The 144,179-nt window shown below is 46.6% G+C and overlaps 4 protein-coding genes across 8 annotated transcripts; 2 read left to right on the forward strand and 2 right to left on the reverse strand.

The window, feature by feature from the left end:
* Window positions 1-13,712: 13,712 nt before the first annotated feature.
* On the forward strand, window positions 13,713-31,527 carry LOC139829872 (uncharacterized). 3 transcript variants are annotated; one of them, XM_071820346.1, is made up of 5 exons: window positions 13,713-14,112; window positions 22,686-23,117; window positions 23,269-23,562; window positions 30,720-30,883; window positions 30,985-31,174. In XM_071820346.1, exons 1-5 carry the CDS (start codon window positions 13,851-13,853, stop codon window positions 31,021-31,023), a joined length of 1,191 nt encoding a protein of 396 aa, XP_071676447.1. In that variant the 5' UTR covers window positions 13,713-13,850; the 3' UTR covers window positions 31,024-31,174. The 3 variants fall into 3 exon arrangements, with proteins under 3 accessions (XP_071676447.1, XP_071676445.1, XP_071676446.1); XM_071820344.1 differs by having other exon boundaries at window positions 30,720-31,527; XM_071820345.1 differs by lacking the exon at window positions 13,713-14,112 and adding an exon at window positions 21,628-22,005 and having other exon boundaries at window positions 30,720-31,527.
* Window positions 31,528-37,875: 6,348 nt separating this feature from the next.
* LOC139831760 (uncharacterized) lies at window positions 37,876-38,463 on the reverse strand. The gene has a single exon (XM_071821086.1). It carries the CDS (start codon window positions 38,461-38,463, stop codon window positions 37,876-37,878), a length of 588 nt encoding a protein of 195 aa, XP_071677187.1.
* A 36,974-nt stretch (window positions 38,464-75,437) lies between these two features.
* On the forward strand, window positions 75,438-88,149 carry LOC127302184 (uncharacterized). Of its 3 annotated transcripts, XM_071820348.1 has the most exons (6): window positions 75,438-76,932; window positions 77,613-78,044; window positions 78,196-78,489; window positions 87,311-87,474; window positions 87,576-87,608; window positions 87,693-88,149. In XM_071820348.1, the coding sequence occupies exons 2-6, from the start codon at window positions 77,621-77,623 to the stop codon at window positions 87,732-87,734; spliced, it is 957 nt and encodes a 318-aa protein (XP_071676449.1). In that variant the 5' UTR covers window positions 75,438-76,932; window positions 77,613-77,620; the 3' UTR covers window positions 87,735-88,149. The 3 variants fall into 3 exon arrangements, with proteins under 3 accessions (XP_071676449.1, XP_071676448.1, XP_051188545.1); XM_071820347.1 differs by having other exon boundaries at window positions 75,472-76,932; window positions 87,311-87,608; XM_051332585.2 differs by having other exon boundaries at window positions 75,480-76,932; window positions 87,311-88,149.
* Window positions 88,150-94,588: 6,439 nt separating this feature from the next.
* LOC139831761 (uncharacterized) lies at window positions 94,589-95,176 on the reverse strand. Its single transcript, XM_071821087.1, has one exon. The coding sequence runs from the start codon at window positions 95,174-95,176 to the stop codon at window positions 94,589-94,591; it is 588 nt and encodes a 195-aa protein (XP_071677188.1).
* Window positions 95,177-144,179: the final 49,003 nt, after the last annotated feature.

Here is a 144,179-nt window from a genome sequence, read left to right on the forward strand (position 1 = left end):
CAACTTGGCCAGAGCCTCTACTAGCAACGGAGAGCATGCAAGATCATAAACAACACATAGATGATAGATTGATAATCAACATAACATAGTATTCCATATTCATCGGATCCCAACAAACGCAACATGTGGCATTACAAATAGATGATCTTGATCATGTTAGGCAGCTCACAAGATCGAACAATGATAGCACATGAGGAGAAGACAACCATCTAGCTACTGCTATGGACCTATAGTCCAGGGGTGAACTACTCACACATCACTCCGGAGGCGATAATGGCGATGAAGAGTCCTCCGGGAGATGATTCCCCTCTCCGGCAGGGTGCCAGAGGCGATTTCCTGAATCCCCCGAGATGGGATTGGTGGCGGCGTCGTCTCTGGAAGGTTTTCCGTATCGTGGCTCTCGGTACTGGGGTTTTCTCGACGAAGGCTTCTTATAGGCGGAAGGGTAGGTTTAGGGGCGACACGAGGGGCCCACACAATAGGGCGGCGCGGGCCCCTCCTTGGCCGCGCCGCCTTAGTGTGGCGCCACCTCGTGGCCCCACTTCGTATCTCCCTTGGTCTTCTGGAAGCTTCGTGGAAAAATAAGACCCTGGGCGTTGATTTCGTCCAATTCCGAGAATATTTCCTTTGTAGGATTTCTGAAACCAAAAACAGCAGAAAACATCAACTGGCTCTTCGGCATCTTGTCAATAGGTTAGTGCCAGAAAATGCATAAATATGACATAAAGTGTGTATAAAACATGTGTGTATCATCATAAAAGTAGCATGGAACATAAGAAATTATAGATACGTTTGAGACGTATCAAGCATCCCCAAGCTTAGTTCCTACTCATCCTCGAGTAGGTAAACGATAACAAAGATAATTTCTGAAGTGACATGTGCTATCATAATCTTGATTAATACTATTGTAAGCACATGAGATGAATGCAGCGATTCGAAGCAATGGTAAAGACAATGAATAAACAACTGAATCATATAGCAAAGACGTTTCATTAATAGTACTTTCAAGACAAGCATCAATAAGACTTGCATAAGAGTTAACTCATAAAGCAATAAATTCATAGTAGAAAGCTTTGAAGCAACACAATGGAAGATATAAATTTCAGCGGTTGCTTTCAACTTCAACATGTATATCTCATGGATAATTGTCAACACAAAGCAATATAACAAGTGCAATAGGTAAACATGTAAGAATCAATGCACAGTTGACACAAGTGTTTGCTTCTAAGATAGAAAGAAGTAGGTAAACTGACTCAACATAAAAGTAGAAGAATGGCCCTTCGCAGAGGGAAGCATGGATTACTATATTTGTGCTAGAGCTTTTATTTTGAAAACATAGAAACAATTTTGTCAATGGTAGTAATAAAGCATATGTGTTATGTATAAGATATCCTATAAGTTGCAAGCCTCATGCATAGATTACCAATAGTGCCCGCAACTTGTCCTAATTAGCTTGGATTTACATGGATTATCATTGCATAGCATATGTTTCAACCAGGTGTCACAAAGGGGCACCTCTATGCCGCCTGTACAAAGGTCTAAGGAGAAAGCTCGCATTGGATTTCTCGCTTTTGATTATTCTCAACTTAGACATCCATACCGGGACAACATAGACAACAGATAATGGACTCCTCTTTAATGCATAAGCATTCAACAACAATTAATATTCTCATAAGAGATTGAGGATTGATTGTCCAAACTGAAACTTCCACCATGGATCATGGCTTTAGTTAGCGGCCCAATGTTCTTCTCTAACAATATGCATACTCAAACCATTTGATCATGATAAATCACCCTTACTTTAGACAAGACGAACATGCATAACAACTCACATGATATTCAACAAAGATGATAGTTGATGGCGTCCCCAGAAACATGGTTACCGCTCAACAAGCAATTTATTAAGAAATAAGATACATAAGTACATATTCAATACCACAATAGTTTTTAAGCTATTTTCCCATGAGCTATATATTGTAAAGACAAATAATAGAATTTTAAAGGTAGCACTCAAGTAATTTACTTTGGAATGGCGGAGAAATACCATGTAGTAGGTAGTTATGGTGGACACAAATGGCATAGTTTTTGGCTCAAGGATTTTGGATGCATGAGAAGTATTCCCTCTCAATACAAGGCTTAGGCTAGCAAGGTTGTTTGAAGCAAACACAAGTATGAACCGGCACAGCAAAACTTACATAAGAACATATTGCAAGCATTATAAGACTCTACACTGTCTTCCTTGTTGTTCAAACCCCTCACCAGAAAATATCTAGACTCTAGAGAGACCAATCATGCAAACCAAATTTTAACAAGCTCTATGTAGTTCTTCATTAATAGGTGCAAAGTATATGATGCAAGAGTTTAAACATGATATATATGAGCACAACAATTGCCAAGTATCAAATTATTCAAGACATTATACCAATTACCACATGTAGCATTTTCCGTTTCCAACCATATAACAATTAACGAAGCAGTTTTAACCTTCGCCATGAACATTAAGAATAAAGCTAAGAACATATGTGTTCATATGCAACAGCGGAGCGTGTCTCTCTCCCACACAATGAATGCTAGGATCCAATTTTATTCAAACAAAACAAAAACAAGAACATACAGACGCTCCAAGCAAAGCACATAAGATGTGACGGAATAAAAATATAGTTTCACTAGAGGTGACCTGATAATTTGTCGATGAAGAAGGGGATGCCTTGGGCATCCCCAAGCTTAGATGCTTGAGTCTTCTTGAAATATGAAGGGATGAACCACGGGGGCATCCCCAAGCTTAGAGCTTTCACTCTCCTTGATCATATTGTATCATCCTCCTCTCTTGACCCTTGAAAACTTCCTCCACACCAAACTCAAAACAAACTCATTAGAGGGTTAGTTCATAATAAAAAATTCACATGTTCAGAGGCGACATAATCATTCTTAACACTTCTGGACATTGCACAAAGCTACTGAAAGTTAATGGAATAAAGAAATCCATCAAACATAGCAAAACAGGCAATGCGAAATAAAAGGAAGAATCTGTCAAAACAGAACAGTCCATAAAGACGAATTTTTCTGGGGCACTTAACTTGCTCAGATGAAAATGCTCAAATTGAATGAAAGTTGCGTACATATCTGAGGATCACTCACGTAAATTGGCAGATTTGTCTGAGTTACCTACAGAGAATACTACTCAAATTCGTGACAGCAAGAAATCTGTTTCTGCGCAGTAATCCAAATCTAGTATGAACCTTACTATCAAAGACTTTACTTGGCACAACAATGCAATAAAATAAAGATAAGGAGAGGTTGCTACAGTAGTAACAACTTCCAAGACTCAAATATAAAACAAAAGTGCAGAAGTAAAATCATGGGTTGTCTCCCATAAGCGCTTTTCTTTAACGCCTTTCAGCTAGGCGCAGAAAGTGTATATCAAGTAACATCAAGAGATGAAGCATCAACATCATAATTTGTTCTAATGATAGAATGAAAAGGTAACTTCATTCTCTTTCTAGGGAAGTGTTCCATACCTTTCTTGAGAGGAAATTGATATTTAATATTACCTTCCTTCATATCAATAATAGCACCAACAGTTCGAAGAAAAGGTCTTCCCAAAATAATGGGACAAGATGCATTGCATTCAATATCCAAGACAACAAAATCAACGGGGACAAGGTTATTGTTAACCGTAATGCGAACATTATCAATCCTCCCCAAAGGTTTCTTTGTAGAATTATCAGCAAGATTAACATCCAAATAACAATTTTTCAATGGTGGCAAGTCAAGCATATTATAGATTTTCTTAGGCATAACAGAAATACTTGCACCAAGATCACATAAAGCATTACAATCAAAATCATTGACCTTCATCTTAATGATGGGCTCCCAACCATCTTCTAACTTCCTAGGAATAGAAGTTTCAAGTTTTAGTTTCTCTTCTCTAGCTTTTATGAGAGCATTTGTAATATGTTTTGTAAAGGCCAAATTTATAGCACTAGCATTGGGACTTTTAGCAAGTTTTTGTAAGAACTTTATAACTTCAGAGATGTGACAATCATAAAAATCTGAACCATTATGATCTACAGCAATGGGATCATTGTCCCCAATATTTTGAAAAATTTCAGCAGTTTTATCACAGGCAGTTTCAGCAGTTTTAGTAGTTTCGGACAGTTTTGCACGCTTTGCATTAGGAGTAGAAACATTGCCAACACCAATTATTTTACCATTGATAGTAGGAGGTGTAGCAACATGTGAAGCATTATCATTACTAGTGGTGGTAATAGTCCAAACTTTAGGTACATTATTTTCTTTAGCATTTTCTTCTTTTTCCCACCTAGCTCGCAATTCAGCCATCAATCTTATATTCTCAAATTCGAACTTGGATGGCTTTTGCTGTAGCAAATGACTTAATATCTGTAACACCCCAAATTTCAAAACAAAGAGAAAATGAATTTCCTTTTTCCAAAAATGAGAACCAACAAAAACTTTTCTTAAATAGAGTGCTATGCTTAGTGCTCATACCTATTACTTGTGTTTTTGCCATGATGAGTGTAATTATGCTTAGGTGATAAAACCTAAAACCCTAAAGTGATCAAGTGAAGATCATCAAACCAAATAAAATTAAAAGAGAAAGAAATCAAATAAGAAAAACCCTAAACCCTAACCTTCTCAAAAATCATGTAGATCTATTTTGAGAAACCTAAAATAAAAGGAAAAGACATATGTGGGCATATAGCCCTAATGTGTAAATTGTGAACTCTATCTTTCTTACTTTGCTAAATGGTAGTGAACCATTGCAAAACTTACTAAACCCTAAACCTCATCCCTCTTGTCATCAATCTTTGAAAAAAATAAAATAAAAAGAAAAGATCTTATTTAAGAAAAAGGCATATGCAAGCCTATGGCTACTTCTTGAAAATGATGAGCTTTGCTTTGTCTACCTTGAGTAGATGAATTGAAATACCTCAACCCACTCAACAAAGCACCTACCAATCAATTCAAGTGAGAAACAAAATAAAATCCAACATATGCATAGAGGCATATGTGGCACTTAGCCAAATTATCAAATCTTGACCTAGCCATTTCCATTGCCTCGAAATGGTTTGAACCTTTCACCTAACTCAATCTAATACCAAATAAACCTCACTCTTGTCAAAATGAAGCAAAGAAAAATAAAAGAATAAAAGTTGGAAATTCACAAAACCCTCACATATGGCTTATGCCATTTTTATAAATTTTGACCCTAGGCCAATTTGGTCTTCACCATTAGTTGAACAATGTTAATAAACACTTATTACAACTTTTGGAATCAAAGAAACACAAATCAAATGAATTTCAAACTCAAATTTGGCTCACATATGATAATGGTCAAATCTGCCATTTTTAGTCTGATCACTACTTTGAGCCCTTGCAATTCAAAATTTTCAAACTAAACTCCCTCAACTCTTTGCACCTCATCCAAGACAACATCAAGGTGAACACTTTTTGTAGAGATCACCATGCCAAATTCCTTTTAGATCAAATACTATGCTCATCCAAAGTTGCAACATTTTATTAAGTGGAACAATCTCCCCTTAGCCATTTTTGCAAATCTCTGAATTAAACTTTTCCACCACCACACCTCAACTCCTCTGGTCATTTCTAACTCAACCAAACACACATTTTTCAAATTGGGCAACCTTTTGAATTCACTCAAAAATTGGACAAATTGGCAATTTCCCAAACATGACACTATTTGACACTATTTCAAATAGTGTCCTATCTAACCCTAATCTACCCCAAACTACCCTACTTGGTTCCCCTGTCCCCTCTCTCCCTACACCAGCACAGCCACCCTAGGAAACCAACCCTAGCATGCATGTGCATGGCCATGCCGGCCATGTTCTTCCTCCTCTTCTCCCTCTCTTCCTCAGCTCTGGCCCCCTTGTCAAATGAGACCACCTCGACCTACTGCAACCCCCTATGCCCACCATGGCCGGAGAGGAAGCTCACACGCGTTAGGCAACGCGCACCCAGAGCGGCCCAGGCAATGCCGATCACGGCGTGGGCACGCCCCAGAGCACGCCACGGGCAGCTCAGAGCACCACCTGCCGCCGTCAACCCAGGCCCCCTCTCGCTCTCTCCCTTCACCAAATCGCTCCACTGGACGACCAGCGCCCGCCAGACACGCTCCATGCTCGACCTCGCCGCACCTCCGCGGACCTCCTCGCCTCCATAAATAGAGCACCCCCTGAGCCGAATTCCACACACTCCTCGCTTCCCCTCTTCCTCCTGAGCATCCTCCACTCCTCCCCCATCCACATTGGCCGCCGGAGCAAGCCAATTCGTCGCCGGAGCCCCGCCAGAACACCTGCACGCCGCCGTCGATTGCGACCACCCCAGACGCTCCCACGACCACCACTGGAACCGCCGTCGTCGACAACCTCGAACACCGTCGACGCCCTGCCTCGCCGACCGCCGGAGACCTCGCCAGCATCAAACCCTCGCCGCCAGTATCTCCCCTCTCGTCGACGTAGACGACGCATGTGAGCCGTCAATCCTTGTTCTAATCGTGTGTCTGAGACTGATCGGTACCGTTTCGGGTTTTATGACCCGCTGACAGGCGTGCCCCACCTGTCAGGCGGCCTGCCGCGCGAGATGCGCTGTTGGGCCAGCCCAACTCCCTCTCGCCCGTTTCGGCCCGTTATTTTTCCCGCGCAGCCCATTTATTTCAAATCTAAAATTCTGTTTTAAATTCAAATAGCTCACAGATGCTTTGTTTAAATTTGAATAGTTTCAAATCTACTGCACCAAATTCAACAAATTTTATATGGTTGGAAAGCTAGTAAAAAGATCTAAAAGATGCCACTGGTCCCATGTAAAGGTTTGCTGTAGAATTAATCTGATAAAAAGAAGAAGGCAGGGACTTTTCCCTATTCAAATAATTATTAAAAATCAATCAAAATAGATATTAAGTTAATTCCAACTCTAATAGCTCACATTTGACTTACACTAATTGTTTATGCAATAAAATGGTGTGGTCACTTTGCATGATCATGCCCTAGTTTAATTATGGACAATATGGCTAGTGTATGTAGTTGATATTGTCCAAAACTATTAAGTAAATCATATGAAGTCTTATACTTCATTTAAACCTTGTCTCAAATGAATTCATGTGATGTTTGGACCCCTGGCCAAACTCACTTATATGAATTACTTAGAGATCTAAATCATATGTAGCATTACTAAATGGTATGAGGTGGTCTACCTCATTTAAATCATTTTCTCAAATGATAATGATGAATATTTGACTTAGGTCAATAGAAGTTCATATATGATTGTTTGAGAAATTAAATCTTAAGAAGATTTCAATGAGAGGAAATTATTTCTCAAGAACCCTATGGAAACTATCATTTACATATTAAATAAAAGGAAGTGAATTCTCCTCAAGCAACACAACCCATGCACCCTAATTAGATTATTTGTGTGCATAGAATAGTTTGTGTGTTTGTATGTGATACATGGAATAGCCATTGAATTAGTGAGTAATTATACTCATATTCAAATTTAGACGCTAGCACCGGAGAGTACACGGAAGAAGAAGGTTGCTACCAGGAGGAGGAGGAGGAGGAGAACTTTGAGAACTACCAAGGCAAGCTAATATTCTTGCAAAGTGCAAAGCCCTTTGGGGCAAGGCACCATGAGTCTTATCTTTTCTTACATAAGCCTATCCCAAGTTTATACATTACAAGTTTTTACTTGTTTTCTCAAGAAGTTGCTTTTGTAGTTAACTTTGGTCAAAGTAAGGAAGTTTACTAGAGTAGTAAAGTTAGTCTCAATCAAGCAAAGCAAGGTAGCACCCCTCATGATTTAGAGCTAGTGCTAATGAAATAAAACTTGACTACTCTAGATGGGAACAATGTGACTTGAACTGAATTTGAAACCTTGGAATGATGAAGCATTCCATTGAATGATTTTTGAAGGTGAATATGACCAAGAGAAGATGGTGATTTTTGATAAAAATGATATTGGTTTGAATGCGATACCTTTCCAATAGTAAGTACCCCCACAATACCTGATTATGGGTAGGGCTTAACTGGAAGTTTATGCATCTTAGTATGGGTTCCCTCTGAACACACATCATAGGGGTTATGCTTGAGGCTGCCTCCGTTGTTGAGAAAAGATGTGAATTGAGGTGAATTGTATGGCCAAGCCCTGTGCAGTTCCCAGGTTGACAGTTGGTCTTCACTGGGAGGCCAAGCTCATGGGGAGAGGTGCTCATACTAGGATTTGTAAGTGAAAGGTTATGGTTGATGATCCGCGTACTGTGTTACGATGATTCGGGGTAATCCCGACGGTTGAAATCAAATGTTGTGGCACAAGTGTGCAACCTCTGCAGAGTGTAAACCTATTCGAATAGCCGTGTCCACGGTTACGGACGGTTGGAAAGGCCATACAGTTTCCGATGTCATATCTTTGAAAAATGATGTTGAAAGAAGATGGTGAAATGAATGGTGGTGAATTGAATTGAAATCACCATTTGAATGGTGGGAATGACACTAATGTTCCCACTTGAGTTAGTTAGCATTTGAATAAGCTTTTCTCAAATACTTGTGAACTAAAACTGGCTTTATGCAAATAAACTAGAGCTTAGCAAACATGACTAGAGTTGTCTAGCACTTACATTAGTACTAGTTTGCGAGTACTTGAAGTACTCACGGCTTTGTCCCTGGCTATTCAAATGGCCAGAGTATGAAGATGAACAAGGAGATGACCAGCAGGACGCCTACGACAACTAGGAGTCTTTCGACGTCAAGCGTTGGCCTGTGGACTAGAGAGTCCTTGTATCTTACGCTTCCGCTATGAACTTGTGTTTGTTCGTTGATCAATAGATCAACTATTCGTGTAATATGGATGATGTGATTCCAAGTTGTAAGACATTATGGTTTGTAATGAATGACGACTGTGATACTTAACTATTATGCCTCGCAACAACAATATTCCTGGGATTGCGATGTATGACATAATAGGCATTCGGACTTAAAAATCCGGGTGTTGACAAGTTGGTATCAGAGCCATTGTTTGACCTTAGGAGACCCTAGTTAGAATGGACGTCTGAAAAATTTAGTTTCAAAAAAAAATAAGTGAATATTTGTGAAAAACTTATTCTCACTCTTTAGTTCCTGCTCGTCCCGAGCAGGTAAACGATAAAAAGAATAATTTCTGTAGTGACATGCTACTTACATAACCTTGATCATACTATTACAAAGCATCTGAAATGAATGAAGTGACTCAAGGGAATGGTCTATAGTTGCTAACAAATAGATAACATATAGCAAAACTTTTCATGAAGAGTACTTTCAAGACAAGTATCAAAAGTCTTGCACAAGAGTTAACTCATAAAGCAATAAATTCAAAGTAAAGGCATCGAAGCAACACAAAGGAAGATTTAAGTTTCTGCGGTTGCTTTCAACTTTCAACATGTATATCTCATGGATAATTGTCAACATAAAGTAATATGATGAATGCAAATAAGCAAGTATGTAAGAATCAATGCATAGTTGACACAAGTGTTTGCTTCTAAGGTGGGAGGAATTAGGTAACTGACTCAACATAAAAGTAAAAGAATGGCCCTTCTACGAGGGAAGCATTGATTGCTATATTTGTGCTAGAGCTTTGGTTTTGAAAACATAAAGAGAGCATAAAAATAAAGTTTTGAGAGGTGTATGTTGTTGTCAACGAATGGTAGTGGGCACTCTAACCCCCTTGCCAGACAAACCTTCAAAGAGCGGCTCCCATTTTATTTTATTTTTGGGTGGCACTCCTTCCAACCTTTCTTTCACAAACCATGGCTAACCGAATCCTCGGGTGCCTGCCAACAATCTCATACCATGAAGGAGTGCCTTTTTATTTTAGTTTTATTATGATGATGACACTCCCCCCAACCTTTGCTTACACAAGCCATGGCTAACCGAATCCTTCGGGTGCCGTCCAACAATCACAAACCATGGAGTAGTGTCTATTTAGGTTAATTAATTTGGGACTGGGAATCCCGTTGCCAGCTCTTTTTGCAAAATTATTGGATAAGCGGATGTGCCACTAGTCCATATGAGAGTCTGTCAAAAGTAAATGACAAGGTTGAAAGCTAAACACCACATACTTCCTCATGAGCTATGAAACATAAACACAAATTGAGAAGCATTTTGAATTGTTTAAAGGTAGCACTCAAGCAATTTACTTTGGAATGGCAGGAAATACCACATAGTAGGTAGGTATGGTGGACACAATTGGCATAGTGGTTGGCTCAAGGATTTTGGATGCATGAGAAGTATTCCCTCTCGATACAAGGCTTAGGCTAGCAAGGTTGTTTGAAGCAAACACAAGTATGAACCTACAGACAAAGAAAACTTACATAAGAACATATCGCAAGCATTATAATACTCTACACTATCTTCCTTGTTGCTCAAACACTTTTACCAGAAAATATCTAGACCTTAAGAGAGATCAATTATGCAAACCAATTTTTACGGTAGTTCTCCACTAATAGGTTTAAACTACATGCAAAAACTTATGATCTACTTGAGAGCTCAAAACAATTGCCAAGTATCAAATTATCCAAGACATATGAGGCATTTTCTGTTTCCAACCAAATAAGAATAAGTGATGTAGCTTCCAACTTTTATCATTGAACATTAAAAGTAAAACGAAGAACAAGTGTTCATATGAAAAAGCGGAGCGTGTCTCTCTCCCAATCAAGGATTGCTAGGATCCGATCTTATTCAAACAAAAACAAAAATAAAAGCACACAGACGCTCCAAGTAAAACACATATGATGTGACCGAATAAAAATATAGTTTCAGGGGAGGAACCTGATAAGTTGATGAAGAAGGGGATGCCTTGGGCATCCCCAAGCTTAGACGCTTGAGTCTTCTTGAAGTATGCAGGGATGAACCACGGGGGCATCCCCAAGCTTAGACTTTTCACTCTTCTTGATCATATATCATCCTCCTCTCTTGACCCTTGAAAACTTCCTTCGCACCAAACTTCTCATAAACTTCATTAGAGGGGTTAGTACTCAAAAAAAACTTGAATCCACCTTGGTCCTGTAGTGGCACATTGCAAGAACTCAATAAAACATTAGCTACAGCCCTCTACGTCTAGAAAACCTCGCTTAAAGTCCACAAGAGACAATGCAAAAAACAGAGATAGAATCTGCCAAAACAGAACAGCCAGTAAAGACGAATTTTAATAAAATACTTCCGTTGCTCAAATCAGAAAACTCAAAACTAATGAAAGTTGCGTACATATCTAAGGAACACGCACGTAAATTGGCATATTTTTCTGATTTTTCTACAGAGAAAACAGCCCAGATTCGTGACAGATAGAAATCTGTTTCTGCGCAGAAATCCAAATCTAGTATCAACCTTCGATTAGAGGCTTCACTTGGCACAACAAGACAAAAAACTAAGATAAGGAGAGGTTGCTACAGTAGTAAACAACTTCCAAGACACAAATATAAAATAAAGTACTGTAGCAAAATAACACATGGGTTATCTCCCAAGAAGTTGCTTTCTTTATAGCCATTAAGATGGGCTCAGCAGTTTTAATGATGCACTCGCAAGAAATAGTATTTGAAACAAAAGAGAGCATCAAGAGGCAAATCCAAAACACATTTAAGTCTAACATGCTTCCTATGCAAAGGAATCTTGTACACAAATAAATTCATGAAGAACAAAGTGACAAGCATAAGAAGATAGAACAAGTGTAACTTCAACAATTTCAGCATATAGAGAGGTGTTTTAGTACCTTGAAAATTTCTACAACCATATTTTCCTCTCTCATAATAATTTTCAGTAGCTTCATGAACAAACTCAACAATATAACTATCACATGTAGCATGCTTCTCATGATTTCCAAACACATAATTTTTATCAAGTTCAAGAATAGTGGAATTAAAACTTTCAAACTTACTTTTATTAATAATATAACAAGGTAGTTGATCAATCTCAAGAGATATGGGACTCATAGAATAAGTCAAGAACTCTCCAATCCCATTTTCATTAGTAGTACAATTAATATTATCAAGTAACATAGGACCGTCATCTAGAGCTTTATCATAAACATTTGCTAAGCAAAATTCTTTAGTACCATGCATTTCGACATCAGGCACAAACAAAGCATTATCATAAGATTTATCAAAGTAGCATGGATTATCATAAATAACAGTAGCATAATTATTCTCACAAGTTTTACTCATAGGTACTATTTCAAGAGAATCCACAGGAACATAACATTCAACCTCTTTTGGTAAGCATGGAGGACAATCAAATAGTGTAAGAGATGAAGAGTTACTCTCATTAGAAGGTTGGCATGGGTAGCTAATCCATTCTTCCTCCTTTTGTTCGTCGCTCTCCTCTTCTTTTTCATCCAATGAGCTTTCAGGTTCATCAATTTCCTCCTCTTTTTCATCCAATGAACTTTCAGGTTCATCAATTTCTTCTTCCACCGGTTCCTGCAAATTGTGAGTGCATTCTTGTGCATTAATGTGTCTCTCTTTATAATCAAGGATATAAGGATTCCTACTGTAGCATTCTATGCAAGAATTAAGGATAGTAGAGACATAATCTTTAAGGTCCTTACAAATAGCACAAGTTTCATAATTCTCAACCATGAAGGATTCTATCTCGGAGGCTCCCATAAATAAGACAAATTGTTCTACCTCTTCGAACCCATAATGAATATAGCAATTCCGATTATAGCTCTTAATTAAAAATTCCTCACTAAAGCCACATTGAAATTTAAGGTGTTTAGTGTCCTCTTTAGAGCAACAGTTTATATCATGGCGTCTAAGCAAGATTCTAGCCATTGTATTCAATTTTTCTATCATAGCACTCATTATTTTACCAGTTCTTGATTCTCTATAATTATTATAACATTCTATAAGCTCCAAGTAGGTTGTAGGTTCTCCCATAACAGCAGTTTTTAATTTTTTGGTTTTTCAAATTTTTATGGATTTTTGGGTATATGAGACAAATAAAACAAGACAAAAATAAACTAAGCAAAAGTAAACTACGCAAACTAATACTAGACAGAAATAAACTAAGCATAAATAAACTAGGCAAAAGTAAACTAAGCAAAACAAAATAAAACAAATTAAAAACAGAGAGAGAGGTAGAGTGTACTCCCCAGGTGAACTTATGAGTAGAGCTATGCCTCCCCGGCGCCCAAACGCTTGATCCGGCGCCCTTTGGGGGACGCGACTGGAGATGTCCTCCCTTTCCAGAATACGTCTGGCCAACAAATTGTAGAAAATCTGACAAACTATGGAACAAATGCCATCAAAATTCAGCGATCGATCGAGTAACAAAATTTTTTACGGTCGATGGAACAAACACGAGTACATCTAGAACTCAAATTTAGGTCCAAGGACCGGAACACATCTACATGAGGAACAAAACAATAGACGAACATGAATAGAAAAATCATATATACCCAGGAATTTTTTGACTAATTAAAACATATCACAAGTACACGCGCCAAATAATCACAACAATCGTTTGAACACAAGAATTAAACCTAAATGGAATAAAATAAAATTGGGCCAACAAACGAACGAACGAACGAACGAACGAACTAAGCGATGGAAAACTGGGCCGGCCCACGGTCAAACCCACCGAGACATATTCCACTGGGACATAACAAACCCACTGAGACATATCAGACTTGGGGCCCAGGCCGCACATTCCCATCGACGGGCCGGCCGCCAGGCAACCTCCTTGTACGGCGCCCCCCACCCCCACGCCGTTCTCTTCCCCGAAAATCCAAACTCTGCTTCATTCTGGAAGGTTCCAGACGCGGAGCGGCGCGCCCGAGTCGTCATCGCCATGACGATCTCCGGGCTCGCCATCCAAGGCGGGACGGCGAGGGATCTCGCGATGGCGGCGGGCGCCACTCCCCGCCTCGCGGCTGCGCGCTGCACACTCCGCGCCAGCGCGGCTCCCCGCCTCGCCGCTGCGAGCTACACCCTACGCGCCAGCGCGGCTCCTCGCCTCGCTGCTGCGCGGTGCGCCCTACCCGCCGCCGGTGAGGGGGACCGTATCACGTCACGGGTGACGGCCTCCCGTCCCTTCCTCCCCGCCGCTCCGGGTATGCACTCCCATAAAAACCCTCTTTAAATCCTGCTGTAATTCGGATTTCGGGTTATGCGCTGCGCTATTTATTTTTTTGGAGATGCAAGCGGTGCCCTGTTGCTGGAAGCGGTCAAATTTGCAGTAGATTTTTTTATTTTTTGAAACGGGGGAGAGGATCCCCACCTGAATTTTCATTTCATTTTTGGTAAAATCTGTTACATGATACAATACAAGATGATAGGTGGTTCCGCCAAAGCATCAGTTGTGCTTTCCGATCGCTTTTGTGGATGCGGTGAGACCATAGGGCTAGGTCCTCAATGATCCTGGCGATGATCACATTATAGGGAATAATTTGCTGTCTAAAGATGAGCGAGTTCCGCACATCCCAGATCCTCCACATAATGGATGTCATGGCGAACCGGCAGATGTCTGGATGTAGCATGTTGTGTCTGCTGAGTGTCCATAGATCGTCTTGCTGAAAGGAGAGACCTGTTATGTAGCTGTCGATATGCTTCACGCAAGGAGAAGGGGGCGCCGTCGCTCATGGTGCGCACATCTGAGCCGTCGGTGACCTGAAAGCCCTGCAACAAGGTAGACAGAGAAGCGAGCTCAGCAGTCGCAGTTAGGGTTAGTCTAGGTCGCAGGTTTGCTTCGGTCCCTACTTGCAGCACCTCTGATACACGGGCTTGTTGACATATATGGTGTGTGTAAAGAGCTGGGAAAGCCTGAGCTAGGGGTTGCCCTATGAGCCAAGTATCATGCCAGAAAAATGTTGTTTTGCCGTTGTGTACAGAGCATGTAGTAATCCGTGAGAGCATATCCATGTGTCTATGAATCGTTTTGGAGAGGTAGGCTTGGTTTGGAGTGGCTAGATTATGAGTAGGTGAGTGGTGAATTAGCCAATTCCTCCATGTGCTATGTTCTGCATGCAAATAGCTGTAGCAAAATTTCAGTAAGAGGCAAATATTTTGTGCATGCAAGTTTTTAACTCCTAGACCACCACATTCTTTTGGGGTGCAAACACGTTCCCATGCAACAAGGCATTGTGCTCCACTGCAGTTTTCATCGTCCGACCAGAAAAAAGTTCTTCGTCTTTTGTCAATTTTTTGGATGATGAGGATTGGTAGTAGGAGAGAGGACATTAGGTATGTGGGCAAGCTGTCGAGAACGGCTGAGAGGAGAGTGAGACGGCCTCCTTTTGAGAGCAAGGTTGCGCGCCACCCGGCCAGGTAGATGTCTACGCGGTCTATGAGGGGTTGAAAGGCTGAGATTGATAGTTTGTATGGGGGGAGTGGAAGACCGAGGTATGTCTGTGGGAAGGAGGCGATGGGAGTTTGGAGGGTTGAAGCGATGGTTTGTGCTAGGTCGTCTGAGGGTAAATTTTGCTTGTTTAGAAGTAACAGTACAATCAAGTGCGAGCACATCAATGCCATTTAATTATTAAGACTGGAAATAGGAAAATAAAACAATGCGGAAGGTGCAGTACATTAATGACAGGTGTATGCAATTGTACAGTGGCACCTAGTCAATGTACTCAATAAGGATAGTAAAGCATCAGAAGATGCTTTTTCTTGAAAGGGTGTTATGTATTGATTAAGTTAACATGTTTGGGCTACAATATTTCAAAGCCGGTCCCAGCGCGCAGGATGGAACCACACTTTGTAACATACCGCCACTCAACTCCATAACTCATGAGCAACATCATTGCATTTTCTACTGATTTTGTTTAGCAGGACCTGGCGGTCAGGTGGCTTCTTAAGTTTGTACTCCTTCGCAATTTGACCCACTTCAGACCTGTCAAGGCCATCTTCCTAAAGTGCCACACAAACAGCCGCACGCACAATCTGATTCTATGACAATATCAGCTGAACAGTTCGCTGTCGCAAGTTCAAGGCCATGTAGGCAGGCAAGGGCTTCACCTATTTCTGCAGTCTGACAATGTGGGATGAAGTCCCAAGCGGAGCATAGAAGCTGACCGTTATGGTCCCGGATGACTACTCCGCAAGCTCCACTTCTACTCTCTTTCACAAAGCTAGCATCCAAGTTGCACTTTACCCAGCTTTGATCGGGTTTCTTCCAAGCTTGATTTGGTTTTGCTTCTGACGTTGGTGGTAGTGTAGGAACAACCTGATGTTGGTCAGCTGGAGCCTTACCTTTCCTGTCAAAAAATACTTGCCCTTTCGATATTCCTTGCACAGATGCTAAGTAATTCTGTAAGTAGCGAATGGAGTATTCCAAATTGTTTTCTAGAGGCTTCTGTCACCATTTGTATTTCTACTGGAATTTGGGGCTGTGCCATTCTGTAGGTCAAGGGCAAGATTGTAAGCACTACGAACGGAAAAATACCATTCGTCCACGAGACACCCCCCCTCCCACGCTCTCTAGCCTAGCCTCCACCAGCCTCGCCGCCGACGAACCCATCGCCGGTAGGCCTCAGACAAGCCCCTCCCCTCCGCCTCCGGCGCCTCAATGGCCTTTGCTGGCTCGAATCCGCCGGCGAGTCCTCCTCCAGCAGCCGCTCCTACCGTGACGTTGTGGCCACCGCGCCCCCCGCTGCTACACATGCCCCTGCAGCCAGCCACAGGGCCGCCTGCGAGCAGGTCGCCGGCGAGGGAGCGAGTCCCGGCCTCAGCCCGGATTGGCCCGCGTTCGGAGATCCACCGCCCTGGCAGCGCCGCCGTGGTGGACGCGGACGGCTTTCAACACCCACGCCGCAGGAACCACCAACCGGAACCACCAACGCCGCGCCTCACCACGCTACACGTCAAGCCCCGATCGCCGTCCTAGCAGTTCCCGGCGAACACGGAGCTGTGCTTTCGATGCCTAGACCCTGGCCATCGTGTCCGGGACTGCACCAACAAGGTGCGTTGTCGGGTCTGCCTCCTACTGGGCCAATCCTTCGGCGACAAGGAGACATGCCACCGCGAGCAGAGGCTGCATCGCCGTAGCAACAACGACAGCTCGCGTAGCCGGCAGGGCAACGAGCACGTGCGCCCCCGCTTCCTGCAGGCGCGGCAGCCACCACCGTCGGAGCCACCGCTTGCTCCACAGGCAGCAGCGCCGCCCCAAGCCACGGCGCAACCTCAAGCGGCGATGCCACCGCAGGCCGACCCTAGCGTGTCGGTGCGTGTCCTTCTCTCTCGCTCCATCGAGATGGAGGAGGCAGAGCTCGCGCTGCGCCGCGCCATGGTGGCCACGATCACCGGCACTAGGCCGACCGTGCTGGCAAGAGACATGGAACACGCGCTCTACGCCATGTTTGACCTCGTCCCCATCGACTTCACCATCCACATTCACCACCCCGAGGACTTCCTCATCCTCTTCACTGCGACAACGACCATGGACCGCCTCGCCGGAGAGCACCTCGTCAACGCCTTTGGCTTCTTGTTCCTCCTGCGCCCTTGGGGCAAGCTCGCCCACGCTGGCCAGGGCTGGCTGGATCAACGCGTCGAGCATGAGCTCCGCGGTATTCGCCAAGGCTTGCCACGCATCCACGGCTAAGCACATCCTTGGGTCAGAATGTTGGATCGAGCGGCTTCACCCCGACACGCAGTCTCGCGTAGACATGGCTATCTTCCGCGCCACGCACGCACCAGCGACCCGACCGTGATTCGCCGCCGTGCTGTCCTAGAGATCGTCGAGCTGCTGCCATCCCTCACCCCAACTGCGCATGCTCACCTATCCTATCGCCATTGAGGTTGACACCGGTGACACGGCCAGGAACTTAGGCCGCACTCCCCGGACTGATGGTGACGACGGCCAAGACGGCGCTGCCGGCGGCACCGCTGGAAACGCGGGGCAGGGCGGGGCGCAGGGCCGCTCCCGTCGTCGAGGACGCAAACAACAGCGCACCGGAGGTGCCCGGAGGGGCGCGTGGACGGCATGGCCGTCGACTCCACAGGCTGGACTACACCGTGTACTACACGCGCTGATGGCGTCCCCATCAGCGGTGCTTGGAACTCCGATGACACCTGCACGGCGGCGCTTCCAACTCTAGAAAGAGTGGTGGACCCTGGCTAGACTGTCGTGGTACCAGGCGCCCGCGTCGTCGAGCCAAAAAAGGCAAAGCCAAGGCTGCACGCAAGACAAAAGTTTGGAGGGCCAAAGCTGTCCTAGCAGCAGCCGAGGCTACAGCTGGCGCCGTAAGAGTGGGCGAAGAGACTCCAGCCCAACCAGCGGGTGCCACGACCGGTCCAACCCTGTAGCGGCAAAGTGAAAGTCAGGATGGCGACAGAGCTCGAAGATGCACCGACCAATGGGAGGAAGAATGGGGATCAGGGCCTTTCTCCGACCAACTCGCTTTTGGAAAGTGAGGTTCGTGATTATCCGATGGAGACCATAGGCACTGCGACCAACGCTGATCTGATGTCGGGCCGGGACCATGTCTCGCCCACGCCATCTCGTGGGGACAATTTGGAGACTTGCACCGTCCACTCGCCGCCCCACGACGGCACCCACATGGATCATGCACAGCTGGTGCTTCCTCTTGCCCGGCCGTGGGCAAAAGGCCCCCGGCCGGCCTTCTCGCGCCCTCGCAGCCCTCTCTCTCCCTCCCAAACCCTAGCTGCCACATAACACTTGGTATCAGCTTTCCTGGGTTCGATCATGTCCAGCCCTCCACCGAGTTCTTCCCACCCGCCGCCGCTGCACTCCGACGTCCCCGTCGTTCTCTCCCCGGCGGAGATCACCGCAGCCCTCCGCGATCTCGCCACCGCGGTCCAGGAGATCCACCTCTACTTGGTCGGCCCCTACGGGCCGCCACCGGCCGCGGCACCAGCCGCCACCACTGGGCCGTTGCTCCTGCCATGGCATCCGCCGCGGTCGCCGCCACCACCCCGCCCTGGTTGCCGTGGCCGTCCCAGCCCCTCATGGGCCCCGTCGCGGTCGTGGCCTCGCCGTCGCAGCTAGCCGGCGCCGCGCCGCCCTGGTTGCCGTGGCCGTCCCAGCCCCTCGCGGGCCCCGTTGCGGCCGTGGCCCCGCTGCCATAGCAACAGCAGCAGCTGCCACCGCCACCAAAGCTGCCGCATTCTTTGTCCTCACCGACGCCCATCCGTTGGGCGGGGTACGCAACAAGAAGACATGCCGTCGCCACCAACACCGTTGAAGCGACTGCTGCCGCCACCGACGTCGTCCCTGCGTTTCGGCGTTCTGGGAGCGACCTTGGCCCTGGGCTCTACATTGACACCGCCCGGGATGCCCTTCCACCAGGTCCGTTTCCCTCCGTCGCCGTCACCGCTTTCGGCTTGGATCGCTATCCGCCACGTGTCGCCGCCGGCGAGGCCGCAGCCGCCGCGCGGCCTCCTAGTGCGTCGGCGTGTGCGGGAGATGCGTGATCTGCAGCTGTAGCTCCTCCAAGTTGCGCTTCGTTGCGCAACGGACCTCGATCTCGTCCGCTGCGTCGGGGTCGGGGATCTTGGGCGTGCGGTTTCCCCCACGGGCGGCGGACATGCTGTTTTTCCCGCGGGCAGCGACCTCAAAGTCTGCACCATCGACAGTCATCTGGCGGGGAGAAGACATGGTGTCACCGATAGGAGCGCACCGCGTAGCACCACTGCATTCCGCCGCCGGCCGTCGCCCGGGCTCCTTTTGTCCCGCTGGTTTCCATGGGATCCAGGTGGCTATACAGGTGCACGTCCGATGGGCGGATGGTGTCCACTTTATTTTCAGGGGTCAACAATAAAGCGTCCCACTCTATTTCAGGTCGAGAGTAATAAAACAAGCCAAGATGTAAAAGGCTCGTTTTTAGGTGTTAGGGTTGTGTTGCGTCGAGTCATGGTTTGTTTAGGTTGCAGCTCGAGGACGAGCTGCATGTCCAGGTGGGGTGTAGTGTTAGAGTATGTCATGGGCCTGGGCCCGTTAGTTTTATGGTTTGCTTAGGGGTCAAGTTATCCTTGCTTGGGAGTCAAGTAAACCTCTCTATATATGGAGATATATATGGAGAGGAGATGTATCAATCTAATCAAGCAAGAATTAAGAAGGAAATCCCTTCACTCTTGCCCGGTCATGGGCAAAAGGCCCCCGGCCGGCCTTCTCGCGCCCTCGCAGCCCTCTCTCTCCCTCCCAAACCCTAGCTGCCACATAACACTGTGGGCTGCCCGATAGTCGACTTGCCGTTAACATACCTAGGTATATCGCTCACCATCAGGAAGCCCAGGGTCGCTGGAAAGCTCCCCACGTGGAAAGCAGGGCTGATGGACCGAGCTGGCCGCCTGGTCATGGTGAAATCGTTACTTGATGCCATCCCATCGACCAGTTGCTAGTAATTTGCCGTCAAGCTGATCACCAAGATCCAAAGGGGGTTTCTTTGGGTGGGACGCGCGGCGGCCAATGGCAGCCATTGCCATGTCAATTGGCAGCGCTTGGCGAGGCCAATCAGCCTCGGAGGCCTCGGCGTGCACGACATGGAGCGCACAAGCGTGGCGCTGGCTTGCGCTGGCTATGGCTAAGCCGCATTGACAACCGCCGCGCTTGGCATGGTCTGGACTTGCAGTTCACCGCAGTCGAGCGTTCCCTGTTCTTCGCCTCCATCACCATGCTGGTTGGGAATGGGCTCTTTGCCCTGTTCTGGGAAGATAGGTGGCTCGGCGGCCGTTCCATCAGCGAGATCGCGCCCCTTGTATATGCGTGCATCCCAAAGCGAAGAAGGAAGACAAGAACGGTTGCGGACGGCATGCTCAATCACAATTGTGCACGCGAGATCCACGGCGTCATTGGCTTACATGAGATTGGTCAATACCTAACGCTATGGTGCATGGTCGACACCGTCGTGCTCACCGGAGCCCCATACCAGCTAACCTGGAAGTGGACGGCCAGCGGCAACTATTCAGCTCGCTCTGCTTACCTTGCGACATTCCAGGGCTCCATGACATGCCCTGCCTGGAAGCGCATTTGGAAAGCTTGGGCGCCCCCTGGGTCAAGTTTTTCCACTGGATTGTTTTCCAAAACCGCTGTTGGATGGCGGATCATTTGGCGAGTAGAGGCTTGCAGCACCACGCTCGATGCCTGCTGTGTGACCAGGAGCCCGAGACTATACGCCATTTGCTCATTGAGTGCCCCTTCACCAAGCAGATATGGCATGAGGCCCTGGCCTGGTTGCGCATTCCATGCTGATCACCTGAGGACGCGACGAGTCAATCTTCACTTGGCTGGACCGCGCAATGCATGCGGCTCCGAAGCCTCTTCGCAAGGGCCTGGGGTCCGCTGCGCTGCTCGTGCCATGGATGTTATGGAAGCACATAAACGATTGCGTTTTCGAACGGGGATGGCCCTCTGTCGCCGACCTGATGAGCAACATCAAGGACGAAGCTAAGCTGCGGGCACAAGGGGGCGCCACCGGCCTCGGTGTGGTGTTGGCAACAACCTGGGATGTTCACTAGGCTTTTTTGGTTCCAAACCTGTAACCCACCTCCTAGGAGGCTTGTAAACAACTTCTTTCTCTCTAATCAATGAAATGAAATGCAAAGAGTCCTTTGCGTTTTCTCGGAAAAAAAAACTTCAGCTTCATGGTTTAGTAGACCGATGTTGAGTATTTCATTTGCATCATAAGGTCTAAATATCTTCCTGACTATATCTTCCTTCTAGGAGTGTTGTCTTTGTCAATCAAGTTAGCGACCCGCCTGAACCTAGAATTTGCGACATTGTCTGTGATCTTCATATCTCCCCGCGGAATCCAATTGTCCTGCCATATCCGTATTTTCTCTCCATTACCAATACGCCAAATGATGCCCTTCTTGAGAAGTTCTAGACCATACATTATTCCTTGCCATCCAGGGGACGGGTTTTTTACGAAGGCTGTGTCCGTGAGTTCACCAGCAGGACAATATCTAGCCTTTAGTACTCTTGCACGTAGACTATCCAGGAAAGCAACAAGACGCCATGCTTGTCTTGCGAGGAATGCCTGGTTGAAAAGGTGCAGATCCCGAAAGCCCATTCCTCTCTGCTCTTTCCTTCTTGTTATCTTATCCCAACTTATCCAGTGCATTTTTCTTCTCTCATTTTCATCGCCCCACCAAAAATCCCTAGTTAGCTTCATGAGATCTTCGTATAAACCCGCAGAGAACTTAAAAACATCATAGGATAAGTAGAGATAGATTGCATCACAGATTTAATGAGGACTTCGTTTGTACCACTTGAGGATTGTATCACAGAATATTATATGAGCAGTCAGCACATGCTATATAGAGTGCCTTGTTTGACCTGTAGGTACAATACAGATGTGAGTTTATGTATGTGAATTAACTAGTCTTAGTAAAATCGTGATGTGATTCCTTCATTCCTAATCCAACATGCTAAGCATCTTTGAACACGTTATCCTATGCATGTGTTGTGCTGATGTGCACGGGTTTCTTGAATTAAGCATGCAAACTAACTATGTCGATCTGAAGAACTTATTCAGTCAAACAAAAATATTTCACTGTCAGCTGGCCTAGCTAGGTTGTACAGTTTTGACCCAACATCTCTGCACATGTGTGTCTGTTGGCCGCTGCATATCCAGGATAAGAAAACAGTACTAGTTCCAGTAATTTACTCAATTTAAGAATTTGCATTAGCATTTAGCAATCTAACAGCTTCTTGTCTCTGGTTATGCAGGAACTGTAATGCACTTCAGAAAACCAAGACGAGAAATTCGCTGTGGGATGAAACCTCCGCCAACCCCTGAAACCCCTCAGTGTTTTTGCTCCTTGGTTATCAAACTATCTAGGAAGCTGGGGTGGGAGGTGGTGAGGATGGCTGGCCTTTTACTCGAGTGCATTAGATACTTGTTGACAAGGCCAGAGATAAAGAAGCTGCAGTACATCATGTTGACAAGGCCAGAGGTGAAGAAGCTGTTGACAAGGCCAGAGATGAAGAAGCTGCAAGAACTCTACCTTAAATTGATTGAGTGGACGAGGACTTGGCTAGAGAAAAATAAAGTGGAAGCTAAAATTGATTGGATCATTATTGAGATTTGTTCTCGTGTGGTGTCAGCAACATCTGAGCCTTGTTCAGCACCCAAGTGCCCTTCAACACTCGCAGTTGATGGTAATCTCGAGCATCCCTCTTTTTCTCTTTCGTTCAAGACAACGTATATATGCCCACCTATGTAAAATAGGATATCTTGGTAATGCATCTGTGCATCAATGTATTTACGCACATGCTTTCTAAATTCTGTCTTATGTCTATAATTTCGCAGCAAGGGAGCCTCCTGCAGCGACGAAGCCTCCTGCAGCGACGAAGCCTCCGACAGCGACGAAGCCTCCTGCAGCGACGAAGCCTCCTGCAGCGACGAAGCCTCCTGCAGCGACGAAACCTCCTGCAGCGATTAAGCCTCCTACAGCGACCGAGCCTCCTACAGCGACCGAGCGTCCTGCAGCGACGAAGCCTCCTGCAACGACGGAGCGTCCTGCAGCGATGAAGCCTCCTGCAGAAAAGAAGCCTCCTGCAGCAACGAAGCCTCCTGCGGCGCCACAACGTCCTTCACTTAAGGGTAATTTCCCACATCCTTCCTTTTCCCTTTCTGTTTGATGTTGATAATTTTGCAGTACTGCTATATGTTTTAACACACCGAACAAAACTCCACTCTAAATATTAATATAGCAGTTTCATATAAATTTCCAAACGTATGATGAAGTTGTTTCATATAATCACAACGTTTGTGTCCATGTTGCTGAGAAAGTTGGAAAGTTATTTTTACGCTATGATTATTCTTCTTCTAGCTGCTTACTGCTATATGTTTTAACACACCGAACGAAACTCCACTCAAAATATAAATATAGCAGTTTCATATAAATCTCCAAACTTAAGATGAAGTTGTTTCATATAATCACAACGTTTGTGTCCATGTTGCTGAGAAAGTTGGAAAGTTATTTTTACGCTATGATTATTCTTCTTCTAGCTGCTTACTACGTGTTTTGGAGGAATATACAATTATTGGAAAACAGCTTTAATGTTAAGTAGTGAAGAATTGATTTATTTCTAGATAGCGCTGTGGTAATATATAGCTCTTTCTAAAAGATCTAGATTAATGTGTTAGCATGATGTAATCAAAGGTTAGGATGTGTGGAACTATTTGTATGTTCCAGCAGTTGAAATATTTTTTTTGTTTGAGAAAACACAATGACATTGTGTTTCTTTTCACTGCATAGAAGAGTTAGTTACAGATATGTGCCTCCAAGGAGGCTTACATACTATAGATACATGACTTGAAGGCCAACCGCACCCGCTCTTGCCCAGATCGTCGCCTCTACCCTAAACTGCTCATACATGGGCGCATCCGCGGGTTGAGCCTCATCCCCTGCTGGATCTGGCAGAACTGGCGGTGCTAGACTGTAGGCCTTTCTCCTCGAGGATGCAAGCGTTGCGGTGTTTCCAGATCAGCAAGGGGATGAGCAGCGCTGTAGTGGCAAGTCCTTTGCGCATTTGCTTTGGTGTTGCCTGCCTCGCCACGATCCACCAGTCATTGAGCGAGGTGGTCTGCATGTGAGTCTAAGTGAGGCCACAACGTCGTGCCAGACCTGCCTCAAGAAGGGGCATGCTCGCGCTCCAGCGCCAAACCATTTGGTCTGGTTGGTTGGTGGGTGTGGATTGCTCCACCCTCCTCCAAAGCAGTAGGTATTGGCCGAGCTCGCGGATGCCGATGACGCCATGAATATCGCGAGCCTAGCGATGCGCCTGCAGCCTGTCGACGATTGATGTTGCCTTCCGGCGCCTCTTAGGTATGCAGGCATACAACTCTCGTGCGATCTGGCTGACTGAGCGTCCAACGGTCCTCCCAGAACCTACCGGTCTGCCCATCGCCGGCGATCATAAAGGTTGAGGTGAAGAATAGGCATTGCTCCTGCTGGGTGAATTGCAAATCCAAGCCGCTCCAAGCTCTGTCTTGGTCTGTTCTACTGAACCACAGCCAACGCAAACGTAACCGTACAGTGCGTGATTGGCTGGCTTATAGTGCGCCAGTTGCCGTGGCAATGTCCGCCGCTGGCCTTGGCACGCCCTCCCCAGAGGAATCCGCGCTGTATTTTCTCCAACATCTTGAAGATGCACTTCGGCGGTTGCAGCATAAGGATTTGGTGCAGGGGGATTGCAGCCAGAATAGCCTTGATCGTAAGCCTCCCCGACCTGTCCATCAGCCTGGACTTCCATGTCGGAAGTTTTGCGACGGTCTTGGCCACTAGGGGCAGGAGCGGTGCTCCGATAGGACGCCGCGAAGTCAGTGGAATGCCAAGATAAGTCAATGGCTGATCCGCTAGCTGCCCAAGGTCCCAGTTATCACCGCGGCAGCGTCTGGCTCACAGTTCAGCAGCGTTGCCAAACTTTTGTCGTAGTTAACTAGTAGGCCGAAGTCTCTGCCGAACAAGCGAAAGATCGACTTGCCGGCATTGGTATCAGCTCCAGTGGGATGGCAAAACATTTCGGCGTAGAGCGAAACTATCGGGATTGCCTTGGTCGGGTGCAGCGCTTGCAAGATTCCGACGGTGGCGGCGTGGGTGACCAGCCTCCCAAGGGTGTCCACGGCCAGCACGAAAAGCTGCGGGTCCCCTTGCTGCAGCCCGCGGTGGTGCCAGATCGGCGGGCCAGGGCAGCCGTTCAGCAGAACGCGTGTGCTTGCAGATGAGAGCAGAATCGCAATCCAGTCGAGGAATTTATCGCCAAATCCATATCGCCGGAGCACCTCGGAGAGGAACGCCTAGGATAGCGTGTCAAAAGCCTTGGCGAGATCGAGTTTCAACATGACTCTCGGCGGGCACAGATGGTGCAGTAGACACATGGACTGTTGGACAAGCACGAAATTGTCGTGCATGCTGCGGCCACCGATTAATGCGTTTTGGCTCTTGCTCACGAGGCTGCTGAGCTTTGGCGCCAAGAGCAGCGACAAAACCTTTGCCACGACCTTGCCAACAAGGTGCACCAGGCTAATGGGGCAGAAGTCGCCAAACGTCTGAGCATCTGGGCACTTAGGTAGCAGGGTTAGCAGGGCTCGGTTGAGCTTGCGGAATCCTCGGCCACGCAGATCATCCAGCTGGCGGAAGACGGCGAGCACGTCTTGCTTCACCACGGGCCAGCAGGTTCGGAGGAATTCGGCAGTGAATCCGTCAGGTTCAGGTGCTTTGCGTGCGGGGAGACGCTTGATCGCAGCCCAGATCTCAGCCTCGGAGAATGGCTCGTCAAGCTTGGTCAGGTCAGCAAACGGCGTAATCAGTTGCTCGAGGTTGAGGGTGCAATCCAGCAGATTCTCCGTGCTAAGCAAGGCATCAAAGTGTGCGAAAGATGCCTCGACCATCTCCGCTGTTTGGTCGAGCACATGGTTGGTTGCCCACCGTAATGTGGTGTATTATGTTCTTCTGCCGAATGAGCACTGTTGGTGGAAGAACGCAAACACAGTATTGGCATCACCATCCTTTAGGTTCGCGATTCGAGCTCGTTGATGTGCGATCGTGCGCTCAAGGGATGCAAGGCCAAGGTGGGAAAGCTTTAGAGCTTTGTGCAGCCACAGCTCGTGTTGCGTTAGCGTGCGGCCCTCCCTAGCCTTGTCAAACTGGAGTATGAGCTCTTTGCAGATCGCCAGCTTGTGGCGCACACACCCAATCGTCTTAGCAGCCCAAGTAGTTAGCTTCCTTGAAGTTGCCTATAGTCTCAACATTAGCCGCTCAAAAGGGTCGACGCTCTAGACTGAGCTCCATGCCTCTGCTACTGTTTCCTAAAAACCGTCGAGGCCGTAACCAGAATTCCTCAAAGTGGAATCAAAGGTGCACCGGAGGCGTAGGTGAATAGTCAAGCATAATGTGGCTGTGATCGGAGACGATGTACGCCAGGTAGCTCAGGTTGCACTCGCCGGCAAGCTCCTCCCAGTCAACAATACATAGGACACGATCGAGCAGCGCTGGTCCAGGTATGTCAGCGACCATTGAGGTATACCTCCTTTGGCGCTAGGTCGTTGACACAACGCCTGAATCTACCCATCATGCGGCTGTCCAAACGGTCGTTGTTCTTGTCCTCGTCTCGATAGATCAAATTGAAGTCGTCGCACAACATCCATGGGCCGGGGCATTGGGGACGGAGGTCACGCAACTCCCCAAGGAACTGGATCTTGTCAGCGTCCTCCTGCGGCCCATAGGCCACGGTGAGCCACCAGGGCGTGGTGCCGGTAGTGGTGACCTTGGCAGAGAGGGTGTTGGTGGTGAATATGGGATCGGTAATGGACACCGTCCTACTCTACAACGCAAGGAGGATGTCGTCGTGGGTCCCATCCACAGGAATGTAGGCGAAGTCGTCGAAATCAGCCCCTAGCGTTTCCAGGATCAAGCCCGAGCAAAACAAGTTGATCTTAGTTTCTTGGAAGCATACAATGGAGGCGTTTGTTGTCGCGAGCAACACACGGATGGCGAGCCGGCGTATTCAGCTCACGCACGTTTCAAATGACAATCTTAGGGTTCTCTAACATGAGGAACGGGATCGACGTCGCGTGTTGAGGCACTGCAGGGTCCACGGGGATCTCGGCAACGATGGCGCGCACGATGGCTAGTGTGATTGTCATCGCAAACACCTTGTCGTAGGCTCTCATCGTTTCCTCCGTGATCCTCTCGTTGAGGTCAAGCAAACCCTGGGTGAGCAGGACTTGGATGTGGGCACGCCTCTTTGCCGTGGGTGGCGCCCGAGGTTGCTGTGGTGCACTTGGAAGCTGATCGGCCACTTCTTGGAGAGAAGACAAGGGGCCTACGAGGTCGACTCCCAGGGGTGGGCAGGGTAGCACCCAGCTTGCAGGTGGTGGCGGTGAGGAATTCGCCAAGCGTCCAGGAAGTTGGCGGTGTCTGTTGGGGACGCGTGCGCTGGCGTGGAATATCGCGCATCACCACGGGTGGGATTTGAACTTGCTTGGCGTTGCACACTCTTGGTGCAGGTCTGGATCTAATCTAGTGGCAGCATTGGGTTCAACTTCTGGGCTGTTAGCCAGTAGATGGGCCGGGGAGGCTTGGGCCTGGGTCACTTCCACAAGCGAAGCAAGGGTCGATGACGTGGCAGCAGGCGAGGCTAGCTCAAGCACTAGCTACATGGCGGTTTCTTCCGTCCTTCGCTTGTGGACTAGGGTGCCTGGTCCACGGAAGCGTCCAAGCCGTCCGTAGCTGAGGCCTGAGGCACAAGAGTTGCCCCACAGTGTATCAGCCTCGGGTGCTGGATCCGCAATGCCATCGAAAGATGGGGCGGTCGGCGTTTCTTCCAGGTGTCTACAATCCGGGTGGGCCGCGCTGCCAGGCGTGGGCGCAGCGGGATTGGCGCCATCTGCAGTAGGTGACATCAAGGGTGCAGTGTTGGTCGGGGAGGCAACCATTGAGGTGGTGCCATCTGTCCCAGGCACAGCTGCAACGGGCCCAAAGGTGTACTGGCCGTTGCAGGATCAGGGGCAGCAGTAGTGTTGGCAGGGTCTGCATCTTTTCTGCGCCAAAAGCAGTGGCCACTTTTGCGCTGGCGAGCTGGTCGGCGCGGCCTACCTTGACCTGGCCATGGCTGCATTGTCCGTACGCCGGAGGCTGCAGCAGTGTGCGGCGGTGGAGGGCCAGGCCACTGCGCATCGCATGCCACGCCATCGGCGCGTCATCCTCGTCGCTGGGTTGCCCATGGAAGAGAGTCCACGTCCATGTCGTTCGCCCTTCCCGGCGGCCCTCGAGGCGTTGTCGTCTAGCAGTCGTCGCTTACGGCCACGGCCGCGGCGCCGAGCAGGAGCCCTCCCATTGTCGTGGCCGTCATGGCCATTGCTGGCGTCGTTGTTATCTCCGCCTGGACCATCCGCAAGGTGCGCGGTCAGCACAGTGTTTACATCACCGGCCATGCTGATGGAGATGGGGTAGGTGAGGGTCCGGATCGTGGGCGCTTGAGTCATGGAGCTTGTCGGTATGATTTCCACGACCTTGAGGATGGCGTGGTGACAAATGGTGGCAGGATTCCGGGTGCACGCCGTCAAGCGGAACATGGCCATGTCGATGCGAGAGCGAGTGCCGACATGAAGGCTTTCAACCCAGCAGCTACCATGCAGTAGGAACTCCATCGTGGTCAAGTGCCAAGCTTGTGTAGGGATGCCGCAGAGCTCGAGCTCGATGCGTTGATCTAACCTGTCACAGCCAGCTTGGGCGAGTTTGCACAAGGGACGTAGGTTGAGCGAGAACCTTGAGTTGCTAAGGTAGTGGTTGCCGGAGATTTGATTCCGGTCATGCTGTGACCCGAACATGATGAGGAAGTCCTCGGGGTGGTGGAGGTGGATAGAGAAGTCGTTGGCTTGGAGGGCGAATGTCACGCAGAGCAGGTTTGCAACATTGTCGGCGGTCATCGCCGGTCTTGTCCCGGTGATGGTCGCAACCATGGCACGGTGCAGCCTCCTCCATCTCGGTGGTGCATGGCATGATGACGCGAACTGGCGGGAGCAGGTGTGGGTGCCGTTGTAGCTATCGAGGCGCGGTCAGCGTGCAACGGCGGTGGTGGGGGTGGCGCTGCTGCGTACACCAACGCACGCTCAGCGGACTGTGGTGGCAGCGGCGGCGGTGGCGCACGGGCTAGCGGGGTAGGGGCGCACTACGGGGCGGAAAGGCGGGCGCGATCGTAGTCCCGTTGAGTCGTTGCCGGGGCAGCGGCGGCAGCGGAGGTCGTTGATGAAGTCGCGCACGGCGTGCCCCGACTCCAGACAGCGGAAGCAGAGGCCCGCTTCAGCCTCCGGCGAAGGGCTGCGGTGCGCTGCGCCGCACTCCGGCCGTCGGCGCCGCTTGCGCCGCGGCCGCTCCCAACCCTCCGCGTCCACGACGCGTGGTGCCGCATCGATCGCGCGATGGACCTCTCGAGCCGGGGCCGAGGCGGGTGGAGGCGGGCGCGCGCTGAGGCGCCGCCGGTTGCGGGGCCGGGGAGGGTGCGTTTGGCAGCGGCGGCGTGCGGGCCACCTCGCTGTAGCTGCGCGAACGGCGGATGAAGGAACCTTCATCGGAGGACAGCCACCGGTCGTGGTCGTCGCTGCTGCCGTGGGAGGACATGTCGCCGGCGAAGGGAGGGGAGAGGACCTACCGTTAGGGCTCATTGGCGGCGGGGCTACAGGTTGGGCGGGCTGCGGCATCTTTTCAATTGAACTCTCCTCAGTTGAAATATCATGAATGCAACATAAAAAGAGTAAGCAAGCAATGGTTCAACATAATTTGAATGCAAAATGTAGGATAGAACATGCCCACTCCTATTTCAGCTCTTACAGCAACCATAGTTGCTGCCGGGTGCATATTTAATCCAGTTCCACGGAAACCACCATCCTTTTTTGGTGATAGTTACATTTTCATCGAAAGTTAAAACCTGGAAAGGACCATGTATTTAGGCTACACCCTCCATCTACAGAAGGATGTCTCAACTTTGTCTAAATTTGTATATATCTACACACTGGAACACATCTAGATACATGCATATTTTGACAAGTTGAGACATCCTTTTGTGGACGGAGGAGGGAGTACCATAGGTCAGAAACGAACCCACAGTAAAAGAGCCATATGGTTTGAAATTTTTGGAATGATGATATTAAAATTTGCAAAAATAGATGCATATTCATCCCAAGATTCTGATGTTGTACTTGAGAATTTAGAAATGGCCACTAGTCAATAATGTTGTGTCCGTTTGATTGTGCAGGAAGTGCTACTGAATCGAAGCCATCCTCTGAATTGCAACAACTTTCAAATATGTGGTCAAAGGCTGTGGACAAGGCAAGGAAAGTAGTGAATAAGAAGGCGAGAGAATTAAAACAAAAGATGCTGTGGAGAAGACTGATGAGTTTCCAGAAGGAGTTAACCAAGGTAGCCATAGAAATCTACACATGCATGTTGGTGTTTCTTATCTGTTTCCTTGCATCCAAGGACATACCAGCTGTATGCGAGAAAGCAATGGCATGTCACAGGTTAGCGCTCCAATGCAACAAGGCCATATTGAGGTATAACCTACCACAGAAGACGGTGTTTGCTGGTTCTCTTGTTCGCGAGAAGCTCCTGGTGTCATTTGCTCTCCTTCGGCACAGTGTGATTCGTTTAGTGGATACGTGCAACAAGACCTCCACTGAGTACAAGCTGTACGATAAACTCCTGGTGGCTTGGGTGAAGCTTCAAGATGCTGGCACACAAGCACAGACTTTGTCAATAATCTGCGACAACTTGGAGAAGCTGCTGCTGGTGCTTCAGAGGTTGATGAAGGGTAAGTGAAGGTTGCACTAGTGCCTGAAAAATAGACTGTGCTTGAGGCTTGAAAAAAGATCAATTTGATCTTTGGACCAGTCACTATTTCATTGAATGGATCAAAACTGAGATTGTGTGACTTATAGACTAGGATGCACTTACGAAACAAACCTGGAGAGCTGCACTTGTTTGCTAGCTGCCATTATGCTAGGACTGAGCGACATTGCCTCTTGGCGTTTCTGATCCCCATTCTGCCCTGTTCCCTTTTTTTCTTTTCTTTGCAGTGTATTTGGCTTTGGGTAATTTCCTACCGCTTACATTCATATAAACTAGCTTTGCTGGCCGCATCATCAGAAAGAAAAAACAAAAGAACGCACGGCAAAAAAGAGGAGCCTGGATTTGATCGAGCACTCCGGGTGTGAGGTACCAGTCCTTCCAATCGCCTGATGTCGCTCATCCCTGCGCGCCACCGCTTCCCTCCTCTACCTTGCTTTTTTCCTCTGTTCTTCCTCACCGAGCCCACCGCCGAGAGGATTCACCGGAGAAGATTGAGATGGCTCTGACGATCCACGCTACCACATACACCACCGGTGCGCCAGGAATTTCGCCTAGGTCGACTCCTTCCTTGAATGTACGGTACACGTCGACTCCTTCCTCGATTGTACGGTACACGGAGCCGGAACAGCTAGATTGATGCCACGGACGACGCCCTGCGCGCCATGGTGACCGCCACGCCTCTCCCGGAGCCGTCGACAATCCCTGAGTCATTCCACTGTGCCACGATGATCTCCGCATCTATGCTGGCCCTTCTTATCTTCATTTCCGTCGCCATAGCATTGTCCCCTTTCCTGTCTGCGCGCACGGTGTCCGCCATGGCTACATCATGCTCGAGGTGCCCACTTGCTCCCTGTTGCTTGTGCCTGCGAGCCCAACTCAACTGCGTCCGCCCGTGAGCTCCGCCGCACCGCGGGGACACCGCCGCTCCGCCTCTATATGGTCGCTGTTGCATTTTTGCTCCTCCGCTGTGTCGCGTCGCCATGGCCGGCGGTGCACCAAGCTAGCACGTGTGGGCAGTTGCTCCTGCTTGCTACGCGCCCGCCCTCTAATCCTACACCCTATCCGCGCGACATCCGCACATCAAGAACACGAAGCACCGCCGACCTATGTCACCGGCACTGTCCGTCAATCCATTAGCCCTGTTTGCTGGGTCAATCGCGACTATGTCGTCACGCCTGGAAATACCTCAACTGGCCGCGCGACTGATCGCTATCATAAGTGGATGGTAGCGTGGCTGGTTAGCTGCTTGATCCACTTCCAGCAAAGTAACCCAAGAACACTGTCCTCTATTTCAGTTTCAGTTTCGGTTTCGGTTTCAGAAAAACTTGGAACGGGTTTCTACTGTTCAAAACTGCTGCACCCCTTTTCCTACCACGAACATGCAGCAGCACCTGAGGCAGAAGCCGTTGTTTTTTCTGTTTTAAATTTCAAGAAACTCACAATCCTTCTCCTAGTTTTGTTTTAGCTAAAATCTGCTCAACACAAATATGTTTTGAATGAATAATCTATGTTTTGAATTCAGGAAAATGTGTGGAACTTTAACCCACCATCTGTTCCACTTTTGTCAAACAAAAATTGGACCGAACAATTAAATGATTTTCTAAATAATTAAAACTTGCCAATTTCATAACCCATTTTCTACAAATCCAAATGCAACAAATAATATTTCCTTTTGAATCAGAAAAAACTGGGAACATTTGCTCGCACATCCAGGACCCAGCACCCGAGGACAAACACACACAAGGTATATAAGAAATAAGGAATAAGAGGACATGGTTTTTCCGCTCCCGAGCTCATATGCTCCTGCTCCAATAAAAAATTCGGGAAATAGAAAATAAATTCAAAAAAATCTGATTTTTTTACAATGTACAAGAATATGTGTTCTACTAGCATGCCAAAAAAATTCTAGAAAAGATACATCTACTCTTCTGTGCAAAAAAGACAAACCTGGTTGTTGCAAACAACAAATTGAAATGCTCCAAACAGTACCATATTTTGTTATTTTTCATAGACCACCAAACATGTAATTTCTCACCATAAATTTGCTCGCAGTTAGAACACATTCATGCAAACAACAAAATGAAATGCTCCACCAGGGAACCCCAAATCATCGCGGGCAGCAGTTTAGGGAGTCTAGAGAGAGAAACTGTTCACACCCGCGGTCTCAATAAAAATCCATGTCATCATGAACCCAATAGAATAGCCGGCGAGCCCCAACCGATCCATATGCAAAGGGAAGCTATCGGGGGCGCCGGCAACACAAGCTGCAAAACTCTACCTAGAAAGATTCTCGTCGACCCACGCGTCAGCCTCTCTCTCCCCACCTACCACTCTCTCTTCCTTTTAATTCCCCACCTACACTCTCTCTCTCATCTGACACATGCTACCGGCACATGCTATTGGACTGATCGGTGTGGAGAGTAAACATTTTAGCCGGCGTTTGCTGCCGGCGGTCCTAATACGTAGCCGGCATGTGTGTTGCCGGCTAGTATTTGGGGTCACCTGTGGAGAAGCTCTTAATAGGTGATGATGAAGGACCGATTTGCTAATTGCGTGGTTTAGAAGATACTCGAAACATGCAATGAACAGGCAGAGGGAGGCTTTCCTCGGTCGGATGAAATGTCACGTTCAAGCACTGGAGAAGTACACCTATGGCAAGCACATCGCCAGCCGAATTGAGCAGCTTTCTGGCGACGGTGTGTTGTCCCCTCAACTCCTGTCGATCATACTGGAGCTCCTGTCTGAAATACTTTTTGGTGTTTCTCTGGAAATGTTTCCTATTCTGCCTGGACTCCTGGTCCACATGTCATGGGCCACATGAGTGACAACATTATTCAGGATTCTCCAAGCTTGTTTCTATCAGTATCTGAACTTAACTTCAATTTTCAGGTGCTGCGCCCTTGGAATCCTAGATGAAAACCATAATTGAAGACCACCAAGTTCTTCAAGGAGAGAGTGCCGGCCGCCTTGGGTCGACCCTTTCAGTGCAGAAGGCAGAAAATGTGGAGTCACCACAGATTGTACAGTTAGTCTTGGTAGCCTTTTATCTTAGGTGTACTTATTATGCTAAGATGGATGATAGTGACCGTGGCTGCTTAGAAGAAAGTCTCAGAATAATGTGTGGTAGTACATATGTAGACATGCTTGGTGATGTAACCACTGCATACAACTTTCCAGCGAAATCTTGTTCTTGTTCTTGCGTTTGTCCGGCTGGTGTTTGCTTGATTATGCTGCGTTGCCAGAGGTTTTACCTTGTGAGCTTTGTATGCGTGGTCAGTTGATGCCAGATTGACTGATACCTTTGTGAGGCATGTCTAAGTTTTGTGATGCTGTGTCACCCGCCAGGGCGTGCACAGAAAGATGGCCATGGAGTCGGGCATTCCAAATAACGAGGAGCAAGCAAAATGCTTCCAGTCATCGCCCAAAAAGAAACAAGATATCTGCCTGTCCTTAATGAAGAATTAGGAGCTGTTCAGTAACCGGCAACAGAGTGAAGCTAGTTGCAGGAGGCGTTGAAACCTTTTTTTTACTACATGTCAGAGCTCATCTTCTCTTTCTTAATAGATGGCCCAATTTTCCCGATCTCACAGCGATCCACATATAGCGTTTTGCTTCTCCTATCTTCGTCCCCAATCCTTCATACGTGGGCTGGACCGACGCCCACAAATTGATTGCGTTTGATTTCTTCACGTTCTGCACATTAATACAAATTATTGGATTTCCTTTTCAAGAGTAACCGATGGATTACTCTCCCTTTTAAAGCAATGGTGCTACTCCACTTCCGTTGTCTCAGGAAGATTAATTGCCACAATTGGATCTTCACGCAGCTGCTCTTGAGAATTCTTGACTCCCGCAGATAAGCAACATGTTGGAGACGAGTGTATGCGCTCTGTCACCGAAGTTTTCCATCCGTGCGTGCAAGGTTAGATGTGATGATCTACTGATTCCTTATTGTATCACAACAGTCTTATTTCAAAACAACTGTTGCTCATTGCTATGTCCGTGGGTTGCAACAATGCCTACCAGACGCCTCACCTATTCCCAGTTTTTTCCATTGGTTTGCTTCTAAAGCTCCTGATGGTTATTATCCTGGCCTTGACCAGTTGGTCTGCTTTGTCAGCTCCCAGCTTCGCAACTGGTGATTACATCAGGACTATGGTCACGGGGAAGAACGTGATCGAGAGGTTCAAAGCTGGATCTATAGTTCTTTCGTGTAGGGACATGTGAATGTGGTTCTCAAAGCCCTGATGCTTTTCCTGTTTTATTAAATGTTGCAGGAGAATGAAGATGGTTGATACTGTCCAAGAGAAATAGATGACTCTGCATGCATTTACTTACCTCAATCGTTGTGATTCATCCATGAAGGTACGTAATTGTTCTGCAAGATTTTTTCCTACACATCCATAGCAGCCCTGCATAATTTCTACAATTTTTTTCTTTCGTTAGTTGTAAGTTGTTGTCGAACTAACTCCACCATCTTTATATTTGCTTTGCAGATGATTTTACATACTCCTATATATAAAAAGCAGCAGGCCATGCAATGAGAAGAGAAAATTACACACTGGAATTGTCGATCTCACCAGGTCATGCAATGAGAAGAGTATTATTTATGGTTTCCTAATTGCATTTCTTTAATTTTCTCTACCTATTGGTTTAGTGAAAGCTAGGAATGAATCCAATTTAGTATGGTACCTACACAACTACCTTGGAAATTTATATTATTTATGTATAAACATATTATTTATGTATAAACTCAAACACCATTATAGGTATTATGCATTTACTGGTTACGACTATGCAATATTATTGCATCTCTGATTTGTGTTGCTAATTTACATTCATATACGAATTTCATATAATCCCTATTATATTTAACAAGTGTTTCCTACCGGCCTATGACAAGACGAGTGGGAAGCAGATTTTATCGACCTATATACCATTGAGATCACGAGAGTGGGATCTAACAGTATGTTGATAACTTTTGTGCGTCACTAAATTATCATATGGGGTGATCGATACATAACGAGAAACTTTAATATATGATGACTATTTTGTATTTTCGCATTTGTGGATTATCTCAATATATCAACCTTATTTTATTTTGTGCAATATACATGTATAAGTTATGTTTTTCTCAGATTCTTATGTGTTCTATTCTCAATTTTCTTTCTTTCCAACATGGTCCCGCAGCAACGCGCGAGGTATCATCTAGTATAATTAGTACTCCATGATCAGGACGTATAAATACCGATAACAGTTTTAGAGTGTGGCTGCAGTTTTGAGTGAAGACGAGAATCACCGAAAATGGAGAACCAACGACAAAGATATGGCCAACAAAACAAAACAAAAATTGTTGAGAAATCGAAACTACATGAGGAATACCCACGCGTCAGACAATCTGGCACATGCTATACTGTATTATTTACGATGCAATCAAACTTCATACAGACGCCTACATAACAAAAAGTCGTTAGGTACGCTCAAATCAGCCCTTTTTTTTGCATATTTCGGTGGAAGGGGAATGTTGCATAGGAGTTCCTTTGCTAGACCCCACAATGTGTGGGAGTATTCAACACTGGGTACACCCTTTCCTTTCACATCACAGCTGCTAATGGGAAAATGGGCGGGAGGGAGAGGGATACAGAGTGTGTGTTGCCTCATGTTCATGAGATATAATGCTCTAATAAAATCAAGTTTCCGATGTCTGAGGTTTAACATGGTAGGCGTAAAAATCACATCAGGCTACATAATGAGTAAATAAATGAAACTACTCAAGTAAAGGTGGTAACATGATCAATAATTACCCTTCATTCTGGGTTTGGTCAAACTAACACATAAAGTTCGACCAATCATACAGATAGAAATGTCAACATCTATAATACCAAATATATAACAGAAAAATAATCTATAAATAAATCAAAATATTGTTTATATATTGTAGATGATGATATTTTCTATTATACGCTTAGTCAAAGTTTAGAAAATTTAACCTTAACTAAACCTAAAATGCAGGATATTTCCGAACAGAGAAAGTAGTCTAGTCGAACTAGAACAACTTTAGTGTCATCAACTAAAGCCCCACTGGTAAATTCTCTAATATACACAATTATATTCGGTAGTTGGAATGTGTAAACGCATATAGATAACACGTGGCATATACGTAATTTAATGCCATGAAAAATTAACAAAAGGGCACTATGTGCCTTAATCCAAATCAGTCGGTTTGAATGTCCCTAGCACAACCAAAATTCTTTTCCTTGGCTAGATAATACTTGTTAGATTATTCCAATATATAAAAAAATTTGGACGTTTTAAACTTTGAAGATAAGATTAGGCCTGTTTGGTACCATCTAGGCATGACTAAGGTTACCTCATATGTACAACTGGTAGCCTTACATTCTCTCAGCTCCCATCACACAGATATCAGTTGATGACAGTTACAAGTTCACGAAGCTACCATTTCACGAAATCAGCCCTAGCTAGTACGAATGGTAGTTCATAACACGATGCTTCCTAGCTACTACGAATGGTAGTTTATCATCACGGGAGCGGTCAACATACGGTCAGATGGTGGTGTTGCCTCTGGCTTCCCACATTGCGTCCGCCCACTCTTGCCTCTTCTCCTTCCAAGCATCATTGTCGCATGTGTTCACGCCATGGCCGGTCTGTACTTCATCAAAAGTGACAACCTCTTCGAAGAACTCATCATCGCCCCAACCTAGGATCCAGTTGTGAAGAATGCAACAAGCAATGACCAGCTTTACTTGAGTGTTAAAAGTGTGGAACGGTTTCTGGTCAAGGACCTTGAACATGTTCTTCAATGCAGCAAATGCCCTCTCAATGGCTACTCTAAGGCTTGAGTGTCTCAGATTGAACAACTCTTTCGCATTCCGAGGTCGGTGCCTAAGAGAGAACTCGTTGAGGTGGTACCTTGTTTTCCTGGAGGGAGGTAGAATACCAGGTTGGCATGCATATCCAGCATCTCCAAGGTAGAACTTACCCTCATGGATTTGCAACCCATCAAGCCTTGACAAGCTGTCACCCAGGATGCTCGCATCATGAGCTGGACCCTCCGACCTAGGAAGCATGTTGGTGAACCTCATATCGAAATCCGCATGTACTAGCACGTTCTGGCTGGTGTAGTGCTTCATCCCGCGTAATGCTGCAGACATTGATCACGGTACCTTTGCAGTGACATGAGTACCATCAATAGCCCCAATGCAATCCTTTAAAAAATGTAGCACACAATCATGTTTCTGAAAGTACCACACATCTGATAGGTAGAAGGAACATGATTTTGTACTCACCCTAAAATACGGGAACCACCTATAGCTGTTCTTGATCTTGGGTGGTGTGTTCATTGAAACGGCGACCCTGGTCCAGCGCCGGAGATCGAAGGGAGATGCGCACTGCTATATCTGGGTCGCCGCAGCCGCCGCCGGTGCGAAAATTGGGGGAAGAGAAAATTTGGGAGGGGGCTAATGGATAGGGTAACCGAAGAGGGAGGTTACCCCTACCTTTGCCGCGCAACGCCTCTGGGATTTCGGCTTCTCCCGCCATGCCCCTGGAGAAACTGTCAAACTGGGTGTTCCTCCAGAGCGTACCCCAGAGGTGCTTTAAGACCCGTAGCTATGCAAGAACGCGATTGAGCCCAGCCAATCAAACGAGCCGAAAATGTTGGACTAATGCGAGCCAAGGAGCATATAGGATACCAAACGCGCCCTAAGTAAACGTGACACAAAATATTAAGTGGTACATAGGGGCAGCGCTGGCGCATGTAACAACCGGTGTTCTTAAGCATGGAGTGCTCTCAAATACCAAGGTCCAAACACTTAACCATCGTTAGGGTAAACCGTTTTACACATTTGACCTTCTAGCTCTTGCTTATTACCAAGTGATCATCAATATCATTCGTTGAAATACCATATGTCATCCACACAATGGGCATACCACAAGATGCAGGTTTATCAGATTTCCTGAAGAACAAGCTACAGGAGATTGCAAGGTAGAATTCCTAGGCAGACCATATATTTACAAGATCAGATCATCATATTTTGAGTAGAGCCCTAGGATGTGTCAAGGTATTGAGAAGTGAGAGAAGTAATAATACTAACCATATCCATGCCCATACAAGAATACTAGAGTAGTATTAATCCTAGTTGTTCAAAGCAACATTTGATCTTGGAGGTGAAAACCATATTTCAATAACAATACCTTAGTAAACCAATTCCATAATCATCACAACTTTTTTTTTTGAGATCACAACTTGTTAGTGATCATAAACCCTAAGGATCTAGGGGGAGTGTTATGAGAGTATGTCAAGTATGTCTTCCTGTTAAATTATATCGCCCAATCTCTCTTAGGAACCTAACTTTTCCTAAAATCTCGGGACGAGATTTGTTTAAGGGGGAAGGGTTTGTAACACCCCAAATTTCAAAACAAAGAGAAAATGAATTTCCTTTTTCCAAAAATGAGAACCAACAAAAACTTTTCTTAAATAGAGTGCTATGCTTAGTGCTCATACCTATTACTTGTGTTTTTGCCATGATGAGTGTAATTATGCTTAGGTGATAAAACCTAAAAACCTAAAGTGATCAAGTGAAGATCATCAAATCAAATAAAATTAAAAGAGAAAGAAATCAAATAAGAAAAACCCTAAACCCTAACCTTCTCAAAAATCATGTAGATCTATTTTGAGAAACCTAAAATAAAAGGAAAATACATATGTGGGCATATAGCCCTAATGTGTAAATTGTGAACTCTATCTTTCTTACTTTGCTAAATGGTAGTGAACCATTGCAAAACTTACTAAACCCTAAACCTCATCCTCTTGTCATCAATCTTTGAAAAAAATAAAATAAAAAGAAAAGATCTTGTTTAAGAAAAAGGCATATGCAAGCCTATGGCTACTTCTTGAAAATGATGAGCTTTGCTTTGTCAACCTTGAGTAGATGAATTGAAATACCTCAACCCACTCAACAAAGCACCTACCAATCAATTCAAGTGAGAAACAAAATAAAATCCAACATATGCATAGAGGCATATGTGGCACTTAGCCAAATTATCAAATCTTGACCTAGCCATTTCCATTTCCTCAAAATGGTTTGAACCTTTCACCTAACTCAATCTAATACCAAATAAACCTCACTCCTGTCAAAATGAAGCAAATAAAAATAAAAGAATAAAAGTTGGAAATTCACAAAACCCTCACATATGGCTTATGCCATTTTTATAAATTTTGACCCTAGGCCAATTTGGTCTTCACCATTAGTTGAACAATGTTAATAAACACTTATTACAACTTTTGGAATCGAAGAAACACAAATCAAATGAATTTCAAACTCAAATTTGGCTCACATATGATAATGGTCAAATCTGCCATTTTTAGTCTGATCACTACTTTGAGCCCTTGCAATTCAAAATTTTCAAACTAAACTCCCTCAACTCTTTGCACCTCATCCAAGACAACATCAAAGTGAACACTTTTTGTAAAGATCACCATGCCAAATTCCTTTTAGATCAAATACTATGCTCATCCAAAGTTGCAACATTTTATTAAGTGGAACAATCTCCCCTTAGCCATTTTTGCAAATCTTTGAATTAAAATTTTCCACCACCACACCTCAACTCCTCTGGTCATTTCTAACTCAACCAAACACACATTTTTCAAATTGGGCAACCTTTTGAATTCACTCAAAAATTGGACAAATTGGCAATTTCCCAAACATGACACTATTTGACACTTTCAAATAGTGTCCTATCTAACCCTAATCTACCCCAAACTACCCTACTTGGTTCCCCTGTCCCCTCTCTCCCTACACCAGCACAGCCACCCTAGGAAACCAACCCTAGCATGCATGTGCATGGCCATGCCGGCCATGTTCTTCCTCCTCTTCTCCCTCTCTTCCTCAGCTCTGGCCCCCTTGTCAAATGAGACCACCTCGACCTACTGCAACCCCCTATGCCCACCATGGCCGGAGAGGAAGCTCACACGCGTCAGGCAACGCGCGCCCAGAGCGGCCCAGGCAATGTCGATCACGGCGTGGGCACGCCCCAGAGCACGCCACGGGCAGCTCAGAGCACCACCTGCCGCCGTCAACCCAGGCCCCTCTCGCTCTCTCCCTTCACCAAATCGCTCCACTGGATGACCAGCGCCCGCCAGACACGCTCCATGCTCGACCTCGCCGCACCTCCGCGGACCTCCTCGCCTCCATAAATAGAGCACCCCTGAGCCGAATTCCACACACTCCTCGCTTCCCCTCTTCCTCCTGAGCATCCTCCACTCCTCCTCCATCCACATTGGCCGCCGGAGCAAGCCAATTCGTCGCCGGAGCCCCGCCAGAACACCTGCACGCCGCCGTCGATTGCGACCACCCCAGACGCTCCCACGACCACCACTGGAACCGCCATCGTCGACAACCTTGAACACCGTCGACGCCCTGCCTCGCCGACCGCCGGAGACCTCGCCAGCATCAAACCCTCGCCGCCAGTATCTCCCCTCTCATCGACGTAGACGACGCATGTGAGCCGTCGATCCTTGTTCTAATCGTGTGTCTGAGACTGGTCGGTACCGTTTCGGGTTTTATGACCCGCTGACAGGCGTGCCCCACCTGTCAGGCGGCCTGCCGCGTGAGATGCGCTGTTGGGCCAGCCCAACTCCCTCTCGCCCGTTTCGGCCCGTTATTTTTCCCGCGCAGCCCATTTATTTCAAATCTAAAATTCTGTTTTAAATTCAAATAGCTCACAGATGCTTTGTTTAAATTTGAATAGTTTCAAATCTACTGCACCAAATTCAACAAATTTTATATGGTTGGAAAGCTAGTAAAAAGATCTAAAAGATGCCACTGGTCCCATGTCAAGGTTTGCTGTAGAATTAATCTGATAAAAAGAAGAAGGCGGACTTTTCCATATTCAAATAATTATTAAAAATCAATCAAAATAGATATTAAGTTAATTCCAACTCTAATAGCTCACATTTGACTTACACTAATTGTTTATGCAATAAAATGGTGTGGTCACTTTGCATGATCATGCCCTAGTTTAATTATGGACAATATGGCTAGTGTATGTAGTTGATATTGTCCAAAACTATTAAGTAAATCATATGAAGTCTTATACTTCATTTAAACCTTGTCTCAAATGAATTCATGTCATGTTTGGACCCCTGGCCAAACTCACTTATATGAATTACTTAGAGATTTAAATCATATGTAGCATTACTAAATGGTATGAGGTGGTCTACCTCATTTAAATCATTTTCTCAAATGATAATGATGAATATTTGACTTAGGTCAATAGAAGTTCATATATGATTGTTTGAGAAATTAAATCTTAAGAAGATTTCAATGAGAGGAAATTATTTCTCAAGAACCCTATGGAAACTATCATTTACATATTAAATAAAAGGAAGTGAATTCTCCTCAAGCAACACAACCCATGCACCCTAATTAGATTATTTGTGTGCATAGAATAGTTTGTGTGTTTGTATGTGATACATGGAATAGCCATTGAATTAGTGAGTAATTATACTCGTATTCAAATTTAGACGCTAGCACCGGAGAGTACACAGAAGAAGAAGATTGCTACCAGGAGGAGGAGGAGAACTTTGAGAACTACCAAGGCAAGCTAATATTCTTGCAAAGTGCAAAGCCCTTTGGGGCAAGGCACCATGAGTCTTATCTTTTCTTACATAAGCCTATCCCAAGTTTATACATTACAAGTTTTTACTTGTTTTCTCAAGAATTTGCTTTTGTAGTTAACTTTGGTCAAAGTAAGGAAGTTTACTAGAGTAGTAAAGTTAGTCTCAATCATGCAAAGCAAGGTAGCACCCCTCATGATTTAGAGCTAGTGCTAATGAAATAAAACTTGACTACTCTAGATGGGAACAATGTGACTTGAACTGAATTTGAAACCTTGGAATGATGAAGCATTCCATTGAATGATTTTTGAAGGTGAATATGACCAAGAGAAGATGGTGATTTTTGATAAAAATGATATTGGTTTGAATGCGATACCTTTCCAATAGTAAGTACCCCCACAATACCTGATTATGGGTAGGGCTTAACTGGAAGTTTATGCATCTTAGTATGGGTTCCCTCTGAATACACATCATAGGGGTTATGCTTGAGGCTGCCTCCATTGTTGAGAAAAGATGTGAATTGAGGTGAATTGTACGACCAAGCCCTGTGCAGTTCCCAGGTTGACAGTTGGTCTTCACTGGGAGGCCAAGCTCATGGGGAGAGGTGCTCATACTAGGATTTGTAAGTGAAAGGTTATGGTTGATGATCCGCGTACTGTGTTACGATGATTCGGGGTAATCCCGACGGATGAAATCAAATGTTGTGGCACAAGTGTGCAACCTCTGCAGAGTGTAAACCTATTCGAATAGCCGTGTCCACGGTTACAGACGGTTGGAAAGGCCATACAGTTTCCGATGTCATATCTTTGAAAAATGATGTTGAAAGAAGATGGTGAAATGAATGGTGGTGAATTGAATTGAAATCACCACTTGAATGGTGGGAATGACACTAATGTTCCCACTTGAGTTAGTTAGCATTTGAATAAGCTTTTCTCAAATACTTGTGAACTAAAACTGGCTTTATGCAAATAAACTAGAGCTTAGCAAACATGACTAGAGTTGTCTAGCACTTACATTAGTACTAGTTTGCGAGTACTTGAAGTACTCACGGCTTTGTCCCTGGCTATTCAAATGGCCAGAGTATGAAGATGAACAAGGAGATGACCAGCAGGACGCCTACGACAACTAGGAGTCTTCCGACGTCAAGCGTTGGCCTGTGGACTAGAGAGTCCTTGTATCTTACGCTTCCGCTATGAACTTGTGTTTGTTCGTTGATCAATAGATCAACTATTCGTGTAATATGGATGATGTGATTCCAAGTTGTAAGACATTATGGTTTGTAATGAATGATGACTGTGATACTTAACTATTATGCCTCGCAACAACAATATTCCTGGGATTGCGATGTATGACATAATAGGCATTCGGACTTAAAAATCCGGGTGTTGACAATATCTTTAGTTTCATTAGGCATAACTTTCAATTTTAAAAGATCAACATCAGCAGCAAGACTATCAACTTTAGAAGCAAGAATATCAATTTTACCAAGCTTTTCTTCAACAGATTTGTTAAAAGCAGTTTGTGTGCTAATAAATTCTTTAAGCATGGCTTCAAGACCAGGGGGTACATTCCTATTATTGTTGTAAGAATTACCATAACCATTACCATTATTAGAAGGATATAGCCTATAGTTGTTACTAGAATTATTCCTATAAGCATTGTTGTTGAAATTATTATTTTTAATGAAGTTCACATCAACATGCTCTTCTTGAGCAACCAATGAAGCTAAAGGAACATTATTAGGATCAACATTAGATCTACCATTCACAAGCATAGACATAATAGCATCAATCTTATCACTCAAGGAGGAGGTTTCTTCAACAGAATTTACCTTCTTACCTTGTGGAGCTCTTTCCGTGTGCCATTCAGAGTAATTAATCATCATATCATCAAGAAGCTTTGTTGCGGCGCCTAGAGTGATGGACATAAAAGTACCTCCAGCAGCTGAATCCAATAGGTTCCGCGAAGAAAAATTCAATCCTGCATAAAAGGTTTGGATGATCATCCAAGTAGTCAGTCCATGGGTAGGGCAATTTTTAACCAAAGATTTCATTCTTTCCCATGCTTGGGCAACATGCTCATTATACAATTGCTTAAAATTCATTATGCTACTTGTGTTATCACCAGATTTTGGCCAAATCAGGAGGTGGGCCGTAAAGGAGATGGGCTTGAAAGATTACACGTGGAGGATCTCTGAAGCGGCCTTACACGGAGAATTTGGGCTAGATTTCCCGTGTATCTTTAATTATAGTAGATTGCATCATAGATTAAAAGTTAGAGTTTGTCTCGTACACGGTGGGGATATTCCCACGTTAGAAAGTCCCTTGGACTATAAATATGTATCTAGGGTTTATGGAATAAACAACAACTCACGTTCAACCAAACAAACCAATCTCGGCGCATCGCCAACTCCTTCGTTTCGAGGGTTTCTATCCGGTAAGCGACATGCTGCCTAGATCGCATCTTGCGATCTAGGCAGCACAAGCTCCACGTTGTTCATGCGTTGCTCGTACTGAAGCCTTGTTGATGGCGAGCAACGTAGTTATCATAGATGTGTTAGGGTTAGCATAGTTCTTCGCGTAACATGCTAGCGTAGTGCAACCCTTGCATGTCTAGCCGCCCTCACACCCATCTCAGGTGTGGGGGCGGCACCCCGCTTGATCATTATTTAGTAGATCTGATCCGTTACGATTGCTCCTGGCTCTGCAAGGATTAGTTTAACATCTGCAATAGTTAGGCCTTACGAAGGGGTGGAGGATCCAGCGGCACGTAGGGTGTCGTTCGCAAGTCCTAAACAGGATGTTCCGGGGATCAACTTCATGTTGGTTTTTAGGCCTTGTTTAGGATCGGCTTACGATCACCGTGCGTGGCCGCGAGGCCCAACCTGGAGTAGGATGATCCGATTATGCGGTGAAAACCCTAAATCGTCGTAGATCTCATTAGCTTTATCTTGATCAAGCAGGACCACCATATATTCGTGCACCCCGTACGAATCATGGGTGGATCGGCTCCTTGAGCCTATACACAGGATAACCCGAGAGCCGATCGAGGCTCGTATTTAATGTTTACGTGTATGCCATGCAGGAAATTAAGCGAGGCATCTCCATCACCTTCCCGACCAGGTATAGGTCGGGTGGCACGCCCTTGCACTTCGCATCGGACGTGTGACCGGAAGAGCTTTGCGGGCCGTCGCTCGGAGGGGTCTCGGCCAGCCGCAGCTCTAGGCTCTTCCCGGCTCTACCGTGTTGACGGTCGCTGCCCGCCGGTGGGTTTTGGCAGTCAACACATTACGCTCGCCCGGTGGGACCATCGTCTACATCAACCACATCGCCATCTACATCTGAGATGGCGGACGGCACGCCAGTCACCTACGAGGAGCTGCCCGACGAGCTCAAGAAGAGGTATGACGAGATCAAAGTCACCCTCGAAGCCGACCTCATCGGCTCTTTTCGAAGAACCCGTTCCCATGGCATCGAGATGGAAGGGGTTCTCACCGGAAGGTGCACTCGATGGGATAGACCTCTACGCCCCGTCGGAGGAACGCACCGAGGGCCTACGGCAGGAGATCAACTACTTGGTGGCTCATTCGCTACACCGCCACTGCGAGAACCTGGTCAACACGTTGGAGCGTGTCGCTCTTCGCGTGATCCAGGAGATCATGATGCACCCCGTACTCGCCGTCAGGACCAGCTCTCGGGACGCATCAAGGAGAGTTGCCACTCCGGTCCCGTCCACCGCTGCCATATGCGTTGGCAGCACCAGAAGTGCCGGCTACACCGGCATTCGTCGTCTACAAGATTGGTGGTGACCCTAGTGACTACCAGTTCTTGCCCGAGGCGCCTAAGGAGATCCCTCACGGATACGCGTGCACGTATGTGCCAGATTGTGGCAACTGGGCACTCACGAACCAGGCCACAACATCGGGGACTCGGCGAAAACGGGAGGAACATCGGCGACGTAGCTTGAGAAGCGTACGTGGCTAGCTAAGTACGCCACCCCGACGAACCTCCGAGCTCGGCTCCTGCGGTTGGCTCGTAGCTGGAAAAGCAAACATGGCTGGCTAAGTACGCCACCCCGGCGAATCTTCGTAGTTCAACTCCTGCAGCCGACACGGCGGATCAGATCAGTACACCATGCGAGAGACCAGTTCGGCATGGTGCCGAAGAGAAGGGCAATCGGCTATTCCAAGCCGTTCACCGACGAGTACGAGATGATCCCGCTGCCACCTAAATATCGGCTCCACGATTTCTCCAAATTCAAAGTGGATCGGATGGCTCCAGCTCCATCGAACACGTCGGCCGATATTTGGCACAACTAGGACCGGCTTCGTGTCGGATCAGCTACGCGTGAGGCTCTTCTCACGGTCCCTCACGGGATCGGCTTTCGGATGGTATACCTCATTGCCACCATACTCCATCCGGACTTGGAAGCGATTGGAAGAGCAGTTCCATATGCAATACCATTCGAAGCTTCCGAGTCCGGCATTGCCGATCTAGCACAACTACGTCGAAGCGCGGAGAAGCGTGACGAGAATACATCCAGCGCTTCAGGAATCTTAGGAACCGATGTTATTCGGTTCGTATAGCTGAAAAGGAAACGATCGAGTTGGCGGTAGCAGGCCTTGCAACACAGCTCAAGGACATGGCCTCCCAAGCAGATTATCTCTCGCCGGGCGCACATGGTTCGAAGGCGTCGGCATATGAACAGCGCCACCGGACTGTACCAAGACAAGTTCAAACGTGCGGTAGTCCTGGTCGATGCGAGAGGAAGACGAAGTTCTGCGGGAGACCAAGAGGTAGCGATGGCTGAATGGACTCGGGGAGGAACCCCGTGTCCTGCAAATGGGTAAAGCCACCGAGGCCCACCCAGGGGATTTGATTTTGACGTGACCAAGACCGAGCAAATCTTCGACCTCCTGCTCAAGGAGAAGCGGTTGACGATTCCCGAAGGTCTCAAATTCCCCACGGCGCAAGAGCTGAACGGAAAGCCATACCGCAAATGGCACAACTCGCTCTCCCATGCCACCAACGATGCAGGTGTGGCATCGGCACATCCAAGCGGCGATAGAGAAGGGGCGTCTAATTTTCAACCGATGCGCCATGAAGGTCGATACCCAGCCCTTCCCCGCCGTTAACATGGTAGAGTTCACCTACTCGAAGGTTGCCACCGGGATCCTCGTTCAGCATCAACATGGTAGGACACGGGAATCACTCTGGCAAAGATGGAGATGAGGGCAGTGCTCTCATAGCAAGGACACAGAGGAGGCCGCTCCACGCGATCGGCTCCATCATGATGGCAGGCGCTACGCCACGAGAGGGAGGTGAAGAACATAAGATATCGGCGACCTCTCTCGATCACCTCCTCAACAAGTATGTAAGGCAGTATGACCAACGCCGACAGTCCAGCTATGATGATGAGAGGGATCGTCTGGCTAGTGAAGCCAGAAGACATCGTCGGCAGGATCGCGATGAGGAGGAGCACGAGCGCCGTGCCACGGAAAAATCAAGGGAGCAAGATGACAACGCCAGGCATTGGGACTGCCCCTTCTTCGTACACTCGCCGGGGATTCGGGAATGAGCCGATTGCCCACAATCGGCAATTGCCCGTAATGCAACCAAGAAGAAGAAGGAGGCAGCCAACGTGTCTGTGTTCAAGCGCCTAGGGCCTCTCCCGCCACAAAGTAAACGCGCTGAGTCACCTCGTTGGGCAGATCTCGAGGATTCGGAAGATGAGGGAGAAGAAGAAGAAGACAGGTGCCACCGGCCAAGGTGGTGCCCTGACGGACTCAGCCGTTCCCAAAAGCGCAGGGTTCAGCGGTTGCGCGGCCTGGAGGAAGCCGAAAGGTTGTACTTGCATACGCTAAGGAAGGCACGGCCTGATCTGGCTGCGAAAGTTTAGCGAACCCTGGATGAAGAGGGTCGTCCACGGAAAATGGAATGACGCCCCAAACAAAGGAAAGCCGATGATGAAACATCGGCTGGCACGAACATGGTGCTCGTCCTTCCGACAGAGCTTAGCGCTCCACGACTCTACGATGCACTCAAGGTGGACGACAGCAAGCGCATAAAGTCAGAAGTTGGGTTGGTTTTATCCAGCCTGACCGAGTAGCAGAATTAAACCAATGAGAAAATCGGGCGAGGCTGATCCTTGTGATCGGCCCCAGGAATTATGAAGGAACATTACAGTAACCTTCGATCAGCGCTCCAATAGATATGGAGGCCGATTCCAGCAATCGGCCAAAATTATCCTCACCACATGTTACGCTTGTGTCCGTCCTTGTTCCTACCGGAGCCGACGTATGAATTACAGAGAGCCGATATCCGCCATGCCCGACAGATTCGGCTCTGGGGGCACCTAAACACGATGAACTTGGGAACAGATGCAGGAGGACATGTGTGCAATGAAATATTGGGGGCCAATCGGCCAAAAAAAAAAAAAAATTTGAAGCCGATGCGCAGCCATCGACTCTAGTACAGTCACACAAGACCAAGGCGGCCTGCTGGTTATATGCTCAAAGTTCACGTCGACATCGACGTTCAGTGCAGGAAAGCCGATCAGCGACCTGTGCATCCTCGCCGTATTCTCGCCTTGATTAAGACTCGGGGGCAGCTCGCCCTAAAATATCTTTAGAGAGCCGATTTTGTTGGAATCGGCTGTTTCTACATTACAATGTGGGAACCAATGGCGACGCAGTTGGCTCACTTCAAGTGGGGATCGGAGGGTGACTTGCCCTAGAGGTTCTTGGCTTTGGAAGCCGATTCTGTTGGAGTCAACGGTTTCGGTATCCAAGTTGATTCAAAGCAATAGTTTTGGGACTCTCTTGGGAACGTCCGCTCAAAAATCAAAGGAAGCCGATCTGCTGCGATCGGGCGCACCAGTGCTATCGTCATCAGCAGGGCTAGCTAACTTGGAAGTTAACTTGGAAGGATGACGGAATTAGTTTGTCTCGCTGGTCGTTAAGCATTGGTTAGCAACCGTCAAGGTCAGAGGAGGAAAATCGGCTGAGTCGGCATAAAGAACATCGGCAAAATCAAAAGAAATTTTCATTGATAATAGGATCCGATTGTTCGGCAAAGGGGACAGGTTGCTACTGCTAATCCTATGATAGTAGGTCCCTATTCTAAGGGCTGTTGCCGTCTTTACCGTCGCTGGAGTAGCTGCCCTCATTGCTGCTGTCGACGAACCCCTCGGTGCTGCTACTGTGACCTTCAACGGAGGCTTCTTCCTCGTCATCATCATCGTCCTCGTCTGACCAAGCCCAGCCCCGGATGCGTTTCGCCGGCGGTTCATCGGAGGAGGTGTCGTCCTCCTGTTCCTTCTTCATGTCGGAGAAGATGTCTTCGTCTTCGGTATCCTCTCTTTTGGTGACGGATGTGAATTTACCCCGGAAGGGAGGGTCGTCGTCGCCGCTCTCCGCCTCCAGTGCTCCGTCAACTAGGTACCGGAGGTCATCTTCCCCGTCGGTTAGGGGCATGTCCCCATCTGACCAGACGAGGTCCTCACCCTCCGGCACGAAGTCGAAATCCCACTCCTGCTTGTCCCAATGCTTGGGAGCCCGGCGGTTGTACGCCTCCATCTTGTCGTGCTCTGGGACTAACTCGCTTGAGGTAGAGGATTGGAGAGAAGCGGAAGACAAGGAAGAAGACGACATGGCTGAAGGAGAAGCGGGTTTTCGGGGTGCCGATGGCTGGAACAGAGGAAGGGGATAAAGAGAGCTAATCGATCAAGACACGATTAAATAATGAGAAATCTGGTAGAGATTTAATGCCATTACAGCTTTCCAAGGAGTCGATGCCAAAGCTATCGAATTTGCAGAGAAGCTGGGAAGACAGGGCATAATGATGACGGATGCTGCAACGGCTCTGCTCTGCCCCGACGTGACCCTTCGAAGGAAAGACAGAGTGGTTTTGGAATTATCATTGCCAAAACCAGGGGGGCATGTGTTATCACCAGATTTTGGCCAAATCAGGAGGTGGGCCGTAAAGGAGATGGGCTTGAAAGATTACACGTGGAGGATCTCTGAAGCGGCCTTACACGGAGAATTTGGGCTAGATTGCCCGTGTATCTTTAATTATAGTAGATTGCATCATAGATTAAAAGTTAGAGTTTGTCTCGTACACGGTGGGGATATTCCCACGTTAGAAAGTCCCTTGGACTATAAATATGTATCTAGGGTTTATGGAATAAACAACAACTCACGTTCAACCAAACAAACCAATCTCGGTGCATCGCCAACTCCTTCGTTTCGAGGGTTTCTATCCGGTAAGCGACATGCTGCCTAGATCGCATCTTGCGATCTAGGCAGCACAAGCTCCACGTTGTTCATGCGTTGCTCGTACTGAAGCCTTGTTGATGGCGAGCAACGTAGTTATCATAGATGTGTTAGGGTTAGCATAGTTCTTCGCGTAACATGCTAGCGTAGTGCAACCCTTGCATGTCTAGCCGCCCTCACAGCCATCTCAGGTGTGGGGGCGGCACCCCGCTTGATCATTATTTAGTAGATCTGATCCGTTACGATTGCTCCTGGCTCTGCAAGGATTAGTTTAACATCTGCAATAGTTAGGCCTTACGAAGGGGTGGAGGATCCAGCGGCACGTAGGGTGTCGTTCGCAAGTCCTAAACAGGATGTTCCGGGGATCAACTTCATGTTGGTTTTTAGGCCTTGTTTAGGATCGGCTTACGATCACCGTGCGTGGCCGCGAGGCCCAATCTGGAGTAGGATGATCCGATTATGCGGTGAAAACCCTAAATCGTCGTAGATCTCATTAGCTTTATCTTGATCAAGCAGGACCACCATATATTCGTGCACCCCGTACGAATCATGGGTGGATCGGCTCCCTGAGCCGATTCACAGGATAACCTGAGAGCCGATCGAGGCTCGTATTTAATGTTTACGTGTATGCCATGCAGGAAATTAAGCGAGGCATCTCCATCACCTTCCTGACCAGGTATAGGTCAGGTGGCACGCCCTTGCACTTCGCATCGGACGTGTGACCAGAAGAGCTTTGCGGGCCGTCGCTCGGAGGGGTCTCAGCCAGCCGCAGCTCTAGGCTCTTCCCGGCTCTACCGTGTTGACAGTCGCTGCCCGCCGGTGGGTTTTGGCAGTCAACAACTTCTCAAAGATATAATTTTAGCAGGAGGATAATATCTACCAATGAAGGCATCCTTACATTTAGTCCATGAATCAATACTATTCTTAGGCAAAGATAGCAACCAACCTTTAGCTCTTCCTCTTAATGAGAAAGGAAACAATTTTAATTTTATAATGTCACCATCTACATCCTTATACTTTTGCATTTCATATAGTTCAACAAAATTATTAAGATGGGCAGCAGCACCATCAGAACTAACACCAGAAAATTGCTCTCTTATAACAAGATTTAGTAAAGCAGGTTTAATTTCAAAGAATTCTGCTGTAGTAGCAGGTGGAGCAATAGGTGTGCATAAGAAATCATTATTATTTGTGCTTGTGAAGTCACACAACTTAGTATTTTCAGGAGTACCCATTTTAGCAATAGTAAATAAAGCAAACTAGATAAAATAAATGCAAGTAACTATTTTTTTGTGTTTTTAATATTGAGAACGCAAACAAGACAGTAAATAAAGTAAAACAAGTAACTATTTTTTTGTATTTTTGATATAGAGCAAACAAAGCAGTAAATAAAATAAAGTAAAGCAAGACAAAAACAAAGTAAAGAGATTGGAAGTGGAGACTCCCCTTGCAGTGTGTCTTGATCTCCCCGGCAACGGCGCCAGAAAAAGAGCTTGATACGCGTACATCACGCGTCCGTTGGGAACCCCAAGAGGAAGGTGTGATGCGTACAGCAGCAAGTTTTTCCTCAGTAAGAAACCAAGGTTATCGAACCAGTAGGAGCCAAGAAGCACGTGAAGGTTGATGGTGGCGGAGTGTAGTGCAGCGCAACACTAGAGATTCCGGCGCCAACGTGGAACCTGCACAACACAATCAAAGTACTTTGCCCCAACGTAACAGTGAGGTTGTCAATCTCACCGGCTTGCTGTAACAAAGGATTAGATGTATAGTGTGGATGATGATGTATGCGAAGAACAGTAAGAACAAGTATTGCAGTAGATTGTATTCGATGTAAAAGAATGGACCGGGGTCCACAGTTCACTAGTGGTGTCTCTCCAATAAGAAATAGCATGTTGGGTGAACAAATTACAGTTGGGCAATGGACAAATAAAGAGGGCATAACAATGCACATACATATTATGATGAGTAGTTTGAAATTCAATTGGGCATTACGACAAAGTACATAGACCGCTATCCAGCATGCATCTATGCCTAAAAAGTCCACCTTCGGGTTAGCATCCGCACCCCTTCCAGTATTAAGTTGCAAACAACAGACAATTGCATTAAGTATGGTGCGTAATGTAATCAACACAAATATCCTCAGACAAAGCATTGATGTTTTATCCCAAGTGGCAACAGCACATCCACAACCTTAGAACTTTCTGTCACTGTCCCAGATTAAATGGAGGAATGAACCCACTATCGAGCATAAATACTCCCTCTTGGAGTTACAAGTATCAACTTGGCCAGAGCCTCTACTAGCAACGGAGAGCATGCAAGATCATAAACAACACATAGATGATAGATTGATAATCAACATAACATAGTATTTCATATTCATCGGATCCCAACAAACGCAACATGTAGCATTACAAATAGATGATCTTGATCATGTTAGGCAGCTCACAAGATCGAACAATGATAGCACATGAGGAGAAGACAACCATCTAGCTACTGCTATGGACCCATAGTCCAGGGGTGAACTACTCACACATCACTCCGGAGGCGATCATGGCGATGAAGAGTCCTCCGGGAGATGATTCCCCTCTCCGGCAGGGTGCCGGAGGCGATCTCCTGAATCCCCCGAGATGGGATTGGCGGCAGCGGCGTCTCTAGAAGGTTTTCCGTATCGTGGCTATCGGTACTGGGGTTTTCTCGACGAAGCCTTCTTATAGGCGGAAGGGTAGGTCTAGGGGCAACACGAGGGGCCCACACAACAGGGTGGCGCGGGCCCCTCCTTGGCCGCGCCGCCTTAGTGTGGCGCCACCTCGTGGCCCCACTTCGTATCTCCCTTGGTCTTCTGGAAGCTTCGTGGAAAAATAAGACACTGGGCGTTGATTTCGTCCAATTCCGAGAATATTTCCTTTGTAGGATTTCTGAAACCAAAAACAAAGAATACGACAATCGGCTCTTCGGCATCTTGTCAATAGGTTAGTGCCGGAAAATGCATAAATATGACATAAAGTGTGTATAAAACATGTGAGTATCATCATAAAAGTAGCATGGAACATAAGAAATTATAGATACGTTTGAGATGTATCATTTATGCATTCTGATAGATTTTTTAAAGCATTTATGATAGGTTAAGAGCATCTCCAGTCGCGTCCCTCAAAGCGTCCCCCAAGGGATTTGGGGCGCGCCGGGCAAAAAACGTTCCCAGCCGCGTCCCCCAAAGCCAATTTTTGTCCGTCGCGCCCCGATATGGTGTTCGGAGCCCCGAGCCCCTCCTCGCCTCATAGGGGACGCTCCGGGCACGCTGGACACAACAAAAAGCGAGGTGGGCTGCCACATGTCGTTGACTATTTCCATAAACCGTTGGTTCACGCCTTTTTTCTCGTCGTTCCTTCCCTCCCGCGCCTCCCACCCCTCCGTCGCCTCTGGATTTGCCGGCTGGATTTACCGTGGTACATTGATCTAGCCCTATTTATTTGTTGTTTTATTGTTCGTTGTATTTTAATTTGAAAACAATCTCCACAAACATATTTATTTGTATGCTATATTTAATAAATGGAGATGCGGCGCCCAAACGCTTGACCTGGCGCCCTTTGGGGGATGCGACTGGAGATGCTCTAAGCCTCACCCATCGAATCGGTGTTGTTGCTTTTCCTCCCTTTCTCGAATACGTCTGGCCAACAAATTGTAGAAAATCTGACAAACTATGGAACAAATGCCATCAAAATTCAGCGATCGATCGAGTAACAAAATTTTTTACGGTCGATGGAACAAACACGAGTACATCTAGAACTCAAATTTAGGTCCGAGGACCGGAACACATCTACATGAGGAACAAAACAATAGACGAACATGAATAGAAAAATCATATATACCCAGGAATTTTTTGACTAATTAAAACATATCACAAGTACACGCGCCAAATAATCACAACAATCGTTTGAACACAAGAATTAAACCTAAATGGAATAAAATAAAATTGGGCCAACAAACGAACGAACGAACGAACGAACTAAGCGATGGAAAACTGGGCCGGCCCACGGTCAAACCCACCGAGACATATTCCACTGGGACATAACAAACCCACTGAGACATATCAGACTTGGGGCCCAGGCCGCACATTCCCATCGACGGGCCGGCCGCCAGGCAACCTCCTTGTACGGCGCCCCCCACCCCCACGCCGTTCTCTTCCCCGAAAATCCAAACTCTGCTTCATTCTGGAAGGTTCCAGACGCGGAGCGGCGCGCCCGAGTCGTCATCGCCATGACGATCTCCGGGCTCGCCATCCAAGGCGGGACGGCGAGGGATCTCGCGATGGCGGCGGGCGCCACTCCCCGCCTCGCGGCTGCGCGCTGCACACTCCGCGCCAGCGCGGCTCCCCGCCTCGCCGCTGCGAGCTACACCCTACGCGCCAGCGCGGCTCCTCGCCTCGCTGCTGCGCGGTGCGCCCTACCCGCCGCCGGTGAGGGGGACCGTATCACGTCACGGGTGACGGCCTCCCGTCCCTTCCTCCCCGCCGCTCCGGGTATGCACTCCCATAAAAACCCTCTTTAAATCCTGCTGTAATTCGGATTTCGGGTTATGCGCTGCGCTATTTATTTTTTTGGAGATGCAAGCGGTGCCCTGTTGCTGGAAGCGGTCAAATTTGCAGTAGATTTTTTTATTTTTTGAAACGGGGGAGAGGATCCCCACCTGAATTTTCATTTCATTTTTGGTAAAATCTGTTACATGATACAATACAAGATGATAGGTGGTTCCGCCAAAGCATCAGTTGTGCTTTCCGATCGCTTTTGTGGATGCGGTGAGACCATAGGGCTAGGTCCTCAATGATCCTGGCGATGATCACATTATAGGGAATAATTTGCTGTCTAAAGATGAGCGAGTTCCGCACATCCCAGATCCTCCACATAATGGATGTCATGGCGAACCGGCAGATGTCTGGATGTAGCATGTTGTGTCTGCTGAGTGTCCATAGATCGTCTTGCTGAAAGGAGAGACCTGTTATGTAGCTGTCGATATGCTTCACGCAAGGAGAAGGGGGCGCCGTCGCTCATGGTGCGCACATCTGAGCCGTCGGTGACCTGAAAGCCCTGCAACAAGGTAGACAGAGAAGCGAGCTCAGCAGTCGCAGTTAGGGTTAGTCTAGGTCGCAGGTTTGCTTCGGTCCCTACTTGCAGCACCTCTGATACACGGGCTTGTTGACATATATGGTGTGTGTAAAGAGCTGGGAAAGCCTGAGCTAGGGGTTGCCCTATGAGCCAAGTATCATGCCAGAAAAATGTTGTTTTGCCGTTGTGTACAGAGCATGTAGTAATCCGTGAGAGCATATCCATGTGTCTATGAATCGTTTTGGAGAGGTAGGCTTGGTTTGGAGTGGCTAGATTATGAGTAGGTGAGTGGTGAATTAGCCAATTCCTCCATGTGCTATGTTCTGCATGCAAATAGCTGTAGCAAAATTTCAGTAAGAGGCAAATATTTTGTGCATGCAAGTTTTTAACTCCTAGACCACCACATTCTTTTGGGGTGCAAACACGTTCCCATGCAACAAGGCATTGTGCTCCACTGCAGTTTTCATCGTCTGACCAGAAAAAAGTTCTTCGTCTTTTGTCAATTTTTTGGATGATGAGGATTGGTAGTAGGAGAGAGGACATTAGGTATGTGGGCAAGCTGTCGAGAACGGCTGAGAGGAGAGTGAGACGGCCTCCTTTTGAGAGCAAGGTTGCGCACCACCCGGCCAGGTAGATGTCTACGCGGTCTATGAGGGGTTGAAAGGCTGAGATTGATAGTTTGTATGGGGGGAGTGGAAGACCGAGGTATGTCTGTGGGAAGGAGGCGATGGGAGTTTGGAGGGTTGAAGCGATGGTTTGTGCTAGGTCGTCTGAGGGTAAATTTTGCTTGTTTAGAAGTAACAGTACAATCAAGTGCGAGCACATCAATGCCATTTAATTATTAAGACTGGAAATAGGAAAATAAAACAATGCGGAAGGTGCAGTACATTAATGACAGGTGTATGCAATTGTACAGTGGCACCTAGTCAATGTACTCAATAAGGATAGTAAAGCATCAGAAGATGCTTTTTCTTGAAAGGGTGTTATGTATTGATTAAGTTAACATGTTTGGGCTACAATATTTCAAAGCCGGTCCCAGCGCGCAGGATGGAACCACACTTTGTAACATACCGCCACTCAACTCCATAACTCATGAGCAACATCATTGCATTTTCTACTGATTTTGTTTAGCAGGACCTGGCGGTCAGGTGGCTTCTTAAGTTTGTACTCCTTCGCAATTTGACCCACTTCAGACCTGTCAAGGCCATCTTCCTAAAGTGCCACACAAACAGCCGCACGCACAATCTGATTCTATGACAATATCAGCTGAACAGTTCGCTGTCGCAAGTTCAAGGCCATGTAGGCAGGCAAGGGCTTCACCTATTTCTGCAGTCTGACAATGTGGGATGAAGTCCCAAGCGGAGCATAGAAGCTGACCGTTATGGTCCCGGATGACTACTCCGCAAGCTCCACTTCTACTCTCTTTCACAAAGCTAGCATCCAAGTTGCACTTTACCCAGCTTTGATCGGGTTTCTTCCAAGCTTGATTCGGTTTTGCTTCTGACGTTGGTGGTAGTGTAGGAACAACCTGATGTTGGTCAGCTGGAGCCTTACCTTTCCTGTCAAAAAATACTTGCCCTTTCGATATTCCTTGCACAGATGCTAAGTAATTCTGTAAGTAGCGAATGGAGTATTCCAAATTGTTTTCTAGAGGCTTCTGTCACCATTTGTATTTCTACTGGAATTTGGGGCTGTGCCATTCTGTAGGTCAAGGGCAAGATTGTAAGCACTACGAACGGAAAAATACCATTCGTCCACGAGACACCCCCCCCTCCCACGCTCTCTAGCCTAGCCTCCACCAGCCTCGCCGCCGACGAACCCATCGCCGGTAGGCCTCAGACAAGCCCCTCCCCTCCGCCTCCGGCGCCTCAATGGCCTTCGCTGGCTCGAATCCGCCGGCGAGTCCTCCTCCAGCAGCCGCTCCTACCGTGACGTTGTGGCCACCGCGCCCCCCGCTGCTACATATGCCCCTGCAGCCAGCCACAGGGCCGCCTGCGAGCAGGTCGCCGGCGAGGGAGCGAGTCCCGGCCTCAGCCCGGATTGGCCCGCGTTCGGAGATCCACCGCCCTGGCAGCGCCGCCGTGGTGGACGCGGACGGCTTCCAACACCCACGCCGCAGGAACCACCAACAGGAACCACCAACGCCGCGCCTCACCACGCTACACGTCAAGCCCCGATCGCCGTCCTAGCAGTTCCCGGCGAACACGGAGCTGTGCTTTCGATGCCTAGACCCTGGCCATCGTGTCCGGGACTGCACCAACAAGGTGCGTTGTCGGGTCTGCCTCCTACTGGGCCAATCCTTCGGCGACAAGGAGACATGCCACCGCGAGCAGAGGCTGCATCGCCGTAGCAACAACGACAGCTCGCGTAGCCGGCAGGGCAACGAGCACGTGCGCCCGCTTCTGCGCAGCGCGGCGGCAGCCACCACCGTCGGAGCCACCGCTTGCTCCACAGGCAGCAGCGCCGCCCCAAGCCACGGCGCAACCTCAAGCGGCGATGCCACCGCAGGCCGACCCTAGCGTGTCGGTGCGTGTCCTTCTCTCTCGCTCCATCGAGATGGAGGAGGCAGAGCTCGCGCTGCGCCGCGCCACCACGATAACCGGCACTAGGCCGACCGTGCTGGCAAGAGACATGGAACACGCGCTCTGCGCCATGTTTGACCTCGTCCCCATCGACTTCACCATCCACATTCACCACCCCGAGGACTTCCTCATCCTCTTCACTGCGAAAACGACCATGGACCGCCTCGCCGGAGAGCACCTCGTCAACGCCTTTGGCTTCTTGTTCCTCCTGCGCCCTTGGGGCAAGCTCGCCCACGCTGGCCAGGGCTGGCTGGATCAACGCGTCGAGCATGAGCTCCGCGGTATTCGCCAAGGCTTGCCACGCATCCACGGCTAAGCACATCCTTGGGTCAGGATGTTGGATCGAGCGGCTTCACCCCGACACGCAGTCTCCCGTAGACATGGCTATCTTCCGCGCCACGCACGCACCAGCGACCCGGCCGCGATTCGCCGCCGTGCTGTCCTAGAGATCGTCGAGCTGCTGCCATCCCTCACCCCAACTGCGCATGCTCACCTATCCTATCGCCATTGAGGTTGACACCGGTGACACGGCCAGGAACTTAGGCCGCGCTCCCCGGACTGATGGTGACGACGGCCAAGACGGCGCTGCCGGCGGCACCGCTGGAAACGCGGGGCAGGGCGGGGCGCAGGGCCGCTCCCGTCGTCGAGGACGCAAACGACAGCGCACCGGAGGTGCCCGGAGGGGCGCGTGGACGGCATGGCCGTCGACTCCACAGGCTGGACCACCGTGTACTACACGCGCTGATGGCGTCGCCATCAGCGGTGCTTGGAACCCGATGACACCTGCACGGCGGCGCTTCCAACTCTAGAAAGAGTGGTGGACCCTGGCTAGACTGTCGTGGTACCAGGCGCCCGCGTCGTCGAGCCAAAAAAGGCAAAGCCAAGGCTGCACGCAAGACAAAAGTTTGGAGGGCCAAAGCTGTCCTAGCAGCAGCCGAGGCTACAGCTGGCGCCGTAAGAGTGGGCGAAGAGACTCCAGCCCAACCAGCGGGTGCCACGACCGGTCCAACCCTGTAACGGCAAAGTGAAAGTCAGGATGGCGACAGAGCTCGAAGATGCACCGACCAATGGGAGGAAGAATGGGGATCAGGGCCTTTCTCCGACCAACTCGCTTTTGGAAAGTGAGGTTCGTGATTCTCCGATGGAGACCATAGGCACTGCGACCAACGCTGATCTGATGTCGGGCCGGGACCATGTCTCGCCCACGCCATCTCGTGGGGACAATTTGGAGACTTGCACCGTCCACTCGCCGCCCCACGACGGCACCCACATGGATCATGCACAGCTGGTGCTTCCTGCCAAAACCTCCGCTCCGGAAGCTTCCTGCTAGCGGACACCTGGCCCAGCCCATGCAGCTGCCAGTGCTACCCAAGAGCCCAGCCACGCAACACCAGCGTCCCAGGCAACGGCCCAGGTTCCCAACGCTCCCGCGCTAACTGCCCCGACAACGACCACCACCACGATCGATCCCGTCGCGCCACCTGCGGCCCCTACTAGCCGCTTTGCCTCACCGTTGGTCATGCTACGCCGCAGACCACGGCCGACACAACCTATGGCTGCTAGGACCCTTGGAGACTTCCTGACCGCAGCAACTAAGGAGCTTGACGCTGCCTTGCCCGCCCCTAGGAGAAGAACACGCCGCCAGCCACCGAATTTCGCTCCGTGCCGAGGTCGCTCTGCATTCTCCACGCCTGCTGCTGCCGCGCCACCCACGGCAGTGCGACGCACGCACGTGCAGATCCTCCGCACCCTCGGCATCATCGGCACAGATCAAATCATCATGGCGGAAGCAATGAAGGCCTACAACGATGTCTTTGCGGCTCCGATCCCCCACGTCCTTCTCACGGCGCTTGCTGCACTGGTTGACCGCGAGCTCCCCGCCCAGCTGACGCCCACGCCGGTCACCATGATGCCTGGTAGCCCGCCGATCGCGGCATAGGCAGCGAGCCAATTGCAATTTGACGATCTCGTTCTCATGGATTACTGTCTCAAAATTGTAATTTGGAACGTGCGCGGACTCAACGCACGCGCGTCGAATTGACATTCGTTCGCTGCTTGCCACCACCGACGCATCGATTGTATGCTTTCAAGGAACTAAGTTAGAGTTGGTTTACTCGTCCATTGTCCTAGAGGCGCTAGGCTCGGAATTTGACGACTATGTATACTTGCTGGCCGTTGGCACCCGGGTTGGCATTCTCCTTGCTTGGCGGAGCAAGGAGGTCACCATCCCCGACCCCGAGTTCACTGCCAACGCGATCACTTCCAGGGTTTCCACCCCAGGGAGCACCTTCCCATGGTGGATCACCGTTGTCTACGACCCATAGGAGGATGCCGAGAAGATCGCCTTTTGCAAGAGTTGTGTGACATACGTGCGGATTGTGATGGCCCTTGGATGATCTGTGGAGATTTCAACTTGATATATACCAAGACGAGGACAAAAACAACAATCTGGACCGCCGCATGATGGGGCGTTTTCGATGGGTCATAAGCGACCTAGCGCTCAAGGAGGTGTATCTCAATGGTCGCCGTTATAATGGTCCAATGAGCAATCCCCTCCCACCCTGGTCCACCTCAACCGCGTCCTATACACAGTTGGGAAGAGCACCATTGCCACTACCATCTACGTTGCATCGCTTCGATCGTTGTCTCCGACCACAGCCCCTTGCTCCTTGATTGCTCCCCGCCGCCCCTAGTCCCCAGACGCTTCTACTTCGAAGATTTCTGGGTGCGGATGCCCGGTTTCTAGGACACGGTTGCTGAAGCTTGGCGCTCCATTGAACGGGCTGACCCCTTCCTGCGGCTATTCGTGAAGTTGCAAGCAATGGCGAGAAAACTGTCCGGTTGGAGTGCGCTCACGGTGGGCAATGTTCGACACAAGCTCGCTATCTCTCGCGAGTTGCTACTGCGATTCGACAAAGCACAGTAAGGGCGGCAGCTACTCCCGCGCGAGGACTAGCTGCGCAAGGAAATTAAACGGACCTATTGTTATCACCAGAATTTGACCGGATCAGAGGTGGGCCGCGATCAAGATTGGGCTTGAAGAATATACATGGAAGAAATACGTGAACCGGCCTTGTAACACGAAGTTTGGGCTAGTTTGCCCTTGTATCTGTAAATATAGTAGGATACGTGTCGGTTAGATAGAATTTGGCTCGTGCACGGTTGGGATTATTCCCACGTTAGAAAGTCTACGGACTATAAATATGTATCTAGGGTTATTGAGGGAAAACAACAATCACGTTCATCACAAACCAATCTAGGCGCATCGCCAACCCCTTTGTTTCGAGGGTTTCTTCCGGGTAAGCATCATGCTGCCTAGATCGCATCTTGCGATCTAGGCAGTACAAGTCTATCCGTTTATCATGCGTTGCTCGTGCTGAAGCCTTGTTGATGGCGAGCAACGTAGTTATCGTAGATGTGTTAGGGTTAGCATTGTTTTACCACGATACATGCTTTCGTCCGTGCAACCCTTAGACGTCTAGCCGCCCTTACACCTATCTTAGGTGTAAGGGCGGCACCTTGCTTGATCATTATCTAGTAGATCCGATCTGTTATGATTGCTCCTTGTTCTTCAGAGATTAGTTTAATATCTGCATAGTTAGGCCTTGCAAACGGGTTGAAGGATCCAGTAGCACGTAGGGTGTAGTTTGCTAGCCCTAGACAAGATGTTCCGGGGATCAACTTCGTGTTGGTTTTTAGGCCTTGTCTAGGGTTGGTTTATTATCACCGTGCGTGGCTGCTAGGCTCAATCACGAGCAGGATGTTCCGATTATGCGGTGAAAATCCTAGATCGTCGTAGGTCGTTTTAGCTATATATCGATCAAGCAGGACCACCATGTGATCGTGGACCTCATACGAATCATGGGTGGATCGGCTCCTTGAGCCGATTCACAGGACAACCTGAGAGCCGATCGAGGCTCGTATTTAATATTTACGTGTATACCATGCAGGAAACTAAGCGAAGCAGATCCATCACCTTCCTGATCAGGTATAGATCAGGTGGCACGCCCTTGCACCAGCATCGGGACGTGCGTACCAGGAGCTTTGCGGGCCGTCGCTCGGAGGGACTAGGGCCAGCCGCAGCCCTAGGTTGTTCCCGGCTCTTCGTGTTGCCAGCCGTTGCTTGCCGGTGGGTTTCGGACGCCAACACATTCTGGCACGCCCGGTGGGACGGTCTTCGACATCAACTGCATCGCCATCTACATCTGAGATGGCGGAAGGCACTCCAGTCACGTACGAGGATCTGACCGAGGAGCTCAAGAAGAAGTATGACGAGGTCAAAGCTATCCTCGAAGCCGACCTAATCGGCTCTTTCCAGAGGACCCGCTCGCACGGCATCAGGTGGAAAGGGTTCTCGCCTGAAGGCGCGCTCGATGGAGTGGACCTGTCTACCCCTTCAGAAGAACGCACCAGGTCTCTGCGTCAGGAGATTAATTTCATGGTAGCGCATTCGCTACACCGCCATTCTGAGAGCCTGGTGAACACTTTGGAGCGTGTCGCCCTTCGGGTGATCCAGGAAATCATGAGGCATCAGTACTCTCCGTCAGGACCTGCTCTAGGGACGCACCAAGGAGAAATACCACTCCAGTCCCGACCACCGCTGCCATTCGCGTTGACAGCACCAGAAGTGCCGAGTTCACCGGCATTCGTCGTCCACAAGATCGGTGGTGAACCTAGTGATTACCAGTTCTTGTATGAGGCGCCTAAGGAGATCCCTCACGGATACACGTGCACATACGTGCAGTTGCGATGGCTGGGCACTCCACGAACCGGACTACAACGAGGACTTGGGGACGCAGGGAGGAGCTGCCGGATCGAACTTCGAAGCGAGACGTGGCTAGCTAAGTACGCCACTCCGACGAACCTCCGTAACTCAACTTCGCGGTGGCTCGGATCGTGAGAAGCAGACGTGGCTAGCCAAGAATGCCACGCCAACAAACCTCCAAAGCTCAACTCCTGCGGCTAGCTCGGAGCTTGAGAAGCAAGCGTGGGCGGCTAAGTACGCCACTCCGGCGAATCTTCGTAGCTCCACTCCTGCAGCCACCACCGCGGATCGAGATCGGTACAATCTTGAGAGACCCGGTTCGGCATGGTGCGAAAAGGAGAACAATCGGCTATTCCAAGCCGTACCCCAACGAGTACGATTTGATCCCACTACCACCTAAATATCGGCTCCCCGAATTCTCCAAGTTTAGTGGGTCGAGATGGCTCCAGTTCAATCGAGCATGTGAGCCGATATTTGGCGCAGTGGGCACGATCTCGGCATCGGATAAACTACGTGTGAGGTTCTTCGCACGTCCCTCACAAGAACGGCTTTCGGGTGGTAAACGTCGCTGCCACTAGACTCAATCCGGACTTGGAAGCGATTGGAAGAACAGTTCCACATGCGGTATCATTCGAAGGCTTCCGAGGCGGCATTGCCGATCTAGCACAAGTACGTCGAAGCGCGGAGAAACGATGTCGAGTACGTCCGGCGCTTCAGACCGTTAGGAACCGATGCTATTCGGCTCGTTTGGCGAAAAGGAAGCGATCGAGTTGGCGGTGGTGGGTCTCGCATCGCCGATCAAGGATATGGCTTCCCAAACGGACTACCCTTCGTGGCGCATATGGTTCGAAAGCTGTCATTATATGAACAACGCCACCCGGACTTGTACCAGGGACAAATTCAAGCGGGCGGTAGTCCTGGTTGAGGCGAATGAAGATGAAGGCTGCGGGAGATCAAGAGATAGCAGTGGCTGAATGGACTCGGGGGGCAAGCCCCGTGTCCTGCAAGTGGGTTAAGCCACAAGGTCCTCCAAAAGGGTTTGACTTCGACGTGACCAAAGCTGAGCAAATTTTCGACCTCTTACTCAAGGAGAAGCAGCTAAAGTTACCCGAAGGCCTCAAAACCCCCACGGCACAAGAGTTGAACGGAAAGCCATATTGCAAATGGCATAACACGTTCACCCATACCACCAACGATTGCAGGGTGTGGCGTCAGCAGATCCAAATGGCGATAGAACAAGGGCGTCTAATCTTTAGCCAGTACGCCATGAAAGTCGACACGCACCCCTTCCCCGCCATTAACATGGTGGAGTGCACTTACCCTGGGAGGTGCCAGCCAGGTTTCTCGTTCAGTATTAACATGGTAGGGCCTGGGCACCACTCTGGCAAGAACAGAGACGAGGGCAGCCGCTCTCGTAGCAAGGACAAGGAAGAAGCCGTTCCACGCGATCGGCTCCGACACGATGGCAAGCGCTACATCACAGAGGGAGAGGTGAAGAATGTGCGATATCAACGACCTCTCTCTGATCACCTCCTCAACAAATATGTGAGTCAGTACGACCAACGCCGACGAAACAGCGACGACGATGAAAGAGATCGTCTGGCTAGCAGGGACGCCAGGAGACAGCGTCGGCATGATCGAGACGAGGAGAAATATGAGCGCCGTACCAAGAACAAGTCAAGAGAGCAAGACGACGTGGACAAGCACTGGGACTGTCCCTTCTTCAAACACTGCTGGGATTCAGGAATGAGCCGATTGCCTACAATCGGCAACTGCCCAGAATGTAGACAGAAGAAGAAGAGCACCGGAGACGTGTCAGTGTTCAAGCGTCTAGGACATCTCCCATCTCGGAACAAGCAAGCTGAGTCCTCTCGGGTGGAAGATCTCAAGGAGTTAGAAGATGACGATGAAGAAGAAGAAGATAAGTACCACCGGCCAAGGTGGTGCCCTGATGGACTCAGCCGTTCCCAAAAGCGTAGGGTTCAGCGACTACGTGGCTTGGAGGAAGCCGAAAGGTTGTACCTGCACACGTTGAGGAAGGCGCGGCCCGATCTGGCCGCGAAAATTCAACGAACCCTGGACGAAGAGGGTCGACCACAAAAGATGGAGTGGCGCCCCAAGCAAAGGAAAGCCGATGATGAGACATCGGCTAGTACAAACATGGTGTTCATTCTTCCAGCAGAGTTTTGTGCTCCTGGAATAGACGAAGCACCTGTGGCACAACTCGACTGTGGCCCACGACCAGTTATCTTTGAGAAGCCACGTGAAAGAAGCTACAGACACCTGAAGGCCCTGTACTTACGAGGTTATATCAATGGGCAGCCTGTCAATAGGATGCTGGTGGACACCGGAGCGGCAGTCAACATCATGCCATACTCCATGCTACGTCGGTTGGGACGCTCTAGCTCAGATCTGATCAAGACCAACGTTACACTGAGCGATTTCAACGGCCAAGCATCTGAAGCACAAGGTGTTTTGAACGTGGATCTGACCGTAGGGAGGAAAACCATCCCTACAACATTCTTCATCGTCGATAGCAAGAGCACTTATGCTGTCCTGCTAGGGAGGGATTGGATCCACGCCAACTGTTGCATTCCATCCACGATGCACCAATGTTTAATACAGTGGGATGGAGATGAAGTAGAAGTCGTCCATGCGGATGACTCACCGAGATTTCAACGGTGGCATGCACGTTTGGGAGGCGGCAGGCCAAGAGCCACTCTCAGGCATCACTTTGGACGACTGCGAGTACATCGACGTGACAAAAAACGGGGTGAGGCTGGTCTTATCCACCGGCCTGACCGTGTAACAAGAGCAAAGTCTATGGACGTACACGGGAAGGCCGATCCTTGTGATCGGCCCCAAAAAAATAAAAAGTGATGATCTTGTATCAAGCATGTCACGTAGTTGTGATAAAACACGAACTCGATGTAAACCTTCATTGAGCAATGCAATCAAAATGGGGGCCGATTCCAGCAATCGGCCCATATTATCCTTACCACACGTTTTCCCTGTGTTCGGTGTCGATCTAACGAGGTGATGGAAAGCTAGGGTATGGGTTTACATCGGGTGATGAGCTAGAGGAAGTCGACATTGGTCTGGGGATAAGCCACGACCAACTTTCATCGGCAAAAAGTTAGATCCACGGCTCGGGAGCCGGATGATATCTCTGTTAAAAGAGTACCCAGATTGCTTTGCATGGGATTACACAGAGATGCCTGGGTTAGACAGGAGCATCATTGAGCATCAGCTCCCGCTCAAGAAGGGATTTCGGCCATTCCAACAACGAGCACGCCAAATGAAGGCCGAAATCCTGGAAGAAGTCAAGAAAGAGATCGAGAAAATGTTGGCCGCCGGGTTCATCAGGCCATGCAGGTATCTTGAATGGATCTCGATGTCATACTGTAGAGAAAAAGGACGGCCGATGGCGTGTGGCAATAGATTTCAGAGATCTCAACAGAGCCACTCGAAAGGATGAATATCCAATGCACGTGGCGAGAAACATTGATCAATGCATTCTTTGGCCACAAGGTGTTAAGCTTCATGGATGGCAATGCCGGCTACAACCAAATCTTCATGGCTCCGGAAGATATACACAAGACCGCATTAGAGTACCAGGATCAGTGGGCTTGTTTGAATATGTGGTCATGACCTTTGGGGTGAAGAATGCGGTGCAACGTACCAACGAGCCATGAATTATATTTTTCATGATCTGATCGGCAAGTTGGTGGAAATCTACATCGATGACGTGGTGGTCAAGTCTGTCTCCATGGAGGGACACTTGGGTGATTTGCGACGCATCCTGGACCGAACTCGGAAGTTGGACCGAGAATGAATCCAAAGAAGTGTGCCTTTGGTGTGACGGCCGGCCGGTTCCTAGGGTTTCTGGTCCATGAACGGGGAATTGAGATCGGCACGAAAAGTCAAGAGGCAGTACGCACCATGCAGCCGCCTACCACGAAGGAGCTCTAACGTCTTATCGGCAAGATCAACTTCGTCCGACGATTCATCTCTAACCTGTCAGGATGAATTGAGCCGTTCATGGCGTTGGTGAAGATTAAATCTGATGAAGAGTTTCACTGGGGGCGAAAGCAGCGGGCGTTTGACGAGATTAAGCGGTATCTAACAACGCCGCTGTGCTAGTCCCACCCCAAAGAAGATGTGCCATTCTATATCTACTTGTCGATGGGCCGACACGTCCATCGCTTCGGTGGTGGTGCAACTTTACGAGGGTGTTGAAAAGGTTGTATTCTACCTCGGCGGGAGGATGTTGGATGCGAGACAAGGTATCCCGAGGTCGAGAAGTTATGCCTCTGCTGTTCTTCACCTCGCACCAAGCTTCATCACATCCTTTTGACGGCGAAATCATCGTCATATGCAAGTCGACGTGGTCAAGCACATGCCGTCGGCTCCTGTTTTGAAAGGCCGACTTGGTAAGTGGATGTTTGCGTTATCGGAATTCGACCTCCGGTATCGGTACGAAAGCGATCAAGGGACAAGCGTTGGCCGATCTCATAGCCGAGCGGATTAATACTAATATAGCCGGCACTATCCGTACGTGCATGGGCTATGTTCTTCGATGGATCGGCTTGTGACGATGGTTGTGGCATCGGCATTTTGCTCGTGTCGCCTCGGGGGCAAATTATTCCTTCTCCATCGGGCTATCTACCCCTTGCACTAACAATGTCGCCGAGTATGAGGCGATGCGCAGGGAATGGAGTTGCTTTTGGAAGCCGGGGCGAAGCGGTAGAGCTTTTTGGAGACTCGAAGTTGGTGATCTCCCAGGTCACGGATGAGTACAAGTGCGAGAGTGAGTCACTCTTCCCATATTGGATGGAATGCCGCGAGCTAATGACAAAATTTCGGTACATCAACTTCAATTGGGTCCCAAGATCTCAAAATACCGAGGCCAACGATCTCGCACAAATGGCGTCAGGCTATAAGGACATACCAGACGGATCGGAAGTTCAGGTGCAGTTCCTAGAACAGGATGACTGGAGAGCCGATATCTTCAATTACTTGAAGTATTCGGCTCGGGGGGCACCTAAACGGATAAGATACAAGGCCATGAAATATGTCCTTATAGGAGATGACATGTTCTACAGACGTTGGAAGGGTTCTTGCTCAAGTGCACAGGACCAAGCGAGTCTAATCGGCTCCTACATGAGGTGCATGAAGGCGCTGTGGAACTCACCAATCGGCTCATAAAATGAAGTGGGCGATCGGGCGATCGGGGTTTTATTGGCCCACCATGCTTGAGGATTGCTTCAAGTACTACAAGGGATGCCAAGCGTGTCAGATGTTCGGGAAGATTCAGATGGTACCTGCGTCAGCAATGAATCCCATCATCAAGCCTTGGCCATTCCGAGGGTGGGGCATGGATATGATCGGCAAAATCCATCTGCGTTGTCGAGCAAAGGCCACGAGTGGATCCTGGCCATTACAGATTACTTCACCAAATGGGTGGAGGCCGTCCCTATGAAGAAGGTAAAATCAGAAGATGTTATCAAATTTGTGAAGGAACACGTCATTCATAGGTTCGGGATTCCTCAAACCATCACGACCGATGGAGGTTCGGTCTTTATCTCTAAGGAATTCAGAAAATTCTATGATGAGATGGGAATTAAGCTGATCCGATCATCTCCATACTATGCTCAAGCCAACGGCAGCAGTGAAGCGTCCAATCGAGCACGATCAAGCTGATTAAGAGGTAAATTGACGAGAACCCTAGGGTTTGGCATGAAACATTGTCGAAGCTTTGTGGGCCTATCGCATGTCATGCCATGGAGCTATAAAAACTTCGCCATACCGGCTCGTCTATGGGCGAAGCCGTATTGCCTTGGGAAATTACTACTGGATCAAGACGTGTCACGTTTCGAGAATGACCGACAGTGAAGAATATGCAGCTCTGATGAGTGATACTATTGAGGATGCAACGGAACTTAGACTTTGGTCGTTGGAGAAGATTAAAGAGAACAAAGCCAGGGTAGCTCGTGCATACAATAAGAAGGTGAGACCAAAGGAGTTCCAAGTTGGTGATCTAGTATGGGAAGCAGTGTTGCCATTAGGAACCAAGGATAAAGCATATGGCAAATGGTCTCCTAATTGGCACGGTCCATACAAAGTCGTCCAGGTTTTGAAGGGTAATGCATACATGTTGGAGCAGCTGGACGGCGCTAAGTTCCCAGCAGCTGTCAATGGTCAGCACCTCAAGAAATATTTCCCAAGCATGTGGGACGATGGGCAGTGAAATATGGGGGCCGATTCAGAAAATCGGCCAGTAAAAAAATTTTATATACAAATTACAGCCGATGCGCAGACATCGACTTGAGAAATATGGATACCAGTACAGCCGATGCACTGACATCGACTTCAGAATAATAAAAAAGCCGATGCATTGTCATCGACTCTAGACAGAACAAGCTCAATTGAGCAGGTTAACATATCAGTTCCAAGCCAGGGCCCATGGCATTTGAGATGATTCTCTCGTTGGATTTCTTGAATCTGTGCGTTTGAAATTCGAGAATGGCGTGGACACGGATGAGATCTGTTTGACTGCACGAATAGGCAACCGTTTTAGGCCTTAAAATACGTGTTATGGTAGGAGCCGATGCTCTGCCATCGGCTCTTTGTGCAGCAACTTCGTTTGACAATCGGCAAAATTGGCAAGAGAGCAAAAATTAATAGAGGAATGTTTTCTTCATTAATAAAGAAGATTTCTTACAAGGAAAGAGCCGATTGCTCAAGGGAGGAAGAACAAAAGAAAGGCCTATTGGCCAATCTGCTACTACTACTAGACCTATACTAGTAGACCCTACTCTACGGGCCGTCGCTGCCCTCGTCGTCGGAGCTCTCGTCGGCGCTGCTGCCGGCGAGCTCCTCGTCGCTGCTCCCATAGCCCTCTATGGGAGCCTCCTCCTCCTTGTCGTCGTCGTCATCATCCGATCCGGCGCGGAAACGCTTCGCCGGTGGATAGTCCTCGAGGGAGTCGTCGTCGTCTTCTTCCTCCTCTTCGGAGGAAGTGTAGCCGTCCCAGGAGAACGAGTCGTCCTCGCTCGTCGCTTCCAGCTCCCCATTGGCGAGGAACTGAAGGTCGTCGTCGCCGCTGGTCAAGGACTTGTCGTCCTCGGACCAGACGTAGGGCTCGTGGTCCTCCTTGTCCCACTCCGATGCGGCGAGGATGTCGTGCGCCGCCAGCGAGCCCCACTCCGGCGTCGGCTCACGAGATGAGGAAGAATCGGAGAATACCGACGAGATGGAAGAGGACGAAGAGGAGAAGGTCTGGGAAGAAAGATCCGACGAGGCGGAGGAGGAAGAAGAGGAAGACATGGCTACGGGAGATGGAGAGTTTTTGGATGCCGATGGCCAGAACAGAGCAAGGGGATGAAGAGGCGAACTGTTCGGCGCGGTAAAATAAAGGGGATATAGTGGAGATTTAATGCCACAGCAGTTTCCGAGGAAGTGGTGCCCAAAAGAAAAGAAAAAAAAACAACAACGGTCAAATCACGCGGAGAAGTTGAGAAGGCGAGGCATCATGATGAAGGATACTGCGACGGTTTTGCCCTGCCACGACATGACCCGACGAAGAAAAAGCAGAGTGATTTTGGAATTATCAATTCCAAAACCAGGGGGGCATGTGTTATCACCAGAATTTGACCGGATCAGAGGTGGGCCGCGATCAAGATTGGGCTTGAAGAATATACATGGAAGAAATACGTGAACCGGCCTTGTAACACGAAGTTTGGGCTAGTTTGCCCTTGTATCTGTAAATATAGTAGGATACGTGTCGGTTAGATAGAATTTGGCTCGTGCACGGTTGGGATTATTCCCACGTTAGAAAGTCTACGGACTATAAATATGTATCTAGGGTTATTGAGGGAAAACAACAATCACGTTCATCAAAAACCAATCTAGGCGCATCGCCAACCCCTTTGTTTCGAGGGTTTCTTCCGGGTAAGCATCATGCTGCCTAGATCGAATCTTGCGATCTAGGCAGTACAAGTCTATCTGTTTATCATGCGTTGCTCGTGCTGAAGCCTTGTTGATGGCGAGCAACGTAGTTATCGTAGATGTGTTAGGGTTAGCATTGTTTTACCACGATACATGCTTTCGTCCATGCAACCCTTAGACGTCTAGCCGCCCTTATACCTATCTTAGGTGTAAGGGCGGCACCTTGCTTGATCATTATCTAGTAAATCCGATCTGTTATGATTGCTCCTTGTTCTTCAGGGATTAGTTTAATATCTGCATAGTTAGGCCTTGCAAACGGGTTGAAGGATCCAGTAGCACGTAGGGTGTAGTTTGCTAACCCTAGACAAGATGTTCCGGGGATCAACTTCGTGTTGGTTTTTAGGCCTTGTCTAGGGTTGGTTTATTATCACCGTGCGTGGCTGCCAGGCTCAATCACGAGCAGGATGTTCCGATTATGCGGTGAAAACCCTAGATCGTCGTAGGTCGTTTTAGCTATATATCGATCAAGCAGGACCACCATGTGATCGTGGACCTCATACGAACCATGGGTGGATCGGCTCCTTGAGCCGATTCATAGGACAACCTGAGAGCCGATCGAGGCTCGTATTTAATGTTTACGTGTATACCATGCAGGAAACTAAGCGAAGCAAATCCATCACCTTCCTGATCAGGTATAGATCAGGTGGCACGCCCTTGCACCAGCATCGGGACGTGCGTACCAGGAGCTTTGCGGGCCGTCGCTCGGAGGGACCAGGGCCAGCCGCAGCCCTAGGTTGTTCCCGACTCTTCGTGTTGCCAGCCGTTGCTCGCCGGTGGGTTTCGGACGCCAACACCTATCTCGGACTTGCCTCGCTCGAGCGAACCATGGTACGGCAAAGGGCACGCATTCCACCGGCAATGCTCCTACCGCCGCCAAAAGAACATGATCTAGAGCCTTTCCATCGATGGCTGCATCCTCACTGAGCACACGGAGATCGCATAAGCTGCGTTTCTCCACTTTGCTGGCATGCTTGGAATGGAAGTGCCTCGGGATTGCACGCTAAATTTTGATGGCTTGATCGACCACGAGCACGACCTACGTGACCTTGATGCCCCCTTCAACGAGGATGAGATCTGGCAGGCTGTGTGCGATGTCTTCCAGCGAGAAAGGCACCCGGCCTCGATGGTTTTACGGCTGAATTCTTGCGCGCTTGCTGGCCGCTGATCAAGGAGGACGTGGCAGACATGTTCCGGCAGCTGCATCAGCTCCGTGGACATGGGTTCGCCAAGTTTATCTCATGGCCAAGCTCTTCGCCAAGGTCTTGTCTCTACGGCTCGCCCCAAAGCTCGACGTCATCGTTAGCCCGGTCCAGAACGCTTTCATCAGTGGTCGGATCCTGCACGACAATTTCGTGTTGTTTCGCCAATGTACGAGGCTCTTGCACCAGCTGGGCGCGCATCCCATCCTCGTCAAGCTGGACCTAGCGCGCGTTCAATTCTATTGCATGTCCTTCCTCTTTGAAGCACTGCAATGATATGGTTTTGGGAACCGCTTCCTCGACTGGCTGACCATCCTACTCTCCTCGGTGAGCACGCGAGTGTTGATCAACGGCGACCCTGGCCCGGCAATCTGCCACTGACGCGGGCTGCGCCAAGGCGAACCGCTATCGCCGCAGATGTTCGTCTTCGCCGTTGACACGCTGGGAAGGCTATTCCGGCGTGCGCTTGAGCTTGGGTGCTACAGGAACTCCACCCTTGGCGTTTGATACCCACGATCTCCCTATACGCCCACGACGTCATCCTCTTTTGCCATGCCACACCTGAGGAGGAGATTAGGGTTGTCAAGGAGACGCTCAAGCTGTTTGGAAGCGCATATATGGAGAGGAGATGTATCAATCTAATTAAGCAAGAATTAAGAAAGAAATCCCTTCCCTCTTGCCCGGCCGTGGGCAAAAGGCCCCCGGCCGGCCTTCTCGCGCCCTCGCAGCCCTCTCTCTCCCTCCCAAACCCTAGCTGCCACATAACACTTGGTATCAGCTTTCCTGGGTTCGATCATGTCCAGCCCTCCACCGAGTTCTTCCCACCCGCCGCCGCTGCACTCCGACGTCCCCGTCGTTCTCTCCCCGGTGGAGATCACCGCAGCCCTCCGCGATCTCGCCACCGCGGTCCAGGAGATCCACCTCTACTTGGTCGGCCCGTACGGGCCGCCACCGGCCGCGGCACCAGCCGCCACCACTGGGCCGTTGCTCCTGCCATGGCATCCGCCGCGGTCGCCGCCACCACCCCGCCCTGGTTGCCGTGGCCGTCCCAGCCCCTCATGGGCCCCGTCGCGGTCGTGGCCTCGCCGTCGCTGCAGCAGTCGGCGCCGCCGCCGCCCTGGTTACCGTGGCCGTCCCAGCCCCGTTGCGGCCGTGGCCCCGCTGCCGTAGCAACAGCAGCAGCTGCCGCTGCCACCGCCACCAAAGCTGCCGCTGTAGCTGCTGTCCTCACCGACGCTGTCCCTGCTGTTGGGTGGGCAGCTGCAACAGCAGCAGCTGCCGTCGCCACCAACACCGCTGCAGCGACTGCTGCCGCCACCGACGCCGTCCCTGCGTTTCGGCGTTCTGGGAGCGACCTTGGCCCTGGGCTCTACATTGACACCGCCCGGGATGCCCTTCCACCAGGTCCGTTTCCCTCCGTCGCCGTCACCGCTTTCGGCTTGGATCGCTATCCGCCACGTGTCGCCAGCGGTGAGGCTGCAGGCTGCTGCGCGCGGCCTCCTACTGCGTCGGCGTGTGCGGGAGATGCGTGATCTGCAGCTGTAGCTCCTCCAAGTTGCGCTTCGTTGCGCAACGGACCTCGATCTCGTCCGCTGCGTCGGGGATCTTGGGCGTGCAGTTTCCCCCACGGGCGGCGGACATGCTGTTTTTCCCGCGGGCAGCGACCTCAAAGTCTGCACCATCGACAGTCATCTGGCGGGGAGAAGACATGGTGTCACCGATAGGAGCGCACCGCGTAGCACCACTGCATTCCGCCGCCGGCCGTCGCCCGGGCTCCTTTTGTCCCGCTGGTTTCCATGGGATCCAGGTGGCTGTACAGGTGCACGTCCGATGGGCGGATGGTGTCCACTTTATTTTCAGGGGTCAACAATAAAGCGTCCCAGTCTATTTCAGGTCGAGAGTAATAAAACAAGCCAAGATGTAAAAGGCTCGTTTTTAGGTGTTAGGGTTGTGTTGCGTCGAGTCATGGTTTGTTTAGGTTGCAGCTCGAGGACGAGCTGCATGTCCAGGTGGGGTGTAGTGTTAGAGTATGTCATGGGCCTGGGCCCGTTAGTCTTATGGTTTGCTTAGGGGTCAAGTTATCCTTGCTTGGGAGTCAAGTAAACCTCTCTATATATGGAGATATATATGGAGAGGAGATGTATCAATCTAATCAAGAAGGCCCCCGGCCGGCCTTCTCGCGCCCTCGCAGCCCTCTCTCTCCCTCCCAAACCCTAGCTGCCACATAACACTGTGGGCTGCCCGATAGTCGACTTGCCGTTAACATACCTAGGTATATCGCTCACCATCAGGAAGCCCAGGGTCGCTGGAAAGCTCCCCACGTGGAAAGCAGGGCTGATGGACCGAGCTGGCCGCCTGGTCACGGTGAAATCGTTACTTGATGCCATCCCATCGACCAGTTGCTAGTAATTGCCGTCAAGCTGATCACCAAGATTCAAAGGGGGTTTCTTTGGGTGGGACGCGCGGCGGCCAATGGCAGCCATTGCCATGTCAATTGGCAGCGCTTGGCGAGGCCAATCAGCCTCGGAGGCCTCGGCGTGCACGACATGGAGCGCACAAGCGTGGCGCTGGCTTGCGCTGGCTATGGCTAAGCCGCATTGACAACCGCCGCGATTGGCATGGTCTGGACTTGCAGTTCACCGCAGTCGAGCGTTCCCTGTTCTTCGCCTCCATCACCATGCTGGTTGGGAATGGGCTCTTTGCCCTGTTCTGGGAAGATAGGTGGCTCGGCGGCCGTTCCATCAGCGAGATCGCGCCCCTTGTATATGCGTGCATCCCAAAGCGAAGAAGGAAGACAAGAACGGTTGCGGACGGCATGCTCAATCACAATTGTGCACGCGAGATCCACGGCGTCATTGGCTTACATGAGATTGGTCAATACCTAACGCTATGGTGCATGGTCGACACCGTCGTGCTCACCGGAGCCCCAGACCAGCTAACCTGGAAGTGGACGGCCAGCGGCAACTATTCAGCTCGCTCTGCTTACCTTGCGACATTCCAGGGCTCCATGACATGCCCTGCCTGGAAGCGCATTTGGAAAGCTTGGGCGCCCCCTGGGTCAAGTTTTTCCACTGGATTGTTTTCCAAAACCGCTGCTGGATGGCGGATCGTTTGGCGAGTAGAGGCTTGCAGCACCACGCTCGATGCCTGCTGTGTGACCAGGACCCCGAGACTATACGCCATTTGCTCATTGAGTGCCCCTTCACCAAGCAGATATGGCATGAGGCCCTGGCCTGGTTGCGCATTCCATGCTGATCACCTGAGGACGCGGACGAGTCAATCTTCACTTGGCTGGACCGCGCAATGCATGCGGCTCCGAAGCCTCTTCGCAAGGGCCTGGGGTCCGCTGCGCTGCTCGTGCCATGGATGTTATGGAAGCACATAAACGATTGCGATTTTGAACGGGGATGGCCCTTTGTCGCCGACCTGATGAGCAACATCAAGGACGAAGCTAAGCTGCGGGCACAAGAGGGCGCCACCGGCCTCGGTGTGGTGTTGGCAACAACCTGGGATGTTCACTAGGCTTTTTTGGTTCCAAACCTGTAACCCACCTCCTAGGAGGCTTGTAAACAACTTCTTTCTCTCTAATCAATGAAATGAAATGCAAAGAGTCCTTTGCGTTTTCTCGAAAAAAAAAACTTCAGCTTCATGGTTTAGTAGACCGATGTTGAGTATTTCATTTGCATCATAAGGTCTAAATATCTTCCTGACTATATCTTCCTTCTAGGAGTGTTGTCTTTGTCAATCAAGTTAGCGACCCGCCTGAACCTAGAATTTGCGACATTGTCTGTGATCTTCATATCTCCCCGCGGAATCCAATTGTCCTGCCATATCCGTATTTTCTCTCCATTACCAATACGCCAAATGATGCCCTTCTTGAGAAGTTCTAGACCATACATTATTCCTTGCCATCCAGGGGATGGGTTTTTTACGAAGGCTGTGTCCGTGAGTTCACCAGCAGGACAATATCTAGCCTTTAGTACTCTTGCACGTAGACTATCCAGGAAAGCAACAAGACGCCATGCTTGTCTTGCGAGGAATGCCTGGTTGAAAAGGTGCAGATCCCGAAAGCCCATTCCTCTCTGCTCTTTCCTTCTTGTTATCTTATCCCAACTTATCCAGTGCATTTTTCTTCTCTCATTTTCATCGCCCCACCAAAAATCCCTAGTTAGCTTCATGAGATCTTCGTATAAACCCGCAGAGAACTTAAAAACATCATAGGATAAGTAGAGATAGATTGCATCACAGATTTAATGAGGACTTCGTTTGTACCACTTGAGGATTGTATCACAGAATATTATATGAGCAGTCAGCACATGCTATACAGAGTGCCTTGTTTGACCTGTAGGTACAATACAGATGTGAGTTTATGTATGTGAATTAACTAGTCTTAGTAAAATCGTGATGTGATTCCTTCATTCCTAATCCAACATGCTAAGCATCTTTGAACACGTTATCCTATGCATGTGTTGTGCTGATGTGCACGGGTTTCTTGAATTAAGCATGCAAACTAACTATGTCGATCTGAAGAACTTATTCAGTCAAACAAAAATATTTCACTGTCAGCTGGCCTAGCTAGGTTGTACAGTTTTGACCCAACATCTCTGCACATGTGTGTCTGTTGGCCGCTGCATATCCAGGATAAGAAAACAGTACTAGTTCCAGTAATTTACTCAATTTAAGAATTTGCATTAGCATTTAGCAATCTAACAGCTTCTTGTCTCTGGTTATGCAGGAACTGTAATGCACTTCAGAAAACCAAGACGAGAAATTCGCTGTGGGATGAAACCTCCGCCAACCCCTGAAACCCCTCAGTGTTTTTGCTCCTTGGTTATCAAACTATCTAGGAAGCTGGGGTGGGAGGTGGTGAGGATGGCTGGCCTTTTACTCGAGTGCATTAGATACTTGTTGACAAGGCCAGAGATAAAGAAGCTGCAGTACATCATGTTGACAAGGCCAGAGGTGAAGAAGCTGTTGACAAGGCCAGAGATGAAGAAGCTGCAAGAACTCTACCTTAAATTGATTGAGTGGACGAGGACTTGGCTAGAGAAAAATAAAGTGGAAGCTAAAATTGATTGGATCATTATTGAGATTTGTTCTCGTGTGGTGTCAGCAACATCTGAGCCTTGTTCAGCACCCAAGTGCCCTTCAACACTCGCAGTTGATGGTAATCTCGAGCATCCCTCTTTTTCTCTTTCGTTCAAGACAACGTATATATGCCCACCTATGTAAAATAGGATATCTTGGTAATGCATCTGTGCATCAATGTATTTACGCACATGCTTTCTAAATTCTGTCTTATGTCTATAATTTCGCAGCAAGGGAGCCTCCTGCAGCGACGAAGCCTCCTGCAGCGACGAAGCCTCCGACAGCGACGAAGCCTCCTGCAGCGACGAAGCCTCCTGCAGCGACGAAACCTCCTGCAGCGATGAAGCCTCCTACAGCGACCGAGCCTCCTACAGCGACCGAGCGTCCTGCAGAGACAAAGCGTCCTGCAGCGACGAAGCCTCCTGCAACGACGGAGCGTCCTGCAGCGATGAAGCCTCCTGCAGAAAAGAAGCCTCCTGCAGCAACGAAGCCTCCTGCAGCGCCACAACGTCCTTCACTTAAGGGTAATTTCCCACATCCTTCCTTTTCCCTTTCTGTTTGATGTTGATAATTTTGCAGTACTGCTATATGTTTTAACACACCGAACAAAACTCCACTCTAAATATTAATATAGCAGTTTCATATAAATCTCCAAACTTATGATGAAGTTGTTTCATATAATCACAACGTTTGTGTCCATGTTGCTGAGAAAGTTGGAAAGTTATTTTTACGCTATGATTATTCTTCTTCTAGCTGCTTACTGCTATATGTTTTAACACACCGAACGAAACTCCACTCAAAATATAAATATAGCAGTTTCATATAAATCTCCAAACTTAAGATGAAGTTGTTTCATATAATCACAACGTTTGTGTCCATGTTGCTGAGAAAGTTGGAAAGTTATTTTTACGCTATGATTATTCTTCTTCTAGCTGCTTACTACGTGTTTTGGAGGAATATACAATTATTGGAAAACAGCTTTAATGTTAAGTAGTGAAGAATTGATTTATTTCTAGATAGCGCTGTGGTAATATATAGCTCTTTCTAAAAGATCTAGATTAATGTGTTAGCATGATGTAATCAAAGGTTAGGATGTGTGGAACTATTTGTATGTTCCAGCAGTTGAAATATTTTGTTTTGTTTGAGAAAACACAATGACATTGTGTTTCGTTTCACTGCATAGAAGAGTTAGTTACAGATATGTGCCTCCAACGAGGCTTACATACTATAGATACATGACTTGAAGGCCAACCGCACCCGCTCTTGCCCAGATCGTCGCCTCTACCCTAAACTGCTCATACACGGGCGCATCCGCGGGTTGAGCCTCATCCCCTGCTGGATCTGGCAGAACTGGCGGTGCTAGACTGTAGGCCTTTCTCCTCGAGGATGCAAGCGTTGCGGTGTTTCCAGATCAGCAAGGGGATGAGCAGCGCTGTAGTGGCAAGTCCTTTGCGCATTTGCTTTGGTGTTGCCTGCCTCGCCACGATCCACCAGTCATTGAGCGAGGTGGTCTGCATGTGAGTCTAAGTGAGGCCACAACGTCGTGCCAGACCTGCCTCAAGAAGGGGCATGCTCGCGCTCCAGCGCCAAACCATTTGGTCTGGTTGGTTGGTGGGTGTGGATTGCTCCACCCTCCTCCAAAGCAGTAGGTATTGGCCGAGCTCGCGGATGCCGATGACGCCATGAATATCGCGAGCCTAGCGATGCGCCTGCAGCCTGTCGACGATTGATGTTGCCTTCCGGCGCCTCTTAGGTATGCAGGCATACAACTCTCGTGCGATCTGGCTGACTTAGCGTCCAACGGTCCTCCCAGAACCTACCGGTCTGCCCATCGCCGGCGATCATAAAGGTTGAGGTGAAGAATAGGCATTGCTCCTGCTGGGTGAATTGCAAATCCAAGCCGCTCCAAGCTCTGTCTTGGTCTGTTCTACTGAACCACAGCCAACGCAAACGTAACCGTACAGTGCGTGATTGGCTGGCTTATAGTGCGCCAGTTGCCGTGGCGATGTCCGCCGCTGGCCTTGGCACGCCCTCCCCAGAGGAATCCGCGCTGTATTTTCTCCAACATCTTGAAGATGCACTTCGGCGGTTGCAGCATAAGGATTTGGTGCAGGGGGATTGCAGCCAGAATAGCCTTGATCGTAAGCCTCCCCGACCTGTCCATCAGCCTGGACTTCCATGTCGGAAGTTTTGCGACGGTCTTGGCCACTAGGGGCTGGAGCGGTGCTCCGATAGGACGCCGCGAAGTCAGTGGAATGCCAAGATAAGTCAATGGCTGATCCGCTAGCTGCCCAAGGTCCCAGTTATCACCGCGGCAGCGTCTGGCTCACAGTTCAGCAGCGTTGCCAAACTTTTGTCGTAGTTAACTAGTAGGCCGAAGTCTCTGCCGAACAAGCGAAAGATCGACTTGCCGGCATTGGTATCAGCTCCAGTGGGATGGCAAAACATTTCGGCGTAGAGCGAAACTATCGGGATTGCCTTGGTCGGGTGCAGCGCTTGCAAGATTCCGACGGTGGCGGCGTGGGTGACCAGCCTCCCAAGGGTGTCCACGGCCAGCACGAAAAGCTGCGGGTCCCCTTGCTGCAGCCCGCGGTGGTGCCAGATCGGCGGGCCAGGGCAGCCGTTCAGCAGAACGCGTGTGCTTGCAGATGAGAGCAGAATCGCAATCCAGTCGAGGAATTTATCGCCAAATCCATATCGCCGGAGCACCTCGGAGAGGAACGCCTAGGATAGCGTGTCAAAAGCCTTGGCGAGATCGAGTTTCAACATGACTCTCGGCGGGCACGAGATGGTGCGATAGACACATGGATCGTTGGACAAGCACGAAATTGTCGTGCATGCCGCGACCACCGATTAATGCGTTTTGGCTCTTGCTCACGAGGCTGCCGAGCTTTGGCGCCAAGAGCAGCGACAAAACCTTTGCCACGACCTTGCCAACAAGGTGCACCAGGCTAATGGGGCGAGAAGTCGCCAAACGTCCGAGCATCCGGGCACTTAGGTAGCGGGGTTAGCGGGGCTCGGTTGAGCTTGCGGAATCCTCGGCCACGCAGATCATCCAGCTGGCGGAAGACGGCGAGCACGTCTTGCTTCACCACGGGCCAGCAGGTTCGGAGGAATTCGGCAGTGAATCCGTCAGGTTCAGGTGCTTTGCGTGCGGGGAGACGCTTGATCGCAGCCCAGATCTCAGCCTCGGAGAATGGCTCGTCAAGCTTGGTCAGGTCAGCAAACGGCGTAATCAGTCGCTCGAGGTTGAGGGTGCAATCCAGCAGATTCTCCGTGCTAAGCAAGGCATCAAAGTGTGCGAAAGATGCCTCGACCCTCTCCGCTGTTTGGTCGAGCACATGGTTGGTTGCCCACCGTAATGTGGTGTATTATGTTCTTCTGCCGAATGAGCACTGTTGGTGGAAGAACGCAAACACAGTATTGGCATCACCATCCTTTAGGTTCGCGATTCGAGCTCGTTGATGTGCGATCGTGCGCTCAAGGGATGCAAGGCCGAGGTGGGAAAGCTTTAGAGCTTTGTGCAGCCACAGCTCGTGTTGCGTTAGCGTGCGGCCCTCCCTAGCCTTGTCAAACTGGAGTATGAGCTCTTTGCAGATCGCCAGCTTGTGGCGCACACACCCAATCGTCTTAGCAGCCCAAGTAGTTAGCTTCCTTGAAGTTGCCTATAGTCTCAACATTAGCCGCTCAAAAGGGTCGACGCTCTAGACTGAGCTCCATGCCTCTGCTACTGTTTCCTAAAAACCGTCGAGGCCGTAACCAGAATTCCTCAAAGTGGAATCAAAGGTGCACCGGAGGCGTAGGTGAATAGTCAAGCATAATGTGGCTGTGATCGGAGACGATGGACGCCAGGTAGCTCAGGTTGCACTCGCCGGCAAGCTCCTCCCAGTCAACAATACATAGGACACGATCGAGCAGCACTGGTCCAGGTATGTCAGCGACCATTGAGGTATACCTCCTTTGGCGCTAGGTCGTTGACACAACGCCTGAATCTACCCATCATGCGGCTGTCCAAACGGTCGTTGTTCTTGTCCTCGTCTCGATAGATCAAATTGAAGTCGTCGCACAACATCCATGGGCCGGGGCATTGGGGACGGAGGTCACGCAACTCCCCAAGGAACTGGATCTTGTCAGCGTCCTCCTGCGGCCCATAGGCCACGGTGAGCCACCAGGGCGTTGGTGGTGACCTTGGCAGAGAGGGTGTTGGTGGTGAATATGGGATCGGTAATGGACACCGTCCTACTCTACAACGCAAGGAGGATGCCGTCGTGGGTCCCATCCACAAATGTAGGCGAAGTCGTCGAAATCAGCCCCTAGCGTTTCCAGGATCAAGCCCGAGCAAAACAAGTTGATCTTAGTTTCTTGGAAGCATACAATGGAGGCGTTTGTTGTCGCGAGCAACACACGGATGGCGAGCCGGCGTATTCAGCTCACGCACGTTTCAAATGACAATCTTAGGGTTCTCTAACATGAGGAACGGGATCGACGTCGCGTGTAGAGGCACTGCAGGGTCCACGGGGATCTCGGCAACGATGGCGCGCACGATGGCTAGTGTGATTGTCATCGCAAACACCTTGTCGTAGGCTCTCATCGTTTCCTCCGTGATCCTCTCGTTGAGGTCAAGCAAACCCTGGGTGAGCAAGACTTGGATGTGGGCAAGCCTCTTTGCCGTGGGTGGCGCCCGAGGTTGCTGTGGTGCACTTGGAAGCTGATCGGCCACTTCTTGGAGAGAAGACAAGGGGCCTACGAGGTCGACTCCCAGGGGTGGGCAGGGTAGCACCCAGCTTGCAGGTGGTGGCGGTGAGGAATTCGCCAAGCGTCCAGGAAGTTGGCGGTGTCTGTTGGGGACGCGTGCGCTGGCGTGGAATATCGCGCATCACCACGGGTGGGATTTGAACTTGCTTGGCGTTGCACACTCTTGGTGCAGGTCTGGATCTAATCTAGTGGCAGCATTGGGTTCAACTTCTGGGCTGTTAGCCAGTAGATGGGCCGGGGAGGCTTGGGCCTGGGTCACTTCCACAAGCGAAGCAAGGGTCGATGACGTGGCAGCAGGCGAGGCTAGCTCAAGCACTAGCTACATGGCAGTTTCTTCCGTCCTTCGCTTGTGGACTAGGGTGCCTGGTCCACGGAAGCGTCCAAGCCGTCCGTAGCTGAGGCCTGAGGCACAAGAGTTGCCCCACAGTGTATCAGCCTCGGGTGCTGGATCCGCAATGCCATCGAAAGATGGGGCGGTCGGCGTTTCTTCCAGGTGTCGACAATCCGGGTGGGCCGCGCTGCCAGGCGTGGGCGCAGCGGGATTGGCGCCATCTGCAGTAGGTGACATCAAGGGTGCAGTGTTGGTCGGGGAGGCAACCATTGAGGTGGTGCCATCATCCCGGCACGGTACCGCAACGGGCCCAAAGGTGTGCCGGCCGTTGCGGGATCGAGGGCAGCGGTAGTGTTGGCGGGTCTGCATCTTTTCGCGCCAAAGCGGTGGCCACTTTTTGCGTGGCGGTCGGCGCGGCCTACCTTGACCTGGCCATGGCTGCATTGTCCGTACGCCGGAGGCTGCAGCAGTGTGCGGCGGTGGAGGGCCAGGCCACTGCGCATCGCATGCCACGCCATCGGCGTGTCATCCTCGTCGCTGGGTTGCCCATGGAAGAGAGTCCACGTCCATGTCGTTCGCCCTTCCCGGCGGCCCTCGAGGCGTTGTCGTCTGGCAGTCGTTGCTTACGGCCACGGCCGCGGCGCCGAGCAGGAGCCCTCCCATTGTCGTGGCCGTCATGGCCATTGCTGGCGTCGTTGTTATCTCCGCCTGGACCATCCGCAAGGTGCGCGGTCAGCACAGTGTTTACATCACCGGCCATGCTGATGGAGATGGGGTAGGTGAGGGTCCGGATCGTGGGCGCTTGAGTCATGGAGCTTGTCGGTATGATTTCCACGACCTCGAGGATGGCGTGGTGACAAATGGTGGCAGGATTCCGGGTGCACGCCGTCAAGCGGAACATGGCCATGTCGATGCGAGAGCGAGTGCCGACATGAAGGCTTTCAACCCAGCAGCTACCATGCAGTAGGAACTCCATCGTGGTCAAGTGCCAAGCTTGTGTAGGGATGCCGCAGAGCTCGAGCTCGATGCGTTGATCGAACCTGTCACAGCCAGCTTGGGCGAGTTTGCACAAGGGACGTAGGTTGAGCGAGAACCTTGAGTTGCTAAGGTAGTGGTTGCCGGAGATTTGATTCCGGTCATGCTGTGACCCGAACATGATGAGGAAGTCCTCGGGGTGGTGGAGGTGGATAGAGAAGTCGTTGGCTTGGAGGGCGAATGTCACGCAGAGCAGGTTTGCAACATTGTCGGCGGTCATCGCCGGTCTTGTCCCGGTGATGGTCGCAACCATGGCACGGTGCAGCCTCCTCCATCTCGGTGGTGCATGGCATGATGACGCGAATCGGCGGGAGCAGTGTGGGTCTTGTTGTAGCTATCGAGGCGCGGTCAGCGTGCAACGGCGGTGGTGGGGGTGGCGGCTAGCTGCGTACACCAACGCACGCTCAGCGGACTGTGGTGGCAGCGGCGGCGGTGGCGCACGGGCTAGCGGGGTAGGGGCGCACTACGGGGCGGAAAGGCGGGCGCGATCGTAGTCCCGTTGAGTCGTTGCCGGGGCAGCGGCGGCAGCGGAGGTCGTTGATGAAGTCGCGCACGGCGTGCTCCCGACTCCGAACGGCCGAAGCGAGAGGCCCGCTTCAGCCCTCCGGCGAAGGGCTGCGGTGCGCCCGCCGCACTCCGGCCGTCGGCGCCGCTTGCGCCGCGGCCGCTCCCAACCCTCCGCGTCCATGACGCGTGGTGCCGCATCGATCGCGCGATGGACCTACGAGCCGGGCCGAGGCGGGTGGAGGCGGCGCGCGCCGAGGCGCCGCCGGTTGCGGGGCCGGGGAGGGTGCGTTTGGCAGCGGCGGCGTGCGGGCCACCTCGCTGTAGCTGCGCGAACCGCGGATGAAGGAACCTTCATCGGAGGACAGCCACCGGTCGCTCCGGCGACGGTGGTCGTCGCTGCTGCCGTGGGAGGACATGTCGCCGGCGAAGGGAGGGGAGAGGACCTACCGTTAGGGCTCATTGGCGGCGGGGCTACAGGTTGGGCGGGCTGCGGCATCTTTTCAATTGAACTCTCCTCAGTTGAAATATCATGAATGCAACATAAAAAGAGTAAGCAAGCAATGGTTCAACATAATTTGAATGCAAAATGTAGGATAGAACATGCCCACTCCTATTTCAGCTCTTAGAGCATCTCCAGTCGCGTCCCCCAAAGCGTCCCCCAAAGGGATTTGGGGCGCGCCGGACAAAAAAAGCGTTCCAGCCGCGTCCCCCAAAGCCCTTTTTTGTCCGGCGCTCCCCGATACGGTGTCCGGCGCCCCGAGCCCGTCCCCGTCCCACAGGGGACGCTCCGGGGACGCCGGACACAACGAAAAGCGAGGCCAACCGACGCGGGGCCGACGCGTCAGCGGCACAGTTAATTTTAACCTAACCGTCGCCTACCTCGCGACGGTAGTTATTCGCGCGCAGCGGCATCTTTGCCTTAATGGCGACGGAGGGGCAGGCGAGACGTCTCGTCGGTGCTGCGCAGCCTCCACGCGTCGCCGGCGTTCGCACGCCACCGCCCGTTCCCGCGCGATCTTCCCGCCTCTTCTCGTCTGTTCCCGCGCTTTCTTCCCGACGCCGGCGTCTATAAAAGGTCTCCCGGCTCATCAATGGTAGCCACCACACCCCGCCGGCAACAAACACAGCCCTCGTCGCTCCACGGCCGTCTCCTCCATCACCGGTGGCAATGGCGAACCGCCCGGCGATGGCCACTTCCTCCACCGCCGTCTCCTCCATTGACGAGCCGGCGGCGGCGTGCGGCACTCGAGGAGGCACTCGAGGAGGAGGCCCGCCAGCGCCGTGAGGCGCAGCGAGCGGCGGATCTAGCGGCGTTCTCCGCCTCGCCTCCGCAGCCGAGGAGGCCGCGGCGCGAGCGTGGCAGAGCAAAGCAGCGGGCGACACCGTTGCGGCCTCGACGGGACAAGAGGCGCGACGGCGCCGCGATCGGGAGGAGATGGAGCGGCGATGGGCCGACGAGCGCCGGCGCCCGGCCGCGATGAGCGGCGACGCCGTTCGTGAACGGCGTGACTCGATCGAGCGCCGGCGGCGTGAGTCGATCGAGCTCCAGCGACGGCGGCGGAGGAGCGTCGACGGCGGGAGGCGGCGCTTACGGCGCTATGGGGAGGCGGGCGGAGCGATTGGCGGCGGCCGACGCGTTTCGGCGGCGATGATGGAGGTGCCAACGGATGTGGAGGAGGAGGCGCCAATGGAGGAGGAGGAGGCCGAGGCGGAGGAGACCGAGGTGGAGGACGACGACGACGGCGAGTTCGAGTGGTCCGACGACGACGGGCCGCACCCGGACGAGACGGCGGATCGCCAACGCGCCCTCGTCGAGTCCTTCGAGTCGGAGAAGAAGCTCCAGGACGACACCCGTGCCCTCGAAGAGGCGCATATTCGTCGCGCCATCGAGCTCTCCCTCCGAGCGGCGCAGCCGAGGGACGGCGGAGGACGCGCGGCGGGAGCGGCACCGTCTGGCCGCCGCCGAACGCAAGGAGAGGAGGCGCGCGCAGGAGGAGCTGCGGCGTAGGGGAGGCGACGACGGGGCGGGGCCGTCGAACGCGCCGCCGGGCGGTCAGTAGTCTAGGTTTAGATGAAATCTAGCCGTTTTCATTCAAACTTTGTAATATATAATCAAAATTGAATAAAAACCTTTATTTTCGTGCACAAATATTCATTTGGGGGCGGCGTTTGGGGGACGCGGCTGGGGAGCGACGTCCCCCAAACGCGGCACGAACAAAACACGTCCCCCAAACGCTCGATCCGGTGCGGTTTGGGGGACGGTTTGGGGGACGCGACTGGAGATGCTCTTACAGCAACCATAGTTGCTGCCGGGTGCATATTTAATCCAGTTCCACGGAAACCACCATCCTTTTTTGGTGATAGTTACATTTTCATCGAAAGTTAAAACCTGGAAAGGACCATGTATTTAGGCTACACCCTCCATCTACAGAAGGATGTCTCAACTTTGTCTAAATTTGTATATATCTACACACTGGAACACATCTAGATACATGCATATTTTGACAAGTTGAGACATCCTTTTGTGGACGGAGGAGGGAGTACCATAGGTCAGAAATGAACCCCACAGTAAAAGAGCCATATGGTTTGAAATTTTTGGAATGATGATATTAAAATTTGCAAAAATAGATGCATATTCATCCCAAGATTCTGATGTTGTACTTGAGAATTTAGAAATGGCCACTAGTCAATAATGTTGTGTCCGTTTGATTGTGCAGGAAGTGCTACTGAATCGAAGCCATCCTCTGAATTGCAACAACTTTCAAATATGTGGTCAAAGGCTGTGGACAAGGCAAGGAAAGTAGTGAATAAGAAGGCGAGAGAATTAAAACAAAAGATGCTGTGGAGAAGACTGATGAGTTTCCAGAAGGAGTTAACCAAGGTAGCCATAGAAATCTACACATGCATGTTGGTGTTTCTTATCTGTTTCCTTGCATCCAAGGACATACCAGCTGTATGCGAGAAAGCAATGGCATGTCACAGGTTAGCGCTCCAATGCAACAAGGCCATATCGAGGTATAACCTACCGCAGAAGACAGTGTTTGCTGGTTCTCTTGTTCGCGAGAAGCTCATGGTGTCATTTGCTCTCCTTCGGCACAGTGTGAATCGTTTAGTGGATACGTGCAACAAGACCTCCAGTGAGTACAAGCTGTACGATAAGCTCCTGGTGGCTTGGGTGAAGCTTCAAGATGCTGGCACACAAGCACAGACTTTGTCAATAATCTGCGACAACTTGGAGAAGCTGCTGCTGGTGCTTCAGAGGTTGATGAAGGGTAAGTGAAGGTTGCACTAGTGCCTGAAAAATAGACTGTGCTTGAGGCTTGAAAAAAGATCAATTTGATCTTTGGACCAGTCACTATTTCATTGAATGGATCAAAACTGAGATTGTGTGACTTATAGACTAGGATGCACTTACGAAACAAACCTGGAGAGCTGCACTTGTTTGCTAGCTGCCATTATGCTTTTGAGCGACATTGCCTCTTGGCGCTGCAGATCCCCATTCTGCCCTGTTCCCTTTTTTCTTTTCTTTGCAGTGTATTTGGCTTTGGGCAATATCTATGCTTTTTTTGTCTGTAATTTCCTACCGCTTACATTCATATAAACTAGCTTTGCTGGCCGCATCATCAGAAAGAAAAAACAAAAGAACGCACGGCAAAAAAGAGGAGCCTGGATTTGATCGAGCACTCCGGGTGTGAGGTACCAGTCCTTCCAATCGCCTGATGTCGCTCATCCCTGCGCGCCACCGCTTCCCTCCTCTACCTTGCTTTTTTCCTCTGTTCTTCCTCACCGAGCCCACCGCCGAGAGGATTCACCGGAGAAGATTGAGATGGCTCTGACGATCCACGCTACCACATACACCACCGGTGCGCCAGGAATTTCGCCTAGGTCGACTCCTTCCTTGAATGTACGGTACACGTCGACTCCTTCCTCGATTGTACGGTACACGGAGCCGGAACAGCTAGATTGATGCCACGGACGACGCCCTGCGCGCCATGGTGACCGCCACGCCTCTCCTGGAGCCGTCGACAATCCCTGAGTCATTCCACTGTGCCACGATGATCTCCGCATCTATGCTGGCCCTTCTTATCTTCATTTCCGTCGCCATAGCATTGTCCCCTTTCCCGTCTGCGCGCACGGTGTCCGCCATGGCTACATCATGCTCGAGGTGCCCACTTGCTCCCTGTTGTTTGTGCCTGCGAGCCCAACTCAACTGCGTCCGCCCGTGAGCTCCGCCGCACCGCGGGGACACCGCCGCTCCGCCTCTATATGGTCGCTGTTGCATTTTTGCTCCTCCGCTGTGTCGCGTCGCCATGGCCGGCGGTGCACCAAGCTAGCACGTGTGGGCAGTTGCTCCTGCTATTCAGGTTGCTACGCGCCCGCCCTCTAATCCTACACCCTATCCGCGCGACATCCGCACATCAAGAACACGAAGCACCGCCGACCTATGTCACCGGCACTGTCCGTCAATCCATTAGCCCTGTTTGCTGGGTCAATCGCGACTATGTCGTCACACCTGGAAATACCTCAACTGGCCGCGCGACTGATCGCTATCATAAGTGGATGGTAGCGTGGCTGGTTAGCTGCTTGATCCACTTCCAGCAAAGTAACCCAAGAACACTGTTCTCTATTTCAGTTTCAGTTTCGGTTTCGGTTTCAGAAAAACTTGGAATGGGTTTCTACTGTTCAAAACTGCTGCACCCCTTTTCCTACCACGAACATGCAGCAGCACCTGAGGCAGAAGCCGCGACCTTTAGTTGTTTTTTCTGTTTTAAATTTCAAGAAACTCACAATCCTTCTCCTAGTTTTGTTTTAGCTAAAATCTGCTCAACACAAATATGTTTTGAATGAATAATCTATGTTTTGAATTCAGGAAAATGTGTGGAACTTTAACCCACCATCTGTTCCACTTTTGTCAAACAAAAATTGGACCGAACAATTAAATGATTTTCTAAATAATTAAAACTTGCCAATTTCATAACCCATTTTCTACAAATCCAAATGCAACAAATAATATTTCCTTTTGAATCAGAAAAAACTGGGAACATTTGCTCGCACATCCAGGACCCAGCACCCGAGGACAAACACACACAAGGTATATAAGAAATAAGGAATAAGAGGACATGGTTTTTCCGCTCCCGAGCTCATATGCTCCTGCTCCAATAAAAAATTCGAGAAATAGAAAATAAATTCAAAAAAATCTGATTTTTTTTTACAATGTACAAGAATATGTGTTCTACTAGCATGCCAAAAAAATTCTAGAAAAGATACATCTACTCTTCTGTGCAAAAAAGACAAACCTGGTTGTTGCAAACAACAAATTGAAATGCTCCAAACAGTACCATATTTTGTTATTTTTCATAGACCACCAAACATGTAATTTCTCACCATAAATTTGCTCGCAGTTAGAACACATTCATGCAAACAACAAATTGAAATGCTCCACCAGGGAACCCCAAATCATCGCGGGCAGCAGTTTATGGAGTCTAGAGAGAGAAACTGTTCACACCCGCGGTCTCAATAAAAATCCATGTCATCATGAACCCAATAGAATAGCCGGCGAGCCCCAACTGATCCATATGCAAAGGGAAGCTATCGGGGGCGCCGGCAACACAAGCTGCAAAACTCTACCTAGAAAGATTCCCGTCGACCCACGCGTCAGCCTCTCTCTCCCCACCTACCACTCTCTCTTCCTTTTAATTCCCCAACTACACTCTCTCTCTCATCTGACACATGCTACCGGCACATGCTATTGGACTGATCGGTGTGGAGAGTAAACATTTTAGCCGGCGTTTGCTGCCGGCGGTCCTAACATTGTAGCCGGCATGTGTGCTGCCGGCTAGTATTTGGGGTCACCCGTGGAGAAGCTCTTAATAGGTGATGATGAAGGACCGATTTGCTAATTGCGTGGTTTAGAAGATACTCGAAACATGCAATGAACAGGCAGAGGGAGGCTTTCCTCGGTCGGATGAAATGTCACGTTCAAGCACTGGAGAAGTACACCTATGGCAAGCACATCGCCAGCCGAATTGAGCAGCTTTCTGGCGACGGTGTGTTGTCCCCTCAACTCCTGTCGATCATACTGGAGCTCCTGTCTGAAATACTTTTTGGTGTTTCTCTGGAAATGTTTCCTATTCTGCCTGGACTCCTGGTCCACATGTCATGGGCCACATGAGTGACAACATTATTCAGGATTCTCCAAGCTTGTTTCTATCAGTATCTGAACTTAACTTCAATTTTCAGATGCTGCGCCCTTGGAATCCTAGATGAAAACCATAATTGAAGACCACCAAGTTCTTCAAGGAGAGAGTGCCGGCCGCCTTGGGTCGACCGTTTCAGTGCAGAAGGCAGAAAATGTGTACAGTTAGTCTTGGTAGCCTTTTATCTTAGGTGTACTTATTATGCTAAGATGGATGATAGTGACCGTGGCTGCTTAGAAGAAAGTCTCAGAATAATGTGTGGTAGTACATATGTAGACATGCTTGGTGATGTAACCACTGCATACAACTTTCCAGCGAAATCTTGTTCCTGTTCTGCGTTTGTCCGGCTGGTGTTTGCTTGATTATGCTGCGTTGCCAGAGGTTTTACCTTGTGAGCTTTGTATGCGTGGTCAGTTGATGCCAGATTGACTGATACCTTTGTGAGGCATGTCTAAGTTTTGTGATGCTGTGTCACCCGCCAGGGCGTGCACAGAAAGATGGCCATGGAGTCGGGCATTCCAAATAACGAGGAGCAAGCAAAATGCTTCCAGTCATCGCCCAAAAAGAAACAAGATATCTGTCTGTCCTTAATGAAGAATTAGGAGCTGTTTAACCGGCAACAGGGTGAAGCTAGTTGCAGGAGGCGTTGAAACCTTTTTTTTACTACCTGTCAGAGCTCATCTTCTCTTTCTTAATAGATGGCCCCATTTTCCCGATCTCACAGCAATCCACATATAGCGTTTTGCTTCTCCTATCTTCGTCCCCAATCCTTCATACGTGGGCTGGACCGACGCCCACAAATTGATTGCGTTTGATTTCTTCACGTTCTGCACATTAATACAAATTAATGGATTTCCTTTTCAAGAGTAACCGATGGATTACTCTCCCTTTTAAAGCAATGGTGCTACTCCACTTCCGTTGTCTCAGGAAGATTAATTGCCACAATTGGATCTTCACGCAGCTGCTCTTGAGAATTCTTGACTCCCGCAGATAAGCAACATGTTGGAGACGAGTAATCCGAAGCCCTTCCGCAGCCCCATGGCTCTAGGAAAAGGGATCGAAACCAATTCTCAAGCATCAGCGAAGCGTCAGATGCCGCGGTGCCTCCAGGTTGTGTATGCGCTCTGTCACCGAAGTTTTCCATCCGTGCGTGCAAGGTTAGATGTGATGATCTACTGATTCCTTATTGTATCACAACAGTCTTATTTCAAAACAACTGTTGCTCATTGCTATGTCCGTGGGTTGCAACAATGCCTACCAGACGCCTCACCTATTCCCAGTTTTTTCCATTGGTTTGCTTCTAAAGCTCCTGATGGTTATTATCCTGGCCTTGACCAGTTGGTCTGCTTTGTCAGCTCCCAGCTTCGCAACTGGTGATTACATCAGGACTATGGTCACGGGGAAGAACGTGATCGAGAGGTTCAAAGCTGGATCCATAGTTCTTTCGTGTAGGGACATGTGAATGTGGTTCTCAAAGCCCTGATGCTTTTCCTGTTTTATTAAATGTTGCAGGAGAATGAAGATGGTTGATACTGTCCAAGAGAAATAGATGACTCTGCATGCATTTACTTACCTCAATCGTTGTGATTCATCCATGAAGGTACGTAATTGTTCTGCAAGATTTTTTCCTACACATCCATAGCAGCCCTGCATAATTTCTACAATTTTTTTCTTTCGTTAGTTGTAAGTTGTTGTCGAACTAACTCCACCATCTTTATATTTGCTTTGCAGATGATTTTACATACTCCTATATATAAAAAGCAGCAGGCCATGCAATGAGAAGAGAAAATTACACACTGGAATTGTCGATCTCACCAGGTCATGCAATGAGAAGAGTATTATTTATGGTTTCCTAATTGCATTTCTTTAATTTTCTCTACCTATTGGTTTAATGAAAGCTAGGAATGAATCCAATTTAGTATGGTACCTACACAACTACCTTGGAAATTTATATTATTTATGTATAAACATATTATTTATGTATAAACTCAAACACCATTATAGGTATTATGCATTTACTGGTTACGACTATGCAATATTATTGCATCTCTGATTTGTGTTGCTAATTTACATTCATATACGAATTTCATATAATCCCTATTATATTTAACAAGTGTTTCCTACCGGCCTATGACAAGACGAGTGGGAAGCAGATTTTATCGACCTATATACCATTGAGATCACGAGAGTGGGATCTAACAGTATGTTGATAACTTTTGTGCGTCACTAAATTATCATATGGGGTGATCGATACATAACGAGAAACTTTAATATATGATGACTATTTTGTATTTTCGCATTTGTGGATTATCTCAATATATCAACCTTATTTTATTTTGTGCAATATACATGTATAAGTTATGTTTTTCTCAGATTCTTATGTGTTCTATTCTCAATTTTCATTCTTTCCAACATGGTCCCGCAGCAACGCGCGGGGTATCATCTAGTATAATTAGTACTCCATGATCAGGACGTATAAATAACGATAACAGTTTTAGAGTGTGGCTGCAGTTTTGAGTGAAGACGAGAATCACCGAAAATGGAGAACCAACGACAAAGATATGGCCAACAAAACAAAAAAAAATTTGTTGAGAAATCGAAACTACATGAGGAATACCCCACGCGTCAGACAATCTGGCACATGCTATACTGTATTATTTACGATGCAATCAAACTTCATACAGACGCCTACATAACAAAAAGTCGTTAGGTACGCTCAAATCAGCCCTTTTTTTGCATATTTTGGTGGAAGGGGAATGTTGCATAGGAGTTCCTTTGCTAGACCCCACAATGTGTGGGAGTATTCAACACTGGGTACACCCTTTCCTTTCACATCACAGCTGCTAATGGGAAAATGGGCGGGAGGGAGAGGGATACAGAGTGTGTGTTGCCTCATGTTCATGAGATATAATGCTCTAATAAAATCAAGTTTCCGATGTCTGAGGTTTAACATGGTAGGCGTAAAAATCACATCAGGCTACATAATGAGTAAATAAATGAAACTACTCAAGTAAAGGTGGTAACATGATCAATAATTACCCTTCATTCTGGGTTTGGTCAAACTAACACATAAAGTTCGACCAATCATACAGATAGAAATGTCAACATCTATAATACCAAATATATAACAGAAAAATATTCTATAAATAAATCAAAATATTGTTTATATATTGTAGATGATGATATTTTCTATTATACGCTTAGTCAAAGTTTAGAAAATTTAACCTTGACTAAACCTAAAATGCAGGATATTTCCGAACAGAGAAAGTAGTCTAGTCGAACTAGAACAACTTTAGTGTCATCAACTAAAGCCCCACTGGTAAATTCTCTAATATACACAATTATATTCGGTAGTTGGAATGTGTAAACGCATATAGATAACACGTGGCATATACGTAATTTAATGCCATGAAAAATTAACAAAAGGGCACTATGTGCCTTAATCCAAATCAGTCGGTTTGAATGTCCCTAGCACAACCAAAATTCTTTTCCTTGGCTAGCTAATACTTGTTAGATTATTCCAATATATAAAAAAAATTGGACGTTTTAAACTTTGAAGATAAGATTAGGCCTGTTTGGTACCATCTAGGCATGACTAAGGTTACCTCATATGTACAACTGGTAGCCTTACATTCTCTCAGCTCCCATCACACAGATATCAGTTGATGACAGTTACAAGTTCACGAAGCTACCATTTCACGAAATCAGCCCTAGCTAGTACGAATGGTAGTTCATAACACGATGCTTCCTAGCTACTACGAATGGTAGTTTATCATCACGGGAGCGGTCAACATACGGTCAGATGGTGGTGTTGCCTCTGGCTTCCCACATTACGTCCGCCCACTCTTGCCTCTTCTCCTTCCAAGCATCATTGTCGCATGTGTTCACGCCATGGCCGGTCTGTACTTCATCAAAAGTGACAACCTCTTCGAAGAACTCATCATCGCCCCAACCTAGGATGCAGTTGTGAAGAATGCAACAAGCAATGACCAGCTTTACTTGAGTGTTAAAAGTGTGGAACGGTTTCTGGTCAAGGACCTTGAACATGTTCTTCAATGCAGCAAATGCCCTCTCAATGGCCACTCTAAGGCTTGAGTGTCTCAGATTGAACAACTCTTTCGCATTCCGAGGTCGGTGCCTAAGAGAGAACTCGTTGAGGTGGTACCTTGTTTTCCTGGAGGGAGGTAGAATACCAGGTTGGCATGCATATCCAGCATCTCCAAGGTAGAACTTACCCTCATGGATTTGCAACCCATCAAGCCTTGACAAGCTGTCACCCAGGATGCTCGCATCATGAGCTGGACCCTCCGACCTAGGAAGCATGTTGGTGAACCTCATATCGAAATCCGCATGTACTAGCACGTTCTGGCTGGTGTAGTGCTTCATCCCGCGTAATGCTGCAGACATTGATCACGGTACCTTTGCAGTGACATGAGTACCATCAATAGCCCCAATGCAATCCATTAAAAAATGTAGCACACAATCATGTTTCTGAAAGTACCACACATCTGATAGGTAGAAGGAACATGATTTTGTACTCACCCTAAAATTTGGGAACCACCTATAGCTGTTCTTGATCTTGGGTGGTGTGTTCATTGAAACGGCGACCCTGGTCCAGCGCCGGAGATCGAAGGGAGATGCGCACTGCTATATCTGGGTCGCCGCAGCCGCCGCCGGTGCGAAAATTGGGGGAAGAGAAAATTTGGGAGGGGGCTAATGGATAGGGTAACCGAAGAGGGAGGTTACCCCTACCTTTGCCGCGCAACGCCTCTGGGATTTCGGCTTCTCCCGCCATGCCCCTGGAGAAACTGTCAAACTGGGTGTTCCTCCAGAGCGTACCCCAGAGGTGCTTTAAGACCCGTAGCTATGCAAGAACGCGATTGAGCCCAGCCAATCAAACGAGCCGAAAATGTTGGACTAATGTGAGCCAAGGAGCATATAGGATACCAAACGCGCCCTAAGTAAACGTGACACAAAATATTAAGTGGTACACAGGGGCAGCGCTGGCGCATGTAACAAGCGGTGTTCTTAAGCATGGAGTGCTCTCAAATACCAAGGTCCAAACACTTAACCATCGTTAGGGTAAACCGTTTTACACATTTGACCTTCTAGCTCTTGCTTATTACCAAGTGATCATCAATATCATTCGTTGAAATACCATATGTCATCCACACAATGGGCATACCACAAGATGCAGGTTTATCAGATTTCCTGAAGAACAAGCTACAGGAGATTGCAAGGTAGAATTCCTAGGAAGACCATATATTTACAAGATCAGATCATCATATTTTGAGTAGAGCCCTAGGATGTGTCAAGGTATTGAGAAGTGAGAGAAGTAATAATACTAACCATATCCATGCCCATACAAGAATACTAGAGTAGTATTAATCCTAGTTGTTCAAAGCAACATTTGATCTTGGAGGTGAAAACCCTATTTCAATAACAATACCTTAGTAAACCAATTCCATAATCATCACAACTTGTTAGTGATCATAAACCCTAAGGATCTAGGGGGAGTGTTATGAGAGTAATAATAAAGAGAGATTAGTGAGGAATCAGTTGATCATGTTCAATGCATGACTATACCATGTGAATTTAGATGATAAGTTAAACCTATATGATTAATAGATCTCATCTATCACATAAATTGATAGGTACACCATTAGTAATAAAACCCTAGACCACCTTTACATTTCAATCCAAGTATCACTTTGGATCATAAGTAGCACCCTGCCATGCCTCATGCCTATTTATATTTAAAAATAGTGAAGCATCACCAAAACCCTAAACCTTTCACATAGGATTCACTCCACCTAAAATATTACGCCCTAGCTTGTGTATCATGGATCACAACTATAAACCAAGCCATATATACTTAAGGACTAAATGCCATTTGGTGAGTAGAATTAAACCAATATCCAAATCTACTTTGGTTTCCAAATACCTTGCTTAGTGAACCAAATGAAATAGTATTTTATAAAATAGAATCATCATATAAGTAGTTGAAATAACCATGAGGAATATAGGACCTATCCTAAATAATTTAAGCTTAAGCTGGTTAATGGAGGTTAGTGATTGTAGAGCTTATCTCACCACTCTTCTTAAACCCTAAGAAGCCATCATCCACATAAAATCATAAACCAATTCCATTCTCTTTACCATTTGTTAAACTCTAGCATAATTAAATTATATGTGAGAAATCACTATGGTTTAGCACTAGAAAAAATAGAATATGCTCACCATGCACAAGTTCTAAATTTACAAAAGCATTTAAACAGATTTGATTCCTAAATCAAAAAGCAATTGATATAAATGTTTAAACCCATTTCCACTTCACTCAAACCTCACAAAATGTCCATCTAATCAAAATTTAAATATGTGTTTAAACAACAAAACCATGTAGTAAGTATGATTATCAAGTTATACTAATGTTAAAATAATTTAGAATCTGTAAAACAAAACAAAATTCAGTTTGAGTTCAATTCAAAAAATCCAAAAACAAAAAATAAATAGAAAAGAAGAAAAAGAGAAGAGAGAGGAGAGAGGAGGGCTTACCTGGTGGACCGTAGCAGCCCGCGCAGAAGCCATGTCGTCGGCCCATTATCAACCAGGAGCAGCCCAGCCCAAGTCCAAATACCGTTTCATGTGCTTTAAGAATCGTGCGAGGAGAGAAGCTTTCATCTTCGTCTTCTCCGAGCACGACAGTGCGGTGGAGCCAGTAGACCACGTCCTCGTCGAGGATAAGGACACCGCCGGACGCTAGAGAGCATCTCAGAGCCTCACCAAATCTTCTTCGCGTCCATCCTATCCATTACCGCCAAGATTTGCGCCCAGAGACCTCCATTGTCGGCAAGGCATCCCGGCCATTGCCGCCGGTGAAATGCCGATCCGGACTTCGTCGTGCTCTATAAAGATGCCAGTAGCTTCGCCGTAGAACCCTTTCTTCGCCGCCCTTCCAATCCCTCTCTAGTTCTTCCAAACCCTCACCATCATCACTGCACCGTCGCTGGAGTCGATCAAGAACTCGACGGAGCAGGCCACCCCAAGCTCGATTGAGCGGTACGGGAGGAGCGCATGGACTCAAGGATCATCATGGTGGAGCCAATCGTCCAAGGGAGCTTGGGATCAAGCCAATTTTTGTGTTCCCTTTCGCTCGGGTTCGCCGGAAAGCGGTCGATTGTCATTGATGACCCACAAGTATAGGGGATCGCAACAGTCTTCGAGGGAAGTAAAACCCAATTTATTGATTCGACACAAGGGGAGCCAAAGAATATTTGTAAGCCTTAACAGCGGAGTTGTCAATTCAGCTGCACCTGGAAACAGACTTGCTCGCAATAGTTTATCAGTAGCAACAGTTCTATAGCAGTAGCAGTAGTGAAATATAAGCAGCAGTGTAATAAAGACAGCAGTAGTGATTATAGTAAACAACAGGATTAAAATATTGTAGGCATAGGGATGGATGAACGGGCGCTACATGGATAAGATAACTCATGTAATAATCAAGACAAAGCATTTGCAGATAATAATAAAATAGTATCCAAGTACTAAATAACCATAGGCATGTGTTCCGTACATAGTCGTACGTGCTCATAATGAGAAACGTGCACAACATCTTTTGTCCTACTAGCCGGTGGCAGCCGGGCCTCTAGGGAAACTACTGGTAATTAAGGTACTCCTTTTAATAGAGTACCAGAGCAAAGCATTAACACTCCGTGAACACATGTGATCCTCATATCGCAGCCTTCCCCTCCGGTTGTCCCAATTTCTGTCACTTTGGGGCCTCGGGTTCCGGACAGCAATATGTGTATACAACTTGCAGGTAAGATCATAAAACAATGAATATCATCATGAATCAATAACATGTTCAGATTTGAAATCATGACACTCGGGCCCTAGTGACAAGCATTAAGCATAACAAGTTGCAACAATATCATAAAAGTACCAACAACGGATACTAGGCACCATGCCCTAACAATCTTATGGCTATTACATGAACAATCTCATGCCCATGCCCAACATGTTGATGCGAAGAACTTGCTGCATCGGATGATGAGTCGAGGTGTTCCTCGGCCTCCTCCGTGCCGCCTCTTGCATGATGGCCATCTTCCTCTATGTATGCATTCAGTTCACCTTCCGTGACTGACCAATCCTTCCTGGAATCAAGGTTAAACAGAACAAGTGCAGGCAATCCTACTAGTTTTTCACTTTTCTTAGTTGTTCTCCAAGTTTTCTTGTAAAATGTTATCTTGTAAGACAGGTTACTCAAATTAGACAAATCAGAAACAAATTCATGCTTAATCATGGAGACTATGTCAAGTTTCTCTATGGAGAGCGGAATATCAAGATGGTGAGGTTCTACACCATGCATAGCTAATAAACGAGAGGCGATGAGACCTCCATAAATTCCGCCCTTCTCACGGTTAGTAGCAAGTCTATAGGCTATCAAAGCACCCAAATTGTAAGTCCTATCACCTTGTAATGCAGCAGCTAGAAAAGCTAAATCCTGGATAGATAACTTACTTGCATTCTTTCTAGCAAGAACGCACTTGGTGATGAAATAAGCAAAGTATCGAATAGCTGGGAGTTGAATACTACTGATTTTACCACCATCCTCTGAGAAGCTTCTTCCATGACAAATCATCTTGTAGAGACTCAAGAGCTCCTGCGGCAGTCCCCTCATCTTCTCGCATGATCCTCATTGTGGCACTCTAATTGCTGCACAAAAATCATCAATGGCAAGTTGACAATTTTATTATAAATTTTGTATCGAACCATGGGGTTTGATTGAGACCAATTGAATTCAAAATCCTGAACCATAGACATGGTCAGTTTTGCATATCGGTATGGTTCACTAACAACAAAACTTTCCAACCCTGCATTGGAAATTAGTTTTTGAACATCTCGCAGGATTCCTGCACTCCTCATAAAATCAACGCACGGGTAGTAAGTGAAGGAGATATGCCCTTGAGGCAATAATAAAGTGGTTATTATTTATATCTTTATGTTTATGATAAATGTTTATATATCATGCTAGAATTGTGTTAACCGAAACATTAGTACATGTGTGATATGTAGACAAACAAGAAGTCCCTAGTATGCCTCTTAAACTAGCTTGTTGATTAATGGATGATTAGTTTCATAATCATGAACATTGGATGTTATTAATAACAAGGTTATGTCATTGTATGAATGATGTAATGGACACACCCAATTAAGCGTAGCATAAGATCTCGTCATTAAGTTATTTGCTATAAGCTTTCAATACATAGTTACCTAGTCCTTATGACCATGAGATCATGTAAATCACTTATACCGGAAAGGTACTTTGATTACACCAAACACCACTGCGTAAATGGGTGGCTATAAAGGTGGGATTAAGTATCTGGAAAGTATGAGTTGAGGCATATGGATCAACAGTGGGATTTGTCCATCCCGATGACGGATAGATATACTCTGGGCCCTCTCGGTGGAATGTCGTCTAATGTCTTTCAAGCATATGAATGAGTTCATAAGAGACCACATACCACGGTACGAGTAAAGAGTACTTGTCAGGAGACGAGGTTGAACAAGGTATAGAGTGATACCGAAGATCAAACCTCGGACAAGTAAAATATCGCGTGACAAAGGGAATTGGTATTATATGTGAATGGTTCATTCGATCACTAAAGTCATCGTTGAATATGTGGGAGCCATTATGGATCTCCAGATCCCGCTATTGGTTATTGGTCGGAGTGAGTACTCAACCATGTCCGCATAGTTCACGAACCGTAGGGTGACACACTTAAAGTTGGATGTTGAAATGGTAGTACTTGAATATGGAATGGAGTTCGAATATTTGTTCGGAGTCCCGGATGAGATCCCGGACATCACGAGGAGTTCCGGAATGGTCCGGAGAATAAGATTCATATATAGGATGTCATTTTATGTGAATTAAAATGTCGCGGAAGGTTCTATGGAAGGTTCTAGAAGGTTCTAGAAAAGTCCGGAAGAAACCACCAAGGAAGGTGGAGTCCACATGGGACTCCACCTCCATGGCCGGCCAACCCTAGTGGGGGAGGAGTCCCAAGTGGACTCCCCCTTAGGGGGCCGGCCACCCCCCCATATGGGAGGTGGAAACCCCACCTTTGGTGGGAGTCCTATTTGGGCTAGGTTTTCCCCTCTTATGGAAGGTTTTTGGTTCGGGTCTTATTCGAAGACTTGGACACCAACACTTGGGGATCCACCTATATAATGAGGGGCCAAGGGAGGGGGCCGGCCACCCCAAGACCACAAGCTGGCCGCCCCCCTTGAAGTGGCCGGCCACCCCCGCCCAAACCCAAGCCGCCCCCTCTCCTCCATAACTCCCGCGTAGCTTTAGCGAAGCTCCGCCGGACTTCTCCACCACCACCGACACCATGCCGTCGTGCTGTCGGATTCAAGAGGAGCTACTACTTCCGCTGCCCGCTGGAACAGGAGGTGGATGTCGTCTTCATCAACAACCGAACGTGTGACCGAGTACGGAGGTGCTGCCCGTTCGTGGCGACGGAACCGATCGTGATCAAGATCTTCTACGCGCTTTTGCAAGCGGCAAGTGAACGTCTACCGCAGCAACAAGAGCCTCCTCTTGTAGGCTTTGGAATCTCTTCAAGGGTGAGACTCGATACCCCCTCATTGCTACCGTCTTCTAGATTGCATCTTGGCTTGGATTGCGTGTTCGCGTTAGGAAAATTTTTGTTTTCTATGCAACGTTTTCCTACAGTGGTATCAGAGCCGTGTCTATGCATAGATGGTTGCACGAGTAGAACACAATGGTTTGTGGGCGTTGATGCTCTTGTTATCTTTAGTTTGAGTACTTTGCATCTTTGTGGCATAGTGGGATGAAGCGGCTCGGACTAACTTTACATGACCGCGTTCATGAGACTTGTTCCTCGTTCGACATGCAACTTGTATTGCATAAGAGGCTTTGCGGGTGTCTGTCTCTCCTACTATAGTGAAGATTCAATTTACTCTTCTATTGAAAACATTAGTATCAACGTTGTGGTTCATGTTCGTAGGTAGATTAGATCTCTCTCGAAAACCCTAAACCACGTAAAATATGCAAACCAAATTAGAGACGTCTAACTTGTTTTTGCAGGGTTTGGTGATGTGATATGGCCATAATGTGATGATGAATATGTATGAGATGATCATTATTGTATTGTGGCAACCGGCGGGAGCCTTATGGTTGTCTTTAAATTTCATGTTGAGTAGTATTTCAAAGTAGTTGTAATAGTTGCTACATGGAGGACAGTCATGAAGACGGCGCCATTGACCTTGACGCTACGCCGACGATGATGGAGATCATGCCCGAAGATGATGGAGATCACGTCCGTGCTTTGGAGATGAAGATCAAAGGCGCAAAGACAAAAGGGCCATATCATATCACATATGAACTGCATGTGATGTTAATCCTTTTATGCATCTTATTTTGCTTAGATCGCGACGGTAGCATTATAAGATGATCCCTCACTAAAATCTCAAGATAATAAAGTGTTCATCCTTAGTAGCACCGTTACCAAGTCTTGTCGTTTCGAAGCATCTCGTGATGATCGGGTGTGATAGATTCAATAAGTACATACAACGGGTGCAAGACAGTTTTGCACATGCGGATACTAAGGTGGCCTTGACGAGCCTAGCATGTACAGACATGGTCTCGGAACACGTGATACCGAAAGGTAGAGCATGAATCATATGGTTGATATGATGAACACTTTGAGTGTTCTCCATTGAAATCATACTTTTTCTCGTGATGATCGGGTTAAGATGCGGTGGATTTGGTTCGTGTGATCACTAAGACAATGCGAGGGATATTGTTTTGAGTGGGAGTTCACTTAGGTTTTTAATTATGTTGAATTAAAATTTGAACTCTATTTGTCATAAACTTAGTCTAAACTATTGCAAATATATGTTGTAGAGATGGCGTCCCCAATCAATTTTAATCAGTTCCTAGAGAAAGAGAAACTTAAGAGCAACGGTAGCAACTTCACCGACTGGTTCTGTCATGTGAGGATCTTCCTCTCTGGCGGAAATCTGCAATTTGTGCTTGATGCACCGCTAGGTGACCCTCCAGCAGAAACTGAAACCGATGAAGTAAAAGCTGTTTACGCAACTCGGAAAACTCGGTACTCTCAAGTTCAGTGTGCCATCCTGTGCAGTCTGGAATCCGATCTTCAAAAACGTTTTGAGCACCACGATCCTCATGAGTTGATGAATGAGCTGAAAGCTATATTCGAGACTCATGCGGCCGTGGAATGCTATGAAGCATCGAAACATTTCTTCAGCTGTATGATGGAAGAAGGCAGCTCCGTTAGTGAGCACATGCTCGCCATGACCGGGCATGCGAAGAAACTCAGTGATTTGGGAATAGTGATTCCTAATAGACTGGGGATTAATCGTGTCCTTCAATCACTACCACCAAGTTACAAGAACTTTGTGATGAACTACAATATGCAGAACATGAACAAGGAGTTACCTGAACTCTTTGGCATGCTAAAAGCTGCTGAGATTGAGATCAAGAAAGAGCACCAAGTGTTGATGGTCAACAAGACCACCAGTTTCAAGAAACAGGGCAAGTCTAAGGGAAAATTCAAGAAGGGTGGCAAGAAAGCTGCTACGCCTCCTATGAAACCTAAGAACGGCCCTAAGCACGATCTTGAGTGCTATTCGCAAGGAGAAGGGACACTGGAAGCGTAATTGCTCCAAGTATCTGGCTGATCTGAAGAGCGGCCTTGTCAAGAAGAAGAAATAAGGTATATCTGATATACATGTTATAGATGTTCATTTCACTGGTTCTCGTTCTAGTACCTGGGTATTTGATACTGGTTCGGTTGCTCATATTTGTAACTCGAAACAGGAAGTAAAGAATAAACGACAACTACTGAAAGATGAAGTGACGATGCGCGTTGGAAACGGATCCAAGGTCAATGTGATCGCAGTCGGCACACTTCCTCTACATCTACCTTCGGGATTAGTTTTAAGCCTAAATAATTGCTATTATGTACCTGCGTTGAGCATGAACATTATATCTGGATCTTGTTTAATGCAAGACGGTTATTCATTCAAGTCTGAGAATAATGGTTGTTCTATTTTTATGAATAATATCTTTTATGGTCGAGCACCACAAAAGAATGGCTTATTTCTGTTAGATCTCGATAGTAGTGATACGCATATACATAACATTGATGCTAAGCGAATTAAATTGAATGATAATTCTACTTATATGTGGCACCTGCTGCCTTGGTCATATTGGAGTGAAACGCATGAAGAAACTCCATACTGATGGATTACTTGAATCACTTGACTTTGAGTCACTTGATAGATGCGAAGCATGTCTAATGGGAAAAATGACAAAGACTCCATTTTCTGGTATGATGGAGCGAGCTACTGACTTATTGGAAATCATACATACCGATGTATGTGGACCAATGAGCGTAGCATCGCGCGGTGGTTATCGTTATGTTCTAACCTTCACAGATGATCTGAGTAGATATGGGTATATCTATTTCATGAAACATAAATCCGAAACTTTCGAGAAGTTTAAGGAATTTCAAAGTGAAGTAGAAAATCAACGTAACAAGAAGATTAAATTTCTACGATCTGATCGTGGAGGTGAATATCTGAGTTATGAGTTTGGCATGCATTTAAAGAAATGCGGAATACTTTCACAATTGACACCGCCGGGAACACCTCAACGTAACGGTGTGTCCGAACGTCGTAATCGAACTCTCTTAGATATGGTTCGTTCTATGATGTCTCTTACTGATTTGCTGTTATCATTTTGGAGTTATGCATTAGAGACAGCCGCATTCACTTTAAATAGAGCACCATCAAAATCCGTAGAAACGACACCGTATGAATTATGGTTTAATAAGAAACCTAAGCTGTCGTTCCTAAAAGTTTGGGGTTGCGAAGCCTATGTAAAAAAGTTACAACCGGACAAGCTAGAACCCAAAGCGGAGAAATGCGTCTTCATAGGATACCCTAAGGAAACTATAGGGTACACTTTCTATCACAGATCCGAAGGGAAAATCTTTGTTTCTAAGAACGGAACCTTTCTTGAGAAAGAATTTCTCACTAAAGAAGTGACTGGAAGAAAAGTAGAACTCGATGAGATTGATGAATCTATACTCGTTGATCAGAGTAGCACAGTACCGGAAGTTGTACCTGTACCGCCTACACCAGCAACAGAGGAAGCTAATGATAATGATCATGAAACTTCGAACGAGGAAACTACTGAACCTCGCAGATCGAGAAGGGAATGTACCACTCCTGATTGGTATGATCCTTGTCTAAATGTCATGATTGTGGATAACAATGATGAGGACCCTGCGACGTATGAAGAAGCGATGATGAGCCCAGATTCCAACAAATGGCAAGAAGCCATGAAATCCGAAATGGGATCCGTGTATGATAACAAAGTATGGACTTTGGTGGACTTACCTGATAGCCGAAAGGCTGTCGAGAATAAATGGATCTTCAAGAGAAAAACAGATGCTGATGGTAATATTACTGTCTATAAAGCTCGACTTGTCGCAAAGGGTTTCCGACAAATTCAAGGTGTTGACTACGATGAGACTTTCTCACCTGTAGCGAAGCTAAAATCTGTGAGGATTTTGTTAGCAATAGCTGCATTTTTCGATTATGAGATTTGGCAGATGGATGTCAAAACGGCGTTCCTTAATGGAGACATTGAGGAAGAGTTGTATATGGTACAACCCAAAGGTTTTGTCGATCCTAAAAATGCTGACAAAGTATGCAAACTTCAGCGTTCAATCTATGGACTGAAGCAAGCATCAAGAAGTTGGAACCGACGCTTTGATAAGGTGATCAAAGACTTCGGGTTTATACAGTGTCATGGAGAGGCCTGTATTTACAAGAAAGTGAGTGGGAGCTCTGTAGCATTCCTGATATTATATGTAGATGACATATTATTGATCGGGAATGATATAGAACTATTAAGCAGTGTTAAAGGTTATTTGAATAATAGTTTTTCAATGAAAGACCTTGGTGAAGCATCATATATATTAGGCATCAAGATTTATAGAGATAGATCAAGACGCCTAATAGGGCTATCACAGAGTACATATCTGGACAAGATTCTAAAGAAGTTTAGAATGGACGAAAGTAAGAAAGGGTTCTTACCTATGTTACTGTGCAAGGTATTGAGTAAGACTCAAGGACCGGCTACGGCAGAAGAAAGAGAAAGGATGAGTAATATCCCCTATGCCTCGGCAGTAGGATCTATCATGTATGCCATGCTATGTACTAGACCGGATATAGCAGATGCTGTTAGTTTGACTAGCAGATATCAAAGTGATCCAGGAATGGAACACTGGACAGCGGTCAAAAATATCCTGAAGTACTTGAAAAGAACTAAGGATATGTTTCTTTGTTATGGAGGTGACCAAGAGCTCGTTGTAAACGGTTACACCGATGCAAGTTGGAACACCGATCCCGATGACTCTAAGTCACAATCTGGGTACTGGTTTATAGTGAATGGTGCTGCAGTAAGCTGGGCAAGCTCGAAGCAGTGCACGGTGGCGAAGTCTTCAACAGAATCAGAGTATATAGCGGCTTCAGAGGCTTCATCAGAAGCGGTATGGATGAAGAGGTTCATTGTAGAGCTCGGTGTGGTTCCTAGTGCATTGGACCCATTAATCATTTACTGTGATAACATGGGTGCCATCGCCAATGCACAAGAGCCAAGGTCACACAAGAGGCTGAAGCATATCAAGCTGCGTTACCACTCGATTCGCGAGTACATCGAAGATGGAGAAATAAAGATTTGCAAAGTACACACTGATCTGAATGTAGCAGATCCGTTGACTAAAGCTCTCCCTAGGGCAAAGCATGACCAACACCAGAATGCCATGGGTGTTAGGTATATTACAATGTAATCTAGATTATTGACTCTAGTGCAAGTGGGAGACTGAAGGAGATATGCCCTAGAGGCAATAATAAAGTGGTTATTATTTATATCTTTATGTTTATGATAAATGTTTATATATCATGCTAGAATTGTGTTAACCGAAACATTAGTACATGTGTGATATGTAGACAAACAAGAAGTCCCTAGTATGCCTCTTAAACTAGCTTGTTGATTAATGGATGATTAGTTTCATAATCATGAACATTGGATGTTATTAATAATAAGGTTATGTCATTGTATGAATGATGTAATGGACACACCCAATTAAGCGTAGCATAAGATCTCGTCATTAAGTTATTTGCTATAAGCTTTCAATACATAGTTACCTAGTCCTTATGACCATGAGATCATGTAAATCACTTATACCGGAAAGGTACTTTGATTACACCAAACACCACTGCGTAAATGGGTGGCTATAAAGGTGGGATTAAGTATCTGGAAAGTATGAGTTGAGGCATATGGATCAACAGTGGGATTTGTCCATCCCGATGACGGATAGATATACTCTGGGCCCTCTCGGTGGAATGTCGTCTAATGTCTTGCAAGCATATGAATGAGTTCATAAGAGACCACATACCACGGTACGAGTAAAGAGTACTTGTCAGGAGACGAGGTTGAACAAGGTATAGAGTGATACCGAAGATCAAACCTCGGACAAGTAAAATATCGCGTGACAAAGGGAATTGGTATTATATGTGAATGGTTCATTCGATCACTAAAGTCATCGTTGAATATGTGGGAGCCATTATGGATCTCCAGATCCCGCTATTGGTTATTGGTCGGAGTGAGTACTCAACCATGTCCGCATAGTTCACGAACCGTAGGGTGACACACTTAAAGTTGGATGTTGAAATGGTAGTACTTGAATATGGAATGGAGTTCGAATATTTGTTCGGAGTCCCGGATGAGATCCCGGACATCACGAGGAGTTCCGGAATGGTCCGGAGAATAAGATTCATATATAGGATGTCATTTTATGTGAATTAAAATGTCGCGGAAGGTTCTATGGAAGGTTCTAGAAGGTTCTAGAAAAGTCCGGAAGAAACCACCAAGGAAGGTGGAGTCCACATGGGACTCCACCTCCATGGCCGGCCAACCCTAGTGGGGGAGGAGTCCCAAGTGGACTCCCCCTTAGGGGGCCGGCCACCCCCCCATATGGGAGGTGGAAACCCCACCTTTGGTGGGAGTCCTATTTGGGCTAGGTTTTCCCCTCTTATGGAAGGTTTTTGGTTCGGGTCTTATTCGAAGACTTGGACACCAACACTTGGGGATCCACCTATATAATGAGGGGCCAAGGGAGGGGGCCGGCCACCCCAAGACCACAAGCTGGCCGCCCCCTTTGAAGTGGCCGGCCACCCCCTCCCAAACCCTAGCCACCCCCTCTCCTCCATAACTCCCGCGTAGCTTTAGCGAAGCTCCGCCGGACTTCTCCACCACCACCGACACCACGCCGTCGTGCTGTCGGATTCAAGAGGAGCTACTACTTCCGCTGCCCGCTGGAACGGGAGGTGGACGTCGTCTTCATCAACAACCGAACGTGTGACCGAGTACGGAGGTGCTGCCCGTTCGTGGCGCCGGAACCGATCGTGATCAAGATCTTCTACGCGCTTTTGCAAGCGGCAAGTGAACGTCTACCGCAGCAACAAGAGCCTCCTCTTGTAGGCTTTGGAATCTCTTCAAGGGTGAGACTCGATACCCCCTCGTTGCTACCGTCTTCTAGATTGCATCTTGGCTTGGATTGCGTGTTCGCGTTAGGAAAATTTTTGTTTTCTATGCAACGTTTTCCTACAGTAAGAGGGGTATACTCCCTCTTCGCAGTTAACTCTCATAACTTGTTGCACCTCCAATTCTTGTTGGTTTAGTTGATGACTATTCCACTCCATTTTCTGAAATTTTTCAACAAACAATATAAAATTTGATTTGGTGACATATAATTGAGGGAAATTACTATAGGAACTTGCTAGAGTACTAAACATGCATCGAAACTAGTTTTTGCAACTTAGAACAACCATGCAAGCTCACTAAACATGTTACCTACAGCAGCAAAATATTCAAGATATACTCAACCAAACAAAATTCTACTTGGATAATCGGAGGAGTCACATACCGGAGAGCAAATGTGCCAAATTTCAGACAGAAATATGGGTGAGATCGAAAAAGCTTGAGCTCTTGAGCAGAAACGCGAGTGAGAGAAAGCTGGTGCGATTTTTTTCGGGAGAGAAAATGAGATGGGAGGAAGAGATGAAGTGGTGGGGCAAGGAGGGCCCCACACAACACGGTGGCGTGCCCCCCTTGCTGGCCGCGCCGGCTGGTGGGGTGCCACCCTGGGGTGCCCCACTGGTCATCCCCAGGTGCTCCCAGGTGCCTCTTCGAAAAATAAGACCAGCGGTATAATTTTTGTGAATTTTTGAAAACTTTGAAAAATGCACATTTATGGGTATTAAATTTATTATTACTGGGCAGAAAAAAGATTTTGAAATCTCTATACAACTAAAGAACTTTGAAAATCAAAAAGTGCTACAGCAAGTAGAACAAGTGGAGCAAGGAAAGAAATGTTGTTTAGCTCCTCTATGCATATAAAATGAATTTGTTAACAAGGTTGATCAAGTCTTGCCACCAAATAAATTTTACATAGCATAAGAAGAAATAAACCTCAAATCAATCATGTTACCTTGAATTGTATTGATATGGATCCAATCATAATATTTTGATATCCTTCTTTAGGCTCATATATAGGACAATCAATAGTTCCCACTTTGATAGTTCTCACATTAGAAATGGTATTAACTCCACATACTTTATCAATCCTCTTTGGAAAATAGACGGTATGCTCCTTGTCATCAACATTGAAAGTAACTTTTCCTTTATTGCAATTAATAACAGCCCCTGCGGTGTTAAGAAAAGGTCTCCCAAGAATAATAGACATACTATCATCTTCAGGCATTTCCAACACAACAAAATCCGTTAATATCAAGCAGTTATTAGTAACTTGAACAGGAACATCCTCACATATACCAACAGGAATAGCAGTAGATTTATCAGCCATTTGCAAAGATATATCAGTCAGTATCAACTTATCTAAATAAAGTCTCTTATAAAGAGAGAAAGGCATAACACTAACACCCGCTCCCAAATCACATAGAGCAGTTCTAACATAATTATTCTTAATAGAACAAGGAATGGTTGGTATACCTGGGTCGCCCAGCTTCTTTGGAACTTTTCCATTGAAAGAGTAATTAGCAAGCATAGTGGAAATCTCCTCATTAGGAATTTTCCTTTTGTTAGAGACAATATCTTTCATATACTTTGAATAAGGAGGCAATTTAATAGCGTCAGTCAAAGGGATTTGCAAGAACAAAGGTTTCATCCAATCGCAAAATTTATTATAGTGTTCTTCTTCCTTTGATTTTAGTTTCTTAGCAGGAAAAGGCATTTGCTTTTGAACCCACGGTTCTCTTTCATTACCATGTTTCTTAGCAGTAAAATCTTCTCTAGTAAACTTTTTATTTTTAGCATGCTTTTCAGGTTCATCTTCAACCTCTTCTTTATCAGAAGCATCATTCTTATCATTATCTTTATCATGCTCATTACCACTTTCAGTTTCAGCATCAGAAATAAAAATACTATTAGGATCATTAATAGGCTCAGAGGATTCTACAATAGTTTTATGTTTCTTTTTCTTTTTCTTAGATGGAACACTAGTTTCAATTCGTTGAGAATCTTGTTCAACTCTTTTGGGATGCCCCTCGGGATATAGAGGATCCTAGGTAGAAACACCGCCTCTAGTTGTTACTTCATAAGCATGTTTCTCTTTAGAATTATTTTTTAACAAGTCATCTTGCACTTTAGTGAGTTGATCAATTTGAGTTTGAATCATATGAAAGTGTTTAACAAGCATCTTAACATCATTGGAGGTTCTCTCCACAATATCATGCAAATTACTAATAGCTTGAGAATTTTCCATTAAATGATTCTCTACTCTCATATTAAAATTTTCTTGCTTAACAATATAATTATCAAACTCATCTAAGCATTGAGCAGGAGGTTTTGAATACGGAATATCTTCCCTAGTAAAGCGTTGAAGAGAGTTTACCTCAATCATGGATGAAGGGGGAATTATCTTACATAAATCTTCTATGGGAGGTAAGTTCTTCACATCTTCAGATTTAATACCTTTCTCCTTAAGAGATTTCTTGGCTTCCCTCATATCTTCATCATTTAATTTAATCAAACCCCTCTTCTTCAATATCGGCATCGGAGTTGGTTCAGGTGTAGTCCAATCATTATGGTTCCGGCCTATTTTAGCCAATAATTCTTCAGCTTCGTCTGGAGTTCTTTTCCTGAAAACACAACCAGCACAACTATCCAAGTATGCTCTAGACTCAATGGTTAGTCCACTATAAAATATATCAAGTAAATCATGCTTTTCCAAATCATGTCCAGGTCGAGCTCTAATAAGAGAGCAAAATCTTGCCCAAGCTTCAGGCAATTTCTCTCCATCTCCCTGGTCAAAGCTATAAATTTTCTGCAAAGCAGCATGTTGAGCACTAGCAGGAAAGTATTTCCGAAAGAAAACATCGAGCAAACAACTTGGACTATCAATAGAACCAGGAGGCAAACTATTATACCAATTTTTAGCATCATCCTTTAATGAGAAAGGAAAAAATTTAGCAACAAAATAAGTACGCATCTTGACATCATCAGAAAACAAGCTACTCAAAGTAGAAAGTTCATTCATGTGTTCTACAACACTTTCTTTTTCCGTACCACAAAAGGGTGTTTTCTCAACAATAGCTATATGAGATAGACCAAGAGAAAAATCATAATCTTTATCCTTAATGTTTATAGGAGATGTGGCAAATTTAGGATCAGAAGATAGCTTATATCTAACAGTATGTTGTGCAAGCAACTTTTTAATTTTTCTTGCATCAGTAGTAGCATTGCATTTATCAATAAAATCATCATCAAGTTCCACATAATCTTCATCAGGATCATCACTAGAGTATTCAACAGACTCAGGTGAATTAACAGGTGTAGCAGTATTTTCATTAGGAGTTTCAGTATTTTCAATCTATCTAGACCTAGTAATTGTAGCATCTAGAAAGATCCCAATGAACCACTATCATCAAGCACATCAGAAGCATCATCAAAATTACAAGAATTTTCAGATTCAGTAGAAGTACCAGCAAGTGAAGCTTGCGGTGGTGAAACAAGTTGACTTATCACAGATGGTGAATCAAGAGCAGCAGAGGTACTCAGAGTTGTACCTTTTCTTGTAGTGGACGGTAATATGGCGACTTTAGGATCGCGAGATTTACCCATGATGGAGAATTTGCAGCGAACAATATCAATCCAAGTGAACTTCCAAATAAAGCTATGCTCCCCGGCAACGGCGCCAGAAAATAGTCTTGATGACCCACAAGTATATGGGATTGCAACAGTCTTCGCGGGAAGTAAAACCCAATTTATTGATTCGACACAAGGGGAGACAAAGAATACTTGAAAGCCTTAACAGCGGAGTTGTCAATTCAGCTGCACCTGGAAACAGACTTGCTCGCAAGAGTTTATCAGTAGTAACAGTTTTATAGTAGTAGCAGTACTGAAATAACAGCGTTGATGTCCCACAAGTATAGGGGATCGCAGCAGTCTTCGCGGGTAGTATAACCCAATTTATTGATTCGACACAAGGGGAGACAAAGATTACTTGAAAGCCTTAACAGCGGAGTTGTCAATTCAGCTGCACCTGGAAACAGACTTGCTCGCAAGAGTTTATCAGTAGTAACAGTTTTATAGCAGTAGCAGTAGTGAAATAACAGCAGCAGAGTAACAGAGACAGCAGTAGTGATTTTAGTAAACAGCAGGATTAAAATACTGTAGGCACGGGGACGGATAACGGGCGTTGCATGGATGAGAGAAACTCATGTGACAATCATAGCAGGGCATTTGCAGATAATAATAAAACGGTGTCCAAGTACAAAGCAATCAATAGGCATGTGTTCCAATTATATTCGTACGTGCTCGCAATGAGAAACTTGCACAACATCTTTTGTCCTACCAGCCGGTGGCAGCCGGGCCTCAAGGGAATCTACTGGATATTAAGGTACTCCTTTTAATAGAGTATCGGAGCAAAGCATTAACACTACGTGAACACATGTGATCCTCACATCACTACCATCCCCTCCGGTTGTCCCGATTTTTGTCACTTCGGGGCCATTGGTTCCGGACAGCGACATGTGTATACAACTTGCAGGTAAGACCATAAACAATGAATATCATGATGAAACAATAACATGTTCAGATCTGAGATCATGGCACTCGGGCCCTAGTGACAAGCATTAAGCATAGCAAGTTGCAACAATATCATCAAAGTACCAATTACGGACACTAGGCACTATGCCCTAACAATCTTATGCTATTACATGACCAATCTCATCCAATCCCTACCATCCCCTTCGGCCTACAGCGGGGGAATTACTCACACATGGATGGGGAAACATGGCTGGTTGATGAAGAGGCGTCGGTGGTGATGATGGCGATGATCTCCTCCAATTCCCCGTCCCGGCGGAGTGCCAGAACGGAGACTTCTGGCTCCCGAGACGGAGTTTCGCGATGTGGCGGCGTTCTGGAGGCTTTCTGGCGACTTCGACTTCTTCCCGTGCGTTTTTAGGTCGAAGGCAATAAATAGTCCGAAGGAGGGCGTCGGGGGCTGACCGAGGCCGCCACACAGTAGGGCCGCGCGGGCCCCTCCTGGGCCGCGCCGGCCTAGAGTGTGGGGCCCTCAGGCCCCCACCTGGCTTGCCCTTCTGGATCCGCCAATATTCTGGGAAAATAGGACCTTCTGCATAAATTCCGAGGATTTTCCTGAAAGTTGGATTTCTGCACAAAAACGAGACACCAGAACAGTTCTGCTGAAAACAGCGTTAGTCCGCGTTAGTTGTATCCAAAACACACAAATTAGAGGCAAAACAATAGCAAAAGTGTTCGGGAAAGTAGATACGTTTGGACGTATCAACTCCCCCCACTCTTAGCTTATTGCTTGTCCTCAAGCAATTCAGTTAACAACTGAGCGATAAAAGAACTTTCACGAACACATTTGTTCATATGATGTAAATATTCTCATGCTATGGCTAATACTTAGGCAGTTCATAATGAGATGCATGCAAATAAGATCATCTAACAGCTATGTCAATCATGGAGAGGTACCAACAATTAATAATAAGCATCATGAATCATGTCTATAAGCAGGATTGCAATGTTCATAAAAGAGTATGATAGAGTGGTATCTCGCTTGCCCATATTTGATCAGCAAAACATAAATGCTCAGGCACCTCTGAAGTTCATAGAAAGACTAGAGGTAGTGATTGTCAAAGATAAAAGCATCAAAGTTATACCACAATCAATCATATTTTGTGACAAGCATATTATTCTAAGAATGACAGTTGTGCTCTCAAGATAGTGCTCAAAGAAAGAATGGAGACACAACATAAAAGTAAAAGATTGACCCTTCGCAGAGGGAAGCAGGGATTAACATGCGCTAGAGCTTTTCATTTTTTAAAAACAGGAGTAAAATTATTTTGAGAGGTGTTTGTTGTTGTCAACGAATGGTAATGGGTACACCAACTACCTCGCCAACCAGACTCCCAAGAGCGGCTCCCATGAATTATTTTTATGTTTATGTGGCACTCCTTCCAACCTTTCTTTCACAAACCATGGCTAACCGAATCCTCGGGTGCCTGCCAACAATCTCATACCATGAAGGAGTGCCTTTTTATTTTAGTTTTATTATGATGACACTCCCCCCAACCTTTGCTTACACAAGCCATGGCTAACCGAATCCTTCGGGTGCCGTCCAACAATCACATACCATGGAGGAGTGTCTATTTTAGTTAATTAGTTTGGGACTGGGAATCCCATTGCCAGCTCTTTTTGCAAAATTATTGGATAAGCGGATGTGCCACTAGTCCATAATGAAAGTCCGTCAAGAGTAAATGACAAGGTTGAAAGTTAAACACCACATACTTCCTCATGAGCTATAAAACATTAACACAAATTGAGAAGCATTTTGAAGGTTTAAAGGTAGCGCATGAGAATTTACTTGGAATGGTTTGAAATGCCATGCATAGGTATTTATGGTGGACACTTTGGAACAACTTGGTTTTCAGGTGTTTGGAAGCACGAGCAGCGTTCCCGCTCAGTACAAGTGAAGGCTAGCAATAGACTGGGGAGCGACAAATCAAGAGAGCAGTAACTGTCATAATTATGCTTGCGGCAAAATAAATTAACAGAGGCATAAAAGTGATACAAGAACTCTGAAGCAATATAAATCATCGAGGCTTAATTGACTTTTGTTCAGTCATATGCATGCTTGAGCATGTGCCAAGTCGATATAAATGAATTATTCAGAGGAGGATACCACAATACCGTACCTACTTATGAATAAAACAATGCAGGCAAACATCCATGACATGCTACTCATATTAATAAATTGGAGCTAAACATGAGAGATCATGAACTACTAGACTTTCTCAAATGACATATACCTCGCATGAACCAACTAAGCATGCTCACACGGATGAGTATATGTACAAAAATGAAAACAAATAGAGTTCATACCAGCCTCTCACCACAATCCAATTGTCGTAGATCGTCATTATTGCCTTTCACTTGTGTAGCTTGGATAATATGAAATGAAAACCACGCTCCAGCCACCGAAGACCATTGAACTCATGATGAACTTTACAAACCAAAGATGAACAGCAAATATTTTTGGTGTTTTCGAATTGGAAACAAGAACAAAAGGAAACAAGCAAACAAAGCAAAATCTTTTTGGGTTTTCTTATAGCAAACTAGCAATAGCAAATAAAGCGAAAAAAATGCAAGAAACCAAAGCAAACAAATGGTGAAGAGAAACAACAGAAATATTTTTGGTCTTTTTGTGTTTTGGGAAAGAAACAAAGCAAAAACAAGAAATGGCAAACTAGAAGAGTCACATAAACACAAAGCAGCAGAAATTCGTCAAACTTGATAGCAGTACAGTACTCGATTTTTAAGAAATTCTTCCACTGCTCAAATCGAAAAGTGTTCAACTAATGAAAGTTAGATAATAACCTGGGGAACATGCACAAAAATTGGCTTTGCAAAATACTGTTCTGGCTATTTTTGAGAATTTTTTCGGTAATAGTCCAGAATCTGTTTTCAGGCAGCACTTCCCCAAATATCATCTCCCTCTCATTAGAAAACCACTCAAACAAACTAAACAAGTATATACAAGTATCCAGCAATCATAATATGCAAAGAATGAGTGATGCCGGTATACCTCCCCCCAAGCTTAGGCTTTTGGCCTAAGTGGAGTTCAATCCCATCGTGGCCATGAAGTAGCATCTCCGTAGTACGACGAAGATGGATCATATTCCGGGTATGTGCTAGAAGAAGCACCCGGATACGTGACGGTGTAGTCGTAGGAGGGCTCGGCATCCTTGGAGTCATGCTGCTGGTGGAAGTCTTGTATCTTCATCTTTTCCTCCACCTCCTCCTTAGTGCGCGACCATGGTTCTCTGTCAATGCTGAACAAATCTGGCTGGGGAAGAGGGATTTCCTTCTCATCCCCGTCAGCAAACAACATTCTATAGACCATATTATCTAAAGTGGAGTCAGCGGTAACAAAATGATGGCTTTTCATAGCAGCAATATCAAGCCTCCTAGGGGTTAATGGCACATCATTAGAATCAAGAGGAAGTCTTAAATGTGTTAAAATGCGCAATGCAATAGTTCCTCCAAAAATAGGCCCCCTGTTAGACAGGCGGCGAGCAATAAGAGAACCAAGATGATAAGGTGTCTGTCCAGTAAGTGCAGCATTCAAGAAAGCAAGATGGTAGCTAGAAATATTGCTAGTGTTCTCCCTACCAAGAATGCTAGTAGCAATGTAATAGGCAAAATACTTAATGGCGGGGAGTTGGATGTTTCTTATCTTGCCACGTTGAATGGTGCGACAATCATCATCGGTGATCCCTCGATAGAGCTCCAACAGGTCCCGGGGGTTGTCATCAATCCTCCTTGATGTACCTACAGGGGCAATATCCAATGCAACACAAAATTCTTCCAATTCCATAGTAATAGGATTACCATAAATCTTGAATGCAACTGTCGGCCCATATTGGTTTTTGTGGAACTTGAAGCTCTCGACGAAGATTTTGGTGGGCATGTAGTATTGCTCCCTTTCATCTCCCACGTAGGCGGCTAAGCCCGCCCTGTTGACGAGGGTGAAGAAATCATCCAATAACCCTGCATTTCTCAGAAAATCATAACATGGGAAGGACGAAGCATTAGGAGCCCCATTGTCTTCCTCGGGCGCGAAGCTTGGCGCGATGATATCCTCATTGTAGGATCGCCTGAGTCAGGTGGCGGTCCTTGAGGGCCTTCCGGTGCTGGTTGTCCCTCTCTGAAACAATTCTCCAAAGTTGAAGTTCTTCATCCTCCTTTTCTGAAATTTTTCAACAAAAAATATAAAATTTGATTTGGTGACATATAATCAAGGGGAACTACTATAGGAACTTGCTAGAGTACTAATCATGCATCAAAACTAGTTTATACAACTTAGAACAAGCATGCAAGCTCACTAAACATGTTACCTACAGCAGCAAAATATTCAAGATATACTCAACCAAACAAAATTCTACTTGGATGATCGGAGGAGTCACATACCGGAGAGCAAACGTGCCAAATTTCAGACAGAAATCTGGGCTGAGCAAAGAGATCGAAAAATCCTGAGCTCTTGAGCAAAAACGCGAGTGAGAGAAAGCTGCTGTCGATTTTTTCAGGAGAGAGAAGAGTCTGGGAGGAAGAGATGCTGAAGTGGGGTAAAGGGGGGCCCACACGCCAGGGTGGCGCGCCCCCCTTGCTGGCCGCGCCAGCCTGTGGGGTGCCACCCTGGGGTGCCCCACTGGTCATCCCCAGGTGCTCCTGTGTGCATTTTCGAAAAATAGGACCAACGGTATAATTTTTGTGAATTTTTGAAAACTTTGAAAAATGCACATTTCTGGGCATTAAGTTTATTATTACTGGCCAGGAAATTTTTTGAAATCTCTAATTAACTAAGGAACTTTGCAAAACAAAAGTGCTACAGCAAGTAAGACAAGTGGAGGGAGAAAGAGATGTTGTTTACCTCCTCTATGCATATAAAAAGTATTTGTTAACAAGGTTGATCAGGTCTTGCCACCAAATAAATTTTACATAGCATATGAAGAAATAAACCTCAAATCAATCATGTTACCTTGAATTGTATTGATATGGATCCAATCATAAGATTTTGATATCCTTCTTTAGGCTCATATTGTTGACTGTCAAAACCCACCGGCGGGCAGCGACGGTCAACACTGTAGAGCCGGGAACAACCTAGAGCTGCGGCTGGCTGAGGTCCCTCCGAGCGACGGCCCGCAAAGCCTTCTGGTCACACGTCCGATGCTGAGTGCAAGGGCGTGCCACCTGACCTATACCTGGTCAGGAAGGTGATGGAGATGCCTCGCTTAGTTTCCTGCATGGCATACAAGTAAACATTAAATACGAGCCTCGATCGGCTCTCAGGTTATCCTGTGAATCGGCTCAAGGAGCCGATCCACCCATGATTCGTACGGGGTGCACGAATATATGGTGGTCCTGCTTGATCAAAGATAAAGCTAATTAGATCTACGACGATTTAGGGTTTTCACCGCATAATCGGATCATCCTACTCCAGGTTGGGCCTCGCGGCCACGCACGGTGATCGTAAGCCGATCCTAAACAAGGCCTAAAAACCAACACGAAGTTGATCCCCGGAACATCCTGTTTAGGACTAGCGAACGACACCCTACGTGCCGCTGGATCCTCCCCCCCTTTGTAAGGCCTAACTATTGCAGATATTAAACTAATCCTTGTAGAACAAGGAGCAATCGTAACGGATCAGATCTACTAAATAATGATCAAGCGGGGTGCCGCCCCCACACCTAAGATAGGTGTGAGGGCGGCTAGACATGCAAGGGTTGCACTACGATAGCATGTTACGCGAAGAACTATGCTAACCCTAACACATCTATGATAACTACGTTGCTCGCCATCAACAAGGCTTCAGTACGAGCAACGCATGAACAACGTGGAGCTTGTGCTGCCTAGATCGCAAGATGTCGCTTACCGGTAGAAACCCTCGAGACGAAGGAGTTGGCGATGCGCCGAGATTGATTTGTTTGGTTGAACGTGTGTTGTTGTTTATTTCATAAACCCTAGATACATATTTATAGTCCAGGGGACTTTCTAACGTGGGAATAATCCCAACCGGGCACGGGCCAAACTCTATCTAATCGACACGTATCCTACTATATTACCGATACAAGGGCAAACTAGCCCAAACTTTGTGTACAAGGCCGGTTCACATATTCTTCCATATATATATTCTTCAAGCCCATCTCCAATCGCGGCCCACCTCTGATCCGGTCAAATTCTGGTGATAACACATGCCCCCCTGGTTTTGGAAATGACAATTCCAAAATCATTTTGCTTTTCCGTCGTCGGGTCATGTCGTGGCAGAGCAGAACCGTCGCAGTATCCTCCATCATGATGCCTTGCCTCTTCCACTTCTGCGTGAACTCCCATTCTTGAAGAAGGTTTCGACGAAGGACCAGCCGATGACACCCCAATCGGCTTTTAAAACAGAGCATCTACCAGACCAGCTGCCCCCCGAGCCTCAGCCAAGGCGAGAATACTGGTGAAGATGCACAGATCAGACCAAAGGCTTGGAACTCAGATAATTCTGAGACAGCCACCCTGCCGATTCAGCCGCTCTTGACCCCATCGATTGCCTCTTCCCCCGTTGAAAGCCGATGTTGTACGCCAAACCGACTTCGACAAAGATCGTTGTAATCGGCTCATTGCAGCTGAGGAAGCTCTCATCGTTTGCCCCCTCGAGGAAGCAGAGGGCCTCAAGAAATCTGTGTCTTGCACCCCAACCGGTAGATCTTGCGTAATTGTACTAGAGTCGATGGTTGTGCATCGGCTGTATGTCATGAAAAATCATCTATGGAAGAACATTGCAAAACCAAATGACATTTGGACTGAAAGGGCAAAAGGTGGCATCTTCTGGATATTATCAACATAAAGTAATATAACAAGTGCAATATGCAAGTATGTAGGAATCAATGCACAGTTAACACAAATGTTTGCTTTTTTAGATAGAAGGAAATGGGTAAACTGACTCAACAATAAAAGTAGAAGAAAGGCCCTTCGCAGAGGGAAGCATGGATTGCTATATTTGTGCTAGAGCTTTGATTTTGAAAACATGAAACAATTTTGTCAACGGTAGTAATAAAGCATATGTATCATGTAAATTATATCTTACAAGTTGCAAGCCTCATGCATAGTATACTAATAGTGCCCGCACCTTGTCCTAATTAGCTTGGACTACCGGATCATCGCAATGCACATGTTTTAACCAAGTGCCACAAAGGGGTACCTCTATGCCGCCTGTACAAAGGTCTAAGGAGAAAGCTCGCATTTTGGATTTCTCGCTTTTGATTATTCTCAACTTAGACATCCATACCGGGACAACATAGACAACAGATAATGGACTCCTCTTTTATGCATAAGCATGTAACAACAATTAGTAATTTTCTCATATGAGATTGAGGATATTTGTCCAAAACTGAAACTTCCACCATGGATCATGGCTTTAGTTAGCGGCCCAATGTTCTTCTCTAACAATATGCATGCTTAACCATAAGGTGGTAGATCGCTCTTACTTCAAACAAGACGGACATGCATAGCAACTCACATGATATTCAACAAAGAATAGTTGCTGGCGTCCCCAGAAACATGGTTATCGCACAACAAGCAACTTAATAAGAGATAAAGTGCATAAGTACATATTCAATACCACAATAGTTTTTAAGCTATTTGTCCCATGAGCTATATATTGCAAAGGTGAAGAATGGAATTTTAAAGGTAGCACTCAAGCAATTTACTTTGGAATGGCGGAGAAATACTATGTAGTAGGTAGGTATGGTGGACACAAGTGGCATAGTATTTGGCTCAAGGATTTTGGATGCATGAGAAGTATTCCCTCTCGATACAAGGTTTAGGCTAGCAAGGTTGTTTAAAGCAAACACAAGTATGAACCGGTACAGCAAAACTCACATAAAAGACATATTGAAAGCATTATAAGACTCTATACCGTCTTCATTATTGTACCTTTTATCATCATATCGAAGCCGATCGCTTGAACCGGCCTCCTCTTTGTCCTTGCCACCAGAGTGACTGCTCTCTTCTTTGTCTTTACCATGGCGGTATACAGAAGCTGCACTGAAGACCGACTTGGTGAAAATCCTCGTCTTGAACACGCAGCGGGTAGATCCTGTGCAATTTTTTTTTAAACCCACCGGGCGAGCCAGAATGTGTTGACTGTCAAAACCCACCGGCGGGCAGCGACGGTCAACACTGTAGAGCCGGGAACAACCTAGAGCTGCGGCTGGCTGAGGTCCCTCCGAGCGACGGCCCGCAAAGCCTTCTGGTCACACGTCCGATGCTGAGTGCAAGGGCGTGCCACCTGACCTATACCTGGTCAGGAAGGTGATGGAGATGCCTCGCTTAGTTTCCTGCATGGCATACAAGTAAACATTAAATACGAGCCTCGATCGGCTCTCAGGTTATCCTGTGAATCGGCTTAAGGAGCCGATCCACCCATGATTCGTACGGGGTGCACGAATATATGGTGGTCCTGCTTGATCAAAGATAAAGCTAATTAGATCTACGACGATTTAGGGTTTTCACCGCATAATCGGATCATCCTACTCCAGGTTGGGCCTCGCGGCCACGCACGGTGATCGTAAGCCGATCCTAAACAAGGCCTAAAAACCAACACGAAGTTGATCCCCGGAACATCCTGTTTAGGACTAGCGAACGACACCCTACGTGCCGCTGGATCCTCCCCCCCTTTGTAAGGCCTAACTATTGCAGATATTAAACTAATCCTTGTAGAACAAGGAGCAATCGTAACGGATCAGATCTACTAAATAATGATCAAGCGGGGTGCCGCCCCCACACCTAAGATAGGTGTGAGGGCGGCTAGACATGCAAGGGTTGCACTACGATAGCATGTTACGCGAAGAACTATGCTAACCCTAACACATCTATGATAACTACGTTGCTCGCCATCAACAAGGCTTCAGTACGAGCAACGCATGAACAACGTGGAGCTTGTGCTGCCTAGATCGCAAGATGCGATCTAGGCAGCATGTCGCTTACCGGTAGAAACCCTCGAGACGAAGGAGTTGGCGATGCGCCGAGATTGATTTGTTTGGTTGAACGTGTGTTGTTGTTTATTTCATAAACCCTAGATACATATTTATAGTCCAGGGGACTTTCTAACGTGGGAATAATCCCAACCGGGCACGGGCCAAACTCTATCTAATCGACACGTATCCTACTATATTACCGATACAAGGGCAAACTAGCCCAAACTTCGTGTACAAGGCCGGTTCACATATTCTTCCATATATATATTCTTCAAGCCCATCTCCAATCGCGGCCCACCTCTGATCCGGTCAAATTCTGGTGATAACACATATATAGGACAATCAATAGTTCCAATTTTGATAGTTCTCACATTAGAAATAGTATTGACTCCACATACTTTATCAATCCTCTTGGGGAAATAGACGGTATGCTCCTTATCATCAACATTGAAAGTAACCTTTCCTTTATTTCAATCAATAACAGCCCCTGCGGTGTTAAGAAAAGGTCTCCCAAGAATAATAGACATATTATCATCTTCAGGCATTTCCAACACAACAAAATCAGTTAATATCAAGCAGTTATTAGTAACTTGAACAGGAAATAGAAATACTATTAGGATCATTAACAGGTTCAGAGGATTCTACAACATTTTTATGTTTCTTCTTATTCTTTTTCTTAGAAGGAGCACTAGGTTCAATTCGTTGAGAATCTTGTTCAATTCTTTTGGGATGCCCTTCAGTATATAGAGGATCCTGGGTAGAGACACCACCTCTAGTTGTTACTTCATAAGCATGTTTCTCTTTAGAATTATTTTTTAGCAAGTCGCTTTGCACTTTAGTGAGTTGATCAATTTGAGTTTGAACCATTTGAAAATGTTTAACAAGCATCTTAACATCATTGGAGGCTCTCTCCACAATATCATGCAAATTGCTAATAGCTTGAGAATTTTCCATTAGATGATTCTCTACTCTCATATTTAAATTTTCTTGCTTAACAATATAATTACCAAACTCATCTAAGCATTGAGCAGGAGGTTTTGAATACGGAATATCTTCCCTAGTAAAGCGTTGAAGGGAGTTTACCTCAATCATGGATGAAGGGGGAATTATCTCACATATATCTTCTATGGGAGGTAGATTCTTCACATCTTCGGATCTAATACCTTTCTCCTTGAGAGACTTCTTAGCTTCCCTCATATCTTCATCATTCAATTCAATTAAACCCCTCTTCTTCAATATTGGCGTTGGAGTTGGTTCAGGTGTATTCCAATCATCATGATTCTGGCTTATTCTAGCCAATAATTCTTCAGCTTCGTCTGGAGTTCTTTTCCTGAAAACACAACCAGCACAACTATCCAAATATGCTCTAGACTCAATGGTTAGTCCACTATAAAATATATCAAGTAGATCATTCTTCTCTAAATCATGTCCAGGTCGAGCTCTGATAAGAGAACAAAATCTTGCCCACGCCTCAGGCAATTTCTCTTCATCTCCCTGGTCAAACCTATAAATTTTCTGTAAAGCAATATGTTGAGCACTAGCAGGAAAGTACTTTCGAAAGAAAACATCACGCAGCTCAGTTGGATTTTTAATAGAACCAGGAGGCAAATTATTATACCAAGCTTTAGCATCATCCTTTAATGAGAAAGGAAAAATTTTAGCGACAAAGTAAGTACGCATCTTGACATCATCAGAAAACAAGCTACTCATAGAAGAAAGTTCAATCATGTGTTCTACAGCACTTTCTTTTTCAGTACCACAAAAGGGTGCTTTCTCTACAATAGCTATATGAGATAGATCAAGATAAAAATCATAATCTTTATCCTTAATGCATATAGGAGATGTGGCAAATTTAGGATCAGGAGATAGCTTATGTCTAACAGTATATTGTGTAAGAAACTTTTTAATTTTTCTTGCATCAGCAATAGCATTGCATCTATTAATAATCTCATCATTAAGCTCCACATAATCCTCATTAGGATCATCACTAGAATAATCAAGTTCAGGTGAATTAACAGGTGTAGTAGCATTTTCATTAGGAGTTTCAGCATTTTCAATTTGTCTAGACCTAGCAATTGTAGCATCTAGAAAGGATCCCAATGAACCACTATCATCAAGCACAGCAGAAACATTATCAATATTATGAGAGTTTTTAGATTCAGCAGAAGTACCAGCAAGTGAAGCTTGCGGCGGTGAAACAAGTTGACTTATCACAGATGGTGAATCAAGAGTAGCAGAGGTACTCAGAGTTGTACCTTTTCTTGTAGTGGATGGTAATATGGCGACTTTAGGATCGCGAGTTTTACCCATGATGGAGAATTTGCAGCGAACAATATCAATCCAAGTGAACTTCCAAATAAAGATATGTTCCCCGGCAACGGCGCCAGAAAACAGTCTTGATGTCCCACAAGTATAGGGGATCGCAGCAGTCTTCGCGGGTAGTATAAACCAATTTATTGATTCGACACAAGGGGAGACAAAGATTACTTGAAAGCCTTAACATCGGAGTTGTCAATTCAGCTGCACCTGGAAACAGACTTGCTCGCAAGAGTTTATCAGTAGTAACAGTTTTATAGCAGTAGCAGTAGTGAAATAACAGCAGCAGAGTAACAGAGACAGCAGTAGTGATTTTAGTAAACAGCAGGATTAAAATACTGTAGGCACGGGGACGGATAACGGGCGTTGCATGGATGAGAGAAACTCATGTAACAATCATAGCAGGGCATTTGCAGATAATAATAAAACGGTGTCCAAGTACAAAGCAATCAATAGGCATGCGTTCCAATTATAGTCGTACGTGCTCGCAATGAGAAACTTGCACAACATCTTTTGTCCTACCAGCCGGTGGCAGCCGGGCCTCAAGGGAATCTACTGGATATTAAGGTACTCCTTTTAATAGAGTACCAGAGCAAAGCTTTAACACTCCGTGAACACATGTGATCCTCACATCACTACCATCCCATCCGGTTGTCCCGATTCTTGTCACTTCGGGGCCATTGGTTCCGGACAGCGACATGTGTATACAACTTGCAGCTAAGACCATAAACAATGAATATCATGATGAAACAATAACATGTTCAGATCTGAGATCATGGCACTTGGGCCCTAGTGACAAGCATTAAGCATAGCAAGTTGCAACAATATCATCAAAGTACCAATTACGGACACTAGGCACTATGCCCTAACAATCTTATTCTATTACATGACCAATCTCATCCAATCCCTACCATCCCCTTCGGCCTACAGCGGGGGAATTACTCACACATGGATGGGGGAAACATGGCTGGTTGATGAAGAGGCGTCGGTGGTGATGATGGCGATGATCTCCTCCAATTCCCCGTCCCGGCGGAGTGCCAGAACGGAGACTTCTGGCTCCCGAGACGGAGTTTCGCGATGTGGCGGCGTTCTGGAGGCTTTCTGGCGACTTCGACTTCTTCCCGTGCGTTTTTAAGTCGAAGGCAATAAATAGTCCGAAGGAGGGCGTCGGGGGCTGACAAAAAATTTCCTACCGCGAACACGCAATCCAAGCCAAGATGCAATCTAGAAGACGGTAGCAACGAGGGGTTTATCGAGTCTCACCCTTGAAGAGATTCCAAAGCCTACAAGATGAGGCTCTTGTTGCTGCGGTAGACGTTCACTTGCCGCTTGCAAAAGCGTGTAGAAGATCTTGATCACCGGCGCCACGAACGGGCAGCACCTCCGTACTCGGTCACACGTTCGGTTGTTGATGAAGACGACGTCCACCTCCCGTTCCAGCGGGCAGCGGAAGTAGTAGCTCCTCTTGAATCCGACAGCACGATGGCGTGGTGTCGGTGGCGGTGGAGAACTCTGGCGGAGCTTCGCTAAGCGTGCGGGAGCTTATGGAGGAGAGGGGGCGGCTAGGGTTTGGGAGGGGGTGGCCGGCCACTCAAGGGGAGCGGCCAGGTTGTGGTCTAGGGGGTGGCCGGCCCCCTCCCCTTGGCCCCTCATTATATAGGTGGAAGCCCCAAGTGTTGGACTACAAGTCTCCGAATAAGACCCGAACCCAAAACCTTCCATGTGATAGGGAAACCTACCCAAGGTGGGAATCCCACTTGGGGTGGGATTCCCCCCTTAAATGTGGGGGTTGGCCGGCCCCTTAGGGGGAGTCCACTTGGGACTCCTCCCCCTCTAGGGTTGGCCGGCCATGGAGGTGGAGTCCCTCCGGGACTCCACCTTTCCTTGGTGGTTTCTTCCGGACTTTTCTAGAACCTTCTAGAACCTTCCATAGAACCTTCCTGATCATTTTAATTCACATAAAATGACATCCTATATATGAATCTTATTCTCCGGACCATTCCGGAACTCCTCGTGATGTCCGGGATCTCATCCGGGACTCCGAACAAATATTCGAACTCCATTCCATATTCAAGTTCTACCATTTCAACATCCAACTTTAAGTGTGTCACCCTACGGTTCGTGAACTATGCGGACATGGTTGAGTACTCACTCCGACCAATAACCAATAGCAGGACCTGGAGATCCATAATGGCTCCCACATATTCAACGATGACTTTAGTGATCGAATGAACCATTCACATACGATACCAATTCCCTTTGTCACGCGATATTTTACTTGTCCGAGGTTTGATCTTTGGTATCACTCTATACCTTTTTCAACCTCGTCTCCTGACAAGTACTCTTTACTCGTACCGTGGTATGTGGTCTCTTATGAACTTATTCATATGCTTGCAAGACATTAGACGACATTCCACCGAGAGGGCCCAGAGTATATCTATCCGTCATCGGGATTGACAAATCCCACTGTTGATCCATATGCCTCAACTCATACTTTCCGGATACTTAATCCCACCTTTATAACCACCCATTTACGCAGTAGTGTTTGGTGTAATCAAAGTACCTTTCCGGTATAAGTGATTTACATGATCTCATGGTCATAAGGACTAGGTAACTATGTATCGAAAGCTTATAGCAAATAACTTAATGACGGGATCTTATGATACGCTTAATTGGGTGTGTCCATTACATCATTCATACAATGACATAACCTTGTTATTAATAACATCCAATGTTCATGATTATGAAACTAATCATCTATTAATCAACAAGCTAGTTTAAGAGGCATACTAGGGACTCTTTGTTTGTCTACATATCACACATGTAATAATGTTTCGGTTAATACAATTATAGCATGATATATAAACATTTATCATAAACATAAAGATATAAATAATAGCCACTTTTATTATTGCCTCTAGGGCATATCTCCTTCAGTCTCCCACTTGCACTAGAGTCAATAATCTAGATTACATTGTAATATACCTAACACCCATGGCATTCTGGTGTTGGTCATGCTTTGCCCTAGGGAGAGCTTTAGTCAACGGATCTGCTACATTCAGATCAGTGTGTACTTTGCAAATCTTTACTTCTCCATCTTCGATGTACTCGCGAATCGAGTGGTAACGCAGCTTGATATGCTTCAGTCTCTTGTGTGACCTTGGCTCTTGTGCATTGGCGATGGCACCCATGTTATCACAGTAAATGATTAATGGGTCCAATGCACTAGGAACCACACCGAGCTCTACAATGAACCTCTTCATCCATACCGCTTCTGATGAAGCCTCTGAAGCCGCTATGTACTCGATTCCGTTGAAGACTTCACCACCGTGCACCGCTTCGAGCTTGCCCAGCCATCGCAAAGACCATTCAATATAAACACGTACCCAGACTGTGACTTAGAGTCATCAGGATCAGTGTTCTAACTTGCATCGGTGTAACCACTTACAACGAGCTCTTGGTCACCTCCATAACAAAGAAACATATCCTTAGTTCTTTTCAAGTACTTCAGGATATTCTTGACCGCTGTCCAGTGTTCCATTCCTGGATCACTTTGATATCTTCTAGTCAAACTAACAGCATGTGCTATATCCGGTCTAGTACATAGCATGGCATACATGATAGATCCTACTGCCGAGGCATAGGGGATATTACTCATCCTTTCTCTTTCTTCTGCCATAGCCGGTCCTTGAGTCTTACTCAAGACCTTGCCTGGTAACATAGGTAAAAACCCTTTCTTACTTTCGTCCATTCTAAATTTCTTTAGAATCTTGTCCAGATATGTACTCTGTGATAGCCCTATTAGGCGTCTTGATCTATCTCTATAAATCTTGATGCCTAATATATATGATGCTTCACCAAGGTCTTTCATTGAAAAACTATTATTCAAATAACCTTTTACACTGCTTAATAGTTCTATATCATTCCCAAACAATAATATGTCATCTACATATAATATCAGGAATGCTACAGAGCTCCCACTCACTTTCTTGTAAATACAGGCCTCTCGATCCATGACACTATATAAACCCGAAGTCTTTGATCACCTTATCAAAGCGTCGGTTCCAACTTCTTGATGCTTGCTTCAGTCCATAGATTGAACGCTGAAGTTTGCATACTTTGTCAGCATTTTTAGGATCGACAAAAACCTTTGGGTTGTACCATATACAACTCTTCCTCAATGTCTCCATTAAGGAACGCCGTTTTGACATCCATCTGCCAAATCTCATAATCGAAAAATGCAGCTATTGCTAACAAAATCCTCATAGATTTTAGCTTCGCTACAGGTGAGAAAGTCTCATCGTAGTCAACTCCTTGAATTTGTCGGAAACCCTTTGCTACAAGTCGAGCTTTATGGACAGTAATATTACCATCAGCATCTATTTTTCTCTTGAAGATCCATTTATTCTCGACAGCCTTTCGGCTATCAGGTAAGTCTACCAAAGTCCATACTTTGTTATCATACATGGATCCCATTTCGGATTTCATGGCTTCTTGCCATTTGTTGGAATCTGGGCTCATCATCGCTTCTTCATACGTCGCAGGGTCTTCATCATTGTTATCCACAATCATGACATTTAGACAAGGATCATACCAATCAGGAGTGGCACGTTCCCTTGTCGATCTGCGAGGTTCAGTAGTTTCCTCGTTCGAAGTTTCATGATCATTATCATTAGCTTCCTCTGTTGCCGGTGTAGGCGGTACAGGTACAACTTCCAGATCGCGCTACCTGATCAACGAGTATAGATTCATCAATCTCATCGAAGTTCTACTTTTCTTCCAAATACTTCTTTAGTGAGAAATTCTTTCTCAAGAAAGGTTCCGTTCTTAGCAACAAAGATTTTGCCTTCGGATTTGTGATAGAAAGTATACCCTATAGTTTCCTTAGGGTATCCTATGAAGACGCATTTCTCCGCTTTGGGTTCTAGCTTGTCCGGTTGTAACTTCTTTACATAGGCTTCGCAACCCCAAACTTTCAGGAACGACAGCTTAGGTTTCTTATTAAACCATAATTCATACGGTGTCGTTTCTATGGATTTTGATGGTGCTCTATTTAAAGTGAATGCGGCTGTCTCTAATGCATAACTCCAAAATGATAACGGCAAATCAGTAAGATACATCATAGAACGAACCATATCTAAGAGAGTTCGATTACGACGTTCGGACACACCGTTTCGTTGTGGTGTTCCTGGCGGTGTCAATTGTGAAAGTATTCCGCATTTCTTTAAATGCATGCCAAACTCATAACTCAGATATTCACCTCCACAATCAGATCGTAGAAATTTAATCTTCTTGTTACGTTGATTTTCTACTTCACTTTGAAATTCCTTAAACTTCTCGAAAGTTTTGGATTTATGTTTCATGAAATAGATATACCCATATCTACTCAGATCATCTGTGAAGGTTAGAACATAACGATAACCACCGCGCGATGCTATGCTCATTGGTCCGCACACATCGGTATGTATGATTTCCAATAAGTCAGTAGCTCGCTCCATCATACCAGAAAATGGAGTCTTAGTCATTTTTCCCATTAGACATGCTTCGCATCTATCAAGTGACTCAAAATCAAGTGATTCAAGTAATCCATCAGTATGGAGTTTCTTCATGCGTTTCACTCCAATATGACCAAGACGACAGTGCCACATATAAGTAGAATTATCATTCAATTTAATTCGCTTAGCATCAATGTTATGTATATGCGTATCACTACTATCGAGATCTAACAGAAATAAGCCATTCTTTTCTGGTGCTCGACCATAAAAGATATTATTCATAAAAATAAAACAACCATTATTCTCAGACTTGAATGAATAACCGTATTGCATTAAACAAGATCCAGATATAATGTTCATGCTCAACGCGGGTACAAAATAACAATTATTTAGGCTTAAAATTAATCCCGAAGGTAGATGTAAAGGAAGTGTGCCGACAGCGATCACATTGACCTTGGATCCGTTTCCAACGCGCATCGTCACTTCATCTTTCAGTAGTCTTCGTTTATTCTTTAGTTCCTGTTTTGAGTTACAGATATGTGCAACCGAACCAGTATCAAATACCCAGGTACTAGAACGAGAACCAGTGAGATAAACATCTATAACATGTATATCAGATATACCTTCTTTCTTCTTCTTGACAAGGCCGCTTTTCAGATCAGCCAGATACTTGGAGCAATTACGCTTCCAATGTCCCTTCTCCTTGCAGTAATAGCACTCAGCATCAGGCTTAGGGCCGTTCTTAGGTTTCACAGGAGGCGTGGCAGCTTTCTTGCCACCCTTCTTGAATTTCCCCTTAGACTTGCCCTGTTTCTTGAAACTGGTGGTCTTGTTGACCATCAACACTTGGTGCTCTTTCTTGATCTCAATCTCAGCAGCTTTTAGCATGCCAAAGAGTTCAGGTAACTCCTTGTTCATGTTCTGCATATTGTAGTTCATCACAAAGTTCTTGTAACTTGGTGGCAGTGATTGAAGGACACGATTAATCCCCAGTCTGTTAGGAATCACTATTCCCAAGTCACTGAGTTTCTTCGCATGCCCGGTCATGGCGAGCATGTGCTCACTAACGGAGATGCCTTCTTCCATCATACAGCTGAAGAAATGTTTCGATGCTTCATAGCATTCCACGGCCGCATGAGTCTCAAAAATAGCTTTCAGCTCTTTCATCAACTCATGAGGATCGTGGTGCTCAAAACGTTTTTGAAGATCGGATTCCAGACTGCACAGGATGGCACACTGAACTTGAGAGTACTGAGTTTTCCGAGTCTCGTAAACAGCTTTTACTTCATCGGTTTCAGTTTCTGCAGGAGGGTCACCTAGCGGTGCATCAAGCACATATTGTAGATTTCCGCCAGAGAGGAAGATCCTCACATGACGGAACCAGTCGGTGAAGTTGCTACCGTTGCTCTTAAGCTTTTCTTTCTCTAGGAACTGGTTAAAATTGATTGGGGACGCCATCTCTACAACATATATTTTCAAAAGTTTAGACTAAGTTTATGACAAATTGAGTTCAAATTTTAATTCAACATAATTAAAAATCTAGGTGAACTCCCACTCAAAACAATATCCCTCGCATTGTCTTAGTGATCACACGAACCAAATCCACCGCACCTAAGTCCGATCATCACGAGACAAGGTGTGATTTCAATGGCGAACACTCAAAGTGTTCATCATATCAACCATATGATTCATGCTCTACCTTTCGGTATCACGTGTTCCGAGACCATGTCTGTACATGCTAGGCTCGTCAAGGCCACCTTAGTATCCGCATGTGCAAAACTGTCTTGCACCCGTTGTAGTACTTGTTGATTCTATCACACCCGATCATCACGAGATGCTTCGAACCTACAAGTCTTGGTAACGGTGCTACTAAGGATGAACACTTTATTATCTTGAGATTTTAGTGAGGGATCATCTTATAATGCTACCGTCGCGATCTAAGCAAAATAAGATGCATAAAAGGATTAACATCACATGCAGTTCATATGTGATATGATATGGCCCTTTTGTCTTTGCGCCTTTGATCTTCATCTCCAAAGCACGGACATGATCTCCATCATCTTCGGGCATGATCTCCATCATCGTCGGCGTAGCGTCAAGGTCAATGGTGCCGTCTTCATGATTGTCCTCCATGTAGCAACTATTACAACTACTTTGAAATACTACTCAACATGAAATTTAAAGACAACCATAAGGCTCCTGCCGGTTGCCACAATACAATAATGATCATCTCATACATACTCATTATCACATTATGCCCATATCACATCACCAAACCCTGCAAAAACAAGTTAGACGTCTCTAATTTGGTTTGCATATTTTACGTGGTTTAGGGTTTTCGAGAGAGATCTAATCTACCTACGAACATGAACCACAACATTGATACTAATGTTTTCAATAGAAGAGTAAATTGAATCTTCACTATAGTAGGAGAGACAGACACCCGCAAAGCCTCTTATGCAATACAAGTTGCATGTCGAACGAGGAACAAGTCTCATGAACGCGGTCATGTAAAGTTAGTCTGAGCCGCTTCATCCCACTATGCCACAAAGATGCAAAGTACTCAAACTAAAGATAACAAGAGCATCAACGCCCACAAAACCATTGTGTTCTACTCGTGCAACCATCTATGTATAGACACGGCTCTGATACCACTGTAGGATAACGTTGCATAGAAAACAAAAAATTTCCTACCGCGAACACGCAATCCAAGCCAAGATGCAATCTAGAAGACGGTAGCAACGAGGGGTTTATCGAGTCTCACCCTTGAAGAGATTCCAAAGCCTACAAGATGAGGCTCTTGTTGCTGCGGTAGACGTTCACTTGCCGCTTGCAAAAGCGCGTAGAAGATCTTGATCACCGGCGCCACGAACGGGCAGCACCTCCGTACTCGGTCACACGTTCGGTTGTTGATGAAGACGACGTGCACCTCCCGTTCCAGCGGGCAGCGGAAGTAGTAGCTCCTCTTGAATCCGACAGCACGACGGCGTGGTGTCGGTGGCGGTGGAGAACTCCGGCGGAGCTTCGCTAAGCGTGCGGGAGCTTATGGAGGAGAGGGGGGCGGCTAGGGTTTGGGAGGGGGTGGCCGGCCACTCAAGGGGGGCGGCCAGGTTGTGGTCTAGGGGGTGGCCGGCCCCCTCCCCTTGGCCCCTCATTATATAGGTGGAAGCCCCAAGTGTTGGACTACAAGTCTCCGAATAAGACCCGAACCCAAAACCTTCCATGTGATAGGGAAACCTACCCAAGGTGGGAATCCCACTTGGGGTGGGATTCCCCCCTTCCATGTGGGGGGGTGGCCGGCCCCATAGGGGGAGTCCACTTGGGACTCCTCCCCCTCTAGGGTTGGCCGGCCATGGAGGTGGAGTCCCTCCGGGACTCCACCTTTCCTTGGTGGTTTCTTCCGGACTTTTCTAGAACCTTCCATAGAACCTTCCGGATCATTTTAATTCACATAAAATGACATCCTATATATGAATCTTATTCTCCGGACCATTTCGGAACTCCTCGTGATGTCCGGGATCTCATCCGAGACTCCGAACAAATATTCTAACTCCATTCCATATTCAAGTTCTACCATTTCAACATCCAACTTTAAGTGTGTCACCCTACGGTTCGTGAACTATGCGGACATGGTTGAGTACTCACTCCGACCAATAACCAATAGCGGGACCTGGAGATCCATAATGGCTCCCACATATTCAACGATGACTTTAGTGATCGAATGAACCATTCACATACGATACCAATTCCCTTTGTCACGCGATATTTTACTTGTCCGAGGTTTGATCTTCGGTATCACTCTATACCTTGTTCAACCTCGTCTCCTGACAAGTACTCTTTACTCGTACCGTGGTATGTGGTCTCTTATGAACTTATTCATATGCTTGCAAGACATTAGACGACATTCCACCGAGAGGGCCCAGAGTATATCTATCCGTCATCGGGATGGACAAATCCCACTGTTGATCCATATGCCTCAACTCATACTTTCCGGATACTTAATCCCACCTTTATAACCACCCATTTACGCAGTGGTGTTTGGTGTAATCAAAGTACCTTTCCGGTATAAGTGATTTACATGATCTCATGGTCATAAGGACTAGGTAACTATGTATCGAAAGCTTATATCAAATAACTTAATGACGAGATCTTATGCTACGCTTAATTGGGTGTGTCCATTACATCATTCATACAATGACATAACCTTGTTATTAATAACATCCAATGTTCATGATTATGAAACTAATCATCTATTAATCAACAAGCTAGTTTAAGAGGCATACTAGGGACTCTTTGTTTGTCTACATATCACACATGTACTAATGTTTCGGTTAATACAATTATAGCATGATATATAAACATTTATCATAAACATAAAGATATAAATAATAACCACTTTTATTATTGCCTCTAGGGCATATCTCCTTCAATTTTTAGTCCCCCAAGCATTGAGGAGAAAATTTTCTTTGATGATACTTTGCCTCCTATTTATGATGATTATAATGATAGTGGTCTTTTGGTGCCGCCTACTATGGAGGATAAAGTTTATTATGATTATACTATGCCTCCTACACTTGATGAGAATAATAATGATAGCTACTTTGTTGAATTTGCTCCCACTACAATTAATAAGAATGACTATGCTTATGTTGGGAGTAGTAATAATTTTATGCATGTAGCTCATGATAAGAATGTTTCATTTGATAGATATATTGTTGAGTTTGTTCATGATGCTTCTGAAAATCTTTATGAGAGAGGAAAATATGGTTGTAGAAATTTTCATGTTACTAAAACACCTCTCTATATGCTGAAATTTTTGAAGTTACACTTGTTTTATCTTTCTATGCTTGTTGCATTATGCTTCATGAATTTGTTTATTTACAAGATTCCTTTTCATAGGAAGTGGGTTAGGCTTAAATTTGTTTCATACTTGCTTTTTGATGCTCTCTTTTGCTTCAATTCTTATTTCTTGGGAGTGCATCATTAAATTTACTGAGCCCATCTTAATGGCTATAAAGAAAGCACTTCTTGGGAGATAACCCATGTTTTTATTTTACTACAGCACTTTTGTTTTATATTTGAGTCTTGGAAGTTGTTACTACTGTAGCAACCTCTCCTTATCTTTATTTAATTGCATTGTTGTGCCAAGTAAAGTCTTTGATAGTAAGGTTGATACTAGATTTGGATTACTGCGCAGAAACAGATTTCTTGATGTCACGAATTTGAGTAGTATTCTCTGTAGGTAACTCAGAAAAATCTGCCAATTTACGTGCGTGATCCTCAGATATGTAGGCAACTTTCATTCAATTTGAGCATTTTCATTTGAGCAAGTCTGGTGCCTCTAAAAAAATCGTCTTTACGGACTGTTCTGTTTTGACAGATTCTGCCTTTTATTTCGCATTGCCTCTTTTGTTGTGTTGGATGGATTTCTTTGTTCCATTAACTTTCAGTAGCTTTGTGCAATGTCCAGAAGTGTTAAGAATGATTATGTCACCTCTGAACATGTGAATTTTTTATTATGCACTAACCCTCTAATGAGTTTGTTTTGAGTTTGGTGTGGAGGAAGTTTTCAAGGGTCAAGAGAGGAGGATGATACAATATGATCAAGAAGAGTGAAAAGTCTAAGCTTGGGGATGCCCCCGTGGTTCATCCCTGCATATTTCAAGAAGACTCAAGCGTCTAAGCTTGGGGATGCCCAAGGCATCCCCTTCTTCATCGACAAATTATCAGGTCACCTCTAGTGAAACTATATTTTTATTCCATCACATCTTATGTGCTTTACTTGGAGCGTCTGTTTGTTTTTGTTTTTGTTTTAATAAATTGGATCCTAGCATTCATTGTGTAGGAGAGAGACACGCTCCGCTGTTGCATATGAACACATATGTTCTTAGCTTTACTTTTAATGTTCATGGCGAAGGTTGAAACTGCTTCGTTAATTGTTATATGGTTGGAAACGGAAAATGCTACATGTGGTAAATGGTATAATGTCTTTAATAATGTGATACTTGGCAATTGTTGTGCTCATGTTTAAGCTCTTGCATCATATACTTTGCACCTATTAGTGAAGAAATACATAGAGCTTGCTAAAATTTGGTTTGCATGATTGGTCTCTCTAAGGTCTAGATATTTTCTGGTAAGGGTTTGAACAACAAGGAAGACAGTGTAGAGTCTTATAATGCTTGCAATATGTTCTTATGTGAGTTTTGTTGTACTGTTTCATACTTGTGTTTGCTTCAAACAACATTGCTATCCTAAGCCTCGTATTGAGAGGGATTACTTCTCGTGCATCCAAAATCCTTGAGCCAAAAACTATGCCACTTGTGTCCACCATACCTACCAACTACATGGTATTTCTCCGCCATTCCAAAGTAAATTGCTTGAGTGCTATCTTTAAACACTTCAAAAGTTATTACCTCTTATTTGTGTCAATGTTTTATAGCTCATGAGGAAGTATGTGGTGTTTATCTTTCAATCTTGTTGGGCAACTTTCACCAATGGACTAGTGGCTTCATCCGCTTATCCAATAATTTTGCAAAAAGAGCTGGCAATGGGGTTCCCAGCCCCAAATTAAATAAATTTCATAATTTTACAAATAGACACTCCTCCATGGTATGTGATTGTTGGACGGCACCCGAGGATTCGGTTAGCCATGGCTTGAGAAAGCAAAGGTGGGGAGGAGTGATACGTCTCCAACGTATCTATAATTTCTGATGTTCCATGCTTGTTTTATGACAATACCTACATGTTTTGCTCACACTTTATAATGTTTTTATGCATTTTCTGGAACTAACCTATTAACAAGATGCCGAAGTGTCAGTTCTTGTTTTCTGCTGTTTTTGGTTCCAGAAAGGCTATTCGGGCAATATTCTCGGAATTCGACGAAATGAAGACCAAACATCATAATTCACCAAGACGGACCAGGACACCGAAGGGGAGTCAGAGGGGAGGCATGGGGCCCCCACACCATAGGGCCGCACGGGCAGGCCCCTGGCCGCGCCGGCCTATGGGGAGGGCGCCCTGGTGCCCCTCCTGCGCCGCCTCTTCACCTATATAAGCCCTTTCGACCTAAAAACGCAATACCAATTGACGAAACTCCAGAAAGACTCCAGGGGCGCCACCGCCATCGCGAAACTCCAATTCGGGGGACATAATCTCTGTTCCGGCACCCTGCCGGGACGGGGAAGTGCCCCCGGAAGCCATCTCCATCGACGCCACCGCCTCCATCATGCTCCGTGAGTAGTTCCCCCATGGACTACGGGTTCTAGCAGTAGCTAGTTGGTACTCTCTATCCCATGTACTTTAATACAATGATCTCATGAGCTGCCTTACATGATTGAGATCCATCTGATGTAATCGGTGTTGTGTTTGTTGGGATCCGATGGATGATACATTATGATTAGTCTATCTATAAAGTTTGTGAAGTTATTGTTGCTGCAGTCTTGTTATGCTTAATGCTTGTCACTAGGGCCCGAGTGGCATGATCTTAGATTTAAGCCCTATAATTATTGCTTAGATTGTATCTACAAGTTGTTTGCACATATTGCTGTCCGGAACCCGAGGCCCCAAAGTGACAGAAATTGGGACAACCGGAGGGGAAGGCTGTGATATGAGGATCACATGTTTTCACCAAGTGTTAATGCTTTGCTCTGGTGCTCTATTAAAAGGAGTACCTTAATAGCCAGTAGATTCCCTTGAGGCCCGGCTGCCACCGGCTGGTAGGACAAAAGATGTTGTACAAGTTTCTCATTGCGAGCACGTATGACTATATATGGAAAACATGCCTACATAATTAATAATCTTGATGTTCTGTCTTAATGATTTCAATCCTATCAATTGCCCAACTGTAATTTGTTCACCCAACACTTGTCACTTGTTATTGGAGAGTTACCACTAGTGTAGATCGCTGGGAACCCCGGTCCATCTCTCATCATCATATACTCGTTCTTTATGTCATTGGAAGTAGTATCAACTATTTTCTGGTGCCATCGCCTCTGTGTTATTGTTACTGCTGCTGTGTTACTGTTACTATTGCTCTCATATTACTGCTGCTTTCACATCACCCCTGTTACTAGTGCTTTTTCAGGTGCAGCTGAATTGACAACTCAGTTGTTAAGGCTTATAAGTATTCTTTACCTCCCCCTGTGTCGAATCAATAAATTTGGGTTTTACTTCCCTCGAAGACTGTTGCGATCCCCTATACTTGTGGGTTATCAAGACTATTTTCTGGCGCCGTTGCCGGGGAGGCATTGCTCTACTCATAAGTTCATCTGGGGAGTACACCCTACCTCTCTCTCTGTTTTTATTTTATTTTATTTTGTTTTGCTTAGTTTACTTTTGTCTAGTTCGTTTGTGCTTAGTTTATTTCTGTCTAGTATTATTTTGCTTAGTTTACTTTTGCTTAGTTTCTTTTTGTTTTGTTTTATTTTTCTCATATACCCAAAAATCCATAAAAATTTGAAAAATCGAAAAATTAAAAACTTTTGTTATGGAAGAACCCACAACCTATTTGGAGCTCATAGAATTATATAATAATTATAGAGAATCAAGAGCGGGTGAAGTGATGAGTGCTGTGATAGAAAAATTGAATACAATTGCTAAAATCTTGCTTAAATGCCATGATATAAACTGTTGCTCTCAACAGGATACTAAGCATATGAAATTCCAATGTGGCTTTAGTGAGGAAGTTTTAATTAAGAACTACAATTGGAATAACTATATTCATCTTGGGTTCAAAGAGGTAGAACAATTTGTTTTATTTATGGGAGCCTCTGAGATAGAATTCTTCATGGCTAAAAATTATGAAACTTGTGCTGTTTGTAAGGACCTTAAAGATTATGTCTCTTTTATCCTTAATTTTTGCATAGAAAGTTACAGTGATAATCCTTATATCATTGATTATAAAGAGAGACTCGTTAATGCACAAGAATGCACTCACAATTTGCAGGAACCTGTGAAAGAAGAAATTGATGAACCTGAAAGCCCATTGGATGAAAAAGAGGAGGAAATTGATGAACCTGAAAGCTCATTGGATGAAAAAGAAGAGGAGAGTGATGAACAAAAGGAGGAAGAATGGATTAGCTACCCATGCCAACCTTCTAATGAGAGTAACTCTTTATCTCTTACACTATTTGATTGTCCTCCATGCTTACCGAAGAAGGATGAATGTTATATTCCCGTGGATTCTCTTGAAATATTCCCTATGAGTAAAACTTGTGAGGATAATTATGCTACTGTTATTTATGATAATCCATGCTATTTTGATAAATCTTATGATAATGCTTTGTTTGTGCCTAATGTCGAAATGCATGGTACTAAAGAATTTTGCTTGGCAAATGTTTATGATAAAGCTCTAGATGATGGTCCTATGTTACTTGATAATATTAATTGTACTACTAATGAAAATGGGATTGGAGTTCTTGACTTTATCTAGGAGTCCCATATCTCTTGAGATTGATCAATCATCCTGTTATATTATTGATAAAAGTGGATTTGAAAGTTTTAATCCCACTATTTTGAGCTTGATAAGAATTATGTGTTTATGGATCATGAAAAGCATGCTTTATGTGATATTTATATTGTTGATTTTGTTCATGAAGCTACTGAAAATTATTATGAGAGAGGAAAATATGGTTGTAGAAATTTTCATGGTACTAAAACACCTCTCTATATGCTAAATTTTTTGAAGTTACTCTTGGTTTATCTTCCTATGCTTGTCACTTTGTTCTTCATGAATTTATTTGTGTACAAGATTCCTATGCATATGAAGTAGGTTAGACTTAAATGTGTTTTGAATTTGCTTTTTGATGCTCTCTTTTGCTACTCTTATTTCTTGTGAGTGCATCATTAAAATTGCTGAGCCCATCTTAATGGCTATAAAGAAAGCACTTCTTGGGAGATAACCCATGTCTTTATTTTGCTACTGTTTTATTGTGTCTTGGAAGTTGTTACTACTGTAGCAACCTCTCCTTATCTTTATTTTATTGCAATGTTGTGCCAAGTGAAGTCTCTAATAGAAGGTTGATACTAGATTTGGATTTTTGCGCAGAAACAGATTTCTATCTGTCACGAATTTGGGCAGGGTTCTCTGTAGGTAACTCAGAAAAATCTGCCAATTTACGTGCGTGTTCCTCAGATATGTACGCAACTTTCATTAGTTTTGAGTTTTCTGATTTGAGCAACGGAATTACCTCTTAAAAATTCGTCTTTACTGGCTGTTCTGTTTTGGCAGATTCTATCTCTGTTTTTTGCATTGTCTCTTGTGGACTTTAAGTGAGGCTTTCTAGACGTGGAGAGCTGTAGCTAATGTTTTATTGAGTTCTTGCAATGTGTCACTACAGGGCTAAGGTGAATTCAAGTTTTTTTTGAGTACTAACCCCTCTAATGAAGTTTATGAGAAGTTTGGTGTGAAGGAAGTTTTCAAGGGTCAAGAGAGGAGGATGATATATGATCAAGAAGAGTGAAAAGTCTAAGCTTGGGGATGCCCCCGTGGTTCATCCCTGTATATTTCAAGAAGACTCAAGTGCCTAAGCTTGGGGATGCCCAAGGCATCCCCTTCTTCATCAACAATTTATCAGGTCACTTCTATTGAAACTATATTTTTATTCGGTCACATCTTATGTGCTTTACTTGGAGCGTCTGTGTGTTTTTATTTTTGTTTTGTTTGAATAAAGATGGATCCTAGCAATTCTAGTTTGGGAGAGAGACATGCTCCGCTTTTTCGTATGAACACTTGTGTTCTTCGTTTTACTTCTAATGTTCAATGGTAAAAGTTGGAAGCTATTGCACTTGTTGTTATTTGGTTGGAAACAGAAAATGCCTCATATTGTCTTGAATAATTTGATACTTGGAAATTGTTTTGAGCTCTCAAGTAGATCATGATTAAGTTCTTGCATCATGTAGTTTAAACCTATTAGTGGAGAACTACCGTAGAGCTTGTTGAAATTGGTTTGCATGATTGGTCTCTCTAAGGTCTAGATATTTTCTGGGAAAAGTGTTTGAGCAACAGGGAAGACAGTGTAGAGTCTTATAATGCTTGCAATATGTTCTTATGTGAGTTTTGCTGTACCGGTTCATACTTGCGTTTGCTTCAAATAACCTTGCTAGCCAAAGCCTTGTACTGAGAGGGAATGCTTCTCGTGCATCCAAATCCTTGAGCCAAAACCTATGCCATGTGTGTCCACCATAACTACCTACTATGTGGTATTTCCTGCCATTCCAAGTAAATACTTCATGTGCTACCTTTAAACAATTCAAAAGTTATCATCTCTTATTTTTGTCAATGTTTTATAGCTCATGAGGAAGTATGTGGTGTTTTATCTTTCAATCTTGTTGAGCAGATTTTCACCAATGGACTGGTGGCTTCATCCGCTTATCCAATAATTTTGCAAAAAGAGCTAGCGCGGGGTTCCCAGCCCCCAATTAATTAACTTTCATTAATAATTCTCTTCACATGTTTTGCTCTGATTCATCAGTAAGCAACTTAATTTTGCAAATAGACACTCCTCCATGGTATGAGATTGTTGGAAGGCACCCGAGGATTCGGTTAGCCATGGCTTGTGAAAGAAAAGGTTGGGAGGAGTGTCACCCATAAATAAATAAAAACTAAAGTACATGTGTAAACAAAAGAGAAGAGGGATGATCTACCTTGCTGGTAGAGATAACGTCATTCATGGGAGCCGCTCTTCGAAAGTCTGTTTGGCAAAGGGGTTAGAGTGCCCACTACCATTCGTTGACAACAACAAACACCTCTCAAAACTTTACTTTTATGCTCTCTATATGATTTCAAAACTTAAAAAGCTCTAGCACATGATTTAATCCCTACTTCCCTCTGCGAAGGGCCATTCTTTTACTTTTATGTTGAGTCAGTTTACCTACTTCCTTCCATCTTAGAAGCAAACACTTGTGTCAACTGTGCATTGATTCTTACATACTTGCTTATTTGCATTCATCATATTATTTTGCGTTGACAATTATCCATGAGATATGCATGTTGGAAGTTGAAAGCAACTGCTGAAACTTAAATCTTCCTTTGTGTTGCTTCGATGCCTTTACTTTGAATTTATTGCTTTACGAGTTAACTCTTATGCAAGACTTTTGATGCTTGTCTTGAAAGTACTATTCATGAAAAGTTTTGCTATATGTTATCTATTTGTTAGCAACTATAGATCATTGCCTTGATTCACTGCATTCATCTCATATGCTTTACAATAGTATGATCAAGATTATGTAAGTAGCATGTCACTACAGAAATTATTCTTTTTATCGTTTACCTACTCGAGGACGAGTAGGAACTAAGCTTGGGGATGCTGATACGTCTCCAACGTATCTATAATTTCTGATGTTCCATGCTTGTTTTATGACAATACCTACATGTTTTGCTCACACTTTATAATGTTTTTATGTGTTTTCCGGAACTAACCTATTAACAAGATGCCGAAGTGCTAGTTGCTGTTTTCTGCTGTTTTTGGTTCCAGAAAGGCTGTTCGGGAAATATTCTCGGAATTCGACGAAACGAAGACCAAATATCATAATTCACCGAGACGGACCAGGACACCTAAGGGGAGTCAGAGGGGAGGCCTGGGGCCCCCACACCATAGGGCAGCGCAGGCAGGCCCCTGGCCGCGCCGGCCTATGGGGAGGGCGCCCTGGTGCCCCTCCTGCGCCGCCTCTTCGCCTATATAAGCCCTTTCGACCTAAAAACGTAATACCAATTGAAGAAACTCCAGAAAGACTCCAGGGGCGCCACTGCCATCGCGAAACTCCAATTCGGGGGACAGAATCTCTGTTCCGGCACCCTGCCGGGACGGGGAAGTGCCCCCGGAAGCCATCTCCATCGACGCCACCGCCTCCATCATGCTCCGTGAGTAGTTCCCCCATGGACTACGGGTTCTAGCAGTAGCTAGTTGGTACTCTCTATCCCATGTACTTCAATACAATGATCTCATGAGCTGCCTTACATGATTGATATCCATCTGATGTAATCGGTGTTGTGTTTGTTGGGATCGATGGATGATACATTATGATTAGTCTATCTATAAAGTTTGTGAAGTTATTGTTACTGCAATCTTGTTATGTTTAATGCTTGTCACTAGGGCCCGAGTGGCATGATCTTAGATTTAAGCCCTATAATTATTGCTTAGATTGTATCTACAAGTTGTTTGCACATATTGCTGTCCAGAACCCGAGGCCCCAAAGTGACAGAAATTGGGACAACCGGAGGGGAAGGCTGTGATATGAGGATCACATGTTTTCACCAAGTGTTAATGCTTTTCTCCGGTGCTCTATTAAAAGGAGTACCTTAATAGCCAGTAGATTCCCTTGAGGCTCGGCTGCCACCGGCTGGTAGGATAAAAGATGTTGTACAAGTTTCTCATTGCGAGCACGTATGACTATATATGGAAAACATGCCTACATAATTAATAATCTTGATGTTCTGTCTTAATGATTTCAATCCTATCAATTTCCCAACTGTAATTTGTTCACCCAACACTTGTCACTTGTTATTGGAGAGTTACCACTAGTGTAGATCGCTGGGAACCCCGGTCCATATCTCATCATCATATACTCGTTCTTTATGTCATTGGAAGTAGTATCAACTATTTTCTGGTGCCATCGCCTATGTGTTATTGTTACTGCTGTTGTGTTACTGTTACTATTGCTCTCATATTACTCCTGCTTTCACATCACCCCTGTCACTAGTGCTTTTCCAGGTGCAGCTGAATTGACAACTCAGTTGTTAAGGCTTATAAGTATTCTTTACCTCCCCTTGTGTCGAATCAATAAATTTGGGTTTTACTTCCCTCGAAGACTGTTGCGATCCCCTATACTTGTGGGTTTTCAAGGAGTGTCATCTAAATAAAACTAAAATAAAAGACACTCCTTCATGGTATGAGATTGTTGGCAGGCACCCGAGGATTCGGTTAGCCATGGTTTGTGAAAGCAAGGTTGGAAGGAGTGCCACCCAAAAATAAAAAAATTTCATGGGAGTCGCTCTTTGAAAGTCTGTCTGGCAAGGGGGTTAGAGTGCCCACTACCATTCGTTGACAACAACAAACACCTCTCAAAACTTTACTTTTATGCTCTCTTTATGATTTCAAAATAAAAGCTCTAGCACAAAAATAGTAATCCATGCTTCCCTCTGCGAAGGGCCTTTCTTTTACTTTTATATTGAGTCAGTTTACCTACTTCTTTCTATCTCAGAAGCAAACACTTGTGTTAACTGTGCATTGATTCCTACATACTTGCATATTTGCATTTATCATATTACTTTATATTGACAACTATCCATGAGATATACATGTTACAAGTTGAAAGCAACTGCTAAAACTTAAATCTTCCTTTGTGTTGCTTTAATGCCTTTACTTTGAATTTATTGCTTT

The sequence above is a fragment of the Lolium perenne genome, chromosome 5 (assembly GCF_019359855.2).
Source record: "Lolium perenne isolate Kyuss_39 chromosome 5, Kyuss_2.0, whole genome shotgun sequence".
NCBI lineage: Eukaryota > Viridiplantae > Streptophyta > Magnoliopsida > Poales > Poaceae > Lolium > Lolium perenne.

Bases quoted from the DNA above. Each gene is read 5' to 3' on its own strand.
- LOC139829872 (XM_071820344.1), top strand. From the start codon at position 13,851: ATGACGATCTCCGGGCTCGCCATCCAAGGCGGGACGGCGAGGGATCTC. The intron at 14,113-22,685 runs GTATGCACTCCC...CTGGTTATGCAG, and splicing joins CTTCCTCCCCGCCGCTCCGG to GAACTGTAATGCACTTCAGA. The intron at 23,118-23,268 runs GTAATCTCGAGC...ATAATTTCGCAG, and splicing joins TTCAACACTCGCAGTTGATG to CAAGGGAGCCTCCTGCAGCG.
- LOC139831760 (XM_071821086.1), bottom strand. From the start codon at position 38,463: ATGAAGCACTACACCAGCCAGAACGTGCTAGTACATGCGGATTTCGAT.
- LOC127302184 (XM_051332585.2), top strand. From the start codon at position 77,621: ATGCACTTCAGAAAACCAAGACGAGAAATTCGCTGTGGGATGAAACCT. The intron at 78,045-78,195 runs GTAATCTCGAGC...ATAATTTCGCAG, and splicing joins TTCAACACTCGCAGTTGATG to CAAGGGAGCCTCCTGCAGCG. The intron at 78,490-87,310 runs GTAATTTCCCAC...TTGATTGTGCAG, and splicing joins ACAACGTCCTTCACTTAAGG to GAAGTGCTACTGAATCGAAG.
- LOC139831761 (XM_071821087.1), bottom strand. From the start codon at position 95,176: ATGAAGCACTACACCAGCCAGAACGTGCTAGTACATGCGGATTTCGAT.